Source organism: Rhyacophila brunnea, unplaced genomic scaffold (assembly GCF_057557595.1).
Source record: "Rhyacophila brunnea isolate RB1 unplaced genomic scaffold, BYU_Rbru_1.0 scaffold_4, whole genome shotgun sequence".
In the NCBI taxonomy this organism is placed as follows: Eukaryota; Metazoa; Arthropoda; class Insecta; order Trichoptera; family Rhyacophilidae; genus Rhyacophila; species Rhyacophila brunnea.
This window is the reverse complement of record NW_028233068.1, coordinates 36,258,690-36,402,868: the sequence shown is the minus strand read 5'-3', so window position 1 is coordinate 36,402,868 and position 144,179 is coordinate 36,258,690. Positions and strand designations below refer to the sequence as shown.

The 144,179-nt window shown below is 33.1% G+C and overlaps 1 protein-coding gene across 1 annotated transcript; it reads left to right on the top strand.

The window, feature by feature from the left end:
- Positions 1-42,158: 42,158 nt before the first annotated feature.
- Positions 42,159-136,285, top strand: C15 (homeobox protein C15). The gene is made up of 3 exons (XM_085954768.1): positions 42,159-42,924; positions 90,165-90,393; positions 135,501-136,285. The coding sequence occupies exons 1-3, from the start codon at positions 42,249-42,251 to the stop codon at positions 135,799-135,801; spliced, it is 1,206 nt and encodes a 401-aa protein (XP_085810894.1). The 5' UTR covers positions 42,159-42,248; the 3' UTR covers positions 135,802-136,285.
- The last annotated feature ends 7,894 nt before the right edge of the window (positions 136,286-144,179 follow it).

Here is a 144,179-nt window from a genome sequence, read left to right as displayed (position 1 = left end):
CACGGTGATGGGACGACACGGCCTCGGTGACCCCAACGATAATGGTGAGCGGCTCGTAGAATTCGCCACTCTGAACGAGCTTGCAATCGGAGGCACTGTTTTTCCCCACAAAGACATTCACAAATATACGTGGACATCTCCTGATGGACGCACGAGGACGCAGATTGACCACTTCTTGTACAGCTTGAAGCACCGAAAGGAACTTCTCGACGTGCGCACTTACAGAGGCGCCGATATCCATAGCGATCATGAGTTACTTATTGGAAACATCCGAGTAAAACTCAGTCGCCAGGCGAGGCCTCCAAAGCGCGAACGAATTGACGTTGAGAAGCTCCGACGCCGAAGAATTCGGACCGACTTCGAAACTGCTGTACGAGATAGTGTAGATCGTATCTACGAGCGGCACAAATCTGAATCCGACTTCATTGAGGCGGACTGGAGCCTCATAAAGAGTGCGATTGGGTCGTCGGCTTGTACCGTCCTTGGTACCAGAAGGAGTGAGCAGCCAAAGTGGATGTCTGATGAAACGTGGGTTGAAATTGGTGAACGAGCCAGGCTGAAAGCCCTGAGAGACGAGGAGAGAGACCCCGACCGAACCGAGGACCGCCGGACTGACTACCAGACCCAAGACAGGGTAGTCAAACGATCCGTGCGCTTGGACAAGCGCAATTTTATGAACCGGCAAATTGAAGCGGCAGAGGAGGCAGCAAGCAGAAATGACACCAGGAAACTCTTCCGAATCACCCGTGAAGTCTGCGGCAGGCGACCACCGACTCCCGGAGCCATTCGTGGTCCCAGTGGAGCAATAGAGTCTGACGCAGAATGCGTCAAGAAGATTTGGAAGAATCATTTCTGCGGAGTGCTGAACCGCCCACCCCCTTTGAATCCCTTTGACATATCTGCGGAAGCTTTACTTTTGGACATTCCCCGAGCGACCGACATTTCCGATTGCCCGCCCATGCACACCGAGATAAAATCGGCTGTGAAAAGGCTCAAGAACGGAAAGGCACCGGGGGGAGACGGGATTCATCCTGAATTCCTCAAGTACAGCTTGAGCGCAATCCTGCACCCTATGTTTCATCTGATGACAAAGGTGTGGGAAGAAGAGCGCTGCCCAAGGGACTGGGTGAACGGTGAAATCATCACACTTCTTAAAAAAGGTGACCCTCTAAGCTGCGACAATTACCGAGGCATTACGCTACTCAGTGTTCCGGGAAAGATTTTGGCAAACATCATTTTGATGAGAATAAGGGACCCAATAATGCACGTCCTCAGGAAAAACCAAGCCGGGTTTCTACCTGGTCGAGCGTGTGCAGACCAAATCTACAACCTTCGATGTCTTCTCCAGCAGAGCCATGAGTTGAACAGTCCGATGGCTTGCTGCTTTGTGGATTATGAGAAGGCTTTCGACAGTCCGCACCGCCCCTCCCTCTGGATGATACTGGGAGCATACGGGATCCCTCCCAAGATCATTGCCATAATCAAAAGCCTGCACGAGAATAGCGAATGCTGTGTCAGAATTGGAGACACTGTCACGGAATGGTTCGGGGTCACGACCGGAGTCAGACAGGGTTGTGTCCTTGCACCGTTTCTCTTTATCATTCTCTTTGACTTCATACTACGGAAGTCAATACCATCCGACCGAGGCATACCTGTTACCCCCACGGTGAAGCTATGCGACCTGGAATACGCCGATGATGCTGTCCTATTCGACAACTCAATCAAGGGCATTCAAGAGACAATCGACAGGTTGCATAACAACTCCTCTCGCGTTGGTTTGAAAATCAACGCGAAGAAAACCAACGTCTTGTGCAATAGCACGTCCTGTCCTGATCCAGATTTCCCTCTGATTAGCGATGGACAAAGCATCGAGAGCGTCGACAGCTTCAAGTATCTGGGGGTACACATCACGGGAGATGGCATTTTGCAGAAAGAGCTCGCTATCCGAATGGGAATGGCTGGAGCAACATTCAACTCGATGCTAAATGTCTGGGACTCACGATTGTACTCGGTCAAAACCAAATGCCGCCTATTCGACGCTTGCATTCTGACGGTGCTGCTTTACGGTAGCGAATCATGGCACCTTACGAAGGCTCAGAGCAACCGTATACTGAGCTTCGAAAACAGATGTTTGCGACGAATACTGGGTGTGCGGTGGTATGACTTTAGGAGCAACGAGGAGATAAGAGAACGTACCAAGCAGCCTCTCATCACACTGAAAGTGAAGAGGCGACGTTGGACCTGGCTCGGCCACGTGCTGCGGATGCCAGAAGAGAACTTTAACCTGGCTTGCCTGTTCTTCAAGCCGACCGGATTCCGGCGTCCTGGAAGGCCGCTAAATACAATCTACAGAGTGTATACGGCGGAGCTACGGGATGCTGGTTTGACCTGGAACGAAGCAAGAAGACTGGCGAGCGACAGGGATTCTTGGAGGCGCCGCGTGGTGGCCATATGCTCCAGCTAAGGGGCGGATATGGGCAAAGAAGAAGATAATTATTTTTACATATTTTCACAATACACGGCGGTATATTTGTACAGTTTTTCCTAGTTTTTATTAAAATGGAGGCATAACGGCGGTAACCGTTGAGCGTGTCATCAGCGACTGGCGGATTGGAAGTGACTACTGTACGACAACATTATTTAGGCGAAAACAGGAAGTCGCCCTTGTCGCGAATAGAATATTTCACAGTGTTGTCATTTTTTGAGAAAACATATCCCGCGAAATTAGGTTTTAAGTTTATATCAATTCTATTCTCAGTAAGTTTATAAGTACATTAATTTATAAGCCTAATTATTGTTCAATAAATATCAATAGAATTTTTTTTTCAAATAATTTCACCTCTTAATTATTACTATTATATTAGGTTAATTAATATAGCGTAATTATTGAATTTGGAAGGAAATGTATCATTGAACCCACATTAACTGATAATATTGCTGCAGGTATTTATTAATTAAATAACCAGAACACAAACAGAAATAGACTAAAAAAGTAGAAGTAAAAGATATAACATATTCAATATTATATTGATGACTCAATCACATGTTTTATAATTTACAAATGTCTTTATATCGTATTTTTAGTAAAATTGTTGTAGAAACACATACTGTGAAAATAATTTTCTATAAATTAAATTATATCCACCTTACATAAATTTTAAAACAATATGTACCTACATACTTATCGGTTTAAAAATACAAGGACAATTCATTAACTAACTAATGATCATTTATACTTAATTATTATACGTCTAAAAATATTAATAAAATAGATTACGATACACATAACTTTATAATATACAAACATAATTTCCAGTATTTGGGGAAATATTTCTAGTATTACAACACTGAATTTTGACATACCTGACATGACAGGAACCCGTAAAATGGGCTTGTTGAAAGTATTGTATAGGCTCACCTTTTAAATACGACTCTTTTTCTTCTTCGCAATAAATCAAAAGTTTACTGATAATAATTCGAACATCATTTCGTATTGTGTTAGACATCTTTTGAATATAAAAAGCTTCAAATTACGTAAATTGATAGATGCGTCCAATACGAAGTGTCAAAAATGTAATGAAAAATTTGGGGGCGTTCCTAATTTGAAACCGGAAGTTCGATTAGCTGTACGTAGTTCACAGATTTGCCACGTAGCCAAGATGAAGTTGCCGGACAATAACAGCGACCATGCTGGACATGTGCGCCTAGTATGCTAAAACATTACTCAAATATTATCGGCTGTGCTACCCGCATGGTATAGAGAGCTACAATATTTATGCCGAATTCCACTGAATTGTTGAAATGTTCTTTTGACTTATACTACCACCGACTAGTGGGTGTAGTCGTTCTTTTTGCCGAACGTTTGTCGTCGATTTTTGGTTTTTTAATATTGAGGTTCCAAAATATTAATTGAAAATGGACAAAAAAAGTATTAGTGCATTTAACTTATACACAAACCTACTCAACACAACACAGCCTAATTTCTCGTTTATCGGTCTTTTGTCTATTGCACTCGGTGTACCTACACCATGGCCCCCACATCCTGAAACGGGCCCTCAGGCTAGGATATTTGGCGGGCCTCCTACCTACCGCTAAGATTAAAGGCAGTGTGAAATACTACATTTACGTTTTTCAAATTGTGTTTTAGTTCAAATTAAGGGTTATACAGTGAATTATTGGCGATTTTTAATACATCTACTTTAATAATGGAGCTGTCAAGTATCGACACATAATAATCAGAAAATATATTGCACAATTATATAATCTAAAATGTTCATGGCCATGAAGTATAATAGCACCGCAGGCGACTTTTTTTTTACTATTTAAGCTAATTTATGATGTGTGTTTATCTCACTTATCTGGTCAACCCGATACGCCGAGCCCCCCACAGCCCGGGCCCCCAGGCTAGAGCCATGTCAGCTCTGCCCAGCCATGACCTACACCACTCCGGAATTCGGTTGGACACCGAGATTTTTTTGACAGTTCCATTAAGGATTGGGTTTCTAAAAAAACCCGACATTAGTGTTTCGAAATTTTTATGTTAGAAATTTTTGCCGTGTTTTTATTTGTCTAAGCCCAAGGTAGGTATAGTTTATTGGCTTTCAATTTAAATGTTTAAAATCATTCTGATAATTTTCATGTTTGGGGGGTGCCAGGGCCCCTTGGCTCCCCCCTGGGTGCGCCACTGCTTATAGGTAGCTACTTATAATAATACCATTAGGTATCAGTTTTGAACAACGACATACAGCGAACGTTTTTACTCACCTAGGGGTTATTTGATTCGGTTCGCGGTATGCGTATACATACTAACGCTAATACATTCACATCCTTTGTAGAACGAGATTTGTACCGCGGCGATGGGATGGGACTGAGTGACCCCGGACAGTGAAAAATAGTAATAGCCATAGTTTTCTTAATTTGTACATAGGTGTCACCGTGAAATAGGGCGTAAGTATATCTACTTATAATTAAATTAATTATTTTAACACCGCGTAATCATCATTATGTCATTACATAATTTACAATCATTGCTTTATTTATTTGTTATTAATAAATATCTCTATAAAATTGCGACGGACTTAGATGGATAAAATAAATTAAATAGTTCAATTAATCAATTAATTAGGTAGGTATATTATGACAATAATAAAAATACAGGACTTGTATTTTTGACATGATAACGATGTGGGGATGGTCCCTATGAACCCGTAAGGTAGAGCCCCCCATGTAGATAGGTACGCAATGCAGAGTGGACAGTGATTAGAGTATTATAGCTGATACTTTACCACAAAATTAAAAATATTAAAATATAAAATGTCTTGTCTAATAGGTAGGTAGGTACCTATAATATCTACTAATATACCTACTCACTGCGGCCCGTGAAAAATTAGAAAATTGATAAATTGGCTCTTCTTTAAAATAGGTTGTGCACTACTGCTATATTGGATACCATATTGATAGTTAGTAAAGGCCATAAAACAGTGTAAACGTTGAGAAAACCATTTTTTCATTTGAGTCATCGATAAAAATTCAAATTATACGTATACTTACCTATTTAAATACGTACCTACATGTTAATAATTAATAGGTATAATATTTTATGACAATTCTTGCAATGGGATTCGTCACCCCACATCCTGAATTTGCCGCTAGACCAGGATGTTTGGCGGCCCTCCCTACATGGGGCAGTCTGATGTTCTACACCAGTGTTCTCCAAATGGTAGATACATATTCCTAGATAAAATAAAGGATTTATGTATTCCATGAATTTTTTTAGTGATTTTTTTGTAGATATTTTTAAATAAATAGAGTTGAATTATGAGTTGTCGGTACCTACTCGTCATCGTTATTATGAAGCACTAATCGCGAGCCTCATTTGTGGTAGGTAATATGCGACTCGATAAGATTCGATAGCAATTAATATCTACCTATACGATAAGAGTAGCCAGTGACGTCCCAAGCGAAAATGCCGCCCCTGGGCAGGGCCATTATGCCGCCCCATTTTTTTATACAATATTTTTTATCATCCATGCTCGTGTCATTTTTGGTCACCAAGAACGTCGAAGGGCAACGGAAGTAAACTAGACATCGCGAACCCGACAAAAAATACAGTCATGTTAAACCTTATATGTCAATTAATACGTTTTGTTTCTAACCAGTGAGCTGAATTTTTTAAAGGAAAGATATTTTCATTATTAATTTATTAAGCTATTTCCAGCGCTCGAAATGGACAGGAACGCACCGGAGCGCCGTTGTGGTTCGTGGAATTCCAAAATATACCGTTCCGGCTCGTGGATTCATTTAAAATTGCGTTGCGGTTCGTTAGATTGAGATATTTATGTGTGAATGTATCTTTTAAAGTTTTTCTCAAAATTAAAAATTAACGAAGTTATGTCATGCCGGGCGTGCAAGGGTTAAAAATAAAATTTATGACATCCCTAAATTTCTTTCAATTTTCTTTTTTGTGTCGATACATCCGTGTCTAAATGCATTGTCTAAACACTCCAAATAATTGCATACTTACATAAAAAATAACTACAGCTGCAAGCTACAAAAGAATTGTGCCTTTGCTGACATTGTTTGAAAATCTTTTGTACTTAAATAACTTAAATCCAATAAAAAATAAAGTTGGCACCTACATATTTGTATAATAATTTCTAAAGTATGAAACATCTCAGTACAGTCTCGCTTTTACCTTTGACTGGTATGCATTGCGAATTTACTTACCAACTAATTTATTACTTATATTTTATTGTGAGTGATAAAACTTATTTATTTTCATCGCCATCTAATCGCCGTGTTAATTTTATACCCACGTCTATTTTTGCGGGCAAAATTTTCGGTGGTAAAATTAATATGATAAAGTTTGGTAATTTAAATCCTACAATTCCGCTAAAATCTACTTATTAGTGATAATCGCTTGTTTTTAAAACATTTTGTATTATTTAAATTTGTTCTCTTAAAATTTGGTTAAACATCTCAGCAGGCGATACCTTTCTATATATTACATATAAGTATATTTTTTGTCGTTGGTATCCAAACTGATTTAACATATAATGCTGTTGACCAGTGGCCACAAGCAGAATTTTTTCGTTTTGAAAATGATAAATATGAGTGGATATTTATAAATTTTATGAAGGTTTAATTAAGTAGTAGGTACTTCGTGTAAATCTGCTAAGACATTAAGAATTCACTCCGATAAGCATTTAAGATCGACAATACAGTTGAAACAGGGTTTTCTGATTCAATGTCATTTCGACAATTGACTCGACGTGTTAAAAAATATTTATGACGTGTCGTAAACCCTTATTTTTACAATAAATAATAAATGAATGCACCATTATGCCATTTTCCTACAAAAATGTTTTTGGTATGAAACTATTGAATAGCCTACCGTAATTAGTTTATTTTTAAGGGACGTTTCTATTGTGTTATAATTACATACGTTGTAACTTGCTACTTTAAAAATAATAGAAATAATAGATACCTACTATGTAGATAACTTTTAGTTAATTTTTGTTTGTAAATTTGTTTTAAAAAAAAAGGAATATCCTCCAATGACTATAATGAGACTAGGTAAGGACAAACATCACAAATTGAATCGTTTAGTTTAAAATACACTTACAAATTAGGTAGGTACGTGTTCAGTGCGGACAACAAATAATTTTAGATGGTAGTCATAGATTAAATAAATACGGTGGTAAGTTCTTTAATCTGAGGTGGTAAGTGTACGTATATTACAATAATGGTAACCAAAGCATCATCATTGTAACATATAGGGCATGGTCTCCACAACGAGGGGCTGAGAGGGCTCTAGCCTGGGAGCCCGTGCTCAGGAGGAGCCCGGCGAGGCGAATCGACCAGATAAGTGAGATAAACACACATCACAAATTTGCTTTAATAGTAAAAAAAAAGAATTTTCTTACAATACTATTATTTATAGTTATGTGGTTATACGAAACAATTCTTAATTGTTTATCAATACTCGACATCTCCATAATTCGTATGGATGTTTTAAAATATACAATAAAACACTAAATATACAGATTATTGTTACCCCGTACATACTGCCTTTATTCTTAGCGATAAGAAGGGGGCCCCACCAAAGATCCTAGCCTGGGGGCCAGCTTCACGATGTGGGGCCTATGGTATAGGTATATACATACACTACAATATAAGTCCTTATAATGTTGAATATAGGTAGGTGCCTACTGATTAATGACAATTTTATATTATTCTATAGGAATCGTGTTTAGCAACTCGAGTTGCACCTTCCGTCATGTTTTATCTTATATAATTAATGATACTTCTTTTTCTACCCTGTCATGTCCTAATATTGGGGCATAGGGCAAGCATTGGCGCCACTTCCCTCGGTCCATCGCCATGCGCCTCCCGCCATGTCAGACCTGCAGCAAATAGGTCGCTTTTGTAGCACCGCTGCAGGGTGAGGGAGAGGCGGCCACGGCGATGGAACCCTTGAGGCTGTGCCACAAGGGTACGAAGTGCCGCACTCTTTGGCGGCATCCGGAATACGTGTCCCAGCCACGTAAATCGTCTCTTCGTGATAACTTCAATCACCGAAGGCTGCTGTGCTCACGAACTCGGGTATTTGTAACGTGGTCGTACCAATGTACCCCTAAGATTCGGCGGAGACATCGATTCTCAAAGCTCAAAAGCCGATAATTAATGATACACCATTGGTAATTTAAAATGCTATAATTACGTAGTTTGGTGATGATGGCTTGAAGCTTTTCTTAGAAGTAGGTATGGCCTAATGGCCCTTATGGTGGAGAAGGTTCAAAAGAAATCTTTGAGGATCCTTTGTTTGAAGCTGTGTGGATGCCATCCATGGCTTTATCCGATTGATTTATCTTAAGAACGCTTACACACTGTGTTCAACCAAATCGCTTCGGATATTGGTATATTCCTCCTGCGTGAGAACGAGTTTATGTGAACGATTTATAAATTCTTTGTTTTATAACTTCTTAAATAATTAAATGGCGTAGTTAGCTCTATCGGTGTACAGATATGTACTGTATAAATTTTGTATTTACTCGTCTCTGTATAGGTACTTACTATTTTTTCTAATAGTTGCTGCATCCATTTCTTTATTTTTAAACACTATTTTAATACTATTTCTTTGATTTTTTTAAAAATATTCTGTGCTCGTCTTGAATCTATAATCTGTAAAATTTGTTATATGTAAATTAATTTTTAATTTGAATCTTTATGGTAGGTATGTGGATATGTTGTTTTTTAAGTTTAATTAATTAACAAACTGAACTATCCCAAATGAGACAGTAATATAAGTTATAAGCAGTGACGAGTGGTGGTAGAAGTAACATGCCTGCTGATTATGGGTGGTAGATAAAGTGAGAGTAAAGAATAATACAATTCTTGACGGTATACTTTGTTGAGACGAGGTTCTTTCGCCTGCGGCGCTGACAATCCTTGCCCACTTGCTCAATATACATCCACGTAAGAAGTTCAAAGTTTATTGTTGCATTTATACATCCAACGTACGTACGTATGTAAAGAAAAAAATTAAGCATACCGTTTTTTCGGAAAATTATAGAGCGTTCCTGTTCGTGAAATTTTCCATTTCGAGCACTGGCTATTTCCATATATACCAACTAATTCTCCTCGAATTACCGCCCCCAAGCGACGCTCAATCTGCCTACCCCCACAGGACGTCGCTGAGAGTAGCAATTTTTATTAGCCAGGAAATACTATCAATAAAAATAAAATTCTCCTTAAATAAAATTAGTACCTATCATTTAATTATATCAATCATCATATTACTTACATCAAATTGCATCGCTATAGCCAGATATTTTAAAATGTCAAAATTTGTTAGTAAAATAGCACCGCATGCTACTTTTTTACTGATAGAGCAAATATGTGGCGTATTTATTTCACTTAACTGATCGACCCGCCAGGCCCCCACCCCCCCCCTAAGCCCAGACTCCCAGGCTAGAGCCCTGTTCCGTGTGGGAGCTATGATGGGATTAATAAAAACATGTTTTTTGACTTTTCTGTTGATTTTTTCCCTTACCTACTGGCTTTAAAATTTTTGCAGCCGAGATGACATTTTAATAATAACATATCTACTAATTTTATAAAGAATATAATTATAATCTGCGATGTGAGTTATTGAAAGTAAATTTCCACATGAATGTTGCATTTTTGTGTGATATGTTAAAGTTAAATCAAAGTGACTTGAATATTTCCTTGCAAGGTAAAACTAAGTGTAAGTATATTATTTGATATGTGGAAAAAAATTCAGGCATTTCGTAAAAAGCTATCTTTTTTAAAAACATTTCTTCTTCGAATGTACCTACTTTTCCCCCAGTTGACTATTCGAGTCATTTGAACAATACGCGTCGCAGCTGTTATTGGCGTATTAATAATAAAATTGTAGAATACAATGAAAGGTTTACCGATTTTGAGACTCATGAAATCACACTGAAATTAGCATTTCAGCCTCACCTAGTTGATGTCATCAAGGCACCTAAAGAGCTACAGATGGAATTGACTGAGCTCTCGGTAGATGATAGATAATTATTTGATGCTAAGAAAGATCCAATTGAAATATGGAAAAAACGCCATCGGCAACATACTCGTAAAACGCTTTCCTGGTTTTCAACCACATATTGCTGTGAATCTACATTGTCCTATCTAACCCTTATCAAGACACGATTAAGGTCACAATTGACAGATACCTACCCATTCAGAGGATCAATTATTGAAACTGCGGACCTCTACGCTGCAACCAAATATTCCAATGCTTTCCAAGAAAAAGCAGACACAAGTCATTGAAAGCTTGACATTAAAAGCTGTCAAATTAATAATTAGTTTTCATTACTTTTAAATATTTACTTTACTTATCCGTGTAAATATATGTAGGTACCTATATTATAATGTATGTACCTACACATTTTAAAGGGTAAACCCGTAAATAAATAAATACATTTCATTGTTTTCCTTCATTTTCAAAATCATGTAGGTATCTAGTATCTACACTCATCCCTCGATTTACGTGGTTCACTTTTACGCGGTCGAGAAAAGACAAAAAAACGCATTAAAAAAATCCTTTGGAACTTATCTACCGTGTAAATTGAGAGATGATTGAAGGTACCTACATATATTTTTATGTATGTTTCTTAAATGCGGCCTTATTTGATTTAAGATAAATGAATGCGGCCTTCCGACAGGAAAAGGCTCGTCACCCCTGTACTTAGTACATTTCTTTTTGTTGACTATTTTCATCTAAGTACATACATACTTTCTTTATATACCTATATTAGGTTGTGTACACACATACTAAATGACAACCATGACATCTGATCTTCATTGACACTGCGGATCTTAAGTGGCGGGCTTACGGCCTTGAGGCACTGACTGGTACTGAAGTCCCCCATTTAAAAATATTGGTAAGTTGGTAGGTACTTATATAATAAATTTTAACAATCAACATAACATTAGTAACTAGTAAACTATCGATGTACTTATTTTAAATTGAATTAAAAACATCGATTTCATTAAAATCAAATTAAATAAAACAACTATCCCATCGGACCCCGCATTTGATAGAATCTGTTCTGCATAACATAAGTAGGTACCTACCTATTTTCATAAATAATAAAGTGGGCATTTTCGCCAAAGTTTGAACATGTTTGAAATTTGGGTAATATTATTATTTCACTCAAATTAACCATTTTTATATAGCTAGCAGATTCCTTGTTCTATTGCTGAATTGGTGATAGCAATTTTTCAGCAAAATATTGATTAATACAATATTTATATCATTTTTATTATGACATTGGGCATAATAAGTTTCCGTTCCGTGACTACGAAACTAAGCTTATAAAACATGAATGAGACACTTTTTAACACTTAAAAGAGCTCTATTAGATTAAAAAAACCATACACTTAAAAATAAAAATACAAATAGTCAAAAAATATTATTGAATTTTAATTCTTGGGCACATTTCGTTCCACTCCGTTACCCTATGTCTATAATGGCAGAGCTTTTTTCCTTTAGTATTTGAAAAAACCAATCAATGTTCGTTCTGCTATTTTTTTAAAGACAGTGATCACTTTTACTAAATTTTATTGGAAAAATATATATGTTTCGTTATTTAATAATCAAATGAAAAATAGTTAACGTTCAACTTTTTTGGGGACATTTTCGGAATGGAACGAAATGGTAACGGAATGTAATTTGTAAAGCTAAAGTTACATGTTACCATAAAAACAAATTTTTGTTTTATGAAATTTATTTGAATTTTTTGATAGTCAGATATATATTCAACGTGCGTCACAATAACAAAACAAATCAAACTTAATCACTAAAATAGACATATTTTATAATAAATTTCACAATACTAGTAAAATAAGGTAGGTAATAATTTTGACACACTATACATTACCATAACTTTTATTTGGCATTTATATTATTTGTAACTCAGATCAAAAATATTTTAAAGCAAATTAACAATATATGAAAAAAATGAAATCAGCAAGGGATTCGGACGCAAGTTTCTAGCGCGGCACGGAGTATATCGCACCCCCAGTAAAATACTGTAGTAATCCAGAAAATGGCATTTTGCAGGAGAGCCATTTGAAGTTTCAAATATTCTTTGTAAATACAGGAAAAGTCTGAATGTAAAAATTATTCCTCATTTTTATGGAAAAACATGATCTATTTTCAACTGTATCCATCATTTTTCTCTAAAACATATACAAATAAAGATATTTGAATATTTCTGAGTTACGACAGTATTTTATTAGGATATTTGAAAATTTCATGGTAAAATTTGAATCAACTCAATATTTTCTATGTAAATTTCCCTACCATCACTCTAATAATTTCAACTAATTTGTTGGGCACTGTAAAGGAAGGTTTTCAAAATATTAAGTTATGGTACAATCTTTTTAAAGATTTATTGAAAAAAAACAAGAAAAATACAATTATTAGTTCAAAACAACAAAAAAATACTTAATTATTTTATTTAATGGGCAAATAAAATTTCTAGATACGATTTTTAATTTTTAAACATCACTTGGAAGAGAAGCAACAAAATCATGATAAAATTCACGGTGTTTAGCATTTCAGAGAGAAAGCAAATCCTTCTTTTTAATTGTCGTTATTTTTGGCCGCTCTTGATATGCTTTGGATGAATCGAGACCATCCATCGGTAACGGTTTACCTATTTTCCATTGACGAACATTCAATTTACTACATTCTTCATGATAACTTGTTTTAAAAAAATAATGTATGGATAGTCTCTGTCTACTTTTATAACTTTAATCTTCTGCCACAAAAATTTTTCTCCATTTTCATCCGTGTTGTAATTTTTACCGATTTCATCTGCTAGTTTTTTCTTGTTGTGAAAATTATTTGTTGTCATGGGTTTAACAATGTATGGTTGTCCTGTTTTATAACTTGTTTGTACAATGGTAATCATTTGGCTGGGCACAAATATTGGTCCACTTTTTAGAGCCCTAGTCTTCTGCTGCTCAATTGTAGAATGGACAATATCGCCTTCATTTTGGGTATGCCCGATGACCAAAAACTTATGAGAGATCGTTTTATTTTTTTGTGAATTCCTGATGGCATATAAATACATTGCAGCAATGTATTTATTTTTATTCTACACGGCACAATTGTCTCTGTAAAAAATAAAATGCTCAATGTGATGATATTTTTCACATGCAATGTAATCGAGTACACAGCTACCAATTTCATTGGATGTTCATGCAGCTTGACTCTCATCCCACATGTATCAGTTTGCAAATTTTTCAGTGATATTATAGACTGTAAGATTGTACATTGCCGACTTTCGTTTATAATAGAAAGTTGACACATTTCCGCAAGGAAGCGGTAAAACAGCCTGCAAATCATATACAGCTACATTAATGACGCTGTTTTGGCCATTAGTTCGGGACTCTGCTACGTCTTTGGTCTTTTCATCCCTTGCCTCTTTTTTTCCAGGTTGATGTGTCTCATACTTTTCTTGAAGTTGTTCTTTTTCTTCTGGTGAACAATTATTGTATGGGTCGCATTCAACCCACAAATCTTTTTTAGGCTTAAAGAAGCCAATATTAAATTCGTCATTAAATATGGATGTGTATAATAGTGTTCTTTTCCAAATGGCATATTGCTGTCAGCTTGTTGTTTTTTGTATAACCGATACATTTCAGCAATTGTTAATTTACCATCTAAATACAATCTAGATGTCTGTGCACGCAAATAATGTTACTCGATCACTGGAAAGACTTAATGTGAGTTTTTATATCATTTTTTAAATCATCTTCAATTTTTTTGTGATTGCCATGGTGACCTCTTTGTTCTGGAATTGGCGTTCCGAAAAGAAGATCCCTTGTTTTCCACACAGTGAAGCAGTACCTTTCACTCACCCCAAATGTGTTGATAAAGTATTTTTTGCATACTTCTTGTATTTTACTTCCATTTAATTGAAGTTGATAACAAACATTGTTGCCTCTGCTGCTTCCAGTTTTTTTGTTTGAATACTTTGGAACAATAATATCCATGCAACTAGTGAGAAAATTACGATGTATCTCAAGATCTTACTGTAGTAACAGAGTTACAACAGTATTTTTTTGAAAAATATTGTTTTAGTTTTTTAGAAAGCTTCTTGTAAAATACTGTCGTAACTTAGTTACAACACTATTTTATTATCGATTTAACAGTTTTCGGAAAGTAATGTACTGTATTAAATGCTTTCTCTCTGACAATATTTGAGTTTGAGATATGACAATATTTTATTAAAATAGCAAAAAAAAATACGAATCCAACCACATCCATAACTCGAAAACGCCGATTTCAGACTTACGACAGTATCTTACTGGGGGTGCGATATAACTTTTACGAAAATAATTACAGTCGAACTCGGTTATTACGATCTCGGACATAGCGATATCTCGGATGTAATAAGGAAACATTTGTTGACATTTTGTTTATGATTTTCGCCATACATTTAATTTATTCACTGTTATAACGAGCAACTTATCGGATATACCGAGCTAAAATACTGTTAATGTGTCGATCGTTTTAAAACATTTCGACCCTAAGCAATAAAATCCGATTGGACAGGATGCCGCCGGGGTCGGATTACGTTTATGACACTAGTAAAGTGTCTAAGTACCTACCTTATTGGTGTTTCGCCGACAATAATAAAAAAGTATCCACGCATATGGTTGAAAAATCCAAGGTTTGTGAAGTTCGTAGGTACCTACCAGAGTTCATTACAATAAACAATTTGTTTTGTAGTTTATCAATGCCATGCTCGTTTCAGTGATTTTTACGATGGTTTCCAAATTTTTTATTTTCGACTTTTTGTGTAATGTAACATGCTCATTTAAAAATACCTATTCTCTGATATAACGAGTAACACTTATAACAAGCAAATTCAGTCGGTCCCATCTTCCTCGTAATAACCAAGTTCGACTGTATGTTGTCTTGAAATTTACTTGTATTCATCAACATAAAATGTAGCTATACAGGTTGATTGTAATCAAGACGTACTTTTCTGACATTTCACGAATACCTACAGTTCCAGGTATTAAATCTAATAGGGTACATATTTCTGTTAAACGTGACAAAAAAATAAATTTTCTTACATTTTTATAAATTTCTATGCCTAAAATGTATGGAGAAGTTTTAAAATTTTGGTGGCGTATAACAGAAATAGTATGCCAGAGCGAGTGCCTGTCTCGCAATTATTTCAGTCTGGTGTTTTTTCTTTTCCTTCTGTTGTTTTTGTATCTCTCCATACTTTTATATGCGCTAGTTTTGCGTATTCAGACATATCACATACTTTTTTAATCTTTATTATATAGTCAGGTTATTTTCTATATTTTTTAATGAAAATATTTTTGTTTTTCATACGAACACACAAAATAAAACTTTTTATAATCTATTAAGAACTAAACACACAATGTAAACCCAACTTTATGCATTCCATTTCGTTACTTTTACATTCCACATATACGTTACCACCAATATAGTTTCGGAGTGGAAGTAACGGATTCTGTTTCAGAAGTGGTTGAAGCCAAAATTTAGCTTAGTTTTATTGTTAAACCTGCGATATGTTTTATTATATCTGTAGTATGAAAGATAAGCTCCATATGTATAGTATGTGAAATAGAAATATGTGATGTCTTACCTTACAAATCGTGGTAACAGTAGTGGAACTTGTTAAATGACCAACCCAGAAAGCAACCTGTTCCGATAGCGATACCGACACACACCAACAATTTAAATTGTAAATGGCGAACAGTGTTATACAAAAGTGTTGCTACATTAAAAAAATACATATTTATAGTGGAAATTGTTCGCCTTCATGCTAAAATCATGGTAACGGAATGTGGAATTCCACTTTTTCAAATATCCTGGGATACACTTTAAACGTGATTTTTTTTTCAATATTGATCCAAATTTACGGAAAAACTGTATATTTTCCAAAAATATATAATGTAAGCTGTTGAAGACACTACGAATTTAATTTTACACACTCAAAATTAATGACGAAATCAGACTTTGTTTATTTGAATTTAGGAGTGGGACATGGTAAAAACACACTACCTTTCGATCTAAATAATCAATTAAAAATATATACAGGTCAGACAGTTGTATTTAACTAATCGAATAAAGTAAATTAATAAATTTGCATGTTAAAAATACATAACTTTCCAATATTCTATAATATAATAACTATGAAAAAATCAATCAAAGTCATGGGACATGCCAAAAACGCAATGTACAAACTTTGGCGAAAATGCCCAATGTTCATTTCACACCTGGATTCACCTCTGGCCATAATGGAAACCGCAATCCATTCGATCTTAAATCCTTTTTCCAAAATGGCCACCCGCGCAACTCATTCAACTTCACAAAGGCAGCCATCATTATCCGGGCATCTAATTTAAAACAAATGAGTGGCCGCATTTCAATTGTTTTTGTCCCTCCTGCATTCATTTTGTGTCTGCATTCGGATCATATCATTTTGAATCGTATCGCTGCGCTGGTATTAATATTATTTACCATTGTTATTATGGACAGTGGTGGAGCGTAGGTAGCGTAGTCATGGTGTAAGTAGGAGAAAAACTAGCAAAAGAAGAAGATGGCGAAAAAATGCACACTTGTGCATTATTTAAGTAGCGACGTTATAGGTAAATACTTGGGGGGGAACTAGGAATATTATGTGCTTAGACATATTAATAAAAATGAGGCATTGGATTTAGAATTACTAAAGTCAGTTGAATAATACAACTTTTGATCGTAGTTGCAATGAAGATGCATTTTTGTCGTCAACTGTGCCAACGGATTGTGCATATTTATTTATACACGAGTGCACCTACAGGATTTTTAAAGAATTCATTTACAATTTACATGCTGCCGTTTAAGATAACTGCGCAAAATAATAATTAAAGTATTATGGGTAATGATGTAACATACAATTTGATAATAAAATAGTAAGGGGAGCATTTTAATTCTACATAAAGGCGGGCGGCGGCCCCTTGCCTAGGTATGTTTTTTTTTATATAGGTACTTATATATTTTTAGTACGTAGGTACTTTTTTAGATGGAAAAAAAATAAATACCTACCTAGAGTCCGTATTCTTTAAGCTGGCGTTCACGTCACGCCGCTCGCGGACGGAAGGCATTGTGTCATCGCGTTCGACTTTTGCAAGTTTTCAATGGGAAGACACGAGAGGGAATGCAGTGTTAAGATGCTGAAGCGGGGGGAAAACCGCACGCCAGCATAAAGAATACGGACTCTAAGTAGGTATTTCGACTTTTTTCTGACTTCTTTTATATTGCCTTCAAAAATATTTTTACGAGATTGTGCAGACATTAGGTACCTACTTATGGGTACTTTTAAAAAAATATTTAATATTATTATTTATATTTAAATTATTATATTATGATTTTAATAGTTAGTGAAAATTTAAATATGCACACGTAAATAATGAATGATTTAGTCGTGCCTATGTTTAAGTTCCAACGAAAAAAGAGTTTTTTTAATTTTATATAAAGCCTTAGGCATGGTAATTCTCAATCCGCAATAATAAAAAAACATTATGTTGAGAGTAAAATGAATTAAAACTACTAAGTAGTAGATAGAAACTGATTAAAATTCCTCGTCTACGTTCTGTATACGTGTCTACAACAGGCGGCGTCCAATTGTCCTGGCTCCAGTTGTCCCATTCCCGAATCTTCACAGTGATTGAGTGGAACTGTTTTTTCTTGTGCCTCTTTTAAATTAAGTTGCTCCAAAATTTATCATTGTAACTGTGCGACTGCTTTTTTGATTGTTCAGTATTTAAAAAAAAATAGTTCTCTCAAGATTACTAATAATATTAATAGTAGGTACCTAATCCTGATCATAGTAGGTATTACTAATTTGATCTATTTCCAATAAGTAGGTATACCTATTCTTTACAATTTATTTAGGAATATTTAATTTGATTTTATTACGCTTTTTGTGTCCGCCTGTTATTGAGACCATCATATAGGTACCTACCGAATACCAATTCTTTTATTTTATATATTTTTTGTAATTATTTTTCTGTGATTGGTTCTGTTAGTTGTCATAAATAAATTTAAAAAAAAAAACACTTTGTTATTATTGTAACCCTTTTTTAATATTTTCAAAAGTTGAAAAAAGTGCTCCTATTTATTTACGGGTCTAGGACGATTTGGCACCGGACAACTGGACGCCACGGAATTCGAAAATAAATAGACGTTAGGTACTTTAAAAAAATATATTCGATATTATTATTTATATTTCAATGATTATATTATGATTTAATAGTTAATAATAAATATGCAGAAGTAAACAACGATTTAATCGTGCATATGTTTAAGTTCCAACGAAAAAAGAGTTTTTTATTTTATATAAAGCCTTAGTCATGGTAATTCTCAATCCGCGATAAAGAATACATTATGTTAAGAGTAAAATGAATTAAAACTACTAAGTAGTAGATAGAAACTGATTAAAATACCTCGTCTACAGCTGGTGTCTACGATAGTGCGGCGTCCAATTGTCCGAAGGCCAGTCGTCCCATTCCCTTATTTACTAATAGCCTTCTGAAAACCTTTTCATTGACAAGCGATTCCGGATTTGTATAAAATTATCACTAGTCCTCAACATTTTGCTGCGCCCCTGCCAAGGTAGGTAAAGTGTAGATATGTGGGTAGATTTATCTAGTCGACATTCTAAATTCTACATTATAACCTTATAGTCCCTGTCTAAATAATACGTATGATATCTACTCGTGGGTACCTACCAATAAATTACATTTCCTATATTAAGTATATTATTTATTCCTTGACTCTTTACCTACATTTAACCCGAATTAAGTTCAGTGTTATTGTGCGTTTATCTAACCCCAACAATTGTCATATTTGAAGGGTTTGTGGCTTAGGTACCTAGGTAGTACCTACCTACCTATTTTTATACCTATTATCTATTATTCTCACTCTTTGTCTGCTCTCCAACACATCCACCTTATTGCCACCACTTTGTGGCGCAGAGCGTGAGATACGCTTTCTCAGGGGGTGGCTCCGGGCTCTGTCCAAAGCAGTGAAATCTATGCTAGGAATTAGTTACCATTGCGTGGATTCCCAGACTCTAAAAGAGTCTGGAATGAGTGTTGCATGCTTTATTGACCCTCGAGGCGATCTCCATCCTTCCTGATGAGCGCCAGCTAGTTTTTCTCTGACGTGGAAACAACTGCAAAAGACCGTCTCAAATGACTTGGGAGAATTGAAGGTAAGAAATAATAAGATTTGTTAAGGGATTGAGTCGCTATATTGAACAAAGTTATCATTTAGATACAGCGACATATTAAATTGTTAGAAAACAGTGTATAAATATCAGCAATATTATTGGGCAGTTCGATGGAAGCGAAACATTTATGTTCGAGTCTCACTTGATTAACATAAAAAAACACTATGATTTTTCGAGTGGGCATTTTTATAGTTATGTTAGGTTTTCACTGTTGTTAAATTTACTTATGTACCTACGTATGTATTTAAAAAATGTTACATTAGTAAATCTTGTGTATTTGAGATTTTAATACTTTTCAGCAAAGCGACGCCTCATCTGCCACTTTTAATAAAGGGTATGTAGGTACCTACTATTAGGTACCTAAGTATATTTTTGATCAATCAATATTTTGTATGGATTTTAAAAAAGAAAAGGATTTAATGTTAAGTGGTTTAGCAAGGCGGTTGCCCAGTGCTCGAAATGGAAAATTTCACGAACAGGAACGCTCGACAATTTTCCAAAAATGTGTGATATTAGATATAATAATATCTGTAACATAAAAATAACTTTTAGTTTTACATGATGTACTTTTTTCATCATCATCTTCGCCCAATACGCTATCGGCTATAACAATTAGTGGTAACACACAAATATAGAGTCATTTTAGTTTACGAAATCGTTTTCTTAAAAATACTTTAATAATTATACAAATATAAATAACTAAACGTATATGAATCTAATTGGAGTGGGAAACATTATTAAAATACATGAAATAATAGACAAACTAATCACAATTTCCCATTGGTTTCGTTAGCAGTTTGAATAAAAATATGCAACTAAGAATGGATAGATATATGAGTGAAGATACTTCGGCTTAAACAAAATACATGCGGCTTTTTTCAAAGCTCTGATTTTTCGTAAATTCGAAATATTTTGATTAAGGTAAACTATTTTTTAATCAAATTAAAATCCATCGTATACGAAAAAGCAAGGGCATGGTTTTTAATAAATTAATTTAAAAAATATGTAATATGCAAGATTTACAAATGTAGCATTCTTTATTAAATATGAATCATTTTAAACAACCTCAGAAGTGCAGGTACATATTATTAGAAAAAAAATATTTACATCATGTGGACATGTAGGATAATTTATTCTAATAGGTTTCCAATGTTATAGAAATTGTTATATACAGGGAAATTTTTCATATATTTATCCCATTGGAATCTGATTGATTTATTTAAATATTTAACCATCAAAGACACAGTTCATTCAACCCGAAAAATATCCATATAAAATTAAAACAATAAAAATATATGAGGTAATGATTTTTTTTTTGTCACTCATTGTAAAATATTATAATAGATTACGGTAAATAATTATTATCTGGCGATTCCGTAACGTTGAGTAGGTAGGTAAAACAGCGAATACGTAGATTCTGGTCACAGGGAAAAGCATAACTGTATTTACTATTTAATATGAAATATTTTACCCCTTAAGAAATTATTAAACAACAATTTAAGCTATTAAGTACCTACAAAGAGTTTTTAAACGATGTCAGAGCACAAGTTTTTCGGAAATTTAAAAATTTAGCAAAGCAGCTGCAATAGTTAGGTTTTTTCATGTATGCAATAATAATTATTTAGAACCCAACCCATCAACCTTGGTCGATCTAGTGCTGGATGAAGGCCTCCTTTATTTTATTCCATCTCTCTCGGTACCTACTTAGTTTTTCACTGCAAAGTATTTCCGCTGAACTTTATCAATTGATCAATAATGTAAGAAATATAAAAAATAAATTAGTGTAGAGCAGCAAAGCATGGGGGTTACCGGTTAGGTAATGGGAAACCAAAAAAACACAACTTAAAATGATTAAATTTGGAAAAATAAGGAGTCTAATTTTGTCGCTTCCTCTGATGAAAACGCTTATCATTGGCTGCATACAACTTAATATTGATAAACGACCAATGAACGACCCCGATTGCATTATGAAATACAAAAACTATGAACGCGTCAAACCCATGTAAATTTCGTTAACATAATAATATGATAAATGGACAATTCGGTCAATTATGGTTGCCTCGATACAAAATTTAAAGTTTTATTACAAAAAACAATTGCCTACTACTGCCGTATTGATCATAAACGTGCTCAAGAATTTCAACCCTCGGTAGGACAGATATAGTATACCTATCTCGGTAGATACTTAGGTAGGGCAAGTAGTTTTATTCACACTATTTTTACTATGTTCTTTTTGTGCAATATTTAACAAATTAATTATGTCATTTATACAGTAAAGATAATATATGTATTTAATGTGTTTCATTTAAAAATTTAAAAGTTCCAGTGTGCATTATAACTATTACGTTATTAACTCACTATATTTAGGCATGTACCTTAACCTTAACTGTATTAAAATAATATGTATGAAATTGAAAAAAAATAGTTTCTCGTTTTATAAATTAATACTACAGTAAATCTACATTCCAATGTAAAATAGCTTCCACCTTTCCTTAGAATCATAAAAACCTTTTTTTTTCAAAATAATTATTGTCCCATTTACGTGCGTGCGACAATGCAATAAATCTTACCCAGTGCATTTCTTTGTATACAATTTTATTGTTTTATCACCATTGACGCAAAAGGGTCTGTCTATTAGTGCATTCAATGCCAAATTCGTTGAAAACAGTATTGTCTTGAAAAGGGTCAGTTCTCAAATACGTTGTCTTACATTTACTCTATCACTATTTCAAAAAAACTTAAGTACATTATGTACGGGTCATAGAAAATTCAGTGGTTCTAAACCGGTAAAATTATTTTTTAATAAAAAAAAATATTTATGTTTTTGTACCTATGTACCTATCAATTCATTTTCGTAAATTTTAAATCTAACCTGGAACGTAATATTAAGTATGACGCTTGAGGATTTTACTAGACGACTCGCTGTCCGTCGGATATTTTACGAACCGGTACGCCATTTTCGAGGTTTTAACGAACAGGAACGCCATCCTTGGAAATCCCACGAACAGGAACGGCGCTCCGGGGCGTTCCGCTCCATTCCGAGCGCTGCGGTTGCCCCGGGCGCATCTCGGGTTGGGGGGACATGCTCGTCGAAGGTCAAAATTGAGTTTTTATTGTATTTTCAAACCATGATCCTGGACACTCCTTAAACGTTGTAGATAATCTATTTATATAATTTTGAAGCCTTATTATCTTTTATAGTTATTTTAAACATTTCATGACTGCATAAAGTATTTTTGTTACATAAAATAGTATTCTTTTAAACCTCTCGCTCTAATGTTTTAGAATATAGTCATATTTCGGTACATAACTGTGCAGTGGTGTTAAGATTTTTTACGTTTATTAATTTTTAAACGCATTTATGAAACCATTAGTATAATTTATTACGAGATAATTTTTGTAAAATATTCACGATAAAAATTATATTGATAATCTCTGTGATCCCAAATTTGACAAGAATTAGGCATTTTATTATTCAAAAAATCGGCAAGATTAACACATTTGAAGATGATTCTAAAGATACTTATTATAAGCCATGTCTTTGACCATTCAAGTGTGAAAAACATCTTATGAATAATGATTGCTTTATAGTAATTATTGACCTAAGAATAAGGTAGTGTTTTTTTGAAATACGCCATTTCTTTTGTCATTCCCTAGTGGTTAAGCTACAACATACGGCCATAGCCATAAATTGACAAACTATAATTAAAGTAGGGAGTAAAATTATGTTAACGCGCGTGTTTGAACATGTACCTAACCGAATTTTTTTTTATTTTTTTTAAACGGTACATGTTCAAACACACGCGTCAATATAATTTTACTCTTTACTTCAATTATAGTTTGTCAATTTACGGCTACGGCCGTATGTTGTAGCTTAACCACTAGGGAATGACAAAAGAAATGGCGTATTTCAAAAAAACACTACCTTATTCTTAGGTCAATAATTGAGCCGTTGCCCGGAATAACGTTGTATCCAACAATATTCTTGTTTTGAGAAAAATGGAAAAAACTAAATCAGTTATGTTTTTTTACATTTTATATTTGAAATACAATAAACAAACAATTATTAAGAGTTTTAAAATATAAAGTGTGAAGAAAGACAATTAAATTTGAATTTATTACAAAAAAATATAGTGAATTAATGGAATAATGTTGTATATGAAAATTTCACATACAACATTATTCCACAAAATGCTTTTTATTTATTCTACTTCACTCAATAGTGCCTTATAGAAAGCAGCGTGCTCATCTAGCATGAATTCACACATATCATTGAGGTCTTTGAGCTTAGCAGCCTTGATTGGCAGCGGATTTGAGTACATTGGAGTGAGTTCCAAGCTCCCTAACTGCATGAAATTTCTCCGTACGTTAGCCAATCTTCCCCGTCCTCCACGAAGAGGTGGTAGAAGACTGTATGATGTCCATGATTCCAGTTCATTGTGGGAGGTTCGAGCTCTGATTGTCGTGGGATCATCAGCAGAGAGCTGAAGCCAAATGGCACCAGTGATCTTCATTTTTGTTGGTCTCTGCATTGCATTTTCAACATCTGTGAAATTTTTAAAGTCAATGCGATCCATATTCTGTATATGAAATGGGTTGTTTGGACGGCTTTCTTTAATAACCTGATTCCACTGATCCGGCACCATTACCTTCGAAACCCGTTTCCTTTGCTCTATTAAAGCAAATTCACGGTCACAAGGCATAAAGCTGTGTCCCGTTGTTAAGAACTTTTGTTCAATAACGGTAAAAAACTTATTTTGAATTAGGTATAACCAAAAGCACACCAGAGTCCAGTTATTGTTCTGGCCAATACATCTGTCTGACCATAAAATCAGTTTTCTTTCTTGATTGATTTCAAGTCGTGAAAATTTGCCTTAGATGTATTTGAGCAGACATGAGGCAATTTCCAGCGCTTGCGATTGACTCATTCCACAGACACATCGTTCCATCTCCTGTAGACATTTCATGTATACCGTAGTTGTAACAAGAGAATTGACGCTGATAAAAAATATTTCCATGAGTCAATTGAGGCGTAAACAATACTTGCTGTAAATCACCACATATGACATGCAAATTTGGATTGTTTCTGGCCGCTTCTCCGTCATTCTTTAAAACCACATAGCCTTTTTCGGCTTTACGATGATGAAGTTCACTTTTATTCATTATGGTTTGCTTTAATGCTTCAGTTTGTGCATTTTGCAATTGCATCTGAAATTGGTCACAAGTGCGACACGTATCTGAACGTGGTTGACCAAAACGCAGCTTGAATTTAGTATTAAATATATCTCTGTAAAACCAATACTTTACATTACTAGTCGGATGCGTTTCTATGAACAAGCGGTGCATTATTCTGATATTAATATCTGGATTTAAATACTCCCTGAGCGGATCACCGCGGTCTCGCGAATAGTGGTTTTCATATTTTGGGAAGCTGTTAATATGATTGCATACTAATACACTTAAATCAGGTTTATTAGCATGCGGTCTGTTCATATGTTGACCTCGTCCATCATCAACTCCTGATCCTGACTTAAGTTTAATTTGTATCACCTGGATACGTCTAGGCGTTACTCCAAGAATGTCACATAATGTACGTTGGCACACTGGATATACCTCACCGTTCACTTTTACTGTATATTTAAAAGTACAAATTTTACGGAAAGATAAGTCAATCGGTGAGTGATTATCATAATTAGCACTATCTTCGTCTGCTCTCTGAATACGGCGTCCGACATTCAATTTCTCGATACATGAGACGAGATAATGACTCTGTCCATTATGTCCGCAAGAAGAGGCTCGCTGGAAATTGCCTCATGTCTGCTCAAATACATCTAAGGCAAATTTTCACGACTTGAAATCAATCAAGAAAGAAAACTGATTTTATGGTCAGACAGATGTATTGGCCAGAACAATAACTGGACTCTGGTGTGCTTTTGGTTATACCTAATTCAAAATAAGTTTTTTACCGTTATTGAACAAAAGTTCTTAACAACGGGACACAGCTTTATGCCTTGTGACCGTGAATTTGCTTTAATAGAGCAAAGGAAACGGGTTTCGAAGGTAATGGTGCCGGATCAGTGGAATCAGGTTATTAAAGAAAGCCGTCCAAACAACCCATTTCATATACAGAATATGGATCGCATTGACTTTAAAAATTTCACAGATGTTGAAAATGCAATGCAGAGACCAACAAAAATGAAGATCACTGGTGCCATTTGGCTTCAGCTCTCTGCTGATGATCCCACGACAATCAGAGCTCGAACCTCCCACAATGAACTGGAATCATGGACATCATACAGTCTTCTACCACCTCTTCGTGGAGGACGGGGAAGATTGGCTAACGTACGGAGAAATTTCATGCAGTTAGGGAGCTTGGAACTCACTCCAATGTACTCAAATCCGCTGCCAATCAAGGCTGCTAAGCTCAAAGACCTCAATGATATGTGTGAATTCATGCTAGATGAGCACGCTGCTTTCTATAAGGCACTATTGAGTGAAGTAGAATAAATAAAAAGCATTTTGTGGAATAATGTTGTATGTGAAATTTTCATATACAACATTATTCCATTAATTCACTATATTTTTTTGTAATAAATTCAAATTTAATTGTCTTTCTTCACACTTTATATTTTAAAACTCTTAATAATTGTTTGTTTATTGTATTTCAAATATAAAATGTAAAAAAACATAACTGATTTAGTTTTTTCCATTTTTCTCAAAACAAGAATATTGTTGGATACAACGTTATTCCGGGCAACGGCTCAATTATTGACCTAAGAATAAGGTAGTGTTTTTTTGAAATACGCCATTTCTTTTGTCATTCCCTAGTGGTTAAGCTACAACATACGGCCGTAGCCGTAAATTGACAAACTATAATTGAAGTAAAGAGTAAAATTATATTGACGCGTGTGTTTGAACATGTACCGTTTAAAAAAAATAAAAAAAATTCGGTTAGGTACATGTTCAAACACGCGCGTTAACATAATTTTACTCCCTACTTTAATTATAGTTTGTCAATTTATGGCTATGGCCGTATGTTGTAGCTTAACCACTAGGGAATGACAAAAGAAATGGCGTATTTCAAAAAAACACTACCTTATTCTTAGGTCAATAATTACTATAAAGCAATCATTATTCATAAGATGTTTTTCACACTTGAATGGTCAAAGACATGGCTTATAATAAGTATCTTTAGAATCATCTTCAAATGTGTTAATCTTGCCGATTTTTTGAATAATAAAATGCCTAATTCTTGTCAAATTTGGGATCACAGAGATTATCAATATAATTTTTATCGTGAATATTTTACAAAAATTATCTCGTAATAAATTATACTAATGGTTTCATAAATGCGTTTAAAAATTAATAAACGTAAAAAATCTTAACACCACTGCACAGTTATGTACCGAAATATGACTATATTCTAAAACATTAGAGCGAGAGGTTTAAAAGAATACTATTTTATGTAACAAAAATACTTTATGCAGTCATGAAATGTTTAAAATAACTATAAAAGATAATAAGGCTTCAAAATTATATAAATAGATTATCTACAACGTTTAAGGAGTGTCCAGGATCATGGTTTGAAAATACAATAAAAACTCAATTTTGACCTACGACGAGCACGTGGGCCGTTAAATGTGCAAAAATAACAATGTCAATTTTGATACGTCGAGAACTAGTTAAATTTGGATACGTATTAGAATTTGAGTAATTAGACCAACATGTCTATGCGGCGGAAAACTACAGGATACAAACCACTTCCTCTGGGAATGTCCGAAAATGTGCCCCGAAAGGGAAGAGATGATGAAGTCGGTCAAACTAGCTGTTGAGCCCATCGGGTCATCCGACTTGGTGGTCACAATGGCCAATTTTATTGCACGGATGTGAAGATCCCTTGACATAGTTTTATATGTCTGTAGGTATAGTTTCAGCTTTGTTTTGTAGCTCTATATATACATACCTATATTTTTATTAATTAGAATCAGTTATTTTTGTAAGCTCACCGTGCGCTTCTCTCCTATGGGAATTAGAAGTCTTTGTAAACTCTGTCAAAGCACACTTGAGTGTATCTATGTAGGTATACCTACCCATGGCCCCCACATGCTGAAACGGGCCCCTAGGCCAGGATCTTTGGCGGGCCCCCCTACATATCACTAGGGTTAAAGGTAGTGTGACGCTCTACATAAGCGTTTTCCAAATGGTTTTCCAGGTAAAATTAAAGGTATTCTGTGTATTTCAATCGATTTTTTGTATTCTTGAATAAACCCATTTGAATTATGGAGTTTTAGAATATCGACACACAATATACAAAATTTGCACCACACATCCAAATATTTTAAAATGTTAATATACCTACCTACTTAAAGTAAAATAGCGTGCTGCAGACGATTTTTTTTAACCATTGGAGCAAATGTGTGTTTATCTCATTACTTATCAGGTCGACACGCCACACCGGGCCCTCACAGACCCAGGAACCCCACGCTTGAGCCCTGTTAGCCCCCCCTTGTAGGGGCCATGTACCTACCCCTCGGGGCGGCCCTACAAAGGTACCCGTGCCTTTGGCCTATCTATCTAAAATGGTTATTAATAGTTACTGTTATAATAATACGAACAAAAAGACTTAATTATACGTACCTAAGTATCTGTCCTACAAAAGTATTGTTTTAAGTTTTAATGTAATAATACCTAATTGAAATTGTAGCAAGGAAACGAATCGGACTATGCATTCATCGCTGGTTAGTTGCTAAAGTATTATTTCACAAAATTATATTAGGAACTTCGGTTTGAGAGCATAGTTTCTGACCATCCATAGATTCCATACCAAGCGACTATTTCTTGAAATTATATTGCTTTGGTATTAAAACTCAAGTACGAAAATCTACTTAAGATAATATCAGTGGCGTGTGTTGAATTTCATTGCAGAAAATTTAAACCATCAATAAAAAATTAAATATTTATACCTATATCTACTTAGGTATAGATAGTGATATAGGCATGACCCTCACAAGGGGGGGCTGACAAGGCTCTAGCCTGGGAGACCGGGCTCAGGAGGGGCCCGGCAAGGCGAGTCGACCAGATAAGTGAGATAAACACATATCACAAATTTGATTTAATAGTAAAAAGTCGCCTGCGGCGCTATTTGCCTTCCAATAATATTATTAGATATTTACAATTATGTGGTTGTGATACAATTTTTAATTGTACCTATATCAATACGCGACAACTCCATAATTCAAATGGATGTGTACCTATATACAAAAAAACACTAAATATACACATTAATTTTACCGCGTACACCATTTGGATAACGCTACTGTAGAGCATCACAATGCCTTTATCCTTAGCGATAGGTAGGGGGGGGCGTCAGAGATCGTAGCTTGGGGGCCCGCTGCAGGATGTGGAGGCTATGGGTAGGTACGACGACTCCAGGAGCTCCAGAATGCAGTGGTCCATAACTTATGGCACGTGAAAGGTTTTTTGGTGGCACTGCCTGGACTTTAGAGCTTAGATTCGAGGGGGATGTCAGGTTATTTTTAGACGGTCGCCAACTACTCTTAAATTGTGATGAAAAGTAACATTTTCATATGCTTTTATGCATAAGTAGGAATTTGTTCCATAAATACTAAAAAGTCGCATGCGACTCTATTTTGTTTTGCGTTAAGATTTCGGTAAAAATATATGTAAGTACTTGCGATAGGTTCTGCGTAGGTATTTTTACCTAGGTATTTTTAATTTTTGATTATTTATTAATTGTGTGTTGATGGTTAACCACTTTTAATCAGGTTAATCTTATCTTATACAGAAAATATATGCTAATTCTGAACTACCTTTTTTATATAGGTACTTAGGTAGGTACCCAAATGGGAAATTTTAGATCTTTGTGTGGGAATTTTTATAAATGTTAACTGATAAAACTGGTTTAACGAAAATTAGGTACCTAATACCGCGAATCATTCTTTTGCCTATGCTTCCTTGTTCATTGTTTTTTAAGGTCTTTCCAATTTATATTTTCCACCAAACCCACCATATTATCAAACTGATAATGCTCACAGAAAATGCTGGACATTAAGGACTAGAAGGGATGATAAGAGGAACTATTTACTTAAGCAGTGGATGTATGTAGGTACCTAACCTATGAATATTTTACCATTGACGAATATTTTTACCGTTAATAGATAATTTTAAAACTTACGAGTAGGTACTTACAACTTCGTATCGTATTTCTTATATCTTCTTGTGTTTTGACGATGGGCTCATATGCCCGAAACAATTATTGTCAATATTTAATATGTAGCTCAATAATATAGGTAGGTAGGTACCTATCTCTAATTCTAATTCTAAGTAGGTAACATGCAAATTGAGAGAAAATGTATGATGATCGATACATGATACTTAATCCACGTGGGGTAGAACGCGGAGTGTATTACAATACTTAATTATTAAATACCTTATAAATAGTATTATTATCTATTTATGTGGCACATCAGTGTATGGCTGTATGTAGGTTGCTAACAAAAACGTTAACCTACTAATGCTTTGCTGTATCGATATACCTACGTACCTATCTACTTAGATAGGTATACCTAAGTAGACATCTACCCTGTAGTAAGTAGATATTTAACTATTGATCTACTTTCCTAATAAATTGTAGATAGGTACTATTTGTTGGGGAGGTAGGTATTTTGTGCAAAATAAATGAAAATCATTTCATGTTTATAAGGCAAAGGCACCGCACTGTTATTTTTTACCAATCGTGCCTAGTTAGTTGTTATCTGAATACTTTTGTTACATTTATTTTAAGTTATTTGAAATAATGTAAAACAAAAGAAGCGGTCTGGCAAAATAAAACTACGGCGCCGATACATTTTTTATTATTATTTATTGCCATCAAAATGGTTTACGTGACGTTAACATTTGCGCAAATGGCCAATTACGTTATATCGTTCGCTGAAATGGTTCTCAAACATATTCATATTCTCCCACTTCGACTTCTCACCTCAGACATAATATAGGTACCTACCTACCTACTTAGTAAAGTATTACTTAGGTACCTACCTAATTTTTCATCTCACCAGGGAGCGACTCATCCACGTGCGTAGGGTTTTTTTTATTTCACTATCGAGTGACGCTACTGTGCATTATGCCTATCATACTTTCATAAAATAAAAAAAATATATATAACATAGGAATGACAGTATGAAAAGCAAATCTACATTATTTGACGAATGTATTTTAGGTTCTGAAGGACCGAATGGGCCCTATGGAAATCTGGAGGGGGTGGGGCTCGCCTTAGTGACTTTCGTAAACATAATCAAATAATAGTACATAATACTTGGAATATTAGGTACATTCTTAAATCTTGTGAATTATTCGATAAATTAAAAAAATAATTAATTAAAAATAATCCAAGCATTATATCTTGGCTACGGACGTCATAAAAGTGATCTGGAGAACTACAGATCCCTCCGCACTTATTAATAGTACGCCCCCGACCCCCGCTATAGTCCATAACGACCATAACCATGGCCCCCACAAAAGGGAGCTGACAGGGATCTAGCCTGGGGGGGCGGGCTCAGGAAGGGCCCGGCGTGGCGAATCGACCGGATAAGTGCGGTATTTTTCTTCAATAATATTATTATTTATAATTATGTGGCTATACGATACAATTTTTAATTGTATATGGATACTCGACAACTCCGTAATTCAAATAGATGTATTAAAATATACAAAAAAATCATTAAATATATCTACACATTAATTTTACGGCATAAACCATTTGGAAAACGCTACTTTATCTTTAGCGATAGGAAGGGGGCCCGCTTCAGGATGTGGGGGCCATGACCATAACACTGCAATCCTATAGCGCTATGAAATCGCAGCCAAGTTATGATGGTTCTAGTAGGTATACTTAATTGTAAAGTCTGTTTTCATTTTCAATCAAATTTAATATTTGACTAGTACCTACCTAAGTATAAAAACTTTAATTAAAACGTGGGACCTTTGTGCGATAAAATCATAAAACTGTTAAACTCAAAAACTAAAAATCATAAACTGGAAAACTCAAGAATGATGTAGGTATTTCAAATACCTAATGCTATTCAGGGGGTCTATTCTATACAAAAGGCACCTATCGACGGTTAAAGTGATAAATATTATAACTTTATTATATTTATGTAAGTAGGTAGGTACCGATTGAGTTTGGCATTTAAAGTGCGGCCACACCGGCAACAAGTCGCGCGACAACTCGTTAAATTTTACGATAATTATCATAATTGCTTAAGAAATTTTACGATAATTATCATGCTTATCGTAAAATTTAACGAGTTGTCGCGCGACTTGTTTTCGGTGTGGACCCGGCATTAGACGGTTAACTTATCGTAACAATTAACCGCCTCAATACATACCTATAGGTAGGTATATGATAAACTACCATCAACAGTCGTCTTGTGTTTAAAATAGCTTCGCAGGACCAGTAACCTATTTAAAATTAGCTCATTGGTACCATAGGTAATGCAATACAAAACAATTTTTTTTTTTATTATTGTTCCATGTCCGATCCTAATAGGATCATATGGGCCTCCACAGAGTGGTGGTTTGTATTAACAGATTTTATTTTTACGAAAAATGGATGTCAGCCACTTGCTCAACCTATTAGGTCCATACCCTGACTCATACACAAATTGAAAAACAATATGTGTACTTGCCAGACCCAGGATTCGAACCTGGGACCTTCGACACCACATACCGGCGCTTAAGCCACGCGGCCATCGTATACAAATTAAACAAAACAATATTATCACACAAATAAAAGTGGCCGTTATTTTGCTCTCTTGCATTTTTACACGCTAATTAAATACCTATCACAAAAAAATTAGGAGTCGGACATAATTATTATTTAATAATTAAGTATAAATATTTTTTTGATACTTAGGTATGCAACAAAAATGTCAAATTGATTAGGCATGTATTCGGCAATCTTCAATAGATACACAATAGTTTTTTTTTCAAGTAAACACTAACAAGTATAGGTACCTGCCTCATTCACTACACACTTTGAGAAACCTTGTTTTATTCGATTCAAAGCCGTCATAAAATACCGGATATTGCAAATCAATATCTGGGAGATGTATAATTTAAAATATCAAATTCTAAGTAGGTAGGTGCCTGAACAGAACGGGATCGTAATAAGCATTAAAGTTTTTAGAAAAATAATAGATTAGGATGATTAGTAGGTATATGCAACCAGATTACCTAGTAGGTACCTACCTATCGAACTATCATTTAGATAGGTAGGTAGGTAGGTACCTACATACGAAGAATAAGTTGCAGTCATTAATAGGAAATATAATTATTACAAAGATGTGACAGTGGCGTAGATAGGGTACCTACGTAAGGACCTACAGAAACGCGTCCCCAAAACAGTTTTTCTTTTAAATTTAGAATTTAGAGTAGGTATTTAGACTAACAAAATGAAAACAGCTTTTAACATAAGTATCTTGTCCAAATATTTTTGACCAGAAACTAAAATGTAGACAGAAGTAATGGAAAGTACCCTACCTTCTGAGTGTGGTAGAAATAAGGTTTAATTCTCGAGTGAGGAGAAATACCTACCTAACTATGGGATAAACTTAAACACGTATTAAAAATGTGTTTTTTAAGATATGTCACAGTGAAGGTAGGCTGTGGAGATCCAATAAAAATAGTGGGCACTAAAATTTATTAGTCATAATTTTGGTAATAATAATTATTGTTATCTTTGAACTAAGAATACAAATTGCAGATGATCCCCCTTGTATCTATAAAATATCTAAAAGTATCCATGTACTGTACGAAAACATCTTCTTGGCTACGTTTCCAGGCGCTGTTGTTTACTAAATTGAAGGAGCTTATAATGGAATTGCGATGGGCGGAGCATGTTAGTTCACAGTTTTAACACGTAGCCAAGAAAATGTTTTCGTACAATACCTAAGTATGATTGAATTGCATAATTTTAGATAAGTAGGTATCTTTAAGTAGATAGGTATTACAGATAGAAGAATATTTTTTGAAATCTAATTAGGTAATATACCTACCTAAGTACCTACCTACTTACCTATATTTTGGTTGGTTTTTAGCAGGGTTTAATTGAACATTTGCAAATTCCACAAAGTTTAGTGGGCACATTGCAGCTGACGTTTTTGCAGCAATATTTGGAGCTCTCTCCCGACTCTCTTTAGAGTCGTTACCACAGCATACAGAGCTATAAAATCGCACCCAAAATAATAATGATAGTCGTCAACCTATTTATGAGACAAGGCCCACTATAGTCAGGCCGTGACACAAAACCGTTGGTATGAATGGTAATTATTTGAACGAAATGTGTAATCGAAAAAATTCATTTAAGTATTGTGAACATGTCATCGGATTCCATTCGAAAATAATCACTAGCTTGCACTACAATCATAACTTGCAATTCAGTGGCATGGTCTGAATATAGTTGGCCTTGTTATGAGAGTAACGTGAATCCACAATAGGTTCCAATCTAATTAGTCGTCGTAGTCTACCTAATTATATTCAAGCCCATATAAAATATATTATGCACGCCACTGGTTGAAATTAATATCCAAAATTAAAATAAGCAAATTAATAAATGTACCAACCCGTCCACGACGTGTTAATAGCTACGCCGCGTAGACCCATCTCAGGCTCTTTTATAATAATAGCCACTCTCTTCATCCAATTCCGTTTAATAATCCAATCTGACCCTGTCAGCCAATCACTGCTAACTGTGGGAGTGACTTTAATAGGCGGAGCCTATCCCTGATTGGCCGAATCCGTTTCCATGGCGACAATGTTTTCTGACGCGGAGGGGGTGATACGCTACGGAAGGCTTGAGAATGAAGCATGATTTTCTTTTGTTGCCGATTGTAATAATATTTCATATTCTTTCATATTTACAAAAAACTATTTTATTCGTTATATAAATCTATATCCAAAGTGGTGAGGATGTGGATTCTTTCTTTTCCATAGCTATCATGCATGAGCAAGGAATTTAAGCCAGTGCAATGATTTGATATGTCTATCGATATGGCAACTGGGACAAGATTGTATAATTTAATTCTGGGTAGGTACTTACCTATAGCCAGTGGCGCTACCGCAGTCCGCGATCAGTGGGTCTATTCTATACTTATCGACCGCTAAAGTGATACATATTATCAAACTTGTGGTAGGTTTGTATCAAAGTATTAGCACTTATTGTAACAATTACAATTATATGTTTGTAATTGTTGCAATAAATGCTATATTTTAACAGCACCTCTCTTGCTGCTGTTAAAATTTAGCACTTATTGCAACAATTACATCCAACTTATTGTAATTGTTACAATACGTGCTAATACTTTGATATAAACCTACCCTAAGTTTGATAATATTTATTACTTTATCACTTTAGCCGTCGATAAGTATAGAATAGACCCACAGGTGGAGGAGGGTTGTATTTTCTACAATTGTCAACAAAACTGAGCCCTATACCTATTATAAAAGTAGGTAGGTACTTTTATCCTTGTTTTATTACTGTGTACCTATCTAATTGGCGAGGTTTTTAGATACGCGACTGAGAAGCCACGTGATAAGCTAGATATAGATAGGTAGATATAAATTAGAAACGCGCCGAAGCACCGGGGCGGCAGGATTCCAGGGGCAGCAAAAAGTCAGAGTCACTACTTTACCTAATGAAACCTATATTTACGGTGCCCTCCAAAAATTCGTTAAACTTAGCATTGAACGGTCTTAATACCTACCTTGGTACTTTAAATAGGTAAGTATACGGAGTTGGTCGAAAAATCTACGCGTCCCGTAGATGCCTATTAGAAATATGTAGGAAATAGGTAGGTAGGTATATTTAAAAGTTCACTGGCAATATAAACTTGTACGTATATGTCGGCGGTGGCGAACCTACGGCGTGCGCGCCAGACGTGAGGTAATTTTGAATGAATTATTGAACCTTGTAAAACCTCAACCATTAGCACGCAGCACGTCCTGGTTGACGTAGGAGCGTTGCAAACTTGGCTTTTTTTAGATATAGGTACCTATTGTACGACAACATCTTCTTGGCTACACTTCTAGGCGCTGCTGTCTACTTAATGGGAGGAGCTTGTTAATTTATAATGGAATTCCGTTAGCGTGAAGCATGTTAGTTCACAGTATTAACACGTAGCCAAAAAGATGTTGTCGTACAATAGTGTTTTAGTGTACCTAAACATCTAGATTGTTAGAAATGCATAATAGATAATGCTGTAAAATCTAACAAGTTTCGAGATCGAGTTCAACAAAATCAAAAAAATGTAAGATATGTATTTGGCAGGAGATTTAAAAAACGCGTATACTGATTGGGAATGGAATAGTCTATTCAAATTGTAAGCTAGAAATATTTGACGAGAAGCAAAGAAGAGGTTAAGTGAAGAAGACTATTCAGAATTTTGTTAAAAAAAATAGGCCGGAAGAGGAAGAACAAAAGCTCTCCGTCTGGTCTAAAAGTTATTTTCAAACTTTATTTTTTTTGGTAGATACCTAATTAAATACATAGGTAAGCATAAAAATGTTAACTAACCCTGGTATAGGTATCCTATGTCAGTTGCTCACACAGAAGAATACAATTGTTAGAAGGCTCCGTTTCCAAGGAATGTCCGTAATATGAAACTTTATTATTGATTTTTGTCCGGGCTGAAGGGGGCTATCCAAAACCAGCCGGTGCTACTGATGTTCGGTCTCATCCTGCTTACTAAATAATATAGATACATTCCGAATACCTAGATAATCTCATTATATTATTTAGAGAATATACGTGGGAATGAAGGCGGATGATGAGAATCTCCCGAGTGACCATCAAATTCGAAACAGACTCTTCTCGGTTTTTACCCAATGAAGAAAAGTAGGTAGGTAGGTACCTAATACATATTTCATTCACCGAAATAAATGTGATTATTTTTTCTTCTGGTGAGGGGGGGGGGGGTCTGAATCCAAGGACCACAATCCCCTTAGGTATGTAAGCTCCTTGGTAAGTACCTTGCTTTAATCATTTAATTAAATTAATACCTATGAAAATTCAAAATAAATAGCCATCTGAGGTTTGAAAAAAGTGAGTAGGTAGGTACCGACCTATCTAGGTATATATCTACCTATGCCCAATTACTATTGCTTGGGTGTATGACGCTCTCTCGCATTACAAATTAGAGAATGAATTGTGGATAATTTCAGAAGGTAGGTACTAGCGGTCGTTGGAGCTTTTCATATATTTTAAAATGAATTTTGAAGATTAGGCACCTATCGAAATATCCACAATCACATGAATCGAATAATCCTAATGAAATACTTTTCATATCTAAATGTGCCTAGTTTCCTCATGCTATGCCTTATTTAAATACAGACACATTACGTAGGTACCTACTCACTTATATAAATTTTCATTAGGTAAATATTTGTGTGAATAATTATTGCAAATATTCGTAATAGATTATTTTCTTTATACCTAAGTCAAGGTAAACGTATATGTAGTAAATATAATATATACCTACCTACATACAGAGCAGAGAGGCAATTTGTTGACAAAAACATGCCAATGCAATATTTCTTTTAACCTTGAATTCGGATAGGTACCTACCTAACAAATATTTTTTCCTTATAAATTTGTCTCGTGAACTGTAAAAAGGTATCTTACGTAGGACGCAATATTGATTAGTAGCAAATTATGCTTGTGAGCTATATACTAAAAGTATAAGTATATCTACCTATATATAGGTATTTGTAAGTTATTAAGTCTTTAATCGGACAAACTATATCTACCTACCCACCCATGGCGATTTAAATAAAATTGTATTGCGCCCTCCGCGGGATAAATGTTGCGAACATCTGGTATAGAGTCTTTGCTAATACTAGGAACTTAGGTAGGTACCTCCTTACGCCTCAAGTTATAGTTGCCGGTCTTTAAACTACGTACTGTATATTATAGTAGGTGCCTACATTCTTATTGGGTTCGGTTCTTCAGTGAGTAGGTAGGTAAGACGTAAGCTTTATATATGTTTTGTATATTTTATAGGTAGGTACCCACCTATATAAACTCAGTGATATTTAACAAATACGTAGTGAGTATCTAGTTATTTTACGTAATGCAGTAAACAATAATCTCATTAATTCAAATATACGACTACACGGTATGGATTGTTTTAAAATAAGAAATGTAAATCCTGACTTAAAAGCTTGCCATAATATTCAAAGGGGGGAAGACCTCAAAAACGGTCAAATATCTACATCTACAACCTCAATTGGCGACAGGGCCTTAAAACTGCTTGAATCTATCATTGAAAGGTACCTACCTAATAATTGACATTCAGTCTTATTAGAAAAAAAAACACACACACACATAAACATGGTATCTATGTTTTGCAGGTTACTTAAACAGAAAGTTTATACAGATTAATGTCATTAAATAAGTGAAATAATGACGTAGCTTTAGATAAAAAAAACTACCATTCCCAACGTTATCTCAATTTCAAAATGAGAATAACATGACGCAATTTAGTAATTCTCATTGTTTCGTTCAATTCACAATCAGCTTAACTGATTTAATTTCATGCTTACGTGATTACATTTACAGAAATCCTTGCGTACAACACTTAACTAAAATACATTGCTTTTTTAAACATAAATAATACATCAATCACACCAAATACATCCACCCCCTAATTAAAATGTACAATTCCACAGAGGAAAACGACGCGTGGTTTGTGTGGACTCTTCTAACGCGCGTGGGGTGCGGCGTTTTCAATCGGGTTTCTCTCTCTCGGAGGCTTCGTTCTTTTTAAAAGTGACTCACGCTGTTCGGGTATGGGAATCGCTAACAATCCAGTTAAGTTCTAGTTGGCTGCGAAGTTAGTCGATGAACGCAAGCGGAACGGAGTTTGACAGATGTTCGAATCTGATGTAATCAAAAATAAATAAATAAAAGAACGCTGAGTCGTGAAATATTTCGTTTTACAGTTTATTATTCAGTGATTATTTTTGTTTACACAATAAACATTTCAGTGAACAGTTTATATTGAGATGACACGTTAAAAGAACTATTTTAAAACAAATTGAATTTTTTCAAAAACAATAGTGAGGTGCTACGCTTTCATGGATTTAATATTATATTAATGGATTTTTTAAAACACTAATAAGAATTTAAGGTACCTACCTAATTCATTGCCAAAACAAAACTTATTAAAAAAATAAGCAACTTAATTTATTAAATAGAGTTTCTTGTGAGTACCTACCTACCTATCTACTTGGTTATTTTTAAATTAATATTTAATCTGAAAGGAAGCTTATGGGTATGGAAAGCCATGCGTCTGCTTGTGTAGGTAGGTACTTATAAATATAACACAGTTACTTACCTACTTATTATTTTCTATCTATACCTAGTGACTCAACCAATTAAATACCTGAGTATCAGTGGCGAAGGGTGGAGGTGGGCTGTTAAGATCCGCCATAAATGGTGCACACTGAACTTTGTCAGTCATACGTAGGTATTTATTTTCATTGAAATAAGACTACAATAATTAAGAGATGGTGTTGGTTAGTTTTTTAAATAACTACAATTAAACCATACCATACATAGATACTTAATAATCACAAAATACTCGTCTATCTATAAAATATCTAAAATTATGCAATTAAATCATACATAACCTTGAATATTTTATAGATAGAATAATATTTTTTATCTAGTATAGTTTGGTTAGGCAGGGCTTAATGAATTTAAAAAATGAACCAACAATATAGTATGTAGATATAAATACTTATTCTTAATTCAACGAAAACAAAATAAATATGAATAAAAAAGTGTGCACAATTTTGTCGTATTGCCCAAAATATGCAACGACTATTATGGTTTGATTTAGGCAGGGTTTAATTGATTTTAAAAAACTAACCAATACCATCTGTACCTACATTGTAGGTAGTTAATAAAAACAAATACATATGACAAACAAAGTGTAATGTGCACTATTTATGGCGGATCTTAAAAGCCTACCTCCACCCTTCGCTACTGCTAAGTACAGATATATACATACTTATTATATTTTGGTAGGTATCTACATATCCAGCTATATATTTATTTTGGTACATAGGTAGGTACCTAAATACTTACCTACCAACTTGGGTGTAAATTGTCGCAAATATAGGAATATAGGTTTACAAAAAATGTAGATACGTATTAGATAAGTAGGTACTTAATAGATTTATAAAAGTTAAAACATGTACATTTTTACTAAATTTGAAATGTGGAATGGAGGTAAATAGTAAGTAGGTACTCGTACCTAGATCGAAACTTAGATAACTTTATAAAAAAGATGTGGGAGATACCTATAAGATAGAAAACATGAAGCATGATAAAAATAATGGGTAGGTACCTATCTATTAAGTTGGGGTAGGTAGGTGTATGTAGGTACCTATATTTATACCTATTAAAAGCCAAAAAACTGTTTTTACAGACACCTACTACACAATATAAACAATTATTACAAAATTTATTCAGAAGGTATCTACCTACATAGGTACCTACCTACCTATCTTAATTAACTTAATGGTCCAGTATTGCCCGAAGACGACTATATTCAAGTCGTGGCACTGAATTATGAATGACGATCGTAGTGCTAGTTATTGATTGCGGTAAATAAATGAAAAATTTTGATTGCATATTTCAATCAAATTATTAGAAAAGATTATTATTAAATATTTGATTATCATTGATTTCAATATGCACCAATCATCATTTTTCACAAACAGTTTTACAATATTGTACCTATTCGATGTACGAGCAATAACAAACATTACATACCATTGAAGTTTAAAGTTTTGTGTCACGGCCTGACTATAGTGGGCCTTGAGTAATTAATGCCAAAGTAACAGAAAGTAAAACTCTTGAAAAACGACCCACGATATATTGTTGACAAGTTTTCTCTACTGGCTTCTGTCACCAGCCACTCATCTCCAGATTCCAGGCCTTTCCATCCTAGTCCAGTTCTCAGTCGAACAAAAAATTTTTTTTCGAATATTAATAGAAATTGTACTTAAATGTAAGTGTATAAGTGCGGTCAGTAAATATAGATAGGCTACCGATAAATAGATATGGTATTTATGTACCTACCTATCTATATTATAATATCTATGTATCTATTAATCATAGAAAATAGTTTTCTTATTATACCTATACTTACAAACTATAGTTTGGTACCTACTTACTCCTACTTACTGAATGGTATATTATAGGCCCCTACATATTTATAGATACCCATTACTTATAAATATTAAAAAGTATCTACATAACTATTATAATTAAGACGCTACCCATCACAAAATACAGAATGAGGCAGGTATGAACCTAAATATTTGATAAAATCAATAATGATTTAAAGAATTAGTTGGTACCTAACTACTTGTTGTATTTTTTAATTGTGTTCATCTGCGTGAAAAAAATAAAATTGATTTTGAATTTAATGAGCCAAACGGACATTCTCTTTCTTTTTAATATAAAATACAAAAAAGAGAATAAAATCATAATTTTAGGCAAAATTATCTTTTAGAAGGTAAGTAGGTACCTACCTACATAAATATAATTCGACTATTTTCTTTTTATTGACATTTAGCAATATAGTTCTATTTATCCATCACATAGAATATAGATAATATTATATTCCTAATTAAAATCGAATTCCAATAATCTCACAAAGATTTCGTGATTGGCAGAAATTTTATATTTCAGAAGAAAATGTCTACCTAATAGTAGGTAGGTAGGTATAATAGGTACCATGACCCCCACAAGGGGGGGCTCTAGCCTGGGGGCCCGGCGCGGTGAGTCGACCAGATAAGTGAGATAAACACACATCACAAATTTGCTATAATAGCAAAAAAGTCGCCTGCGGAGCTATTTTCCTTCCATAATGTTATTATTTTAAATTATGTAGTTGCACGATATAATTTTTAATTGTGTATCGATACTCGACAACTCCATAATTAAAATGGATGTAGGTATTGAAATATACACAAAACACTAAATATACACATTAATTTTATCGCGTACCTACACCATTTGAAAAACACTACTGTAGAGCGTCATATTGCCATTATCCTTAGCGATAGGTTAGGGGGGGCGCCAAAGATCCTAGCCTGGGGGCCCGCTTCAGGATGTGGGGCCCATGATAGGTATATTTTACATTTCTGTATTATCTTTGAGAGAATAAAGGTACCTATTATAAACGATATTAGGTCCATATACCTAGAATATGGAATAATTATGTTATTACGTATCTAATCAAATAGGTACTAGCTATGGATGGGGGCGATGAAAAATACTAAATAAAAATAATACACGGACCAAATTAAATTAAGTGAAATACACAGTGTGTGAAAATGTCGTCAATTCATTCAGAAGATGAACAAGAGGAGATCAACGTGGACACCGATAGTAGGTTATCTGCCAATGGCGATCTGTCCGACAGAGAGTCGGATAGAACTGAACCATACAGCCCTAATAATCGGCATGACATCCACTCGACATCACCTGAGATTCACAGAAATCATCTAACGAATCCTCAAACACACCCCGCGCAGATATCCTTACCTTTCAGTATATCAAGATTACTAGGGAAATCATTCGATGACGAGAAAAGTATTGTCAACGCAGCTAGAAGAGGTGTCGATGATTTAATGGACAGAATACATAGAAGAGACTCAAATGAAGATACAACTGATGAAGAAGGAAGATTAAGAAGTGATAATGATAATGACAATGACTCGGAAACGGGTAGAGAAGAATTTAGAAGACTGAGAGAGCCTGAAAATGGTGTGGAAAATAGTGAAATGGACAATGCTAGGGAAGAATATAGGAGATTGCGGGAGGGTGGCATACCGAACTGTTTTATGGGACCTATGGGGGTTGGTTACGGACTTTATGGTGGCGGAGGAGGCGTTTTGAGGGTGCCGGCGCAGAGGGCGATGGGGGGTCTTCCTTGGGGCCTTTCGTTAGACCCACGACAGGCGGCGGCTGCGGCTTTCGCGCACCAGGTCGTCAAAGATAGACTTAATGGTAAGTGATATTTTTGTATTTGTTTTCTTAAACCTATTATGACAATTAATATTATAATAAGCATACGAATTAACTAGCCATAGAAATCTAACATATTAAATAATATCTATTATAGCATGGTTAAAAATAAAATATGATTCAATTACCTACTAGGAGGTCGGTAACCGACATTCTTAATCGGTAAATATAAGTACAATGATGTCGCGAGGAAGAAAAAAGCACATAATAAAATGTTCATAATTTGAAAGTGAAAAATCAACGAGGTAAGTATCTACTTAAGTAGGTAATGGTATATAGGTTGGATACCTATCTATACTTATATTATAATTATATTATGCACTATAAATTAAATATAAAAGCTACCTATATGTACATAGGTAAGTACCTACTATAATTAAAAACGCTGCTTTTTTACGCGATATCAAAATGATCGGCAATTTAATTGTTTCTCAAAATAAGTAGGTAGGTATATTTCGGAATGATAGCCTTATGTAATTTCATTTAAAAATTTTGGTGCTATTCAATCTTAATCGAATATAAGGGTGGCAATTGACTCTGCCTAAGGGATGTAGTTTAACCTGAGACTTCAATGAGTAGGATACTAGATAGGTACCTACCTATTTATGGGTATATTTAATATTTAAACAAATTAAGTCAACAAAAATACTGAAAAAGACCTAAGTTATATTATCTAGATATATACTTACGTACTTTTTTGGAATTGCAGTAGGTACCTACTGGAAATTTTTTGAAAATTTGGGATTAGGTACGGTAGGTATTAGTATTTTTAAATCCTGGAATCCTGGGCCTATCAAAATTACATAATAAATTTTCGTATAGTTTAAAATTTGTTTTACTATCTAACTCTAACTGATTGGTTGGTAGGTAGGTACCTTCCGGCATGATATTATGAATTAATTATAAACACCAACAAAAAAAAAACCCATTCAACAACTTATGTAGCACAATATTGATTGATTTTGTTGAAAATTAGAAAATTATACTACTTCTAATATCTTTATATTTTTTTTATTTAGAAACTAAGCACGTTTTTTATTGTAGGTACTTGACGAAAAATGCCTTTTTAACAAAAATCATATTAAACTATGTGCGATTTCGAGCTTAAATATCGAGCAGTATGTAGTTAGGTACCTACGTATTCCAGAATTAGAAAACCTAGTGAGTAGATACACTAACTACTGAGTATATATAATTCTTTACCTACCTATGTGCTGAATTAATATAATACCTACACACGTATTTTATTCTTAAATAAAAACATTGATTAGTTAATAAGATATTATTATGACTTTTGACCCGTTGCGTCGTCTAATGATTTACGGTTTATCTATCCCAGGCCTTTGAGTACTGATCTGGACCGGATTTACACTGGGCTAATACATATTCGAGACTCACAAAAGCAACATATTAAAACAGGATCTAATTAATGTAGATGTCAACCTATTTATTAACCCTCTATAAAAACTATTTTAATAATTATTGAAGATGTTAAGTCAATAGAAATAAAACTTTTCCGTACCCCAATTTTAAATTCTAATACATATTATTAAACCTGAAACCCGGAAACCTCACCGGGCAACTGCCGTTGCAACCATTGTAAGTAAGGTAAAGCAGATATGTTTCAGAGAACACATCCTCTTCTTTTGACATGATATTCAGATGACGACTCAGCGTTTGCCATTTGGGTTTTTAGTTTTAGTTATAGTTGAATCGTTTTGACCACAAAACAGATTAATAAATACAATTCCGATAGGCTATACCTGCCCCAATACACTACATTTTGATGCAGGGTTTTGAATGCGTGAGTGTCCTATGAAAGTGAACCAAACATTATATACGTGCAATAGTGTGTGTTGCAACCTTAAAATACACCAATATTAAATAAGCGTCAGTGCATAAACTGTAAGCCGTTGTCAGAACGAAGGACAAGCGTATTCTTGATACGCGTAAAAGTTTATCCCATATTCTTCCACACTCGAGATCGGTTGCCTGTTACTCCACACCCGTTTGGTATTTCAGTTCCCATTAATTCTGTGTTCCCCGGTTTTGGCTATGGGATTATAGTCAATAGTTGGTAACAGCTGTCGACGTCAATAACTCAATAACATTTTGAGATTTAACTAAACATCTTTCCATGGGTAGGTCTCATTAAAATAGACTTCTACCACGTGAACGCCGGTTGAATTGATAATATTATAAGAATACTTTGCTTATTATTTTTTTCAAATAATTACATGTATGTATTAAGTTGGTATAGGTACTTACTTATACCTAATCGAAATTTAAATGGGTTAATACAGTGTAACGTGTAATTAATTGATGCTGTCCAATGGTGTTTCGTTACCTAATGACTTTTAATTCGTGACAATTTGAAAAGAGACTCTTCCACTCGTCTATTAATTTATTTTTCAGACCTTGCGACCCTTGCCGGTTGGGCAGCCATTGGCCCCTTTTGCTCTATAGTAAATACGGGTCTGTGATGCTTCCGAATGAAATTTAAAAAGATCTCTTCTGACAATAATTGGCGGCTACCGGACGTCACTATTCACGAAGGATGACTTCTCGCCGTAGGCCACAAGATTTTTTTTCAAACATTTGTGCAGCATCTTGAAGATATTTGAACAAAAAAAAAATCGGTTCGCTGGTGCCCCGATTTACAAAAAATCTGTAAAAGTAGGTACATTTAGATAACTTTATAATATATCTAATATAGGATTCGCCGTCGGCACTTATCAAATATCTATTATCCAGGAAATAAAATTGTTAATTATTACACTAGGCACTGAAGCTGTTTGATTGCATATTATTTATTAATACCGAGGTATAGGTAAATCAGTATACAGTGGCACCATGGACACGGTAAAAGCACTATGCAGTTGTAGTGGTTTGCCAGCATAGAAACAAGCATTGCAGAAAACAATTTTAATACGCCTATGGTGCCTCTTTAGAATGATTTACCTATATCTATGTTCGTAATAGAGAAATTTCTAAGAAAAAAATCAGTAACTACTACCTACACCTACAGTACTAGTACAGTAAGTACCTACATAAATAGAAACAAACATTATCACAACATAACTAAGGTACCTACAATCAGGAAAAAACTCATGGTATTTGATCAGTTCGGAGATGACGAAGAAGAGCTCCTTCAAGATTGATGGAAAAAATCAAAAATAGCACGGGGTTTTCACTGACACAAGCCCCGCGTGGCGCTGAGTGTCGACAAGGGTGGAGCCAAGCCGTTTCGAAAGCTGCCAGAGTGAAAAATCATCCGGGTCACGATACTCAGTCATGAGGTCTCGACGAAGAAGAAGATGTATAATCATTGGTGGGGCAAAAGTGTCGTCTTGAAACTTTGTTGAAGATGAAACGTACTCCAGAACTTTTTCTAACACTATACAATATCACTTGTTGAATATCGTGAATATTTATAAACTAATCTAAGTAGGTAACTACGTATTGAATTGACTTATACATGACACACTCTCAAATAAGAAAGTCTTAATATCAAATTCGAAATGTTAACTTAATAGTTCAAAGGCACGAATGACTACCCTTAAGTGATGAAAAGTAGGGCAAATTATTTTTTCAATCACGTATGTAGGTACAATATAAATTTGTATGTGGAATTTTAAAACATATAAAATGCTGTAAAAATACTACCTAATGGAGGTGATCTAAAAAATTGACAGGTTATTCCTGTACCTATATTATAAGAGTTTAGTAGCAGTAAGCACCTACCTTGATAATTTTATTATCAACAGACAAGAAAGATGGCCCTTTACATTTTTATACCCGTAATTATTCAATTAAGTGATGACTGAACTCGAACAGGGATCAAAAAATATTCCTCGAAACGTTTTATATATACTTACTACATCACTTAGGACACTTATGTAGATAGGTATCTGGATGTTTTTTTAAATGCTCTCGGATCATTATTACGGTAGCAGATTCTTTTATAGTGATACAATTATCGTTAACAATCAAACTATCTGGATACACATTTTCTAAATCGGTTTATTGACTAAGATTCCCCATTAGATAATATTAGAGAAAAGTGTGATTTTTTGAGATCGCATTTGCCTGAATGCTGTTTGGTCCACAATCCCATAGAAATATATCATTTATTATACATGGTTAATTAATTGTTTAATTTATCTAACTATCTTTTATAAAAAGCCAAAAAATTATAGGTACCGAGTGGAATTGGAGTTGGTACACATTTTTCGTTTATCGTTTCAATTAAAAATAGGTATATAGGTAGCAACCAATGTAGCAACGTTCCCTCTATTTTTTCTATTGTGTGTGCGGATCATCAATGCATCTGTGCAGGGTTGGTGTCATCCGGTGCGGTAAATTAACACCCCCCCCACAAATACATTATTTTTTTAATGACTAAGTCAAAAAATTCTTTTTTAATGACTTTTTAATGAGTAATGGTTTCGTGCATTCGAGCAAAACTATAATTTGGCAAAGGAAACTTTCTTTCACAATATTTTTGTATGAGGACTGTGCGCGGATGAAAACGTGTGTGCGGACATATTTTGGTAGGTGTGCGCGCGGACACGCGCACACCTTAGAGGGAACATTAATAGGTAGGTACCTAAATTATAATACAATCATCTCTAAAACGATGGGGAACCTAAAAACAGTAAATATAATATTGAGTATGTAGGTACCTAGGTACTACCTAGTGGAAAGACAACCATAATGAAAATAATTAATCTAGGTGTACCTATGTAACGGTTTGGTAAATTTGACTTACTTATAGGTAGGTACATACCAGAAAACTTAATCGATATCAAGATTAAATGAGGAGCTAAATAGGTCCAAAATACGAACACAAATTTGTATCTAATAATCACCCTTACCTACTGCAATGTAGGTAGTAGGTATTCATTTTTCAATTCACACAATATGCGGAGACGTTATCTCGAATCGGGAAGCGCATATAGGTACCTACATGAAAACGGACTTGTAATAATCACCGTTAATCAGTGGCAGATTTAGGTAGGTAGGTCTCTGGAGGGCTTAGGTTCTGACTGGTTTAGTACCATGATATTTTATGATTTGATTGTATTTTTACACTTAGATTGTGAAAAAAAGCTTCATTTTAATATATCGGTATGTCCTACTTCAAATAAAACTGCTACTGCTCTAATTGCAATTTTTCGTCCACATTTACCTGAAATAATCAATAAAATGAATGTAATTTTAATGGTGAATGATTCAGTTATCTGTGAGCAATAGGTTATTATTCGAAGATTTTAGAAGCTGGGTCCATTAGTAGATACCCATAACTTTTTTCGAAATCAAGCGTAGAAGGTGGCTTGACCCTTTTACATGTTAAGTTGTAAACCATTCGCTTGCGTAATTTTTATAATGTAGTCATACCTAAGTCAATATTTCTCTGTACCTACTACAATAGCCGGCAAAAAACTGTATTTACCAAAAGCGTTGAAGAAAGCCTTCTCTAGCCTAGATAGACGAAGTCGAAATATCTGTTCTTATGAAAGCAGTCATCTGGAACTAATGATTAAATTATCTGCAAATGCAGATAATTTAACTTGAACTAAAGAATGTTGTTTATTAAATTACCGTGAGCATTTCAATATAATTTTAGAGCTAATCAAACAGTCAAATCTATGAATTATTAAATGCGAAACTTAAATTTATTATGGATGGATCAATGGTATTGGTCGACATAATGAAAATGTATCTAGGGTACAAGCAGCGCTTGAAATGGAAAATTTTACGAACCGGAGCGCTTGATAATTTTACGAAAATAATAACACTGTTACTTATCTAATTCTATACATATATGTATTTAAAAAAACGATTGTGATAGATTTTTTTTATTATATGACATCTCGCTCAGACGGTCTAATTAATATTTACACGAGACGGAGCGATAATTTTGGGGATTGTGTGAACCGGAACTGCGCTCCGGTGCATTCCGGTCCATTTCGAGCCCTTGGTACAAGTATGTTTTCTCATTACTGGAAGCCAGGCGGGAACAGCGGATTTCGGAAAAATTCATGAATAATTCAAGAATGATTCCACTGATTACTGTCCGACAAGAAAATCTAGGCAATAACCGGAAGTCGCTGGTGCGGTTAAAAGTAGGAGGAGCTTGTTAGTTCACGGTTTTAACACGTGGACGACTCGTCGCTAACCGGAAGGCGCTATAATCGAAGTGCGGTTAAAATGGGAGGAGCTTGTTAGTTCACAGTTTTAACACGTAGCCAAGAAGATCTTGCTGGACAGTACACAAGAACCATACCTATCTAGCTATAACTAATAAGATAGATGCGAAAGAACAAAAAGCATACATTTATTATTATACTTACGTGTAGGAATAGGTTTCCAAATAGACCGAATCAATAAATTATTGAATGGGATACTTATCATTTAGTGTTCACCATATAGGTACCTACATGTACATAAAGATATTATTTCTATGACACATGTTTCGTATGTACTTAGTTGAAAGGTCATCAATTGAGCGAAACACGTGTACGTAGTAGAAACAATATCCAAATGTATGTAGTGTATACTAGAGGTGAGTTGGAAATACTGTCACCAGTTCGTGTACTCAAATTTCGGATGAAACTACCCATAGGCACTCAGTATGTGTGGCCCAATAAACTTATTTCAAAAAACCTGTGATGATATCATCGCGAGTCGCTGTTCTGTGCACTCGCCAATTGGTAGTCTTTCAACACTATTGACATTAAATGCGCGCGAACAAGATAGCATTTGAATATATATCGAATTATGAATGTATGAATAATAGGTCATACATTTTGTGTCGCAGCACAGTGGTGAGATGACGCACAAGCTTAGCCTTGTTAGATGACCGCTCAAAACATGTTTATTTTTTTTAAAATCACTGTTATTCATTTTGTTAACAAGAATATTGTAACCTAATAGAAAAACAACTCATAAATTTAAAATTTTATAATAAATGGGACTTTTCGAAAAGCGGAGCTCAGCGTATTTTTAGCGATTCTATTGAAGCCGATACACAGTCTGAGTTCCCTGATCCGATACGTATTTCAAATACTAATATGGAGTTGGTTTTAGTTCCATTTGAGTATGAAACTTTGGTCGCATACGCACGCCAAACGCTCTATATAGTATTCCAAATACTTGTAAGTTCTATACTAAGTACCAATTTTTTTATACTGGTAGTAAGTATACTTAGTCTTCAAAATCGACCAGTTTCACCAAAATCACCTCTAGTGTATACCAAGTGACAGTGGCAGCTGCTGTAACACCATACAAGTGCATAGCGTTCCTTATATTATAAAATAAATAAAATTTCGCTTAACGCATGACATGGGAACATGGAAATTTCAAATGGATTCTTCCTTTAAATGCGTCACGGGTATTAATTGTACCTCCGATGTTAATAATATTGGAAATCATTGGCCGCCATTACCAAGTGGTAACTGAATTTATAAATTATCATGAATTACCACCAAGTAAGTAAACGCTGAATCTCTCAAAACTAACGAATAATCATTAAATATAATGTTAGATGGACAACAAAAAATCGCTTAGGTAGGTACGTATGTGATACATACCAACACTGAAGCAATACTGAATTGTAGTTCAACAATAGTTGAATACAACAACAACAATACTGAAGTACCTATCAGTTACAGAATTCGTATTAATTTTTCTGTGGCTACGAATTCGACCACTTTGAAAACGTTGCAGAAATGTCAATACAAAAGACTTATAGCCTAAATAATATTATTACGAGATCCCTAGCATTGGGGACGCATGTGGCGGAAGATATTTTTTATGCGACGGGTAACTGTGAAAGGGTGTTAACGCGATGAGAAGGAAACACGCCACCGGTAGACGGATGGGTAGACGAAACGATATAGGTAGGTATAATAGTATATAATAATAATGACAATAGGTGCCATATGATAATATGTGGGCGAATAACCTAGGTGCTAACTTATCTTGAGGCCCCTCTAGAAAAAAGTCAATCAACCTTTATTATCAAATATCTAAAGGTAAATTTTGACTTAGTTATTTTGTAGGTATAAAATATACAAAGTTTGTTTTAGTTTCGTCTAATTTACATGTAGTTTTCACATTAAACACAACCAACTAATTAACCATATCTACCTACCTATTAATCTGACGAATAAATACCCTATGTTTGAAGATATTTTACGTTAACACATTAAAAATAAATGTCATACTTATCAAATAGTGTTTATTATTTCTTTCAATAAGAAAAAAACTCATAGGTAATACGGAACTGCAGAATGATAACTTAAGCTTTTATATAATATTTGTCTAGGGGATTTAGGAGTGTACTTGACTATTCTGGGACTCTAATCGCAACCCCAATTAGGGTTCCTCATATACATAAAACAGAACGCAAAAATCTGCATTTCATAATTATTCCTTTTTTTTAATTATACATTTTTTAAAACGACATAATCAATACCCCATGAGTAAGTCATTAATTTTCATCGCTCTCGTTTTTCCTTGTGAGTCGAGTCATCAATATTGCAGGTAAAATATAAAATACTTGATTACTTTTTCGCGCCGATTTTCTTTGACGCAGATGACGCAATGGATTCGTCAGAAGATTTAAAAGGGGGTCTTAAAATACTTCTAATCGGTCAAACAATTAATTAATTATAGGTAGGACCAGAATATTAAAACTATGTGTATTTTTATAAATTGAGTATTTAAATTTTAAACGATATTTAATATCACCCAATTCATAATAAGTCCCTGCAAATAATATAGTACCTACCTACCTACTTTTACACAAAAAGAACACTATGTGTCAGCAGTCATCACTGTTATCCTTAATTATGGTTATTTTTCACGAAGAGATATTATTTATGTTTTTTTTTTTAATTTATTTTTAACGTGGAGTAGGGTGCTCGATATCAGACTATGACAATATATTTTTATTTCCCCTCCAAAAAGAAAAATCAGAACGTCCAACCTATCTGTTTATTGAATTTATTTTTATGTTTTGTTGCACTTTGTCTTTTAAATAAATAGTATTTGACAATAATCATAAACAGTAAACTCCGTTAAAGACGTGCATCTTTCTCATTGATTTTTTTTTGACAATACATGTTTTGAGAGACAATACTACTTACTTTTACAGCCAATACATGTCATTATTTTTATTGTAACTGTTTTCTTACTGCACCCATTTTAAAATGATGTATAGTTTAATGGTATAATTTTATATCTTTTATAGATAAACGAATATTTTTTTACTATTACATACTATGCCTTTGACTGGGCAGGGTTTAATTGAATTTTAAAAACAAACAAACAAACGTCAGTTATCTCGCTCAATGAAAACAAATACGTTTGACTGATAAAGTATAGTGTGCACTATTTGGGTATGTCGGATCTTAACAGCATACCCTCCACTCTTCCCCACTGATATAATATATATTTGGGGGGGGGGGGATACTTTCGTGAACGCAGTGTATACCTACCAGTGAATTCTCGAGACCCAGAAATTTTAAGATTCTCATTTCTAGACTTTTGTTCGAAGAGCTATCGATTTTGATTCAGGTTGAAAGGTTTGAAATAATTATAGGATTGATTTTTCCCCGAAGACTTAAAAAGCTCCAGACATTATTTTTGAAAGGAATTGTTTGGTTGTTCGGAAAAAAATGGTTGTGTAATATTTAAAAATTCTTGAGATCTCGGAAAATCAATAAACCAACTTCGAATTCTCGAGAATAAAATATTCTTGAATTCGAGAATTCTCTAGAATTAAAAAAAAATCGAGAACGAGACTCAACATATTTTCAGTTAAGTATCTAAGTACCTACCTGCCCTATACCATTAAATGCATACTTAGCTAAATCGTTATGGCAGTGACTGTCGAAACTGAATAGATATTTATTTTATATCTACATAAGTATGCAGTAACAAGACCATAATGTTACAAACTTCTCGGCTTTGCTATCAAGACAAACTTCGGGTCGATGCTAAAGTAATTCGCAAATATTCTACCTAAACATCCGTAGCACGCAACTGTAGATATTATGTACTTACCTATGTAGGTATTTGTGTTTTTTCCCCTCCACACATCTCATATCTCGTTGGTATGAAAAGCTTTAGCTAGCAGGCTTTTATTTCTCGGGAAATTCCCGCGAGAGCATTGCAGGTTTTTCTTCTGCGCTCAATGTAGACCGCGGAAACATATCTGGATACATTTGAATTCCGAGAAGCTAAACATGTGACAGGTCCGAATTAAGAAACAGATACTCGGTAGCATATCAAATAATATTAAATACAGGTATGGTATAGGTATTAAATGATATTAAAGGTAGACAGACGTGCTAGGCCGAGGAAACATGAGTCCAAAGTAAACAAAATCTAATTATGAGTAAGTTCTAGTGAATCACAAAAATTCTTAGCGATTTGACATTTATTTTTATGAATAGCAAACATTGAATAATTAACAATAATAATCTTCTTATTATAATTATTATAAAATGATCTCGCACATAGAAGCCATTAATTCCATAAAGACACAACATAATATGTCTCATCGTTGAATTAAACTTTAAAGTAAAGATAAGTTCTGGATACATTAGTCAATATTTAGAGATAATCATACAAATGCACACAGGATATTGGTAAGCCCACCTTCTTGGAGAAAAATTGTTAATTGTGTAGTTTGCCGTTCTCCTGTCGTGATTTTGAAAGATAGTCTGCATTATTATAGACATAGTGGTCACTTCATCCGAAAGCGACAAGCATGCTGCTTCGCCATACATTTACGTTCAGACTATTTTTTGTGTGCCTCAAGCATGGCCCCCACAAAGGGGGGCTGACAGGGCTCTAGCCTGGGGGCCCGGGCTGGGAAAGCGCCTGACGTCGCGAATCGACTGGATAAGTGATTTAAACACACATCACAAACTCTTGCGAATAGTAAAAAAAAGTCGCTATTTATCTTCAATATTATTATTATTTAAATGATACTCGACAACTCCATAATTCAAATAGATGAATTATTCAAATATACAAAAAACACTAAATATAGGTACACATTAATTTTACTGCGTACACGATTTGGAAAACGTTACTGTAGAGCGTCACACCGCCTTTATCTTTAGCGATGGGTAGGGGGCCCGTCAAATATCCTAGCTTGGGGGCCTGCTTCAGGATGTGGGGGCCGTGCTCAAGTCACATATTGTGTACACATTATGAATTTGAATTAAATTAGATACCTATATAAAGTTGATGAGTTGCGGTTACGTCGAGTTTGTAAGTGCGAGTCCGCTGATATAATATACATAATTTCCAATATATTATTGAACAGCAAATCCGGGTAGCTTTTAAATTATTGGTTATATAATAGGTAGATAAAAACTTAATAAGCATCCATTGTTTAATTCAAAGGAATTGAAAAAAAAGGTTTGAGATACATTTACATGACTCACTTTATATTAAATTAATTTTAGCACCGTCGATTATTATTGTGTAGGTACCTCGTATGTATTATTATTTACTTACACTGTAATATTATCATTGTTAAATAATTAATAATTTTAAAATGAAATTATTGAAAAGTATTTATACCTCTCGATCATAACTGTCATACGATAAAAGGTATTGGCAGGTGAGATGCAATGCCTGTCATTGTCAGATTAGCCATTTAAAAAGAAATGTATCGGAACAAGTGTATCATAATAGTTGTCTATAGCGATGACAAAACAGTATTTAGTTTTTTACCTGCTCTAAAATAAATATGTCGTGGCTGGGGAAATCGATAAATGTAGGTACCTACGTAAAAGAGTGGGGAAATCGTAGTTCTGTAGATCGTCGAGAAGCAATTATATAATAAGTATAAGTATATTAGGTATACGAGGACAGATACTAAGTCTTATCTTGTATAATATGAAACGCAAATGACAACTTTACTGTTCCGTACGTGTAGTGAACTTGTGAGAGTTTATTGTTATATTACTTGGTTGAACTTTGTATGCAATGTGCTTATGCATATTGAATCTGTTAATTGGTGCCACCATATTATAAGTTAGGTAAAATTAATGGCGAAATCTTTTAATCTAACTGGCCCTAGTCTATACCACATTATAAGGAGAAATAAAACTGTTGAATTATCCAAACATTCAATGACATTAACTATTATAACATAATAATTAATAATTATGCTAATTCGCCTCTGAAACCACAAATATCTTGTATGTAGACACACAAAATAAGAGCGGTTTTATTTGCAAAGTAAGAAAAAACAAGGAATATACACTCACATGTAAAAGCTGGCCACCTGGGACCAGCTCGCATGAAAAGGTGGCCCAGTTAAAGAAATCGGGTTTTATCTTTCACTTTCCACCAAAGACCGAAGAAAAAAACCCTTTCGCATTTGGAACATAACATGAAAAATTTAACTGATGTTTCGTATTTTTGTAAACATTTCTGCATTTACTGATGCATTGTGAAGTAATCGTAATATATGTGTACATTGAAACTAATTTAGAGCAAGTAAGACGTAAGTAGTTACCTGTACATAGGTATATACATAACTGGATATTCGATAAATGAAATAGGTTTTCGAGAATCACATTTTGAAAAAAAATCAGTCTTGCCTTAGGTAAGTTACATGTTTTCTGTGGACTGATCTCGAGGTCGCATACGATATAAATTGTTATTAGGAGGTTTTTTTTATCGTAAGCAGAAATTAGGCAGGATTGATGTGATTATTGTTACGGCTGCTATTCTCCACTGTAGATACTTACATAAGGTCAACGTTTTGTCCGACTCGGCGCCTTTCCTAGTATGTACCTATGTTGTAGTGCAAAAACTATCGAAACTCACGGTAATATGGTATGTTTATACCTATATGGTTTTTATTTCATATACAATGTACCTACCTACACGATTGATACTTTCTTTTTCTTTTCTTTCGACCATGTCCGATTCTAATAGGATCATATGGGCCTCCACAGAGTAGATGTTTGTATTAACAGATTTTTTTGTTTTTTACGAGAAATGGATGTCAGCCACTTGCTCAACCTATTAGGTCCATATTCTGACTCATACTCAAATTGAAAAATAATTTGTGTACTTGCCAGACCCAGGATTCTAACCTGGGACCCACGGCTTTATAGTCCAACCCTCAAGCCGCGCGGCCACCGTGGGTGTCGAATTGATACTAATGCATTTAATTAAATTTCCATCGATTGACGTACGTACCTACATATAAGTTACTCGTGGTTTATAGGTTCGTCTTAGATTATAGACAAATTCGTATTTTATTCGTTCAGGTTTAGAGTTGAAGGACCCCATACCGTGTTCTTGCGAAACTAACCTCACCACCACTGGAATGCATTAATAAAGTCGTGTTGCAATGATTTTGTACACTTAACCTCAAATCTGAATCCTCCTGAAAAAGCGAACGCTTCCTAGATACGTATCGTAGTAAAATATTTTTTTATCGAATATTTTAGTAACTTTTTATGTTTAACTTCAATTTTCTAGGTAAAGGTAAAGTAAAGGTTTTCTAGGTAAATTTATCTTGCTTATTTCGTATCAGATATGTTTAAATTATCAATATAGATATAGATTATGTTAAACTATTTGTATTGGATTAATTAAATGCGGGTATCTATATGTATACCTATACCTACCGAATAACAGAATATTTCAAAGCTACTACTATGTAATGGAAAGCTTTGATATTATTTTTTTAATAACATGTAACATGGTAGATAATATTATATAGGCCAGAGTTTTCCAAGCAGTGCACCGCAGGATATTGTTTTATACATTACAATTCTAAGTAGAAAAGCTAGTAATTTCTCGACTTTTTTCATTTATCGATTATCGAGAATTATCGAAATAGAGTAAGTAGCAGTGGCGAAGGGTGACTTTTGGAAAGAGGTAGGCTGTGGAGATATGATAAAAAGAACACACTTGTCAGGTATACTTACGAGAATAGTACGATATTTACTACTAATGAATAGGCACACACTAATAAATGATAACGACACACCAATTCAATGAAACTTCAAAAACTCATTGACGACATAAAAATGAGCGATGTGTTTAAATTAAGTATTTTTCAAAACATGTATACCCATCAAAAATCATTAGATAAAATTTATTTTTATTTTTAAAAACAATCTATACTTACTTATTTATTAATATTCGATTAAACGCCGTTGAAATTATTTTTTTAATTATCTAATTATTAATGATTTTGGACAAAGTGCGCAGTCGTGACAACAATATTATGCGCGAATGTTTTAGGCTCTGCGAAAGGAGCTTGCCTCATTTCGTACAAATCAGCAGACTTGCTGAGGTTACGAGACGTAAAGTCCATACAAAAAAAATCAGAATTATTCCAAACATAATCGGAAATTTATTTACGTCGAGAAGTCGCGGCATTTATTATTTAATTTACGGCGCGGCGCGCTGTGTTTTTTTAATACCTTTGCAGTTGTTTTGTAAACTGTGTAATACTGTAATACATTCCTACATATGCGATCTCGTTGGCAAAATAAATTATTTTTATATAACATAAAATAATGAAGTGATTAAGTATATAAATATGTCAATATGCAATTAAAAAATATTTTTCTTAAGAAGGTAGGCTTTAAATAATCGCCTAGTATGGAGTCTTCGCCACTGGTAAGTAGGTGTATTATTTTCTGGAGAATTCGAGATTCTGGAGAAATTAAGCAATTACCGTTCATAGACCTTTTTAACCTAGGAATTTGAAAAAAATCATCCAGAATCAAAGTCGGTAAGCCTTTTTTAAGTTCTTTCGGTCAATATAAGCGATATATAAAATTTTATTGGGTAGCTTAGCGTAGTGAAAATTTATCGATTTCTGGAGAATCTCATTGATGATTTCTCGAGAAATGGGAGATCTCGAAATCATTGAATGAAGATTATTTTTCGAGAATTTTCGAGACGTGTTTTCTATCACAACATCTACTCAGTACTACTCAGTAGGTCTTGACATTCTTCTGAACGATATTCTTCAGTGTGCTGTGAAGCAAAAAAGGTTAGGAAGTAGTGATTTGGTTAGGTCCCTTTATGTTTAATCTAATAGCTGTAGGGTTGCCACCTACTTATTGAACTTATAATGTAAGTATATAGGTATATTAAGTTATTCCTCTTCGATAAGAAATCATAAACAACTCTTAAAATGTACTATATTTCACAATGACATTTGGTTTAGTATATTTTTTAACGTGTTGTTGTAGGTACCTACATAACGTAAGAATTATTAGATATTTTTTGTAATTTAGATGATATACATTATATAATATGTCTATGTAACGTGTCGCATCCACTTGCAACGTATAAAAAATCCGGATATAAAAACGATCAAGTGTCAATAAAAACAACCTCCCAGTTAAACTCGCGAACGCTTAGCAATATCGTAAAACAAATCCGACCACCTTATAAGTTACGAGTATAAGAGTCTCGATGCTTGATAGGCTCCCCATATTCCGCAAGCGCTCTCAGAATGGGTACATTCGTGCATATATTATTCAACGGCCGACAAGACAAAGAAGTGAGGGGAGGGTGTGGGAGATTGCTACAATTTTATGGTAATCTATAAAGGTGTACCGGAATGTTCGCTGCCTCTCGAATGGGGATAAGAATTAAATAAGAGGCTGTGTTTTGAAGTGTGTATCGATCGTGGCGGCAAAGATGAAATCTGCTGTCGAATTAAATACATATTATACTTACTATGTACGTACAATAAACAGTTTTTATGTAATATATATAATAGGTATAAACCTATTATATAAAAATTGTTCGTATAAAGAGATAAGAAAGGTTTATTCATTTATCAAGGGTTTCTCCATTATATTCGTTTGAAAATTAAATATGTTAGTAGGTAGGTAACTACCACAGAACAGAGGAATACAATGTGAAAGCCAGTCGCCATGGACCAAGGTTTTGAAGTCGGGCCCGCTTTATGATGGCCAGGCCATAAAACGCATAGGTATCATATTGTAATATAGTCGTAATTAAAATAACATTCTTTAACATGTGTGTTTAGGAGTTTATCCAGGGAATCCAGAAATAATGGGAACTGAAATACCTAACGGCTGTGGAGAAACAGGTAAGTAACCGATCTCGAGTGTGGAAGACTATAGGATAAATTTAAACACGTGTTAATAATACGCTTGTATTTTGTTCTGACAACTTTACTGCTCTCGTTTTATGCAATGACGCTAATTTAATATTGGTGTATTTGAAGGTTGCAACACACACTATTGCACGTCTATAATGTGTGGTTCATTTTCGTAGGACACTCACACATTCAAAAACCTGCGTCAAAATGTAGTGTATTGAGATATAGCCTATCGGAATTCTATTTATTAATCTGTTCTGTGGGTCTATCCCATATTTATCCACACTTGAGATCCGAACCCTTTTATATCACACCCGGCAGGTAACCCAGTTACTATTAATTTATTGTGTGTTACCTGATTAGTACCTACCAACTATATCTTATATACCTAATAAATAAACCTACATTCACTGTGGATATGTAAGAATATAAGTCAATGACAAAGACTCGGTACTAAATGTGTGCTTAGCGTTCGTTACCTAGTTAAAAATAATTTAATCACGAGGATTTATTTAATATAAAAATAGCAACAAATAGGTATAATTAAAATAGATTTAAAGATATACATATTAATTAATACGGAGATAAGACAAACACAAACATAAGATTCAAAAATAAAAACAGCGTTTTTATACAATTTCTTATTCATATAATAAAATCATTAGTTAGTTTATATATAGAACAGTTTTTTTATCAAGCCGGTTTCTTTGTCGTGTCATTTTTTCAATGAAAAAAGTAGATAGTGGATGTTTTTACAACATATCTAATTAATTAGTAATTATGTGAAAAATATTCAAAGGTAGGTTCACAATATGAGAGAGTCATTATTTCAATCTGTGGTTTCATTGGTTGCGCCTGTTTCTGTCGATATTTCTATGTTTTTATTTACACCCTACCACCACATTATGACAGAATGAATAAATTCTACTTGCGTAATTCACCAACGTTATTCATCACAGTGCAAAGATTTGACAAGTGTCTACGATTCTAAGAAGTAGGTATATCAAAATATTCTTACGGTTCAAGGGTAGGTATACGTACATCTCAATATTACAATTTAGCTAAATAACTTCGATTTTGACATTCTTAGTAAATTGAATCGGAATAAATAAAAACTTAGGTACCTACGTACTTATTTTAACTGCCACTTCGATGTGGTAATATTCATTTAAGTGCCCTATGTGTTGCCTAGTCCTAGTAAGCAACAACCAGATACCTAGGTATGTACCTACATAGGTATCTCAAAGTAAAAGTGTCCTTGTAAGTAGCTGACAGCTTTAGATACCTAATTGTAGAAAAGAAGAACGAACTAGAAGTGATTAAAAAGACATTATTACCTAAGTACATTTTTTTCATAACCGTATAATATTTATGGACTCTTTTCATTGAGGAGGAAATTAGTTAGGTACATACCCTCTTATCTACTTATCAGATCCATGTTAAAATAACACAATATATGGTAGGTACCTACTTCAAATTGTGTTTTATTTTAATTAATACGATGTATTTTCACCAAGAAATGACAGTTAATAATAATATATAAGTATTCAGGGAATTCAGAATCAATGAGAACTGAAATACCTAATGGGTGTGGAGTAACCTGTAACAGTCAACCGATCTTGAGTGTGAAAGAATATGGGATAAACTTACACACGTGTCCTTCGTTCTGACAACTGCCATCAGTTTATTTACTGACGCTCATTCAATTTTGGAATATTTGAAAGTTGCAACACACGTCTATACTCTGTCGTTCATTTTTATAGAACACTCACACATTCAAAACCCTGCGTCAAAATATAGTAGGAGGTAGGTATAGCCTATCGGAATTCTATTTATTAATCTGTTCTGTGCTAGGTACATACAATAAAAGAAATCAGATGAATATTTTAAAAGCAGCCTAAATCAAATTAAATACTTAGATGAAGGTACCTACTATTGAGGTGATGATATTGTTGCGGAAGAAGGTATTGGTTTTTCCCATTTTAAAATATCAACCCACCATGTAAGCTTAGTACCTACTTTCGTAACTATTATTATCGTATTTACGATCATGTGGATGCATAATCGCGCAGGATGGAGCGATCAAAAACTTCTTCAGTATAAACCGTTCCTCATAAAAGTTTATAAATCGCCCTGTCATATCGTATTAAATATATCGAAAAATATGTTCCGGCTGCGAGAAAAGTTGGTCGGAATCACTTACCGATATTTTAGATGGGCTCCCTATCGCGGAACGGATATTTTAGCTACCAGTGGCGTTACGAAGATAAGCAATTTTATTAATAGGTATGAACTTTTATAATAATTCATTGATCATTCTCGCTCAGATCAGACTCAATTTCCTATGAGACGATCTACTATATTAAACATATAAAACGAATTATAATGTGCTATATAATTTCTGCGAATTTATAAGCTATGGTTACGTACATACTTCTATAAATTATTGATTTTTTAAACTAATAAATAAGACAAGAAAATATTAGAGATTACGTGATTAACTTAGAATACTCAGATACTAGGAATATAATACATATAAATAACAAGTTGTACACAGGGCCGAATTTTGTCTTAAAGGTACTCAGGGCTAATTTCACATTAGGGTCGAAAGAAGTAACACACTATTTAATTTTGTTTTTTGATTTTGATTTTCGATAACTTTTCCACTTTTTATATTATACCTAATTCCATGACTCGTTTCGTCTTACGACATTAACACATTGGTGATAAAAAGTTTAACAACATTGTTTATTCAATTCATTAGCCACTTACCTAGATATCATATTGTTTACAAGCTCCAGAATTCTTAATAAAAAAATACAATCACACGTCAGAAACCAGATTAAACAAACCATGTGAATAATTGTTTAGTATTTACAATAAATATGGTTAATTCAGAGTTATTCATATATAAATTGAAAACACCCCAGAAGGTAGGTACCTACCTATTAGAAAATTATGTAGGTATGATCAATAAAGATTGCAGGAAAACGTTTTTGTTAACTATTATGACTTGCAATCAAGAAATAATAGTAAATAAAATCATTAATAAATATAGGGACAAAAAAGTTTTGGTTGAAACATTTCTTCGGTTAGTTAAAAAAATGTTCATATAATTTTTTTTGATCTCAAAAAAAAACGAGTTAACATTTTGTTCTCTTTGTGATGCTGTCTATATTTTATACAACCTTCTGCATCACAAAAATTATGATATCAGATACCCTTCTCCTTAGGGCGCGACGTCATATATGGACGACAACTATGTGTGTTTTAGATATTTACCTACTCATTATTTTGCCATCACGTGGAAGAGAACAAATAATCTTGATGAATGAATATCAATTGATAGTACCTAGGTATAATTTTTAGAAGTATCTAAATAAATAAAATCTACACTTATGACAGACCGCAGGCCTAATTTATCTGTTGCAGTTATCAAAATGAGCAAGTGTTTGATCTTTTTAAACTTAACAGCATTTTTAGTTGTCAGATTTACTGATTTGATTAATAGAAAAGGTGATGCCGGTACCTACCTACATTTTTTTTCGGAACGCTACTGACTTAATACGTACGTTCATATAGCTTGCGCGCATCTCATTCCTAAAAACAGTTATCGTAAGTCAAAACTGCGGCACAAGTTATCGGAGATTCTCCAAACTCTAACAAACTCTATAAACATCGACATAGTATTAAATCGAAAAATATAACAATTATTCTCAAAAAATCAATAATAATTTACGTAGATCAAGGACCCACTAGTTTTCCTCCAAGAAGAAGTACTTGTAAGCATAAGCTCGCAAAATATGGGGACATAGTCCAGTGCGTCAGGCGTCGATCTTTCATCCGGGGTCCCCGAGTTCGATACTCGGTGAGGTCACAATATGTGATTATCTCAAAGTTTGGGTATGTGTTTGTGATATTACTAAATAAACTACTGTCATTGGGTCTCATGGCCTGTTGTAGTATTAAAAAGAAATACATAGTGGGAAGTGTGTTACCTTCTAGTGTGATTGTAAGAAGGTACAATTGTCGAGTTAGGAGAAATATGGAACAGACTTAAACACATAGGTATTAAAGAATATGTTAATTTCAATATTGGCGTTGTTAATGTACATTGAAATTTGTCACGTAAACGCAACGCGTATTCAGTATTGGTAATATTTGTGGACTCACCTTTTGGGGGTGCTCTATTTTTTGCGTTTAATGGCTTGCCTCTGAAGTCATTAACCAAAACTGCCATCAAAGTCTCGGTTAATGGCGACTGGTTTTTGTATTTCTATCTTATTAATCTGTGCTATAGGGTATATCAACATTTTTTTGGAGATTGATTGTCAACGTCATGTTAACAGCCAGTGGAGCTCGAATTTGTGATCAAAAGCATCGCTCTTACATCTGCTATACGATAGGCTCTGTCATAATAAGTTATAATATATGTAGGTACTTATCTATGTTAGTAAGTACGTACGCAATAAGTGATTGTAGTGTGTTTTCTTTTATATAGTAGGTGCTAAGTACATATTACTGCGTTTCTAAATTATTTTTAATGGCGGAACCCATTTATAAGTTAAAAAACGTGGCAGAAATATTTAAATATTTAGCACAGCACAAAAAAAAAATGCTACACAAGAGACATCTTTTTTCAACTTCAACTTCTAATTTTTCAAGAAAATTAAAGTGTTGGACGAGTCTCATTTTCTCCACAGATAAGATCCAAAGTGATGCTAAATATTAAATAGGTATAGGTACTTTAATTTTGTGAATATGTCGGCAAATTATGCAATTTTAAATAACCACTAATGAATGTTCTTTATTCGAAATCTATAAAATACGCCAACTGAAACTATGCCGTAGTAAAAAATATTCTAACGAGGATTTTATTTGTATCGTGAAACCAGTATACAACACGGCCGAGTGTCGCCACTATTATTAGTTATTAACTATTATTATCGCAACTGTATCATTATCATCATCGTTCATAATATTTTGTAGCGCAACAGCCCGGGATGGACCCTGGCCTCTTCAAGTCGTTTTCTCCAGTTCGGTATATCCTCCGCAATCCTTCTCCAATCCAGGATTCCAACCGCTAAATTCGCGACTGTAATTTATGAATATTAATAAAAGTAATAATCTGTTGACAAAAGCGTTATCTATGACGAACACCAGAAATACTGTGTATCAATTTTCTATGTAAACACATAACGGGGTTTGAAAGAAAATGTTTCTAGAAATACTTACTTACTTACCATGAAGTTCTTAATATACCAAATATCTATCTATATGTATATTGAGATCTCCAGAGCACGGTATATTATTTTATGAAATAGCTTATGCGAGTTTTCTTACTACACTGCACTTTCGACTTTAGTAGTTTCTGGGAATCTTTTTCTCTTGCAATTTGCATGCAGCACCTTTCCGCAAACGATATGATGAAAGCATTGCACTTTACAATATACAACAATGAAAGCTCGAGAATTTTCATAGAGAAAGCTTTTATTATAGGTTATATTCTAATCTCACACTTTGTTACTGAAGTTTTTCTGGATCTCTGTAATGTAATTTACCTTCTTAGCGAATAGGTAGAGCAGTACATGCAATAGCGGCCCCAGGCGCAAAAGGTTGGCTTTTATTGTATTTATGAGTAGGTATATGCACGTTTTTTCATTTATTCTTCTTGTTTTGGTGCCAATTCAATAGAAATTTAATGTTTTCACTTTTCAGCCTACTGACCCTATCCTGGGACAGTCGTATTAGATCCCAACCTCTTGGACTTATGGAGGTTGCATAGTAAAGAAAACCTCCTTTTACACACGCTTCAGATGCCCTCTACCTTCCTCTGAATTAATATGAGTGTGAGTAAAATATACTTCTCACTGCGTACAATATTGCCGAAGTATGCAGGTTTCTTGCGGTTGATAATCACTATAAGTTAAATCGTTTTATTGGCTCGTTCTACTCATTGGAAATGTGATCAGCCTAGAATATCTTCATCGTACCTACGCCGATACAGTCACCTCTCAAACCTATCATCTGATTACCCTTCATCTAAAGTGTCCAGAGATCGATGTAGGTAGACTTGTCTTCATGTAGACGGCAACTGAGATATTTTATATTATGAATAAGTGCAAGAAAAAAACTATTGGTAAGATTAGGGTACCTATTTGTCAGTAAACGGAATACATATGTACCTACCAGTGGCGAGGAGTGGTGGTGGGCTGTTAAGATTCGACAACAAGATTGCTCACTAAACTTTGTCAGTCATGCTTAGTTGTATTCATTGAACTAAGACTACAATTAATTTACAGATGGTGCTGGTTAGTCTCAAAATTTCATTTAAACTCTGCCTAAACCAAACTATAATAGTTTAGGCGAGGCGATCCATTAAAAATAGTGCACACTTTTTCAGTCATACTTATTTATGTTCGTTGAATTAAGAATAGATACATATTACAGATTGTGTTGGATAGTTTTTTTTTTAATTCATTAAGCCCTGCTTAAACCAAAACATAATCGATAAATATTAAAATTATGTACGGCTTTATAATTTTAAATATTTTATGGTTAAACGAATATTTTTGACTAGTAGGTACCTATCTATTATGGCTTAGATTAGTCAGGGTTTAATTACATTTTAGAAACTATCAAACACTATATACAGTCTACACATTGCTTAGTTCAATAAAAACAAAATATACGTTTGACTGACAAATTTTAGTGTGCACTATTTATGTCGAATCTTAGCAGCCTGCCTCCACCCTTCGCCACTGGTACCCACAAACCAGTTAGGTCAGTCAGAAAGAACTCACTACCTATCGATTGGTAGCTTGATTTAAAATGATTGTATAAAAAGTGAACGGAGTTTTCCAATAGCGTGAAATCTTTCATCAGAATTACGCATGCTTTCTTTCTCTCACTTGGCATGTTTCCACATCGATTTAGGCGTAGGTAAACGTAGCGTGATGAACCATTGTTATGAATGGCACCTAGTAGAAAAATTAGGGTTCCTACTTTGACTTATGATAGGTATTACCTACGTTACCTACGTAGAATACCTTCTACTTCAGTAAACGCTAGATGAAAAGCGACATTTCCTCTCGACGTACGATTCGTTTTGGTATTTTGGTTAATAAGTTTGTTTATTTTCTTTTATGGTATTTAACTGTAAATTTTTGGTGGAAATGCACAATATTAGTTAAAATAAAACACAATAGGTATGTAGTACTAGATCTACTTATTTAAATATCAATCAGAACCGATTTCATCTATTTGAAGTTGATAAGTAAGTACCTACTATATTTTAATTAGGTACTATGTACGAGTAACGAGTATGTATACCTACATCAACGCTCAGTGACGTCCCTAGACAAAATGCCGCCCCATTTTTTTATACACTATTTTTTATCATCCATGCACGTATAATTTCTGGTCACCAAGGATGTCGAAGGGCAACGGAAGTAAACTAGACATCGCGAACCCGACGAAAAATTTCAGTCCTGTTAAACGTTTTATGTTAATTAATACATTTTGTTTTCAACTGCCTATATTTTTTCCAACTTACTTTTCTAAAAATATAAAAGTTTGTATAAATAAGCCATAGTTAAGTGTGCCTATGTGTATTATGTATTTAATAATAATTAACGCATACATTGTTGAATATGATTAGCTACTGCTATAGTTTTCGAGAGAATTACAAGTTCATACTTAATCAAATCAAAATGCTTTTTTGTGTACCATAACAATCTGCCCCAGTCTCCCCATGGTTCTCAATATAAATAATTCTCAATGCGGGTGATCGCTGGGGGTGGGAAAAGGTGGTTGGGGAAAGTTGCAGCCAACACCGGGACGGGGAAGCACTTGTTTATGAGAGCACACTTACCTCGCACTCTGGAAAATCCTGTACGGGTGTTTCCACATTTTCTATACGTGGATACAAATTATTTAAAAAATCGTTCATAATAGTTTACATCTCTTTGAATGCCACATATGTAGTTTTATATACCTACGTATTGATTAAAGATGACATAACAATGGATATTTGTGAAAGGAAGATATTGAGCTTTGGAGTCGTGTAGGAAGATACAGCCACAATTATACACGTTGTACAGTCATCCGTCTGACAAGAACATGGGGCGGTCCTGTTTGGCAGGCCATGTCTCAAAGATGAAAGATACTCAACCACCCAAGAAGTTTGTCTTTATTATATAATAAGAGTAACGGAGGCTAGCGGAAGTATTTGGACTATGTAGAAGAGACATACCCTTCCAGAGGCTAAGATAGGTGGAGAAAAGTACGTTTCCGGTGATCAAGATTGCATTAGGGCGTAGTTCCGATGGTGATAAAGATTGCATTAGGGCGTAGTTCCGATGGTGATAATATCAAGACACATTATTATGTGGTGACTAATTTAAAAAAACATTACTTTTGATAGTTCAAACGGATAAAAATCATCATTATCATCCGAGGTCAATCTGCTGTTGAATGAAGGTAACCCCTTGCTCCTCCCACTCCGTCTCTAGCTCTTATCCCTGTCATCTAACCATTGGGTACCGCCAAGGCCTGAACAAAAACGATGCGTGAGTGCGAGTGAGAAAGTATTCGGCACCCTTACAATCTCTGCGACACGCGCTAGAGTAAGATAAAAGGTCTACATATTATGTGTGAGTTAGTTTCCAAAAGTATCGCCATCAAATCGGGGCGAAACGCTTCACATAGCGTCGATAACTTGCGAGCTCGTGTTGCTAAAATTGATATTTTTTGTGTTAAACATAAAGTCACTGGTAAATATTTTTGGTTAATTAAGTAGAAAAGATGGTTCTGTGTGTTGTATTAAAATGTGGTAGCCGTACTGATAAGCAAGAAGATGGTATTACATTTCATAGGTAAGTTGATACATGTTCCTGATAATTTATTTGTATTTTATTATATATATTAATATCAGTGGCCTAGTGTTTCTTTAAAATAACTTAAATTATGGATATCTTTATCTAATGGTTGCATTTTAACCGCTTAAAAATACTATATAACGTTAAAAAAATAGAAAATTATATTTTAATTCTGAGCGTCTAGTGCGAGCACTTTGGGCGAGCACTAGTGAAATGGTCTATGGTCTCGAACATTTGTAGACGAATGCGCTCGCTCGGCCACAAACCAAACGCAAGGCACGCGGCTTCATTTAGCAATGCAACGGGTGGCGTCTAGATGTATCTATAGTCTAAGGGTACCGCTGTATTTTTTCAGCTGTTAGGTAGTCTATTAGGTACCATTTAAACAGCTCGTGTAACCTCTGTCACATCGGGCACTGTCATGGCCCCCACATCTTGAAGCGGGCCCCCAGGCTAGAACCTTTGGTGGCCCCCCCTACCTATCGCTAAGGTTATAGCGATTTTTTGTATTTTTAATACACCCACTTGAATTGTGGATTTGTCGAATATTGAAACAAAACAATAATCGGAAATTGCATCGCACAAGTACATATTTTGAAATGTCAGTATGCTTGAAGTGAAATAGCGTCGCAGTCGACATATTTTATTATTAGTGCAATTTTGAAGTGTGTTTATCTCACTTGGTTGGTCTATCCGCTTTAACAGCACTTATAACTATAAGCATTTATAATAGCAACCTCCATGCCACGGTGCGCTATTCGTAGTTTTTGGATGTCCCTTATAATATCTAAGTGTCTAGATATGTCTCAAATACATACGTGGGCACTGGCAACACATATTGATTAAAAAAATACGCTTTAGACGCAATTATTGGAGATGATTTTTGAAGATACTATTCAAGCACAGAAGCAATCAAACTCATCGTAAACTGGCTATGTATCATAAGTAGGTACCTACGACCAGTGGCGGCCGGTGGTCTTCAAAATAGCATTTTCTGGTAGTGCGCAATGGTTTACCTTCTATAAAGAGAAGATCTTCTTCTTTCACCCTGTCACGACCCAGCATTGGAGCATAGGACAAACACAAATTCGCGCCACTTCCCTCGGTCCATCGCCAACTCTTGCGCCTCCCGCCATGTCAGACCTGCAGCACGTAGGTCGTTTTAGTGGCACCGCTGCAGGGTGAGGGAGGGCCGGCCATGGCAACGGAACCCTTGAGGCTGTGCCATAAGGGTACGAAGTGTCACACTCTTTGGCGGCATCAGGAACACGTGTCCTAGCCACGTAGAGGTCGTAAAGCGTCTCTTCATGATTACCTTAATCATCGAAGGCCATAAGCTAAGATAATATCTTAGTGTAAAATGACTGAACGTCGAACTTCTCAGAAGGTAAATTAAATATGTCTTTGTTTATTTATTCTATTTCTTAAAAAAGTTGTTGAATACGTAGAATAATTTAAGATAAATAAAGAAATATAAATGTCACTGTTTATGGCTTTACGCTCGGAACAATGCGTCAGCCAAACGTCTGGGTAATTCACTTTGTTAAAAGTGTAAAGCAGCATGTTTATTTTTTAAATCTCACATTATTATTAATTTATGTAAAATTATAAAATGAACTAACATTACGCGGGTAATATTTATATTGTAAATCAACGTTCATTCGAACTCAGTTTTATTTCTGATGTATTTATATGGCATTAAAAGTATGTTTCTCTTATATTATCGTTCTTATTTTATATTCAGCTACGACCTACTACTCATGTAGTGGCTGTTGTGTTTTTTTTTTATTATATTGAATGTATTTGAGTGGTTTAGAAATAAATGCGGCGGTTCGCAGTTTCGTAAAAGGTTGGCGATTCATTAAATCTTAAATGTAAAAATGTTAAAAATGAACTCGTCAACATTGTTATAAAACAGAAACTTGCGAGTCCTAATTTCGTGCGCCGATCATAAAGTGTGTTAAAAATTCTACACAAAACGCTACCACAGGAACATTGGGCCACGGTTTAAGAAGTATATAATGACCTCATTGTAATCCTGTGCAAACTGAAAATCTATTTGGATCGCAATCGCTTTGCGCCCACGAACGGAGTATTGTTCATAATACTGCTACATGTTCTACTTTGCGAAGTGAGTGATACACATATGAATAACAATGAAAAGTTGAGCGATGTCTTCAAAAATGCAGGCGGTGCGTAGCACTTGCATGGTATTAGAGGAGCTGCCGCTGCCTACGACCTACATATTATGATATTTTAAGAATTCTATATCTCTATAGAGCTGCCCTATAATATAGGTATTACTTATATCATCTACCTAAGTTAAATGGGAAAATTATAAAAAATCTGTAAACGTCTTATATTCATATTATCTACTGACATACAGAACAGACACACTACATATATGTCAGCACCGCGGGCGAAACTATCTCCTTTTCAACGAAATCTACTTTCAATAATAATTTTATTATTCTTTTCCCTTCCTTTATACTTTTATAGAGTGAACTTTAGAATATGCCATCTCTAAGCATTGCATGACCACTGTATTTATCATCACTCAGTACATTCGATTATAATAAGTATTATAAACTAATTTTCCAGAGGAATACAATACATAATTGGTTAAAATATATTACCTATATTAGCTATATTATATTATAATATTTCATATATGAAAAGCGGATATTTTTAGGTATACCAGCGTATATTAGGTATATGAAAATATATTATAACTATGCGTGAAGCTAAAAGACGTGGTTAACGTTAGTTCTCTGCGTGGCGGTAAGTGCGGAGCATGAATCATTTTGAAGTTAATCTTATTAGTAGAGAGTATGAACGTCACTGGTGCGATATATTTTCATCTCCCTCTTACTTTATGTGACCAATGATTTTTTCTCAAAATCAAAAATGGCTGGGTCAGCTGGGTAGGTAGTATTTTATACAAGAACTCAAAATAAATTGTAAATAATATAGACGGATTTAATTTAATAGCTTACGACGTTACTTCAGTGAAACGGCAAATAATTTTCAACTATAGGTGCGACGAAATTTTGGACTCGCTGGCAATCGGAGAGGGAACATCGAGCTGTGAACACGTCAATTTGTTTCGTGATGGCGACGGAGGTATTAATTCTTAAATCGTGTAAAGATGACTAAAAAACGTTACCCATTTATTTGAAAAAGAAAACATGTCAATGAATATATCATTATTGTTACTAATAGAACAATAAACAGATCATTAAATTGACGCATGTTGGATTTATATGACAAATTATATTTCGTTCGGCAAGCGTCATTTGCACAATCCGCGCATCGCCTAGCCACGATCTTTTTAGACCATTCCTCAACTGAGGTACCTATAGCCTAGGGCGTGGTTATGTTTTTAGAATTATTGATTTATTCTTCACATCAAAAATCATTTCGAGGTTACGATTAGGTATCTACGAGTGGCACTAACATGTCAAAATGTAAACATACCTACTGATACGCCACGATGTTAATCACATATTTTTTTCACAACTGTAAATTATCACTTAGGACTTTCTTCTACTTACCTTCTTAATTATTAACTTAAGTTATATGTACATATTATATAACTATGTACCCACTGAAAGTGATATTAATTTTAGGTATAGGTACACAGCTGCTTAGAAAAAGTCATGGAAACAATAAATTTCTACTGCACATTCCGATCCGTTTAAAAAAGGAAGAAGATTGAATAATTGTTAGCTTTCCCGGCGGCCGCGTGTGATTGGTGGCTTCCCAGGGGCGCGCGGAGTGCGAAAGAGGCCTGCGAATGAAATCTGGGAGTGGGAGGGAGGAAAAATTGTGCTGTCTGTCCAGGGGCGCGGAGCAGCGGGAGGGTGCCGGTAAATTGAAACAGTGTTAAATTACTTCTACTTACACACCTCTGGCTCCGCTGTGATTGTCAAAATTTTGAACTTTTACACATGAAAATGGAGACAACAAATAATCATGATAATACAATGGACAGGTTTGATGAACGGAATCTGGAACCGCAAGAAAAATATAATTATTTCGCTGACACGCAGAGATTGTGTTTTTCAAGAATATTCTCGAGTTTTTTTGAAGGTCTTCAGGGTAAACCAAAAGTGTAAACATTTCACGAATTGAAATGAGAATTCCTAAATTTATAAATATGTTAGCATAAGCCATATTAATTTTTTATTGCTATACCTACATACTTAGGAACTGATCGATGTGTTGTAATATAGGTAGGCAGGATACTCACAGAAGAGTGACGCCAAATAGACTTGCCACTTCATAAATTTGCACTCCGGCTCTAGAATGAAAATGATGTAATATATTCAAAAATATTTTTTTTACATAAGTACAATATATATTTATTTTCTTATTACTACATAATATATTAATACAAGTTAATATAAGTTAATATCATTTGATCTAATATTATTTGAGGTAATCAAGCAAAGAGGCGTAACAGTGTAGTAAAAAATGCATATAAAGCGTTTACTCTAACATCCGTAAATTTGTTTGGTCATATTCGGCTGCAACAGTTTATTTTAAATATTATTTAATTTAAATATGAATATTTGGAATATTTTCATTTTTGTTCTCCATAGTGCAACGCTATTTATTTTCATACAAATATTAGTTACGATAACAAGCCCATAATTTCGTACCGTTTAAAAATGACGATAGTTTCTCACGCTGCAATTCTATCATTTTATATTTATATTATAATATATAGTATTTCCAAGCCCTTGCTTTTTCGTACAAGGTGGTACTTGTACGAAAAAGCAAGGGGATGGTTATTTACTGATTGCATAAGTAATACACACGGTTTTTTTGACATTTATTATTATAAGTATAAGTTTAATTGAGCCAACCGAAGAACCGAAATATTTACAAATATAAGATATTTCGAAAATCTCAGTAGGTACTTAAATGAAGAACCTAATCGATCGATGAACACATAATAATATTATATTGGGCAATATATATCTATTAAACTTATATAAAGATAGATATCATTAAGGTTTTTAATAATTGACAGAAGTAATATTAGGTAATATATGTATACTTACACGTATGTAATAATACCTAGGATAAAATGCGTATTGTGCCTTCGATAGTTCCACATTCACCGACCTCTGTACAGTAGCCAGCGAATATTATTTTCAGGTCGGTGGTTAGGCAATACGAGTAAATTAAAAAGGGGTGCTGTTTGGTAAAACATTGTGGATTCAGCGAATAGGGCGAGTCACAGCAGTAATTCAAGAAGACAGGACGAGTTGGTATCATTGAAGATTCATCCCTCTGTCGGAGAACAAACGCGCAAATACCTAATGAAATAAACTCAACTTTACGGGAGAACAAGGAAATCTTTTCCTTACAGGTAGATGGTTGCTCACTAACGCGAAAGGTGAGCTATGTATCCTCACATAATATACTTTTTTTATATTCCGTAGTAGAGAATCAATTGGGTTGATGATGTTTGAGGAGAAATTATGAAATCATATAAAATTGTAGGTGTAAGATTTTATGACGTGGGAAAAATGGTTTGTAATCTGAAAAAGTCAGCTAAATAGTATGCTTTATAATTCATGTCTTGCAAATTAAGGTTTTCTCCTAGGTTTCTGAATTAATTTTTACGACGTGAGTATGCAAAAGGTGCAAATTGAAAAGAGCGCGAAAGAAAAAGGAACGAAGCTTTTCTATTTTTAAAATTTTATAAGCTCCCTTGGCGCAATGTTTTAACGTCTTAAAAGAAACGAAATAGCTACTAAGTTAATAAAAATTCTTTCTTAAATCTATTTTATAAGAAGATTTCATCTTTTTTTGTAAGAAATTTAAACAATTTAAAAGCATTTAAATAAATTTAAAATAACATATAGGTAGCTATTATTAAGCATAGGTGTAATATGTAGATAAGCAGAAAAAATACCCAAGAAGGGTTCAATATAGGTATCATAATCTAAATTAGATAACTTTAATCATATTGTTCAAAACTAGTATAAGGCTTTTTTGATCAATTAACTCGTTAAATATCTGAACACAATCAAGGTTATGCGTAGAGATTTTTACTACTGTCGTAGACCTATCGTAGCAGCATTACTCTCTTATTAATTCAACATTCTGAAAAAACAATTAAAAAAAAAATACGTATAAAACGATGTAGACATTTTACAAGAAATTTAATATTGGATAAATAATTAGCCAACATTTTTACAACACATAAGTTCGTGACTTATCTGTTCATTGGGTTGATATACCTAAGTTGGTATCAAAGCAAATAATACTTAATACTTATATATTATTAGTTATTACACATATGATGTAGGTATATAACCCTAGGTATTATATTAATTACTTTTTTTTGTACGGGACTGTCGTGATTACATTGTAAGGTTGTAGAATATAATTTGTTTTTCTTTTAAATAAACCGAAATATAAAATTGCTTATCCACATTTATGGTTATGATTCGTCAGATAGTGAAAGAGTAATAATTTCTCCCCTAAAGCAGGCCTGTGTAGAGCCCAGTAGAATCGATTAGCGCAATTGTAACCCCTTTTAATAGCCTAAAAGAGAGGGTTGAAACTCAAACGCTTTCCACCTGTAAAACTAATAGGAAAACCCGTTATTCATAATCCGGGGGTAATTTTTAATCAACGATTATCATTTATTACGTAGGAAGGTAGAGGAAGGGTAGGTAAGTGGAAACGCTATTGCATTTAGATGTGAAGTTAGCATGTTTTTACATTTTTTACCTGTTAAAATATTTGAAATTAATATGCATTTCTATTTGTATAGATTTTCACTCAATCTACAATGACTGAATTTTGGATTTGACCATTCGTGTCATTTTCGGTAGATACGAGTATTTCTTACGAGAAAATGGTCAATAACCAGTCGCTAAAACTTCAGTTCCATGCGCTGGAATCGAATACTTTTAATTGTCCGGAAACCAAATGCCACTGTGGTGGAGACACTCGCCGCATCTCACCTGAATTAATCAATTCAATCTTCAGGTTCAGTAGCTCTTTTGTCTAATTTTAAAAAGATTCAAAAAATACAACTGTCTGTTACTTGGGCTTGGGGACATTTGGACCCTGGGAACCGTCTGCTTTGAATTTGGCTGAGATCGGTCAACTGAGTACCTGATATAGCGAATAAGCATATGAATCCAACGAGGTAATGCAGTTGCTGTTTTGGGTACCTGCCTATATTGTATAGGTATATATAGTAGTATATTGTAAAATAACAATTCATATTATGTATCATTATTTTTTTCCAAGGGGTGGGAATAGTTGTGTAGGGTGGTTTGGATTTACCTATATTGACTAATTGGTTCAATCGAGTGAATCTAAAATTGTGTTGAAATACTTGCGGCTTTTGATAGATACCTAGATGCGGGCGATACCAAAATGAGTTTGCTACAAATGAATCTGCAATGTGAACTGAATTTAGATTAATTCAATCATTCATTTTAGTAATCTTTTAAGTTCTGTCTGTATATTATAAAGATAATTTTTTCTTCAGCGGACTATATTTTTGATTTTACTGTTCCTAGTTAAGTGCATATTGTTATAATATTTTTATAATATCGCCTGATTCGGAGCTGGTAGGATGTTTCGCATCACAGCCTTCGAAGTTAAAACCGCCTCAAATGCAAGAGTATCGTAACATCATACCTATGTAATTACGCCTGGTCGGCCGGTCACGTGATGCGGTCGTTAAGACCGATCCAGCCAATCCCGGGCCTGGATTTAATTCGTTTTGCGTTTCGGCCGACCGTCGTTAGTCCACCACTCGCATTAAATCGAAAACTATTATATAATAATATTATAGGAAGGTACTTACGTTTACATTGTTCTACTGATGATCTTTTATATTGTGTTTATGTAGGCAGCTATATACATCAAAGTAGTGTTGCCATTAAACTTTTCTAACAACCGGTTCGTAGTTGAATAATAGAACTCAATTATTAGTAAACTTCCACCATCGTCAGCTTAGATTTTTCCACTTTTATCGATTCGTATCCCTTGGGTACCACCGAATGACTGTTTTTGTCCAGTAGTTATCTATTTAACCGTTTCGGCCCATTATAATTTTATCAGCTTGGCGACCTATATCGCATCACATACTCTTGTATGACTTGTAATCCATTGGAAGGGGTGGGCATCTTAACCAAGAAATAGATGTTAATCACCCATATCAGGGGTTTTGGACCAAGAACATGGATCTGTACGTACATCTTTATGCCCCCCGTTCACACTTGGTACACAAGTACTGACAGTTATGTTGTCACAGCGGATTTAGAGACTTGGAAACTCGAGGCACCGATTGAATTTAAGACGATAAAAAAATAAAATAAAAACCATAAGTTCCCCATACCAATATACCCAGTAGATAACAATATCAATGTGCCTCTTTCCTAAAATCACATTCTGTAACTAAACATAATTATTATTGAAGATAGCAATGATCATACATACCTACCTACTTAATAATATTAGTGGTTTATTTTTTGTGCAGAGGTAGGTACCAAGGTACCTATGTATTTGTTTAGGTTTAGAGACTGGTTATGTTATAGGCATCTTTTATATTGGTTGCAGAGTGTTATGTGCTTTGAGTAATATTTTATGTTCAATACTTTTCAACAATAAAATTGTAAAAATACGCATACCTACTAGAGAAACTAGAGTATGTGCTTCATAACTTTGTACTCCGGCTGTAGGATGAAAATGACTTTTTTACATATTTATATCTATTTATTTATTTATTACTACATCCTATTGTGAATATCATATTTTGATCTAATTTTATGCGAGGTAGTCAGGCAAAGAGGCGTATCAGTGTAGTAAAAAGTACAAAAAGAGTGCAAAGTTACCTGTATTTAAAATTATGGTATTATTGAATATACGCATAGTTTGAACTGTTTCGAGGACTCTTTATATATCATTTGGCGAATAGATTACGTCACATGCGTTAAAGAAAATCGTCGTTGATTTCACGCGTTACCCACAATATAGAAGTCGTACTGTACTAGCTCAAATCTTAATCCTAACAACCAGTTCGCCAACTGCGACATATCGTGCGAGAACCGGTGAGTGTTGTCTGAATGACACAGCCGTATGAAATCACCTATATCAAAATGCTCAAGTTGGAAATACGAGACTAGGTAATGGTCGTTGATAAAAACAATGCCCATAATACTTACAATAAAAAATGGAATTTATTTGTACACAAATGATACAACAATATACATAGGTACCTAATCGTATCTAGTTGTTATTAAAAAGGTAGCGGAGAAGAACAGTGTTCAAGAAAAGGCATACCTTTGTACCTACCTAATAAAAAACTGTATTGTAAGATATATTTGCCTTTCTCAAAAAAAGACGCCGTCTTAGCAATCGAAACCTTAACCTAGGTCTGAGACTGCGTATGATACGTTGTTATGCTCTATCAATTCTTTTCTATGGCATGGAGGTATCGACGCTAAACAAAGAGATGACATGGAGAGTTGAAGCTTTAGAGATGATGCTGTATAGACGCATCCTCAAAATTCCTTGGACTGACCGAGTGACAAATGTTGAAGTTTTCTATCGAATGGAAAAGATCTGAGAAGTTCTGCGGAGTATCAAAACTGTAAAACTACAGTACCTCGGTTACATTATGAGAGGACAAAAGTACAGCATTTCTTACAACTTGTCAAGGAAAGATGAACGCTAAGCGTAACAGAGGACGACGTCGCATTTCGTGGCTTAAGATTAAGAACCTCCGTGATTGATCCGAGTGCAGCTCTACTGAACTGTTCCGGGTAGCAAATGACAAAGCTAAGGTCGCCCTGATGGTGGCTGACCTCCGCTAGGAGATGGTACAATAAGAAGAAATCATTCTATGGTGGCACCATGTGTACCGCAAAAGCAATTTGCAGTTGTAGTGGTATTGCTTACTGGCATTGAAACTGGTATTGTAGCAACTAATATGTACCAATGCACTTACGAATTGCCTATGGTGCCACTGTATAATTATTTACCTATACTAAAATATGTAAATAATTTTGTTTTATTGTTGGATGTAGTAAAAGTTCACCAGGGCTTTTCATCATACCTATAATTTATGACAAACTATATTAATTACACCCACGGTGGCTGCGTGGCTTAAGCGTTAGACTATCACGCCGTGGGTCTCAGGTTCGAATCCTGGGTCTGGCAAGTACACATATTGTTTTTCAATTTGTGTGTGTGTCAGGGTATGGACCTAATAGGTTGAGCAAGTGGCTGACATCCATTTCTCGTAAAAACAAAATCTGTTAATACAAACCTCTACTCTGTGGAGGCCCATATGATCCTATTAGGATCGGACATGGTCGGAAAAAAAATATTAATTATTTTTTGAATATAATATAACATGGCTAATTGGTTATCGATATATTATATTCAGTAGGTATTTCCTATTATGCCATGTTTTAATTAGAGTTTTTATCTTATTTGGAGTTTTACATAAATTCATCAATCAAATGATTAAAAAATAAATGAAAAAAAGGATTTTAAATTTTTAATCTTTTTGAAACGTAGGCATGTGCCGATTGTTTTAATCGATAAAGTGTATTAAATTGTTGTTTTAAATTTGCTTGCGGAGGCATTATGGTCACCCTTAAAGCAAAGGTTGAAAATTCCAACATAAATAACAATAACAAATATAAGTATTTAGGTATAATGTAGGTATCTAGTGGGTATCTTAAACCGAAATGGTCACATAACTATACAAAAATGTTATATTATTTATGTATCTTATTCTAATAAGCAAACTTAATAGATACCTATATGCCAATATGCCTTTATAATAATTCGTAGAATACCTATCTACATATATAGTATTTATGTAAATGTTTATATGGAAATTGTGGTGTTATTTTGAAATTTTATCCCTGAAAAGTAAATATACCTATATTAAAAGCGTTTTTATGTCCATAGACAAAATATAATATGTGGATAAATACGGTGAGTTTTCTTTATTTTACAATAAATTAGTAGGTAGTTATTAATGTATGACGTTGCATTTACAAAAAAGAATTCGGATAGTTTGTTAAATTATCCAGCACTTTGGCCAAACTAATCCAAAAATAAAATTCCGTAGGTAGAATAAAATTGGTACGCTTGCCGATTAATAAGTTAGACATATTCATGGGATCAAAACACATTTAAACAAAATGCCACCAACAAATCAGTCATAAAGTAATAAAATATAAAGTATAGGTAATAAAAACAGTTTCATAAATATAAAGTGTTGCCATAATGTTTTGGGAGCCGTTCGTAATATTATTATAGATTTCGTGCTTCTAATAAATAAATGAACACAGCAATTTAAATAATAGCTCCGAAGCATTTAAGTATAATATCACGGTCCAAGGACATTTTGAGGAAATTAAATTTCGGCAAAAACAGAGTTTAATATAATTGTGATTTTAATGCAGCAGAACTACTGTTAAATATTGCCGACAGATTTAGACAGGTGAACGCTGAACTAGTCCACGAAACTTGATATAGTAAATTTTAAATTCACATATTATTATCTCAGTGATGTTTGTTGGTAAATTTGAATTTTATTTAAATAATTATTTTTATGCGAAATGATTACAAACATGTAATGGAATATTTAAAACTGCCTAAACAAACAGGTGGCTATTATTTCTCACACACTTTAATCGTGTCAAATTAGAGTTTTACTTAACTATCCCACATTTTGTAAATAATTAATTATATATGATGAAGCTACAAAAAATATTTAAAGTCAACAACTTCTCATTTAATATAAATTGTAAAATAACGGTTTTATATGGAAACAATATTGATTTCATGATATTTGTTTTTACTAACATCACGTGCAGAATTTACTTAGGTAGGTACTTTAACTTCAAATTAATTTCACAAAACTGAGGAAAGAATTTTTACAAAAATTGTTTTTAACATGAAAACATCAATAATTGAATAATCATACTGAATTAGATTCTATGAATTTGTTTTTTTAGTTAAAAGGTATATTAGATTATACCTACCTAGTACCTGTACTATCATTAGGCACAATATAATAAATTATTGATTCTTTGATATGATAGTTATATCTATCTGTTGGGTGGATTATAATCGAATCATTAGATTGTGAAAACAAATATCTTTTTTGTTATGATGCTTTGTGCTTTGCGTTACGTTCATCTCCTGTAAAGTAAGCGGCCATGTCGATCTACCTACAAAATAAATCACAGTATTAGGCGGCTTAATAATACCTACGCGGTCATATTACATTTTTAATGGTTTCCGTCTAGTAATGAATAAGTAACTTAACTCAAAATCGTTATTATAAACGTGTAGTTATGGTTTATCACTGAGCCGGATCGCGATTTGCAATGGCTGCCTCAGATGTTTAAAACAAATGTCCAACGAAGAAGAGGTGTATCCAGTGTTATTTTATAAAGTGAATTTTACACAGTTTACAAAACTTTATGGCGTAGAAATATTTTAATCCACGTAGCAAGTTTTAAAAAACCCAGGGCTCGAAATGAACCAGAGCGCACCGGAGCGCCGTTCCGGTTCGTGAAATCGGTAAAGTTATCGTTCCATCTCGTGGAAAAAATAATTTGACCGTCTGATCTAGATATACCATATAACAAAAAATCTAACACACTTATTTTTATTAAACACACATAAAATTTGATAACAATGTTAATATCTTCAGACAATTGTCGAGCGCTCCGGTTCGTAAACTTTTCCATTTCGAGCGCTGAAAAACCTGTCTACATTAAATGTAAACTATATTTCTAAAATTTACTAAAAGATTTTATCCATGATAGTGAATAGTGAAAAAATAGAATTGATGATCCTAATTATTGATCCTAGATGATAGTATTTTTTTTTGGACAAAAAAAATACACGTAATATGTATAGATATGCTATTATTGTATGATGAATGGAATGTGGAAAAGTTTGTTTACACTTTACTGCACTTTTACAGTTTACACATATGTACATGTTGTGTGCTGCATAGCTGGTTTTTATTGAATTTCCACAATTAAGTAAAACTAAATGAAACCTTTTAATAAGTCGTGATTCATGTGGTGTTTACATTCAGTAAGTAAGTATCTACATTAATTACGATATAATATTTAAACAATAATAGGTACTTGAGAAGTTGTTGTTTAATTATTCAGAATTTTAATGTTTGATATACATAACGACATTTCTTTAGAAAAATGTTGCTAACCTCTGGCTACACTGCCGCAATGAAAATTGTATTAAATGATAAGCTAAAATGGCGCCCAAATTACAACAAAATGGCCGATCGTGTCGGATACGATCAGCGATTGAAACACATGTATATTATTTTCATATACCTACCTATACGTAAGTTCGTTCAAATCAAAAGTAATTGTATTAAAATGTTTTGCGTGGGTATTTTTATGCGTGTTCATTTACATTTTAATCAAAGAAACTGTTTGATTACATGACTGAAACAAAAAGATAATAACTCCAGATAGTGTAAAAGGTGTAGGTATAATTCGATATAAGATGCATTTCAGATTGAGAAAGATTACATACTATTATTGTGTTATGTTATTAGGTAATTATTTTATATTTTTTATTATGCTACTAGTAAATAAATGAGGAAAACAATTGGAAACAAAAAACGTTGATTATAGGTAGATACCTAGTACGAGTATAAACATGGCTAAATTAACTAGGTACTAGGTTAGCAAGTTACTGGGAGAGGTAATAATTATATAAATTGTCCTTACAAATTAAGATTAGAAAGCTTTTAAATATGTAATTAAGTAAACATGTGCCTACCTCCATAGTGCTAAGCAGATAATAAAGGTAAATTACCATAATCGCTCGCAAGTGGAGCTTATAGGCACCCACAAAATAAAAGTTATATTAATATAACTTTTAAGAGGAATGTTCGTTAGTCATTCACCCAACCCATCGTTTCCCAGGCACCGGGTACAGATAATAAATAGAATACCGATAGGCTATATTCAACACGCCGCATCTTGATGCAGGGTTTTGAATGTGTGAGTGTCCTACAAAAATGAAGCACGCATTATGCACGTGCAAGTGTGTAATACACGAACATTAAATGAGCGTAAATGCATAAACCGAGAGCAGTTTGCAGTATTCGACGTAAAACGTATTCTTGACACATGTGTAAGCTTAACCCGGATTCTTCCTTACTCGAGTCGGTTAACTGCTATCGCCTTACTCGCTATGTATTTCAGTTTCCATTATTTCTGAGTTCCCTGGGTTTCACGTAAGCACAACAGGTAAGACTGATTGTGATATATAATAAGATTAAATAAATTTAACGTAAGTAGGTGAGTATTTTTAGCATTTGAAAATCAAAATTTTCCATTGGAATGGGAAAAGACAGTGTGTACGTAAAATATTATGTTGGTACGGTGGAAGGAACAGCATTAAATCAGAGTTAAATACCCAAATATAATAGCTAGTACGTCACTGATGTCAGTTAAAGTCACTGTGACCATATTTTCTTGTAAAATATAAAGGGAAAATCTGCAAAAAAGTTCATTAATCAGTTTGATTATTTTATTATTAAGGACACAAGGAAATAAAACAAACTGTGTGACCAAACCGAAATTAGATTCAATATAAATAAAAATAATTTTAAGTTATGTACCTACTTTTATATACTTACTTATTCATTTTTATTTTTTGAAAAAAATTAAGATTTTTCGAATACTTAAATATAAAATTATAAATTATAAAAAAAAATGCTATACTTACCTAGTCATATAAGAGAAAACTGGATAAACTAAATTTTAATGATAAACATATTATACATATAATAATACGTAATAATCAAATAAGATCCTTTAACGAATTCATATTTAAAAAAAATATAAGTTTATCTTATCTGACTTATCAATGTGTACCTAAATTGCCTCAAATTTCAAGCTTCTTATTTATTCACTAGGTTACGCTGGTAGGGTAAGTATTTACCTTATTTATATACATCACTAGTTGCAATATTCAGGAATGAATAAAGAGAAAAATCCATTGGTGTAGCCCAGTAGCGCACCCAGGGGGGGGGGGGCAGGGTGCCTTGGCCCCCCCAAAATTTGCAAATCATCAGAATGATTTTACACATTGAAATCGAAAGTCAATAAACTATACCTTGGGCTTAGACAAACAACACGGCAAAAAATAATTTGTAATTCTCCAGCACCCTTTTTAGTAAAATTTCTTAGATTTTAATATCTAACACAAAAATTTCGAAACACTGATGTCAGGTTTTTTTAGAAACCCGTTCCCTAATGAAATTCTCGGTGTCCACCCGAATTCTGGAGAAGTATAGGTGATTGTTTGGGAGGGTTGACAGGGCTCTAGCCTGGGGGCCCGGGCTGTGGGGGGCCGGCGTGTCGGGTTGACCAGATAAGTGAGATAAACACACACCATAAATTATCTTTAATAGTAAAAAAAGTCGCCTGCGGCGCTATTACACTTCATGACTATGAACATTTTAAATTATATAATTGTCCAATATATTTTCAGATTATTATGTGTCGATACTCGACAGCTCCATTATTAAAGTAGATGTAATGAAAATCGCCAATAATTCACTGTATAAGTACCCTCAATTTGAACTAAAACACAATTTGAAAAACGTTAATGTAGTGTTTCACACTGTCTTTAATCTAAGCGGTGGATAGGGGGCCCGTAAAATACCCTAGCCCAGTGGTCGGCAAACTCATTAGTCAATAGAGCCAAATATCAACAGTACAACGATTGAGATTTCTTTTGAGAGCCAAATTTCTTAAACTGAAATTATATGCGTAGATAGTAAGTAGGTACACTGCTAATTTACTTAATGAACTTTAGTTAAAGTTTTAAGTCCTAATTAAATTATAGGTAGGTACACCGAATAAAACTGAATAACATACGTAATAATGATCTTATTTATTAATAAAAATTAAATTGTAAGTCAGGTATCCATAAAATTGAACCATGACAATGACTGACAAACTCAATGTGAATAATGGCCTTGCATCTCCTTGTAAAGTTTGGGTAAGTCAGGTTCGTATGTTGTTGATTTAATTTTAAGCACGATTCCAGGTTCTCATCAGTAAATCGATTACTCAATTTACTCTTGATTTCCTCTCTTTACTAACCACAAAACTTGCAATATTAACATTGTTGAAAGATTTTATTCAGTACCTAATTAAATTCAGAACTTTATTTTTCTTGACTCTTCTTCTCAGCTGCTTTCTTCCTTGCATCATCGACAGAATATTTAGCGCAAAATTACGAGTTTTTAGTTGTAGTATCTCTCTAAATTTGAATGCGCTAATTTTTCCCGACACATAAATAAAGGTCGGTAAGCCATTTAAGTTTTGAATAAACGCGAAGTCTCGGTCTATTCAACATTACATTTACGGTTATCCTCTTCCATTTTCTTTGCTTCTTCTTTTTAGCCATGTCAAATATGGCAGAGAGCATCTGTGGCAGAGCCGCACTCAAGGGACCAAAGAGCCGCAGTTTGCTGACCATTGCCCTAGCCTGAGGGCCCGTTTCAGGATGTGGGGGCCATGGTGTAGGTACACCGAGTGCAATAGACAAAAGACAGATAAACGAGATATTAGGCTGTGTTGTATTGAGTAGGTTGTGTATAATTTAAAAGCAATAATACCTTTTTTGTCCATTTTCAATTAATATTTTGAAACCTCAATATTAAAAAACCAAAAATCTGCGATAAACATTCGGCGAAAAGAACGACTACACCCACTACGGTGGTGATGTAAATAAAAAGAACATTTTTTTCGGTGGAATTCGGCATAAATATTGTAGCTCTCTAGACCAGTGTTCCCCAAACTTTCGACATCTGTGTACCCCTTCTATAATTTTCGTAACACTGAGTACTCCTCATCAAAGAAAAATGCATATAAGTACTTTAATAACAATCAAAATATATTCCTTTTGTAGTACATCAACAAAATAATAATAAACGAAAAATAAAATTCATTCATAATAAAATCTGTACCTTAGAGGCAGACGGATGCAACTCCGTTTTTGGGGAAAATGAGTTTTTTTAAGAATCGTCAGCATAAAGGCTTTATTTATTAGAGGCAGAGAGATGAAAGTCCTAGTTGCTATAATAAAAAAAGATATAAAGAATAGCATAAAGATGCAAATGCCATACCTACCTTAGAAGCAGAAAAATGCAAATCCAATAATCTGCAATATGTACTAAACGAGAACCAGCCGGGAGAAGAAGCCGGCTTTAGAAGACGACACAGAACTATGGACCATATCCAAGTCATCAGAGAAATCAGAGCGGTAACAGGAATACAAGCTGCGCTATCCATGGGTTTTATAGACTATGAGAAAGTGTTCGATTCTATAAAGAAATTTTCAATACTCGATGCACTCATAAATCAAAGAGTCCCCGGGTGATAAATAAATATTTTCTCCATAAACCATCAGCAAAGGAGTCCGACAAGGTGATACGATCTCACCTAAACTATTTACAGCTACCCTTGAAGACTTTTAAGGCAACTTGACTGGAATGGCAAGGGTCCCCATAAATGGAGAATACGTGAGTCATCTGCGCTTTGCCGATGACAATACATAGTAGTTTGCAAGACTCAGAAAACCTCCAAAGCAGAATGCAGGAACTCGCTGAAGTAAGCAACAAAGTAGGCTTGAAAATAAATGTATCAAAGAAGAAAGTCATGTTCAACTGCTTTGCGGGCCAAAAAGAGATCCTCATCAATGCCATTCAGCTCTAACAGGTGAAAAACTACATCAATCTGGGACAAGTGTCTATAGATGGATGTATATTTTATGAAATTGTTCGCAGAGTAAAGCTAGGCTGGAGTGTTTTTGGGCGCCTGAATAATGTCTTCAAAAGTGACCTTCCACTGTGCCTAAAGCGCAAAGTTTTCAACCAGTGTGTGCTTCCCGTGATCACAGAAAACGAGATCAAAGAGAGATCCAAAAACATACGAGTAGCACAACGTGGTATGGAGAGGTGCATCCTGGGCATAACGCAAACGGACAAAAAGAAGAATGAGTGGATAAGGGAACAGACAAGGATTAATGATGTGATAGAGTTTATTAAAAGCTTTAAATGGAGATGGGCTAGACACATAACTCGAAGAAGAGACAATCGTTGGACAAATCTAGTCATCCAGTGGTATTCAAGAAGTACAAAACGTCCGCAAGGTAGACCCAGAGGCCGCTGGATTGATGAAATGATAAAGTTCTGCGGAAGTACATGGCAACGCAATGCACACGACCGAGAGAAGTAGAATCAGCTTGGAGAGTAGCGAGGCCTTCATCCAGCAGTGAATAGATTCAGGCTGATGATGATGACATAATAAAATTTAAAAAAAAATGTGTTTTGCTTTGTTATATTTATACCTATAAGTTTTTCTAACTTACAAATTGTTTTATTTTGGCTAGATAAATAAGACACAAGTCCACATTAACAAAATATCTTTAGAGGCAGAAGGATGCAAATCCATACTACGTTTTTTATTTTATTTTTTAGATATAAAATTGTATTATATTTCTTCTTTTCTTACATATTCCAGAAGTACTTTAATTGAATTAGAATTCAAAAAATAATGATCAATCTATATTTTCTTGGGAGTTATGAGTATTCGTTTAAAATAAAATTGTTTTTGTTTGTTTTCTGGCTTTCCTGAACAATTGGGTATTTGGCACTTGCATCCGTCTGCCTCTGAGGTACAGAAATATAAATAAAAGTTATATTATAAAAAATAACATTCATTATAAACCATGAGAAGGATGAAATTATTTTTGTTGAAATGACAGATCATCATCATTTGGTTCCCTGGTTATTAATTTTAATCTGAGATGCGGTTCCACACCCAAAGGCTGTTCCTTTTTTTGACTTAATGTCTACAAATGCTGAAAAAGCAACTTCACATAGATATGAAGTTGAAAAATGCAATGTATTTCAGGAATTTCTCTGTTAAAACTGGATACACATGTTGCATTTGCAACCTTAATGATGTTTAAGTACACTCCTTATATTTATTTTGCAAGAATCCGTCTGAAGCTAATAATTCCAACAATTGCTCTTCTTCCGCATGCGATAAACCTTCTAGCAACATCCATGTATTAATGCTTGTTGCACCAGGCGTAGCCATAACCCGGTGCAGCGCGTACCTCCACCAAACTCTTCCCGTACCCCAGGGGGTATGCGTACCACAGTTTGGGAAACACTGCTCTAGACCAAGCGGGTAGCACAGCCGATATTATTTAAGTAATGTTTAAGCATACTAGGTACACATGTCCAGCATGGTCGCTGTTCACTTCCAATCCGCCAGTCGCTGATGACACGCTCAACGGTTACCGCCACTATGCCTCCAATTTAATAAAAACTAGGAGAAACTGTACAAATATATCGCCGTGTATTGTGAAATTATGTAAAAATATTTATATGAAGAAGAAAAAGAGCCTATGGGACTAACGTCCATTCTCCTCCTTCGCCCCCCCCCAATAATAAATCCTGGGTGCGCCACTGGTGTAGCCAGAGAAAAGAAATAGTGAGAACTGAAAAACCTACGGGTGTGGAGTAACATGCAACCGGTCTAGAGTGTGGAAGAATGTGCGATAAACTTAAACACGTATCAAGAATACGTCATCATAGCTTGTCCATGTCTAATGTTGTAGCACACACAATTGCACGTCTATAATGTGTCGTTCATTTTCGTAGGGCACTCACACATTCAAAACCCGGCGTCAAAATGTAGTGTATTGGGGATAGCCTATCGGAATTTTATTTATTAATCTGTTCTGTGGGTGTAGCTCATTCACACCCAATTTGAAATCAGTATTGTTAAATATTTTTTATTTTTAGTTTTATGATTAAGTTTGTGAATTTTTTCACACATACAATTTTCCGGAAGTCCTCGAGTCACAAAACCCGCTCTGGCGGTCATAACATCACTCCACACAACGTAAATATGTATGATTTTATAATCTTATTATATTTACCGACGTAAAATTGTAATTACAAATACCCCAGAAATATCATGTAATTTATTGAAAGGGGTTTTAAAAATGTCCAGAGCTGATTTTGCGACTATGGCGTATGGTCACCGTAGTGATAGTTGAAGATCGGTTAACCGCAATGGAAGCGTTCCACTTAGCGAGTAGGATAACTCGTCTCACGAAATGACTTGCGCAATCTTATGCCATATTATTATAATATAATACCCGACTAAGTACTTATAGTGTTTATTAGACGTAACATCAACTTTTTATGAAGTTTAATGTCTATTGAGGAGATAGGTGATAAATCCATAAAACGGCAGTTAATAATATCTAGTTTTATTCCATGTTTATCGCTATGGGTATTGTAAGTACACTGGGAGAATGTAATCATGCTGCAAAAGATGATTAAAATTCTCAAATTACAGTGTATCAACAAAGTGGCATTTTTTACTTGGAAGACCTGGGCGTTGACTGATTTTTTTTTTTTTTGTAAAAAAAATATTTTGTTTAGGTATATTTTTTATTTTTTTTGACAGATTAAGATTTTTTTTGCGAAACATTAAGTGACAAAATACTATAGGTACTTATTATACCTAATATAGTTTTATATTTTTATATTTCTATTTAAAAAACTTAAATTTTTAAAAATATAGTTCTATTTAAGGTTTAACAACTTTTTGAATAAATTGTGCAACCAATAGTCTATGTGGTTTCGATTGTGAATGCAGATTATGTATCCATTTATGATGATGGTATCCTGTGGTTTTTTACTCAGAAAGAAAATTTAAAACGGTTTGATAAAAGCTTAGGCATCCAATAGTAAAGCTTAATTTGAGCAAAAATGGTAGATTATTAATTGAATTGGCGATTACGTGATACAATGTGTATGTAATAGTATCTATATATTATATAGGCTAATATTCTATTACATACTCTGGTGGTTGGTTGTCTGGCTGTTAAGATCCACTATAAATAGTACATACCTACTAAACTTTGTCATCCATCCGGCATACATATTTGTTTTCATTGAAATAAGACTACAATTTACAGATGGTGATGGTTAGTTTTTAAAATTAAATTATTAAACCCTGCGAAACCAAAGCATAATAATATCGTCGCCCCAAAAGCAAAAGGGCACTTGTGCATAAATTGAGTTTTGAGAAAAACGCATTTTAAGTGTTTTTGGAGTGGAAAAAAATCGTGGAGAGGTTATTACTTAATATTTTGAAATAAAATTTGGAACACATGTGACCTAATTACTCAAGATTGAAATTCATTTTTTTTTTTAATATAATTTTTTCAATTTTTGATTTTTAAGAGGTTTTAAGCCACATGTTATCTTTTTCCTATATGCATTTATGAAAAGCTTTATCTTCATCTTTTGATTTGCGAGCGTCCACTTTACGCTTATTGTGATCTTCCAAAATATTTATTTGGGCCTCTTTGTCCGCTGCCAACATGTTTTTAAATATTTCACAAATTTCATAAGTGCCTTTTTCCTGCATTATATTTATTATATTATATTTCCTATATTATTTTTGTAAACATTGCACTTAGTTCTTAAAATCGTGTACATATAACCTTTTTCCTACACATTAAATGAAGACCTTTATTTTCTTTGCTCAATTGTGAATTCATGAGTTTTGCTTCACGAATGCCGTTTTGCCCATAATGTAGAGAAAAACATTACGAAGAAAACTGCATTCATAACTCAAAACCGTCAAAATTGCACATGTGCCCTTTTGCTTTTGGGGCGACGATATAATAATAGTAAAAAAAGACTCGTCTATCCATAAAATATCTAAAATTATACAATTATATCATACATAACTTTGAATATTTTTTTAGATACTCGTAGTATAATATTTTTTATCTATTATAGTTTGATTTAGGCAGGGCTAATGAATGAAAAAAATGAACCAACAATATGTGTAATATGTATTCTTAATCCAACGAAAACAAATAAGTATGAATGAAAAAATGTGCACAATTTTGTCGTGTCGTCCAAAATATACCAAAACTATTATGGTTTGATTTAGGCAGGGTATAATTGATTTTTAAAATCTAATAAATAGCCTACCTCCACCCTTCGCTACTGAGGTATACATACATACTCTGGTTGTATACATACATATTTAGCAAGGTTGAATAATGTATTATTTTTATTGCAGCGAGTTTTCCTATGACACGGCGAATCGGTCACCCCTACCAGAACCGAACCCCGCCGAAACGTAAGAAGCCGCGCACCTCCTTCACTAGGCTACAGATTGCAGAATTGGAGAAGAGGTTTCACAAGCAGAAGTATCTGGCGTCAGCGGAAAGGGCCGCTCTTGCCAAGGCCCTCAAGATGACTGATGCCCAAGTGAAGACATGGTTCCAGAACAGACGGACGAAATGGAGGTTAGTTTCAATCATAATTATGTACCTATTCGAATACGCCAAATGGCTAAATCATTTAATAATGCAAATGTTTTTCCCACAATCTGTATTTTTTTGTATTCGGCAGTCAGTCGGTATGTACACTTCAATTTATGGGAATTAATTATTTCTTACCTCGTTTGATATGTGTACCTACTAAATTTCTTTAAGGGATGCATTTGTTAAACTTTTCGAAAATATAAACTGACTTAAAATAGAGTAAACGTTTTATAACTTTGCACCTTTCACTACTACACTGATACGCCTCTTTCCCTGATTACCTCGCATAAAATTAGGTCAAATGATATATGTAGTAATACATAAATACTTAAATAGATAATATTATATGTAAAAAAATATTTTTAGAATATACCTACTACATCATTTTCATCCTAGGGCCAGAGTGCAAAGTTATGAAGCGTATACTCTACCTATAGGTATATATATGTTACGCCGAATGTGCGAAATTGACTATTACATGAAATGGGCTAAATTTTGGCTAATTCATGTAATAGTCAAGCCTGTTGCCTTATTCATGAATTAGGTAAATTTTCTGCTGAGTACATGAATTCGCCAGGGTATGGAATTCTTGAACTGTCAACATGACAGAAGAAAAAGTAAAATTAATACGGATGGTTTTATTAGTTATAATTGGACATAATATAATATTATTATTATTAGGTTAGGTTAGGTTTTGTAATTCTGAATTAAATTATTCAACTGAATGTCCATTTTGAGGTTAGCTAACAAGTGTCAACAAAGTATCACAAACATACAATCGACCATTGCACGATTGATACCCAAGCAAGAATCAAATCGCGAAAATATCTTTCAATACAATTCTTCCGTTATCATATTATAGTTCTAGATTTTTTTTTGCGCGTAGTAAATGGATATGAACGTCATTGTAGTTATTGATTGGTATATTTTTATATTATAATCAATGACATTTGACACATTTGGTTAGTTTGATTAGTTGCAAAAAACACCACCGGAGCGCGATCATCTATTTTGACCATAGATAATATATGTACATTTTGACCAATGCGTGCGCATTTGACACATTTAGTTTAGTTGCAAAAAATACCACCGTATCGCTACTATCTAATTTGTCCAATGCCAAGGATTTACGCACTCGCCAGATATTTTGTCTAATTCATGAATAAGGCAACGGGCTTGCATTTTTCATGATTTAGGCAAAATTTTGCCCATTTCAGGTAATACTCAATTTCGCACATTCGGCGTAACATATATCCAAAATATCTTTTATTTTACATATACCTACCTACCAATAGGTAGATTACCTTTTCAAAAAGCTCTAACAATTTGATAACCAAGTCGAAATTGGTATTTATGCAGTTGGCCGAATCATAGTTCATCGTAAGATGTTGTATTAGAAACAGACGACCGTATATCATTGAGATCAAATTCATATCTAAATAAAACATTTAAAAAATATGTAATTAAAACCACCGGAATATAAGGAAAAGACAGACAGATTATTTATAAGAAATCTGGTAAGTGCTTGTAAGTATCAAGTCATAATGATCGTGATAATAATGTCAATCAATATAAAATTAATATTTTCATTGAATCTAATAAAATTGAAACACTAGTGTTTGTAATGCTCAATAATATCTAGTTCTCATGTATACAAATTTTTAAATAAATTAAAATGATTATAATATTTTTAATCAATACCTACATCTGACTAGCTCACTATCATTACTTATCGTAGTAAAATGTGGATTAATAATATGATGAGACATGCAGGTTATACAAAATTGTACAGAGTGGTTACACAGCCATACATTGAACGTGAGTTTCTGACCAACGAGCTAATAATATGGAAAACTTGTAGTGAGCTTTGAGCTTTTATTAAACATTATCATATTAGTCGAATCAAATTAGACTTTGTCCGTCCATATTGTGCGTGATTGGTAGATACAACCTCAGACTCGGCTTTTCCATATATACGTAGGCACTATATATTTATTATATACTTGTCAGGCAAGAATGTCATGATTTCAAGTGAATTTATGACACGTTTTGATACTTTACGTGTGGAATTAATTTAAAATTATTAATGTTGACTACTGTAGTAAATGGTATACTTACGTTAAAATATATACACACGGTTTGGTACTGATATGAATTTCAGTAATTATAAGTAGGCATTTACTACTAGGTATGTACCTATAATTAAAATAAAATCATACTGTTAAGTACAGTTATTATGGCATCACGAAAAGTATTAGATAGAGTACCTACTGCATCGTTCAATCATCATTATGGAAAATGTAGAGACAAAACATGTTATTGTTGTCGCATATTTTTTCTTAATATGAACACTGAAGCGAATTTGACCAAATAAATCATTTGGTAGTAAAAAAATCTTCAGATGATGTACCTAGTTATATTTTTTTGATTCCAAAAATATCATTCAACATTAAAATTAATTACTTCTGGACATTTAATACATGACACTTAGATTTATTTGAAATAACATAATATAGACATTGCTTTGCGGGCCAAAAAGAGATCCTCATCAATGGCACTCAGCTCGAACAGGTGAAAAACTACATCTATCTGGGACAACAAGACGTGTCTATAGATGGATGTATATTTGATGAAATTGTTCGCCCAGTAAAGCTAGGCTGGAGTGCTTTTTGCCGCTTGAATAATGTCTTCAGAAGTGACCTTCTACTGTGCCTAAAGCGCAACGTGTTCAACCAGTGTGTGCTTTCCGTAATCACATATGCGTGTGAAACATGGACCCCAAGTAAAAGAGAGATCCAGAAACTTAGAGTAGCACAACGCGGTATGGAGAGGTGCATGTTGGGCATAACGCGAAAGGACAAAAAGAGGAATGAGTGGATAAGGAAGCAGACAAGGGTTTGCGATGTGATAGAGTTCATTAAAAGCCTCAAATGGAGATGGGCTGGACACATTGCTAGAAGAAGATACAATTGTTGGACGAATTCATCCAGTGGTATCCAAGAGGTACAAAACTTCCGCAAGGTAGACCTAGAGACCGCTGGATCGATGAAATGATAAAGTTCTTCGGAAGTACGTGGAAACGCAATGCACAGGTCCGATAGAAGCGGAAGCAGCTTGAAGAGGCCTTCATCCAGCAGTGGATAGACTCAGGCTGATGATGATGATGATGATGAAAATAGACATGTTCTTTAAGAATTTTTTTGTTGAAGATTTCGTAGTAGTATTGTACTATATTGTTAATATTTTTTCTCCCTCTTTCTATATCTCTGAATATATGCATCTTAGATGTTAGTTCTAGCTAGAAACACGTGATACCTATACTATTATGAGTTGGTCTTTGCATTTTTATTAATATTATATACTTACCCTTAAAAAAACAAATTACCTATTACTATCGGAACACGATTGCATAATTTATTTTTATATTGCCAGTCAATGAATGCTAGCCAATGAATGCTTGCCATTTGAAATTATTAATAACAATGCTAACGATCCAACGTCTTTTGTAGGTATTGGCATTCAAATAAAAAAGGCTCGAAAACAATAAGAGCCGTCGAAGCGTAGAGAGATAAAACTTCGATTAGCGCTATTCTGGTTAGTGTTGTGACAATGTATTTAGCCGGTCGATAAATCAATACTCGAATTCTTTCCGAATGAATCGAAAGACCGTCTGCGCAACCTTTTTAACGTGACGTGTTAATCTGTTCGAATTAAGACCCGTCCAAGCTCACCATCAATTGTTTATTGTGCGTGTACAGAAAATACTAATTCAGAATTCAGACAGAGAAAGCTGTTGAGAGATCCGTTTATTGTGTTGCCGACCTCACATATTCGAATTCGACGCAACGATAACGCATTAATTTTACTCATGTAATTTTAGTTGATATTAAAAATCACGTGAATTATTGATTTTTATGTTTATTTGTGGATGAGCACAACATACACATAAACAAAAGAATACCTATATACCCGTACAATATCTCTTATTGCGTTTGTTATTATTATCACTGTCAATAATTTTAATTGTATTGCAATATTACTTGAAACAATCCTGCAGAGTTCATGAGCCTTGAGTATCTTCAGTTCAATCATTGGTAAGGTTGTTTTTATAACAATATAATTGAATAAATATGGTTGAATATTAATTTAAAAACTGTTCTTCAGATCCTTTCGACACACCGTAGTATTGGTGTGCCAATCTGTTTTCTCATTTAAAACTCATTGGACGCGGACAACACGGCTGCCGTGTCCCCGTTAAATGGCCATTAGATGCAAGTAGCATGTTATTTAAATGTGGTAATTAAAAATTAATTAAATGGCACGCAGCGATTGTGTTAATTGTAACATTCTGTAACAAGAATTACAGAATTACGCCTGACTCCCCCGTAGTGAGACATTTACCACAAGCGTTGAAGATTAGATACGTATTGATCCATATTATGCATTGATACATATAAAATACATGAAATTTGCACCGATATACATATTTTTAATTGATATAATATGTAGGCAATATGTTCTCTCATCTTTTAGATAGCAAGCTACACATGATTACTGAGAATAGTTTTTAATTCCATCAACGGATGGTTACTGTCTTTAAATTGATCGTGATTCAGTTGCTTATTCTGAGAAACTGCGAATTTTGACTTGGATAGGTACGTAGTTTAATGAGAAGTCCACAATTTATGTTGCGTGGAAAATAAGGTTTGATTTCGGTGAATTATAGAGACGCCGCACTATTAAATTTTGCAGAATAATCAAAGTAGGAAACCGCTTACCTACTTGATTTGAACTGCGTAAACGGAATTGTAGTGATATGTCATTGTTAAAAGAGGATATATATTTTTGGTATTTTAATGAATGAAATTACCTGTGGGGAGTGTGAACTGCGCAGGCGCATTCGCTAAAGAGCCACTCCGTTATCTCGCGTTGTTGGGACAGCGCTTTTAATGGACAATCTGTGTTTTGCGCCCGCCTAAGATTGCGCCCGCCGGCGACACAAAAAAAACACACGACAAAAGACGATATTGCTTATAACGCGATGAAAAAAACTAGCCACTTGGTGCGGCAGTCTCCCGGCCAATAACCGTGATTTTTTTTTTTTAAATAGTTCTTGTTGTCAATAAAATTCCGAATGAAGGGTTTGTAAGTAGGTACATATTCTTCAATTTTAATCCACTCGTGCACATGTAATTTTATGTCAATATTGAAATCCGTAGGTACCTACGTACTTATGGAGTAGGAATGTTTTAAATTAATCTATATGTGTGTTTATAGAATCGTTTCCCCAATTTTCCTTTAGACTTTAGAGACAGGTAATTTAAGAGCGTAGGTAGTGCACTTTTGACAACATATTTTATTTTGGGTCCTTTAAATTGCGGATCGAAAATTATCTTTTTTGAATCAGATTTGAGAGCTTTATTTTTAACCTATTAATCAAAAATTATCAACTTTAGTTAGATTCAGACGTAAGGGATTTTTTATGTTACGATGATTTCAAAAAAATGCATCTACAATGACATGTGACTTCAAATCTCTCATTGTACCTACCACTGTGGTTACGTGTAGGTAGGTACCTACTACAGTTTGGGGAAAATTGATCTATTAAATGTAAAATTAGAGGTTTTTCATTTTCAATTTACTAATACTACATAAAGAATCGGCATTTTCTTTCCTATTCCGAGTATACTTACTGTCATAAAATTGATAATCTCGGGTTCTAATTGGTGGCTTGTGAGTTCAAATCTTAGGGATGGGTCAAATTATTATAATTATAACTGAATGGGGTGAGTGTTTAGCTAACAACCAATCCCCATATATTTTATCAGGTTTAAAACAATAATATAATATCATGAATAACCGATATAAAACGGACGTTGCCACTACCAACGCTGGCTAGTGTCATCTTGAGGCGCAATCCGCAACCTTTTAAATTCTTTAATTGATAGTGTGTGGGCTTGTATTTTTTTATAATGTTTATTTAGGTAGGCACATTGTTTCATGTTTATGATTAGTTAAACTTATAGTTATGTTGTAGGTATGTCGTGTGTGTGATTTTATGTAAAGGCATTATGTAAACAATATGAATATACATTGTAATAAAATAACCACCATTCATTGTGAATAGCGATTTTTAATGTAAGTAAGATGGGCGTAAGTAGACATTTAACATTTAGATAAACCACGTAGTACATTTAAACACGTGAATGTTTTATGTATTCATATTGAAATGAGCGTTGCAATTATATTTGATTGTATCACGTTTTCTTTTTAAAGTTTTACAACGTAATTGACGTAAATTACCGTAAATCATCGCGACTACGTAAACTTTTCCACGGTATTCAATTGCAATGAGACAGTTACCGCTCTTCATAATACAGGGTTACTTCAAACGATTTCAATTTTAATTATTTGTGGTATTTGGGTTGTCACCGTTATCCAGGGCACACTTTTACGTGGCAAATCTAAGATCTAATATTATAGCCGTGTTGCCAGTTTGAGAATTTTCTCGCTTAAAGCATTTTTTTAATAAGCATTTAGCTTGCAAACATCGCATCTGGCAAATGTAGGTAAAACTGGCGTTTTTGATACCATCTTAATATTTCCCATAAAAACGTTAAAATATTTACCAAATTTTATTGAAAATTAACACATTGACCGTTTTCTGTGGTAAGTAAGTACTTTATGTTAACAATAAAATAATTTGACCATATTTACAATATTTAATTAAGAGTTTAAATTATTTTTTAATAATTGTTTGACTTATTTTTTGTTATAAAAACAACATTTCTTCTTTAATCTTTGTTCTCGTTTATTAAAATGACAGTTTATAAAGATTTTTGTAAATATTACAAAAATATGGCATGATTTGTTACCAAATATGTTATTTTCCCATTTTGTCATATTTGTAGTTGTTTATTCATTTAAGTGGTTACCATTTGTAGTTGTTCAACTATTAAGTTAAAGATTTTAATATGTGGGTACATAATTGATTGATAGACAGAACAGTTTATATAGGTTATTTTTTATTGTATGTACTTGTAGGTACACTGTATTACATTTTGGGGGTGAATATAGTATATATTTAATAGTTTTATGTCCCCCGTCACCATCACAAAACAAATTGAAGTGTTCACAGCTCGACTTTCGCTCTCCGATTGACACTCAGTCCGAAATTTCGTCGCACCTATAGTTGAAAATTATTTGCCGTTTCACTGAAGTACCGTCTTAATATGATATTCGAGTGACGCGTACTTAATTATCGTCCAAGCTAATTAGTTATACTTAATGTTGATAGATATATTATATTTAATCATTTTTGGGATTACAAATTATTTTTTCTCGCTACGTTTGTAAAATGCATCAAACTACTCATCAGCAACATCTTCTTGGGTACGTGTTAAAACTGTGAACTAACATGCTCCTCCCATTTTTCCATTATAAACTAACAAGCTCCTCCCATTTAGTCGACAACAGCGCCTAGAAGCGTAGCCAAGAAGATGTTGCAGAAGAGTAATGCAAACACAACCTATTTTATACAGTAAGTACCTACGTAAAAATTCTGAATAAATGTGCAAAAAAATCGAAAAAATAGTTTCATATAGAAATAACTATTACATCCAATTGAAAAACATGCACATTGCTATTATATACATTAAAAATAATACACTAGAAATGGCTTTATGAAAAATATACATCATATTATTATGTTGTCTCACATGATACGTAGAGTTTATTGATTTTGAATCAATTTAAATTTGAATCCAAATATATGGGATAATTTTTTATACCACACATATTATATAATACTAAAGCCGATGGAATATAATATCTAAATAGCATCTGACGAAGCTAGAAAAATCTATATGATATATTATTACTTGTGATTTTCCAATTATCTTTACAATAAAACGGAAATGGGGTAACGGCCTGGGCTTTTGTGAACTTAATGAAATGGCGTTATGTAGGTACCAATTTTTCACTCAAATTTCAAGAATTTTCTAATAAATATTTATATACTTAATATAATATATATTTCTGTTATATCAGTATTAATTGTAATCAATGTTAATTAATATGATTGCGTGTTCATAACAGCTCGATTCACTGCTGTGCCCTGTAGATTGAAAATTGTATAAAACAATGTAATAGCCTGCACTATTTATAGGTAAGAATTGAAACGGATTATCGAGATAAAGTTAAATTTGTTTGTATTAATCCTATAGAAACCGTAAAAGTAATTACGTATTATTCGAGAGTCGAGGAAACAGCCATTACGTGAACAATCCGCGTTCCACTTTACGATTATATTTCATTTATGGAAAAAGTGTTGTTTTAAACAAGCCTAAAAATAATGACTTTGTCGTCGAATAATAATAGACACAAAAACTGTGCAATAATTATTGTTTTATACGTTTAATGTTTACTGCTTTACGTAAATGGTTAAGATAAGAAATAATCCGCTCGGCATTTTATTACAGACGCTGCGAACATTTAAATATATATTAAATTACTGGCATGACTGCAATGAATGTGAAATATTGGAAACAGTTAAATTAAAATCAAGAATCGAGATTTCATTCGATTAGAATGAATAACTACTTTATCGACCGCCACTCTGGCGATGATATATTTTAATTATATCAGGGAATTAATCTAAGACCCTTATTATTTTATCAACAATATGATGTTATTATTCAGTAAAACAATCGATATTTTTTAGCTACAATATTTATGACTTGATTAATTGAATACTTACATGATCAGCATATGCACTTAGTTATTAATTTCGAAATGAAAGAAAATATTTTTTTAGGTAAACGAAGACAACGAATTCTACGAGGGTGGGTCAATAATTCCTTAGAAAAAAGCATTAAAACAGTTTTTATTTTTGTATTTTTTTTTATTTCTCAACATAATCTCCTTGGAGCTCAATAAACTTGGTTAGACGTTTCTCAATTTTTTTTAAACCGTCAGAAAAATAAGTTTTCGGAAGGTCCTCAAAATAAGCATTTGTCCGATCGATGACTTCTTCATTTGAAAAAAAACGTTGTCCACTTAGCCATTTTTTTAAGTTTGGGAAAAGGAAAAAGTCACTGGGGGGGGCTAAATCTGGCGAATACGGTGGGTGGTCGACCAATTCGAACTTCAATTCTTAAATTTTAGCCATTGATCGTAAACATGTGTGAACACGGGCATTGTCCTGATGAAAGAGGTTTTTTTTCCTGTTTAAATGAGGCCGTTTTTCTTCAATTTTGTTTTTTAGCTGGTCCAATAAAGATGCATAATAATCCCCTGTTATTGTTTTTCCTTTTTCCAAATAGTCAACGAAAATAATTCCACGTGCATCCCAAAATACAGTAGCCATAACCTTACCAGCTGATTTTACGGTTTTCGCCTTCTTTGGACATGGTTCGCCTTTCGCAATTCACTGCTTTGACTGTTCTTTCGTCTCGGGAGTATAGTGGTGTATCCATGTTTCATCTACAGTCACAAAGCGACGAAAAAATTCATCCCGATTGCGTTGTATGAGCGACAACAGGGCTTTAGAGGCCACCACCCTATTGCGTTTATTGTCGACTGTGAGCAAACGCGGCACCCATCTTGCAGAAATTTTTTTCATGCCCAATTTGTCATGTAAAATAGAAATGACGCTACCTTTTGAGATCCCTGTAACCTCAATTATCTCACTCAACTTTAATCTTCGGTCACTTAACACCATATCGTGGATTTTATTGATCATTTCTGGTGTAGTCACCTCTACAGGACGTCCTGAGCGTGGTTCATCCTTTGTTGATGTACGACCACGTTTAAATTCATTTAACCAGTTATAAATAGTTGCAAGTGAAGGAGCAGATATGCCGTGAACTAAATCCAACTCATTTTTTATTTCCTTTGCTGTTAACCCTTTTATATTAAGATGTTTAATAACAGCTCTAAACTCAATTTTCTCCATTTTTTGTAAACAAGCAAATTTTTTTTTAAAATGTACGAGAAACACACAACAACCCGACCAATCTGATTGAAACTTCGCAGCATACTGAATCGGTAGTGCCGCTGCATGAAAACAAACCGCTTACAGTACTAGTCGCGCCACCTGTTGGCTTTTCTAAGGACTTATTGACCCACCCTCGTATTATGAAAAATCAATTACTATTGGCCTTATCAATGATTAGATACATCACTGACCTGTGTGTAATATATTTCTATAAATCTAACACCTACATAATAATATAACTAGGTGGATGTTGAAACTTAAGTGAAATATGAAGTATCTTGCATTAACTAACAAGTAAATTTCGAGATACAAAAGTAACATCGTATTACCAAGTCTATTAATAACCGCCCAACTCAATTTTAACATCAATTTATAAAAAAAGTGTGACTTGCCTCCTTTTAGACCATTAATATTATGAGATTTAATGGTATGCTACAGGCTTTATTCTCTACTACTTCTTAATGCCAACTGGTTATAGATAGATAGATGCCTTGCCTTGTATGAAGACGTAATATTAATATTATATTTGAATATGAAATAGTACCTACTGTGAAATCGTTTATCAGCAGTAATCACGCAAACTGTGGAATAATAAAAGAGTTTGGATTATAACTAGAGGGGGTTTTATAAATTTTGTAATATTAAGTATAAAATTTAATGGCGATCGTCAACATTTTTGTGTTGTTGATTTGGTACATCCGTAATATCGATTATAAATTTTCGTGTATCTCTGCTATGTTCTGCGGTCTTTTGATATTACACCACGTCGATATAAGTACATTAATTTTTGTGTTTATTCATTAAAATGTTCAAAACAATGATGGTTCAGTGTGTTTAGATGCCGATCTTTGTACATTTTCACATGCAGTAGCTAGGTACCCAGGTACATTACGTTAGAATTGTAATGTTAATGCTATACCTAGTTCAAAGTCGAATATGTTTGGCATTTGAAGTGGTCAATGTATGCGAATTATGCGATAATCAATAAACAACATCCATTTGTAACTAATGCAAGGTTCATAGTTTATCACGTCAATATCAGCTATCCGTAAGTAAATTTAATATGAAATTTACTGTTTGAGCGAATTTAAACGTAATCTAGGATTTTAATACGGTTGTACGGTTTTTTCACAGATGCAGACGATAATAGTCTGAAGTTTGCTGAATATGCAATACGCGTGTGCTGAATTTAGTCATAAGTTTTAGTTCTTTTTCGACGTATTTGGAATTAATTATTCTACTGAATATTCTGATGGTACCCTATATAATATAGTAAGTAAGACTCAAGAAGAATGAATTTTAATGTTTAAATGCAGATTTTTTACATTTTGACATTCAAATTTATTCTTATTTAGATTATTTAGGTATACTAAAGGACTTTATGGGTTAGTATAGAATATAGACAATACACTTATGACGTGTATGTTTTTATGTGAGACATCGAATCGGTATTGAAATTTCCGTATTTAGAAAGGGACGCCATATTAAATTCTCGACTGCTCATATCTATTTACAGGAAATTACAGAAAAAAACGGTAATTATAATCAAATGTTTTGTAACCATATTATGTTTGTTTCAGGCGGAGCACATGTATTTCACAGTACGAAATAAACATGATTCCTTATAAAGATAATATGGATAATTATTTATATTTATATAACTTGTAGAGATATTATTAAATTCATTGTTGAATACCGTTTGATAATTCCATCTTTGATTAAAATATATAATATATGTTCAAATAACATGGTTTTAAAAATCGTATATTAGTTTATGACACAAGATTTCAGTAAATTAGTAACACCAAAAAAATGAAATTATAAGATTAACACTGTCTTTCAAATGGAAATTTATTCAGTACCTAAGTGCAACTCAATTACCAAACGAAATTATTCAAAAGTCACAAGTATTGTATAATATTGATATTTCTGACATTAATATTCATTACTGTCACCATTAGTAGATTATTATTCTTCATGAATATTTGACAGTTATATTCGTAAAAGGTTATCGTTAAGTGTCACTTAACGACTTTTACACATACATCAAGATGGCTGCGTTACCTGGGAAACGTTTTTAAAGAAGCTGTAATCTTTCAATATTCGAAGATTTATGAGATATTTTTAGTTATAAATGAAGAGAATAATTTAATATTATTAGACAGATGGCTCATACAACGGAAGCAAACGATGTCACACTTATTCAAAAAAAAAATCTTATTAATTTATTGTTAAGATAAACCAAACAAGAAGTAACATTGTGTATATTATTATTATTAGTTATAGCATTATGGAGAGATCGAGAGATGAGAAAGATAACAAATATATTTAATGTACACCTCAGTGGCGAAGGGTGAAGGTAGGCTGTTAAGATTTGATGTAAATAGTGCTCACTAAACTTTGTCAGTCATACTTATTTGTTTTCCTTCAACTGAGCATATAATTTGCAGAGGTGCTGGTTAGTTTTTAAAATGTAATTAAACCCTGCCTAAACCAAATCATAATGGGCGATCCGACAAAAAAAGTGCACACTTTTTAAATCATACTTATTTGTACATATTATTACAGATGGTGCTGGTTAGTTTTTTTTTTAAATGCATTAAGCTCTGCCTAAGCAAACCAAAAAAAAAAATATATTATTCTGACTATAAAATATCTAAAATTATGTCTGGTTTAAAGGCATGATATTTTATAGATAAATGAATATTTGTTGACTGTTATCTACTATGGCTTGGATTAGGCAGGGTTTAATTGAATTTTGAAAACTAACAAACACTATCTATATATTGTAGCATTAGTGCAATGAAAATAAATTCGTTTGACTGACAAAGTTTAGTGTGCACTATTTATGTCGGATTTTAATAATCTACCTCCACTCTTCGCCACTGGATACCTACTTATAAGTTTACAAAAAATAGAAACTTTTCGTTTAACGGAGAATAGGTACAATTTTTAAAATTGTAAATTATTTGTTTATTTTAAATTTGTTTCAATGCGGTTTGGTTTAAAGGTGACTGAAACGTACAAATAGCTTGTGTTTCAAATGGGAATACAATAGCGACAATGCTTTCAAGATAAAGCAAACACTGACATTGTGTATTCCAGATATCTTCATTGCTATGGCTGGGTTTCGGTTGACATCAACATCACTGAAAGCTACCATTAATGCATGAACCCGTTCATTCACAAATACTTTATTGAAAGTATCCTTAAAATAATTACAAGATAAAAAGAACTTTTTATATAGTACCACGTTTTTAAATTTTCTGTTGAATCATATAAACTTGGCAACTCTATGTATTAATAAAAACTTTTTATTGTACTTGATAGAAATACTGAATAAAAATATAGAATACAGAAAGTCATTTTGACATTTCATATTGATTTCCATAGTAACGCACGTATATGTTAATAATTTAGTTGCTAGGACCCACTTAGCAACCAACTTTCCATACAAAATAGAATTAACTGAAAATGAATTCAATTCTGCTTCAAAATGGCTAAAAGTATTAAAAGAATGCACTGTCGTCGTGTTCTGATATATTATAAAAGTTTTAAATATCTAGCTACTCGGGAAGTTAGTTAAAAATCTTCAATCATCCAATACAAATCTTGGACAAACAAGAAAAAATATGTACTGGACACACAAGAAAAAATTAGTTCTGGAAAAACAAGAATACGAGCTAATAAAAACGTGGTAATAAAATATCAAGCAACACGTGACGAGATTGCAGTCAATTCATATTATTTTATGAAAAGTCATTACAAGGTGAAACTCTACCACTCTGGTCGATTCTCTGCATTCCTTTGTCAATCGTTAACCCTTTGCACGAGGCACGCACAAAAAAATGTTATGGTGGAGGAGATTTACAGAATCTAGCAGGTGCCGCTGACTTCCGCATTTACCCTACCTACTACTTATATTCGTCATTTCAACCTTAGATCCTGTAGTTTTTCAAGTAAATTCCCAATACTCAGACACTCGCACTTTGTGTATATAGTGATGAAGACCTGGTCTGTATAATTATATGCTTTGTGTATCGTAGAGTCGTAAGAAAAAAGGGGACAGGCCGTTGAGAATGTTAATTGCCAATCGATAGCCTAATCATCTGGATCACGATCTTCAGTGATGAGGTCCTGATATTTCATTTACCTGAAGTAAAAGAGGTTATAAATTCGTGCTGAAACCGTCAGATATTATTATCCTTGCAGATTGGGTGGACGAATGCATGGTCCCCACAAGGAGGGGGGCTGACAGGGCTCTAGCCTAGGGGCCCACGGGCGTGACGGGTCGACCAGATAAATGAGATAAATACACATCTTTAATTTGCTCTAATAGCAAAAAAAGGCGCTATTTTACTTCAGAGTTATTACCATTTTAAAATATATGATTGTTGTGACGTGTTGAGTGATATCTACTCGACATCTCCATAATTCGATGTGTTAAAAAAATCGCTAAATTACACTGAATTTTATTTGACCTCGAACACCATTTGAAAAACAACACTGGAGACCGTCAGACTGCCTTTAACCATAGCGATAGGTAGGGGGGCCCGCTTCAAGATGTAGGGGCCATGGACGTATGTATAAAATCATTTGAAAATTTTAATGCTCAAACCAATGATGCTCACACAGAGCTTTACCGTCCAAGCTTTTGACGTAGGTATATGACACAGGTGGTATTATGATGGTTTTGTAAAGACGGACTATCGATTATCGTTAATTGCCACAGTTATAATAGCTATTTAATGAGTAAAATCATTATAAAAAGGAAATTTTTTTTTTTATTGGAATTTAAAAATCGAACTTAACTAAAATTAAATGAGAAGTAAAGTTAATAATATGATGTGTTTAGGAATAATTTGAATTTAAAGCTGTAACAACAAACTCAATGTTAGAAAATATACATAATATTACATGTCGACTTACTGTGTCTATATATTATAACAACATTATAATAAGCGACCGAAAGTCAAAGTTTATAAATTTATAGAAACCATTTGACAGCATTAAGTAGAGCTAGGTATAAATTCATGTAGTAACGCAAGCCATGTCTCTACTTAGTAGCATTGAAAGTGTGAAAACTTTTGAGGGGAAGTCGGCGAATTCGAGCAGAGGGGGAGGGTAAACGTCGCTGAAAACTTTTACATAATTAATCACTTTCCAACAGCGCGCGGCCATTCTATTCAAAAACATCAATCACCTGTTATATATTTATACTGACACCGTGTTTGAAAATTAGGTACTCCTTTATTGCACTATATCATTATAGTGCAGATTCTTATAAAACTATTTTTATGCGGATTAGCTTGATTTATTTTTGCAATGGTATAATATTAAAAAAACCCTGGTGTTAAAGTATGGAAATATGTAAAAAAAATCAGTATAAGTATGATAAATAATACATAATAACCTGTTTTGTAATACCAGGGTTTCCGACGATGACTTCAGACGATGTGTTTATGCACGAATATCCGGTCAAAGTATTCTGACAAAATAAATCGTATTGGTTATCTTTTTGCCGTGTAATGATTATTACATTGTATAAACACCGAGAAAATAGTAATAATTATCATAAAATATTTTTACGATATGTGTTATAAAGTTAGTTTTAAAGGCATTTCAATAATCATAATGAATTAATTTTTTAAATCTCAAAACTAACTGAAAAGTCAAAAAGTCTACTGCGTTTTGGGCCATTCCATAAGTGAGCTTAAAATGTACTTAATAGAAAAGTAAAGTTTCCCACCTCGTAAAAACGACCAAGTTGCCTGTTTTATTTTCTCTTCTACCCTCAAATTATAAGGGTTCTTTCTCATTATCTACCAAAGCGGAAGTTAAAAAAAAAAGATTTTTTGTTTTTAAAACATGCGTCGACTGGCGATGGATGTAAGACAATATGATCATTTTTGGATCTGTACGCAGCGGGTCTAATCCTGTGTCTTGTAAATTATAGTTTTTTTTTTTATAAATAATGATTTTTGGTACTGTTCGGTTATCAGGAATACAGCGGAAAACACATTTTGAAAATACCCGATATACTGGATTATTTGTTAGTTTGGGTTAGTTTAGGTTGGGTTAGGTTAGGTTAGGTTAGGTTTGGTTAGGTTAACCTAACAAATAATCCAGTTTATACAATTAAAATATTTGTCAAAATATGGATTGATATACTGTCAAATAATAGTTATTTTACTAACTTGACTAAATATGACACAAAGTTGTGACATTGTTGAATTATAATAATACTATGACGATGAAACAATGATTTTTTTAATATTATTTCATATTTTATTATTATTTAAATGTATCTTAATCTGGATTTGACCTGCGCATTACAGTCAATGAACAAAGATATATCTTAGCTTAGATTCTAGAGGTTTTAAAACATTTTTCATGACCCGCACCCTTATTGTATATTTTTTTCACAACGATTTAAACTAAAACAATAGGTACTAATTAGTGACATGAGTAAACGTCCAGTTTTTCAAATCTTGTATTCAAACTATATACAGCTTCCCAGTGAAGTGACAATTCTGAAAATGTTACTATTTTTAGTTTCAATTTTAATATATATTTCAAGAAAACTTCATCATTTTGCTATCTTAAATATGCAATAAAAAAACTGATAAATATTTTTTAAGACTCCATGGAATCTACTACTGAAAGGTTGTAGGTATATATAATTAAAATTTCTGCCCCTTTAGAATGTGCCGCCTCCAACCAACGTACTTATGACTTACTTACTCACACATCAATATGTTAAATCTATTTGAACTTTTTCACTTTGAAGCTAGTTACTAATCTGAGATATATAGGTGGCATTAATTACAATCATCAACTAACTAATATCGTGGTAGATAAAAGTAGCATTAGAGGTCATCAACTGGTGAAAAATATATATCATTGCAATCGTGCATCAGTGCAATGAATTCAAATTTTCTGATTATTTGGGAATGGGACGACTGGCCTCCGGATAATTGGACGCCGCACTGTCGTAGACACGTGTAGACGAGGTATTTTCATCAGTTTATATCTACTACTTAGTAGTTTGAATTCATTTTACTCTTAACATAATGTATTCTTTATCGCGGATTGAGAATTACCATGCCTAAAGCTTTATATAAAATAAAAAACTCTTTTTTCGTTGGAACTTACACATAATATATGCACGATTAAATCATTGTTTACGTCTGCATATTTACATTCTCACCAACTATTAAATCATAATATAATCATTGAAATATAAATTATAATATTGAATATAAGTACCTAACGTCTATTTATTTTCGAATTCCGTGGCGTCCAGTTGTCCGGTGCCAAATCGTCCTAGACCCGATTATTTGTACCTTTTTAGTAAGATTCATTTTGAAAACTTTTTTAGTCTTATAGTGGAGAAATTGTAATGCATATTTAAAAAAAAATCTAGTGAGCAACAGCCTTCTACGCCGACCACTGTGTGTTTTTACTGCCGTGGCAGTCGTAGTCAGGCCTCTACGCTTCTCTGCCCCTCCCTCACCCTCCACGCGATAGTCCGATGCTATTCGACAGTACCTACTTGCCGCTGCCTTCCCCTGTCCGCATATTGGATACGTATTAATATTTCAGGCTGCCAAACTGGCTAGTGGTGTACCTTATTCAAAATGAATCAGGGCCGATTGACGCAGTGAAACATAGTGATTCTCAATTAAATTGACAGTAATAAAATTATACTGGGTTATTTTAAAATGTGTATAAATAGTTGGTTTCTGTTTTCCTAAAAATATACAGAAACGGCGCAATTGTAGTTTTTTAAAAGTCGGTAGGTATAGTAAGTTTATCTTTTAAATAAAAAAATATAAATACTTTTCTTATTGTGAGTTATTCTGTCACTATCTCTTACTAGTAAGTAGCTGTACCTACAATAGAACTTAATGTTACCTTAATTGAAAGCTCTTTCAAAGAATAATGCATGCATCGTTTTGTCTATTTCAATTTTTCTTATATAACTTGAAAATTTTACAGCACAGTGATTTATTATAGGTACATGTCACTTGGAATTAAATTCAATTCAATTTAAAATACATATCTAAGTAAATCTGGTATGTTCATTCCTAGACAGGAAAGAATCCTTTACGAGGAATTGTTGTCAGCAATTTTCTTAACATTGGTTACATTGAAACAACATTATTTTTTTCACTAGCCGCGTGCTTGAACCCACAATGTACGGCTTTGTATGTATACAAAGACGGTTGCTCTACCAACTAGGCCAACATGGGTGCGATAAAATGCGGTATAATAAATAGGCTAATATATTAGGTACACTTCTATTATGAAAATTGTAATTTTTATCACGTTATTTAACATGGAAGATGTAGAATAATTATTTTGGTCATGGTAAGTGATTTAGTAGTTGCGACTACTTAACATCCGGCATAGTCGAGTAGTATAATGCCCTGCTTTTTAAGCTATGGGTTTCGGGTTCGAAGACCATGTCTAGAAAATTCACATATTGTTTTCTGAAAGAGTGTTTGAAGCTAGTAGAGCGTAGACTTAATTATATTGAGAAAATAACTAAGAAATATTTCTTGTAAAGGATGTGTACTTACTATTATTATCTATATTAGAAGTAAACAGAACGATGAAATAGACTTATCGGACTTGATTTTTTTTAAATCAATGAAATATACAATGGTTGGATTTAGGCACGCGCCTCTCTACATGGACATCAACTCACCGCTCTCATGATACTATCTTATAACTTTATAATATACTAATGATGCTAATGCATTGCTGGAATGTTATCTATCTATATATCTCTATCTTCTTGGATCTATCTATAAGCTGTGCCATCAATATTGGTTCAGTAATTTTTGAATTACAACGAAACGAGACAAAAAAAAACTATTGTACAAAGGTATCATGGACATGGCGAAACGTTGATCTCAAGGAACATATTTTAAAGTCATAGACGAACAGTTTAATTTTATTAAAGGTACTTATATATTTATGAACGATCTTCTATTATATTTATATATAAATTTGAATATATATTTAACAAATTATATATAATGTGTTAACGTTTTAGAAGCACTCTGCGTTACCAAAACAGAGAGAGCGTGCAGTTTGATGCATTCGTGTTATCCGTGATTTAGTTCTGTTTTACGACTGTTTTGGTTTTTCATCACTTACGCAGCACCTATTTTTGGGCCTATTAGGCACTTAGGGGTTAAACTAAAGGTACAATCGATTCAATTTACTTATTCCGTTATAGAATTGAGTTAATCACCAACATGAGCTACAGTTTTCATTGACATTGTAAATAGCAGTTACATACTTAATATAAACTGTAGGTAGGTACCTAAATACAATATTGATATTAATAATTATGTATTATGTACATCATTACTCACGTTCTAAAGCTATCGTGTATCGTAAAGCGTATTTGTACCTACAACCATATTTACGGGACTTGAAATTAGATTTTGTTTAATATTCAGTATTTTACCAATACAATTAATTGAACAGAAAATATTATATTTAACTTTCTTCTAAAAGTAATTTCACTAAAAATATACAACATGCATTAAAATAGATACCTATTTTACAAAAATAACATAGCCATTACACAATATGCGGAAAAGTAGAAGTATTTGTCATTTCATAAATGAAAGTAGACAGTTCTAAGATCTCAAGGACAAACACCATCGAGCGTCATAAAAAAGCTATTTGCATGTATTAGTAGAAAATTCGATAGACTTGGATACAGTTTATCTATATGTACCTAAATAAATCCCAAATTTAATTAAATTTTTAGAGACAGATGGTTTTTATCTTTGAAATAATGTCTTTAAGTTATTCATATTTATATTTTGAAGAAGGTAGGCTTTTAAGTTTAAGTAATCGCCTAGTATAAAATGTTTAACATTAACCTATATAATGAAAGATATGTATTTCAATAGATTAAAAAAAATGACGACATTTTCCGAGGTGTGAGGTTCTCTTCAAATAAACACACGATGCGAAGTTACTTGTAGCCTACTTAATCAGACCTGAGGCCATTTTGTACTTAAATTTAAAAATTCCATCTATAAAAAAGGTTATATTGAATTTCTATCTACCCAATATATTCTTTAATATACGGTAATCTCATACAGTTCGAGAATTAGAATACCTCTTTGGATACATAATATCTACCAAAAAGATTTTTTTGATATTAAAACTATCGCATTATGTTATTATCATATAAATATATAAATATTTTTTTTAGCTTGCTCCGATGGTTTCATTTTATATCCGTACCTAATATACAAATCATGGTCGTGGAATGCGGGTGGGTCTGATTCTGCGCCTGCAAGAATGTATGTTTTCCAATATATTATGTTTGCTCCAGTGTAATTAATCGAATGAGTTGGGCGAATGGTTAATGACTATTTTCTTGTGAGAAGCAAGCACATAGGTATATTTGACATAGGTATAACTTCTATGTCAACATGCTTAGATTAGGAACGAAACTTATAATATAAAAAAATCCTACTATTCGGTCTTTATTGAAAATGCATAATAATATGTAAATGATTTAATATAATGACCATATGATATAATATAAATAAAAGCAACGTAGTTAAGAAGTGTAAGTTGGTACAGTTTTACAGGATATCAATCCACTCACAGTGCGGCGCTATGAATAACTTATGAATTTCACTCCCTGTTGGAAAATCTTGGGGCGCGACTGCACTATACCTAAGTGTTTATTTTATAAAATAACTAAAATATGAAATAATTAGTTAGTTCGGGTAACCTTAACCCACAAGTTTAACTTTGATCTACGTTGTTTGTCTTCTATTTATACTTATAGTAATTAATTGTAATATTTATTATATTATTAAAGTCAATGTTAGACTAATGTGTCAAAGTTATAATGATATTAATACTGTACTAAATAAGTGAATTAAACTACAATAAATAGTTTTCAAGTTTTACGTATACTTATATGTTGGTTTAAAATAATAATTCGTTGAAAGTATTTTGTGTTTAAAAAAGTAATCTAGTACAAACCAAAGAAGTCCTGGATAACAACTTAGCGCATCTATTCTATACACAAGGCTGCGATCGGCGGTTATCTAGGGTAGTTTATCATATTTATGTATTGAGGTAGTATAATTGTTACAATAAAATAGCAGTCTAAACTGTATACTATGTGTAAGTCTGTAATATATTCAATAATACTGATTATGGGTACTTTTTAAATGTAGGATAAATGCATATTAGGTAGATGCCCGAAGCATATCAAAATCCTAAAAACTAATATCAGTGGGGGTCAATATCGGTCAGTACGTTGGGCTTCCCTAAACCTTTCACTAAGTAATTGCTTATAAAAATGTAAAATATCGACAGAATTAGGTAAAATTACAAAGTAATGTGGCTAGTTAACGTGATGGTTGAATTTATATAATACTATGAAAACGGAGAGTTAAATATTCTCCCCAAAGCGCGTTTGAGGCCCAGTGGATGTCCCTTCACGTATCTATATCACGTGACATGACGTGACGAAGGCAGCCTCTGGCGGGATCTAGTGCCGACAATCGGAACCAATCCACAAGACAGACGGCGCGAAGAGTGGTACGTCAATCGTTACGTTCGCACTCTATCTACGTTTCACGTTGCTAAGTCTGCCTAGATACAATTTTGAAAAGAGAATGCGTGAAGAATTCGTTAGAATTACTTTGAAAAAATATGATATTAAGAATTATGTTGTCTCATTATGGAAAAGAGGACAAGATTATTAAAAAAATATATTTTTTAGCTAAAAAAAAATGTTAGGTAATACCATACGGAGTGATTAAAATTATAAAACTAAGAAATCTAAATTATGATAAATTATCCTTCCTGCTGTCTCAGTGTCGACTAATCAAATAAACAAAATTGTGGAAGGACGAACCGAAAGCTGCAATAAAATAATATAATAGACTTATACTTACGTTACCTAATACAATATGTTTACGTAAAATTACTAATATACTAAATATTATAGTAAAATTAATGTCATCATCATTATCATCACTAGAGGTTTCCAAATTATGTATAGACAACTATAACGTTGATAATCGTGTGGGGAACCTAAAAAAGTTTGAGAAACTATGCTCTAAGACTTGAGAAAAAAAAACGATCCTGATGGATATTAAATTACGTGGGTTAAAGAACTTACTAAATTTACATTTGACAGGAAATCAATGTTGCTGATCAATTACCTATATAAAAAAGACCTTTACAAGCCTACGGTATTTTTTTTATTAAATAATTAATTTACTGTGTTTTCTCCAAAAAGACATTTACGTTTCATGATTATAAAAATATAAAAACTACACTTGCAAACGTCTGAATATATGATATTATAAATTACCAGTAACTTGTTATTTTCCTTATTTTGATAGCCTCATAATATGATAAGAAATTCAATATGTTTGTAGGTACCTAACTGGAAAAGACCAGACGTTCTATATTGAAATAAATTAGTGATTCAAAATTTGTGTATATATTAATACGTGATGTATATGTAATGTCACATTAACCGTTTCTTACTACAAGTGAATAAGTTATTGATAAATAAAAGTAGAAAGTAGACAAATAAAAGGTAGGTACATATATACTATATATACTTATATATCTATGTAAAGACAATAAATGTGGCATTCGTGCTATTCTGTTGAAGCGTGCTCATAATATGGTATACCTACAGACGTTTATTTTGATACGCACACAGAACCTTTAGCAGGTAGGTAGTACACGGAAAAAAACACCATGTTGTTAGATTTTATTCGATTAGACAACAGGTTCTCAAAAATTCTCTGTATGATAAATTTGATTTATTTACGAGCAATAATTATTCATGGTGTTGACGTAAATTTCTTGGAATAATGCATATAACGCCTCTGTACTCAATTATTGGCGCCGGCGGCGTCAAGATTATCATACGTTAATTTTTCTGGTTCATGGATAATTGACCGATGTTTTTTTAAATTTCAAATTTTTTTTACGATTTATTAATTTTATTTTGCTTTATTTAAGAACGGATAAAATTAAATTTCACCAGTGTAACTAATTTAATTGACGCGATAATTGAGATGGCCGCGCGGCTTAAGCATCGGCCTATAATGTCGTGGGTCCCAGGTTCGAATCCTGGGTCTGGCAAGTACATATATTGTTTTTTTTTCAATTTGTGTATGAGTCAGAGTATGGAAATAATAGGTTGAGCAAGTGGCTAACATCCATTTCTCGTAAAAACAGAATCTGTTAATACAAAACCTCCACTCTATGGAGGCCAATAATATGTTCTTATTAGGATCGGCAAGGTAAATAAAAAAATACTTAGTATATAAAATCTAGAAACATACAAAAGTATTAGGAAGATACTTCAAACCGTTTAATACAGACTTATTATTTTATAATGACAATTTGATATTAATATTCTTCAATATCGCATAGTGTAGATAATAGTTTTTTAGAATATGTTCGCGAATCTATTATCACATGATATTGTCCACGTTATCAATAATAATTATCCGGATAAAGATTTTTCTATGTGGATAACATGAATCGTCGTTTAACATGAAGACATATTGATTTTTTTTAAATTAGTATAGGCACTTACCAATTATTATCAGGTAGGTACCCAATGTTATAATAATATTTGTCAAAATTTAGATTCGATATAATATCATATGTATCGCTACGCTAACATCCCCATAATAATATCATAATAATATGAATTTTTGTAACGGTGGGGAATTGACCTGAGAAAATTTCTGTGAACCAGCTCTACGAAGATGTTATTAACTCACGGCTCAATGTTAATGTAATAATTGTTAATATTCACCGCTCAGTATTACCTATAATCGATTGGAATACTCGGAGAACTATTTTTCAGCCATTGAATAGTATTGAAAGGTATACAATGAAATAAGATTTCCAAAATCATTTTGATTGAGAGTTCTTGGTTTAGATTAGCAACCCTCCTATTGTGTGAACCCGCGCAGGGGCGGCGCGTCTGCCGAACACCCTCTCTCCCCCTTACGACCCTCCCGCACAAGTGTAAGTGAGGGAAGCCATTTTTGCCACAACGGGCGGATCTATAAAAATATAAAAAGAGGGCGAGGGAAAATGCAGGGGGTAGAAAATCCGACATCTTCTTCGACGCTTACAACGTTATTTACAGCACTTCTCTACCCAAACAAACAACTCTATCTTTACTACTATAATAATTGTTACTTGTTTTGTGTGTATATTTAATTCTAAAGTCCAAGATTGAACTCAGATATATATAGTAGAATACTTCTAGTATACATTGATATATCATCTAAGTATGCAACCAGGGAACTCAGACATAATGGGAACTGAAATACATAACGGGTAAGGCGAAGCAGGTAACCGACTCGAGTAAGGAAGAATCCGGGTTAAACTTACACACGTGTTAAGAATACGTTTTACGTCGAATACTAAAAACTGCTCTCGGTTTATGCATTTACGCTCATTTAATGTTGGTGTATTACACACACTATTGCACGTGCATAATGCGTGCTTCATTTTCGTAGGACACTCACACATTCAAAACCCTGCATCAAGATGCGGCGTATTGAATATAGCTTATCGGTATTCTATTTATTATCTGTTCTGTGTATGCAACATTAGGGTATGCCTGTTATAACACCTCTATGGCCCGTTTCAGACGGGACACCGGTGTCGCGCTCGATATAATATAGAAGGCCTTTGTATTCGAATAAAGGGGCCTTTGTATTATGTTTATGAACGCCCCAGAGCTAATGAGTCAACGCGTGCCCACATGCTACATTCTCAAGCCGCCGATACACTTGTTTTTATTACCGCAGCCAGTTTTATGTTTTAATTTATAACGCAAAATTATGCGTTGACTCATTATCTCTGGGGCCTTCATAAACATAGTACAAAGGCCCCTTTATTCGAATAAAAAGGCCTCCTATATTATATCGAGCGCGACACCGGTGTCCCGTCTGAAACGGGCCTATCACGTCACACTAACGTAATAAATTCATAAAGCTTTACCATATGTAAGAAGCAATTATGTATGACATTCGACAACAAATCACAGTTGTAGACTAAAATGCGCACGGGTAGGTATTATGCACATTTCCAATATATATATAAAAATATTATTTTGAAGACAGGTGATGTCATTATAGATCAACAAAATAAAAGCTATATGATATGTATTACACGCTAAAAATAGATGTTTATTAAATTTAACGTGATTATTATATACTGTGGTGATCCTTAACATAATGAGGAATATTTTGCAAAGTATGAAAAATTTTTTTTCGAACGTATGAAAGGACTTTATTAATTATAAATTGTGGAAATAACAATTTTATATTGCAAGACATTTTCTTTCGGAGTTTCAAAGAAAATTATGGGATTAGAAAATAAAATATAGGGATATTATAGGTAATCTTTTTCTGTTATTTTCCATGAGGCATTTTTCTAAATTATATGTGCCAGTCTAAAGTTCCTAACACTTAACAAACATTCAGATATTATATTGTATATTCTAGGATGGGGTTTCCACTTAGTATTATAAATAAGGTTGGCGGTGCCTTCTAGAAAGGGATAAGATACGATGTTACACCAAGTCATGTATTATGTATATATCAGAAGAGTCTTAATTACACTTATAATTGGGCTTATTCGAATTTCTGTAGAGAAGAATGAATCCATGAGAGAGGAGAGAAATAAATATATTATAGGTAAGTACGTGATATATTCGGCAGATCTAGGGCATATTGGCTTAACCTGGGAAGTAGGGATAAGATTAGCAAATTACAAGAATTCTTAGAAGTGTTAAATACGTCACATAGTCATGAAATATGGAAAAGGAAGTATTTAATAATAACAGCTATACATATTGGTATTAAGGCCAGGTTAGGTAAGGTGACTCGATAATGCATTTTTTTAGCTGAGGAAAAGCCAAATTATGGTATCGTTATCGTTTATCATTTTTTTTATTTGTGCGATGAATATTTCCATTTTTAGTCATTCGTAAATAAACATATAATTATTAAATTCGTCTATTAAGACTCGCTATAGGTACTCGTAAATTGTTTGTCCACGGTGGCATAGCTGAGACCGCCCTCCGCAATACCCGTGGGCGCGGGTTCGATCCGGCGACATGCAAAAACTACATGGTATTTTCACAGTTGAATGAATGGTTACCAACAATCATTGAACAAAAATCGTAAAACAGAGTCTATTATTATAACCTCCACATAGCTGAGGCTCATGTGCTCCGCTAATGAGGAAGAATGACAATTGACTTGTATACCTATTAATTTATTGACACATATATATTTGAAGATACTATCAGCAAACCACTTTGATATACCTCTATTACCCCTCTAAGAAAGAAGAAAGATTGAGCATAGGCGTGCGTGATGGGGTGTGGGGGGGGGGGGGTGAGCAGGAGTGGTCGCGTGAGTGTGACTCAAGTCACGAATAAGCTCCTGCAAATTGTGTTAACATGGTGTTTTACGCACTTTCTTAGTTTCTCAAACGTTAGTAATATTATATTATAATTTAATTATGTAGTATATTATACTACATAATTAAATTGTACAAATAGCTACTAACAACATCTTCTACATTTAGCCTTAACATATAAAGTTACGTCAATTTATTTAATTCTTTAGTTTTTATCATACCTATGTTCATGGCCCCCACATCCTAAAACGGCCCCCCCGGCCAGGATCTTTGGCGGGCCCCCCCACCTATCGCTAAGTTTAATATGTGACGCGTAACAAAAGCGTTTTAAAAATTGTGTTAGAGGTAAAAGTAAGGGCCTGCGGTTTATTTTTAGGGATTTTTGTAGTTTTAATCTACTTGAATTATGTAGTTGTCAAGTATAAACACAAAACAATTAAAATACATCTAACGACCTCATTTTTTAAATGTAAACTTTTCTCTCGTGAATTAGCGCCGCAGGCGACTTTTTAACCTACTATTGGAGCAAATTTGTGATGTGTGTTTATCTTAAATATGTGATTGACTCGCCACGCCGGGCCCCTCGCCTAAGCCCGGGCCCCTAGGCTAGAGCCCTGTCAGCCCACCCATTGTGGGGGCCATGCTATGATAATGATATTGTTGAGTTAGGTAACTATGTATCTAAAACATTGGGAGCAATCGTTATTTCTTCTACCATTATGCATAACTAACCTACCATTTGTGATGCCAATTGGAAGGGTAATAACACTGTATTACACCTGCATGGTAGATAGTTTAAATGAGCATTGTTATATACATTATGAAGGGTTTATTAATTACCCCAATCGGTATACTTGTACTTAGGTAGATAAGTGCTATCTATTTACGCATACAGTTTTTTTTTTTTTTTTTTAATGTTATTAAGTATTGTTCACGTCATATTATGAGAGTGTAGAACTGTAGAACTTGGACCTAATTTGTAATATTTACCGATGTAAATAAATAATTTGAATGATAAGGATATAAATCGATAAGGATTCGAAAGGATCAAAAAAACATCTGGTTCATAATTTTATTTAAAACAAATAATCATTCATAATCCGTTTATAGCTTTAAGCTTTAAGTGTTAGTTTTTATCATCCATCCCACATATTATTTACATGCATTTTTTTCTAAATATACAATATACCAAAATAGTAGTTGAAATGTATGAATAAATGTTTATAGAAAATACAATTTCAATGATACTAATTGGGATATAATTATCTAATTAGGTATTCTATTTTTGTAATGGCCATACTAAGGTAAAAGCCAATGGAAAATCTGTTCATGATGTGCGGTGGCTTTTTCTTGTAGTAATGGCGGTGAAAAAAAAACAAATATCTACTTAAGGTTTTGTAAATAAAATAATCTTGATGGGGGGGGGGGGTCAATGAAGTTGTATTATTAAGTGAGGTGTGTGGTATTGCGGGGTGGTCATATATTGATATGATATATACTATTGTACAGTGTTATTACAATATACTTTATCAATTATTATTTATGGGGATGATCTTCATCTATAGAACGGAAACCACTGTTGGCAACCCATTACCATCTAAAGTAGAAGATAGAAAGCAGCTCCAGCTAAAGTACTGTCTCAAAATCTGGTGAATTGATAAAGTGTGTATAGTAGCAATGAGGAACTGAATAATGACAATGGAAGGAGATGGTGTTTTTTTTAATACAATACAGGTGTTTAGTTACAATAATGATTTGTGGAAAATATTATTAAAACTATTAACACGTTTAAATTCAATAGATTTATATCATTTATGTGGCAACAGCATGTGTATTTAATTTTTGAACAGTTCGACAATCGTAACGTCTACGCTTCTACGTCGTTAAGTGAACTTAGACGTCTCTACACCAATAAGATTAGTCCTCGTTGCCGGAATTGCTACGACCGTCGTAGACACAAACGAAACCACATAAGACGTAGGCTTTATTCGTAGAGCCATTACGTAATTCGTCATTCGATTATGGTTAGACAACCTCGTTGTTGGGCAGACAATAAAATGGTTCGAGACATTGTACCGTAACAGGATATTTTGAAATAACTTTTAGGTAACTGTATTAAGTATTAATCATAATATAATCTAATAACTTTTAGATAGATTGGAGATTGAAATAGGTTTTTTGAATTGCGTTACCAAAAAATGATAAGTAGTTTCCATTAGAATTGAAATCCCGGCATTAATTTTATTTGTCAATGGGTTTTTGTAAAACTATCGTATTTTTGTTAATTAAATAAAGTTTTCAAATAAAAAATAAACAATATATTGCAATTTTGATACAAATGGTCGCTGATCTGTGGAAAAATAATATTTTGTATTCTAATTAATATTGCCTTTTCTCTTTCTGTAAAGTTTTGTTGAAATTGTATTATACTTAATAATATGTCATCATAATAATAGAGATTACTTTAAGATTTTCAGAAAAGTTTAAATTTTATAGTTACCCTCGTATTTATTTTCCCGTGACTATAGGATGGTAAATTATTTTATAAGTGTGTGCGTATAAAATAACATAATAATAATATTTCTAATGTAACGGAAAAAATACACGGTTTGTTTTACCTACCTACTCCGTTACAAATAGGTATAAAACTACTGAAAAAATCTAACAATATTATGTACACCTACTCACTAATTCTGAGATCCGGATCAGTATCGAGAAATCCCGAAATTATCACATGTCGTAACCCCCGAGAAACTTATATAATAACCGAGGAGGTAGGTACCTCACAGGAAGGTGTGGATGATAGATCATAATATTTATAATGTGTATATTAGAATAAGTGACTACATATAACGGTATGAAGAGGCTTGGAAATTGAATGAGATTGGTGAGGGGTAGTCAGTAGGAAGATAACGTGGAGAATATGAAAACAATACTAGTTGTGTGATATAGAGGCCAACAAGTCCATAACTATGTTGATGCAGTGACTTCCAGTGGAGGTAGGCAGGTCATGCGTTGCATCTGGGTGGCACACAATGAAGGGCGGCGAATGAACGAACGAATACAAATATTACAACTATTGACAGGGGTTTCGGTTTTCCATAAAGCAGATGATGCGCTCCCTTCATTAGAAGGTATCGACATCTTAGTTTAAAAAACATAAAAAATCTTGACAACATAACTATTGTAAGGCACAGGTAAATTTTTCCCAAGGGTACCACCGAACCTCAAATTCAGCGTCACAGACCTCTATGTACCTTAAACCACTACTGTTTGTGGGTTGGTGTTGTATAAATGCTCTGACTTTCATTATACCGTGTATGTCAAGGGAACAAACATTAATCTGTTCTGTGGTGTCAATTTAAAATTTCTGGTGTACTTACCTATTTTTGTATGTTTAAGTCAGCTGAAAATAAATAATAAAATTGTTAAGTAGGTACCTAACAAATTTGCAGAAATTTGAAACTAAGAATAAAATGAGGACCGCATTCTAAGTGCTTAAGGTAGGCAATTTGCCTAGGGATATCACTGTATTGATTTATTTAAGGTGAGAAAAAATGCATCATATTTAAAAAGATAAAACTTAAACAATAAAGGGAGTAATGCATTTTTTTTTCATTTCTACAAAGTGATATCAATTCAAGAAAGTTTTTAATATGATTGAATTGGTAAATAAAATATAAAATAATGATATTCCCTGCGTTAGAAGCATTGAATGCACTACTATTGACGTCTATGTTTGGTTATATACGTACCTAGAGATGTAGCTAATGATAATTCATTTTCTTTTTTTGTTAAAGCTTGTAACATTGATGCAAGGTCGTATCCAAAAAATTTCAGAAGCCAACAATAAAGCTTGTAGTTAATTTGATCACAAGCTTTACTACCGAACCCCCTTTCAGATTCCTTTTTTATTTCTACTTTAGCTATGTCCGCCCTTTAGGTGGAGCATATGGATACCACATTAAGCCTCCAAAAACCCATGTCGCTCACAAGTCTTGCGTTATTCCAAGTTATACTAGCATCCATAGCTTCGCTGTACACACACTATATAATATTATAATATTTAGTGGTATTTTAGGACGCCGGAATCCAGTTAGCTTGTAGAAGAGGCAAGCTAGGTCCAACGTCTCCTTTTCAGTATCAGCGTGATGAGAGTCTGCTTGGTTTGTTCTCTAATCTCCTCATTACTCCTAAAGTCATACCACCGCATACCCAGTAGCCGTCGCAAGTATCTCTTCTCAAAATTTAGTATACGGTTGCTCTGAGGCTTCGTAAGTTGCCATAAAGAAGCACCGTCAGAATACAAGCGCCGACTATATTTTATGCAGAGTGCCGGGATGCCGATTAAAACCAAATGTCATTTAGTTCATTCGACGTTTTTAAGTTAAGTTATGTAAGTACATAAAAGCTACATGCACACATAAAATATCTTTTCTTATACGAGTACTTACATTTTTAATCATATTAAAGACTATTTAAAAAAATATTGTAGATATTAATAACTAGTAACTACACATTATTAACAATTCAGTAGGTAATAATAACAAATGAATACATAGATTAAACATTTTATGACCATGGTTGTATTTACAATTATTATTATTCAACAGTCTTCATAATATATATTTATATACTTAATGGCTACTGTAATATATTTTATGATTCGTTGTTTGATTGAAGTACTAGCGCGCCACTGATGCAAAAAATAAGTTTATCTTGAAGGTAAAGCCAGCACACTCAATAAATTGAATTACAAGTTTAATTGCCGCCGACGTCCAACTTGCTCTACAAGTAATGAATCCCGCAAGTTAATTTACAATACACACATACACACGTACACAGGGCGGTACGTAAAAAAGGACTGCTTTAACCCTTTTAGACCGTTAGCTATGAACGGTCGAATTAGCTTCATTTTAACCATTATCTATATAGTTATAACTTCTCGCGTACGTTTTAACGGTCTTAAATGCGTGGATTAATTGGCAGGTACGTTATTGAAAAAGAGCTATCATTCAACTTTTGTAAAGTTCGACATACGCATTCATCGAGTGGCAGAATATAAGCTGCTGAAGCCCTTTTCGTTTAGAATTAATGTACATAATTATATAATGGGTATTTGGATTCAAACTATTCAAAGCATATACCTACTTAATAAACTATTATTTTTATTAAACGAATAATTTACAAAATTTGAGAATAAAACACTTCAGAAACATCAATTTGAAAAATATCTTTAAAAAATGTGCCAGGTAGGCTTGGACCCGAATCCATCGTAGGGAATCATAGGAAATTTTGTCGAAATAAGTTAGGGTGCAGGTGGCTGAATAAGTAAAGGACATTGGCCGAAATACGATGGATGCGGGTTCAAGTCCCGCCCGGCACTATATTTTTTCTAATATGTATGTATATAATAGGAAATATATTTGATTTCAATTTTGAGAATAACTGTATATTACTCCTATATGGTGTACCGCTTCTTTTCTTGATCATCATGTCTCAGGATTTCGACCAGTATGATATTTTTGTCGGTTAGCTGCCTCTATAACTTGACATTAAATAAACACGGCGTTTGCTGTACCATGCCAAATGACAAAAAATACTCGTTAGTTGGTCTATTTCCTCAAACCTGTAACCTTACTGAATATTACGAGATTTTTCCAATCTTTCCTTTATGAGGTTGAAAAGGCAAACAAATGAACTGTCCGGAAATAACCCTGCCATGAAGTCGGTCTGGAAGGTCTGTCATGTCTGTCATTGATTTTAAGCTCAGTGACACATGTATTTGCAAAGCCGTCCAAGGTATACTCTTGGCAATCGCCTCAAATAATAGATATACATACTTATACATATTTTTGGTATTGTCAGTATTTTTATGATATATTATTCTGGATCAATCCACTGCAGGATGAATTTCTCTCCAAGTTTACTCCATTATTTTTGGTACCTACCTATTACGAAGCAAAAGGCATCTCTACATTTTTGAAATGCGCAACAGTGACTCCTTCAAGTATTAAAACTAGACGAAATAACTTGATTTTTAAAAATTTAAACAGTGGTCAAAGTATCTCCGTATTGTTCTATTAATATAATTTAATAAAATTTATAATGTGCCTTAAAACCCCTAAAACTGTGTGATTATTTTTATGCATGTATCTCAATGTGTAAGTGGTAGAGAGTAGCTTCTTTTGCTTTTGACCTACCTACTCAATTATGTTGCCATCTACTACCGCACCCCATTTAATTACCTGTTTCAGAAAATTATTTTGTTTTTGTTTGTAGAAATATACAAGTATTTCATTATTTGTATCCATACACGTCGTGCATAGTATACATCAATCCAGACCACATTGTCCTACTCTATATTTCTAGACCTTTTTTTTACTGAGGGTCCACGATTTGTATGTATATAATATTATATGATTGCGGAAGGTAGGTACACAATGAGAGGTCATTTTTAGAGGCCTTAACAGTGACCTCTCATGTGGTTTTAATGTTGTATAATTTATTAAAAGCATACTAGCATGCTAAATTTAAATCGAATTAGATGAATTAAATGTATTATTAATATATTCTACAAAATATTGATTATAGTATCTTTTTTGGTACTGGGATATGTATCTAAAAAGAGACAAGAAATATATAGCCATTTATAAACTCTGTCTCAAAATAGCAATGCAGAATTTATCAGCCAAACGAGGAATTTTATTAATTAAGTTTCGATGGAGTTTAAAACTTTGCGTTTATTTTATAAGCATATTACAATACCTACACTTTCCTAAATGCTTAGGGCCACTGGATGGTAAGCACCTCATAAAATATTCACGCCTTAAAAGGGTTAAAACGCGTTCCGAATAATGAAAATTGCCAAGGATTTTGCTTCAACGTTTTAGCTGTGAAAACAAATTAATGAGTTTTTAAAACTGGGGATACTTTTGACGGTAATTATTCACGCGCTTTTGCATGGCGGGAACAATTCTCGAACAAAAATGATTATGAAGCAAAATAAATAATAACAAATACATTGACAACCAAAAGTAAATACCTACTTATATAACGTTTTATCAATTTTTATTAGTTGCATTTCTGTTTACTATTTTTTGAAAATTTGACAATCAAAAATAATTTAAACATTAGGTAATAATTGATTATAGCACAAATTGTCAACGAAGTATTATTTACAATAATATTATTATATCTATGAATCATATGACCCAAACTTTATATATATGTATTTATGGGGTGGAATTAAAAATACTTGGCTATCAGCGATTATTTAGTGTTTACTTAACTAACAATATTATGTATGGTAGAAACAAGAAGATGGAAAAAATCATATAATAAATAATATATCTATATCCGAGATATATGTACACTTAAATAATAATATGAATTATATATTATTACTTACTTACGAGTACAATATATAAAATGATCGTTTTCACAGTAGTAATTATATAATATACTAATGGAATATATTATTCTCAGAAAAATCTCCTTCTCCCTCTTGGGCGTGACGTCGTATATAGACGACCCCTAAGTAAAAGTAAACATTAATTTGAGAAAGGAGTACGATTTTAAATATCTAATAAGTATAAGAGAATGTATTTTGCGCGCTAATCCATGGTGTGTGTTGGTAACAGCTGCTGATAATATTTGCGCGAAATAACGCGTTATAATTTTGGCCGTAACCACCCTGTTCTACCCTTAAAACCCTGTTAATTTATAACGGAATTTAAATTGATCATAATCCAATTAGGTTGCCGCTTTCTCTTTAACTGGCAACGTCATTAATTTTCCCGCTCAAATTAATGTTTGCCGAATTTCTCGAGTGATAAATTATTAACGGAGGAGCTTTGTGTGGTCTACGGTCGACGCTGCTATGCCAGACTCCATGGATCTCAATTAACTGCTAATTAAAAACGATTCTTGATCTTAGACATGTAAAGAAAAGACATTTTATCTATAATGTGTTATAAAGTCAACATTTATTGCACAATAGTATCATGGGTTGCTGCCAAAAGTTGATAAGTCGATAATTTAGGTGTTTATAGTTGTATGTATGTATACTAGAAAATTAATTAGGGCCATCCGATAAGAACATGTATATTACTTGAGGTTGTATGGATACTATCCGTGGCTTTATACTGGCTTCCTCTTAGGTATGCTTACATACTGTGGCACACTAGACGATATTTATATTTGGCCACGTATTTTTTTCCGACTTATACGCGGTGAAAATGAGAACTCAGCTATTCTTGGTAGTATTGACATGTGTATCCCTGATAACTATCTTAGGAATCGGGAACATCAGTGTTGTTTGTTCTCTCAAAGTGCAGAACTAACCTGCCATTGGTAATACCAATTGGGAGGGCAATAACTCTGTTCAGCCAAATCACTTCGGATATTGACATATTCCACCTGCGTGAGGATAAGTATAGGTGGGAATTGTTTTATAAATTCTTAAAATAGGGTCTGCTTCGCTCATTCGGTGTAGTTCCTTGTATCAAATTTATATATATTTTTTTGTATTTACACTTCTCTATATAACTTTTATATACTTAATACTGTTTTAATAATATTTCTTTATTTCTAAATGTCACGTTGTGAACGTCTTAAATTGATAATTTATAATGTTCACTAAATATACATATTTTTTTATTTGAATTTGAAAATATGAAGCACAAAGAAATTAGCATTGCACCTGATTTTAGAGGGCATTTCAAACTTCAAATTGCAATTAATTACTTCATGACACGATTTCAAGACTTACCTACTTTTGGTATTAACCACACGGATATTAGCTATGCATTTATATAGCTAAGAATTTAAAAAGATAAATCACATATGACATAAATTGAAAAATAAGAATGCATTTTTCATAATGTGTGTGACGGTGAGCATATAACACAAGCGTAATGTTTGGAACATGGTGTAATTTTGTTGGCACGTGAAAGAATAATAATTGTAAAACCACGTAAATATTGTAAAACATCAATTTTACGTAAAATGTCCCGATCGACGTAGCACCTGGTAAAAGTAGCAAATTTGATAGATATAGTATAGAACAGCGAAAAAAAAAGCTTTCGATTTGGATTTTGAACGAAATTTTAATTTTTGGCAGACAAGACGATATTATGATTGTAAGAATTAGCTAAAAAAAGCTCTCGATATGGTTTCTGAACGGATTTTTTTATCTAGTATCAAACGGTCAGTCCAAGTCTAAAATGATGCCCATGGTTTTAAGAAATTCCTTGGCATGCCACCCGTTATATTTTTTTAAAACTTTTTTAACACCTGAGCATGTAAAGGTTTGCCATCCTGGACTAGTTTAATGATTTGTATTTTTCCTTATTACTAATCGGTTTCTTTAAATCACACATTTTATTAATTTGACAAAAACTTCTTATTTAAACAAGTTATACAAAATCTAGTCCCGAAATAATAGGATTCCAATATTATCAATCCCGGGATTGGAAGTAAGTAGATTTTTTTACTTATACATAGTTATTACGGAAACAAATTATCGTTTATTACTGGTATTTTACGAAGTTAATCGAAATAAAGCAACTGCAGAAACATTTTATCTTAATGAGAGCAATTTCCTGTAAGCGAAGTTTGAAAATTACTTAATACATTCTAGCTACATAGATATGATATTAACTTGCTGCAATGTTGTAATGATTAGTATGAGCTACAAAGAAACTGTGAGGAGCCATCGTTGCAGTGACCAGATCTCAAATGATAAATAATTATTTACCTAGTTATTCTTTTTTACATTTGGATCCGCTATGAATACGATGATCAATTATTATTTTATAAAATAAGACACAACCATATTATTAATATACATATTATATTTGGTAGGAATAAATTAATGGAATGCGACTTTTCTTTGACGCTTATGATGCAACCGATTAGTCAAACATAAAATAAAAAGGGGGCTCGAAACAGTTAAAACCAGTCAGATTCTTCATTATCACTATTATATTTATTAATAGATGTTCTAGTTACGTCTCTTCAGCAATTTTTGCATCCTGAAATCCACGATGCTAAAGGTATTGATCAATAGGTCAGTAGCGCCTTTCACTTATTAGAGCCTTCATGTAGCCATGAACCACCTCCTTTTTCCGTGTGCTTCCTGTGACGATAAGCCTTTCAAAATATCTTGAGATAGTGAGATGAATATATATTTTATTTATAATTATCTACTTAAATCATTTTATAAATAACTAGTTATCCACAAAACTGCTTTCCAAAAAATCAAAATAGCTATCACATGAATTCCACATATATGTTAGCCTCCACCCAGATATGTGTTAATTTCAAAATCAAATTTAATATTGAAAAAATATTTTCTCAATGTTTTAGAAGGTTTTAGCTATATTTTCATAAACATTTTTTATTATAATAATTCTGTCAAGTCAATCTATCGATGAAATTAGTGTGAGCAATTTGATTTTGGTTGGTAAATAATTATATATAATATTTTGAATATTATCAAAATTCAAGTCGGCTAAGATCAAAACCGTTGAAAACCTCCTTCAATAGAGATAATTTTATGAAATTGAAGCAAATAAAAGGACCACTGGTCTACATAATATTAAATCAGCTACAAGTAACTTTGCATTGTAGGTTCATTTGCAGTGAACTTCACACTAATGCTATGACATTAATTTGCGAATTTGTAGGGCATATATAAAGACGATCCGTCACGTGGATAAGTAGATAAGCAGCCGATAATACTACACTACGGGATTATTATTTAGTTGATAAATTATGCATCATTTGCGAAAAATAGTTTATAAAAGCATCCGAGTAAGTACCTAATAACAATTAACATAAAAAATGGCCACCGTTGCGTATGTAAGAAAATCGGAATGGTAACTGAGCGAACTGACCAATGTAACAATACTGCACTTGCAAAATAATTTTAAATGTAACAAAAATAACGTATGAAACTCCTTCTATTTATAGTTCAAATTCTTTGGACAAGCTAATTTATTAAAAAGTCTGACTTACAATTTTGAATAAAATACGTGTAATGATTTTATTATAAATTGTTAGAAATTAAAAAGAAAAGTCTGGTTACAGGACTTTAATGTAAATAGCCATCAAGCCAACATTATGTGAAAGGGTGTGCTAACTAATTTTGCGGTAAGGAGCTGAGCAATTAATATTTTGGGGTAAGGACATTGCTTAGCTAAAACGCTCTGAACCAGAGGTGGTTGAGTGCGATAGCTGTATCAAGAATGGGTCCCATTTATATTTTAACATATTATATAAATTGTAAGAACATTTTGTATACCGTTGGAATACTATTAGAACAATATCATATTAGTCATATAAGTGTATACACCCACGGTAGCCGCGTGGCTTGAGCGTTGGACTATCACGCCGTGGGTCTCAGGTTCGAATCGTTCGAATTATTTTATGATTCTAATATTATTAGTTAGTATTGGATATTTAATACCCTCCTTAACCAATATTAAATCTAGTTTGTTTTTATTTTCGAAATTATTAATTTATATATATAGGTAGGTAGATATAATTCACACCCTCGCAACTAAATTGCCACAATCCAAAAAACGTCAAACAGAGAAAATCGGCTTTGAAGTTTTTACCTTTCGCATTTTTGTACTGTGTTTTTGAATTATGTTTAGATATTGAATGAAGTTTTGACTTGAATTTGATGACTTAGAGATATGAAATTTTCGATACATATACTATAAACGATAGACAATGAAACGTGGTAATTAACTCAAAACACGTAAATTTGGACTTGTGGCGGTTTAGTTGCGAGGGTGCGAATACGTAAGAATTATAAATATGTATTTATGAAGTATGTTAGGGAAATAACGAGGCAGAATATAATTCTTTGAATACCCACTTTGTTATAAGTTAAATTTAAATAATGTTTATTCTAGTATTTATTATTAATAAAACTCATGTCTGGGAAAAATATTCACATATCTAATTGCCATGTGAAGGTACCTATAGAAATTCATATTCACAATGTTATTAAAATTTCCACACATGTTTCATCACACCAATCGACGCCGCTGTTCTGAGAGCGTTTAGCGCTAATTGAAATATTAATTTCATATGCATAGTGTATGAGAAGGTTTATCACAACCCCTCCCCCCTTAAGCCCCGCTACTGCATCTTGCGGTGATTAAGCAAGCCTTTCTCTTGCATTAAGTGCTGCTTTAATAATTTACTAGATCAGTAGCGTCAAGGATTAATATAAGAGTCGATACTAATGTGACAAAATTAAATTAAGATACAAACTTATTTTTTAATACTAAGTAATTTCCATTACCTAAACTTAAAGTAGTTAGTTAGTAAGGCAATTAGTTGGTAACTAGGTTAGTACTCATAGTACCTAGTTAACATTCACATAACTAGTTATTGATTCCTATACGTTGACACCACGTAACTGCATTTTTAATTTAAGATTCATGACAAGTATAGTAAATAATCATTGTTACCATTGTGAGTAAGTAATACATACGAGGTACCTATACTAGATTTGTAGGAATTCACAACATAGTAGTTTAAAATAATATAATAATCGCTAATTGGTTGTATTATGTTTTTTTTTTTAATTAAACATAAATCTCATATATTTGTAGTACAACAGTAGCATTCAGGTATGTACTTTATACCAAGTTTTAACGAAATACTATACATAGGCGTAGGTGATGTAGTTGTATATCAATTAAATTGTGTACTTCGTTTAGGTTGAAATAATTTCCTTACTAGAAGACAAGTAGAATATCTTTATGACGTATGGTAACGTAGTGAGCTGTTGTCAATCACAAATGTCCACACTAATATATAAACTTCAGCGGATGCGCTCCCTGTCTTGGCTGGGGTCCTCCCTCTCGATCTTGGCGAATGGAGATCACCACTTTCACTCCAGATCATTACATCAATTATTGGCTGGACATGGTGGCTTCGCTGGCATGCTCTATTACTTGGTCTTATGCCTCTTCGTGGTCTTCTCTCCCATGGGTATTCTTAACTTAAAGTCATGTAAATTCAGTAAAGAAAATTTAAATGGTTGGGGACCTTAGTCTTGGGTAACTGCTTCTGAGACATTCTCAGTCATAAACAAATATGCTCCATATCTACACGTAACGTCTCGTGATACGCCCGATTAGGGCCGGATGTGATGCAGGGCGTTTTGATTTGGTGGGGAAATTAACTTAATAATATTATGACGTTATGGATTTTACTATATTATAAGTACATACAATTATTAGGATCAGGTTAGTTTCATTTATAGAACAGTTAAGTTCAATTATGAGGATCAGGTTCTTTCATTTATAGAACAGTTCTATAGACTTGTTTTTCTTTTAAAAAAACTTCAATTATTGTCCTCTATTTTGAAATACATTAGTAGGTACTATTATAGTGTCATTCAATTCTTGATAAATGAAAGAGGAGTAAAACAATTATTGACACAGGCAACCATAATATTACGGACACTGCACTATCGCAACGTCAGTACAAAAAGCAAAAAAATTGAAGATTTCGGGAAAATGTTCAAATGGTTGTTTATCTATAAGTCATAAGCAAAGAAATTTTCAAATCTCATTCTGAAAGGATAATGAATGAATATACGATAATAAAATGATCTTTCGGCTCACATGAAAAAAAAGTAATAATGCACACTAAGAAAAAATGGTCACCGTATAAGAAGTAAAAAATATATAATATTTTAACGAAAGCAAATTTAAATAAAAAATAATTTAATTGCTTTTCAAAAATATTCACACAATTTTATCGAATATGTTAATTTTTTATGGACATTACAACTTACGAACTTATAATACAAAGCGAATTACCAATAAATAATGTATCGATTTACTGCTGTCATGAACAGAAATAAAATATTATTTTATTAATTTAATTGGTGATATAAAAATATATTATGATATGACTCAAATCGAAAAGATCAATCAAAATTAGCGGCCTTCGTAAATGGTCATAAATAATATTTTTTTGTTGTCATTTTGCGGACCATTAGGGAGAGAGAAAACGAGGAAATCGTTAAAATGATATTAAAATAATTTTATTTATTGCCTTAATATTGTCGCAACAATGCGCTAATGTGTTTGTCATGCCTGTGGACCTTGCGCCGGACCACAAACGGTTTTAGTGATTTTGGTAATATTTATAAATTTTATTGTATAATAATATAAAATGTTGCCTTATAACAAAAAAATGTTGTGAAGTTTTTTGGAGGTGTGAAAAATATCACAATATTACTATAGTACCTATGTTCAAATTTAAAATATGAAGAAAAATGGTTTTACTTTAAAATGTAATTTATCTCATCTGTATAAATATAAATGTCTAGCAGTCACACGTTTACTGACTGATTTTGAGGTCCATTCGATAAAAAATAAACAATTAAATTGCAATTTTCGAAATAATTTCATTTATTGAAACAATTATTTCATTTTAATTAAATTATATAAAAAAATGGTTTAATTGTGTTAAATTAAATTTATTCGCGTAAACAGACTCGCTTTTTTACTAATTATAATACAATACTATTTGGCTTAATAGATTTATAAAAATTCATGTCCACGAAATCTACCGTGAAATATGTATATCATGTTTGCCTTAATTTTCTATCTCTAAGCAACGCATGGCCAGCCTAGTCTTACGGGAAGAGCACCGTTGAATGATAGTTGGGTTTCTGATCTGGGAAATATAAATCGATATGATTAAAACAAAACAACAACGTGTGAGAAATATGCATCTGTTGAAAACGCAAGCAAATCAAAACGATTTTGGATCCACGTAAACAGTTAATTCTTTATTCAATTATTGTTATTATGCCCAATAAGTACATGGTGTTTCTGAATTCACGTAGTCTTAATTTTAAATGGTATATTATGCTAATACGCTGTGATATAAAGTATAATTGCGATGCAGACTATCCAGAAATGTTTGGGTACGAGAAGAGATCAAACCGCTTCTCATTATTGGATTGAATTGTAATTATTCACGTATAAGACAGGTTCACGGATTCGGGAGAACATTTGTGTAGACTGTGGATATTGCCATGATATTTATATGGAAAATCACACCTATTATGACAAATGCGTGTGCCATTCGTATCAAAAGTCAAAACAAATTAGACAGCTATAAATAAACCGCCACGTTTTAATTTAGATCCGTCAACACAAAATATTAATTTTACTCTGGCTACTAAATCAAAACCACTTTTAATAACGTTCTAGAAATTCAACCAAGCCTTGAAAAAGTTTGATACTCTGTTGGTTATTAAATCGCGCAGAGATTATACACACATCAGAGTCATAAAAAACAACATTACTTCACAATAAATAATAAAACATCTCCATCGAATTTTACTAACGGATAAGTGTTAATAAAAATACACTTAAAACAAATATGTAAGTATTAAAAATCCCAACCGAATCGCACGATATAAAGTAATATATATATTTTAATCGGACTAATATCAATTATTGCAGCTCAGCCTTGATCGGTCGTAAATCGTATTTTTAATGATTGAAGATATATAATATATTTTTAATATTATTAAATATATAAATTTTGTTGAAAGTGATGCGTTAACAGGCCCATAAAGTGTGTCGGACAAATTTAATTGCCCGCTTTTTACGATTATTGAGACATTAGAGTTAGCTTTGAATGGGAAAACTGTAGAGAGCAATTAGATTTGTCGTAGATAAATTTCAGGTCGTAAAATTTGAAGTAGAATATATATATATATCTTTTTTAATACGTTGGTATCTATGAAGATTTTTGAAATTAACATAAAATGTTAGATCTACATAATAAAAAAAGCTCTGTCTTTTAATGCAAAGCTTTCTATTGTTATACTGTATTAACATACAGTGACGTCCCTAAGTAAAGTCCCGTAGGTAGGTACTAGTTTTAGTTCAAACTTTTATGCAGGTAATTCATTAAATACCTACCTACTTGACTTCATACCAAGGTATCTTAAACGTATGATATTTTTTAAATTGTGTTTTAAGTAGGTGTATATTTTATTTATTTATAAAACAGTAGTATGAAATTACAGTAATTAGCTAATGCACCACAATATATTATAGTAAAACAATGGTCATAAACAATATACTGTACGAAAACATCTTCTTGACTACGTGTTAAAACTGTGAACTAACATGCTCCCCCCATTTTTAATCGCACTTCTCTTATAAATTAACAAGCTCCTCCCATTTAGTAAACAACAGCGCCTGGAAGTGTAGCCAAGAAGATGTTTTCGTACTATAGAAGCGGACATGAAATGAAAAAGAAATACACGAGCTTAAGACGCCTTCGATTGTAATATGTACCCTTATTTTTGAATACCTATTATAAAATTAAAATAAATCATCAGAAAATGATAAAACTTTATTACAAATATTAAACTCATGCAATGAAAATAAAAAGCAGTGTTTTGCATACTATGTACGTTCGGCTGTACAGAGTCTGAAACTTGTCCAGATTCACTTTATGAATAATAAAATAATATTATGTTGTTTATCTGACCATAAAGACACCAATATTGAAAAAAAAACATGCGTATTATAATCGTTGCAATACGGTAATAAAAACAGGATTACCTGATATTCCTTACAATACATGACGTTGTTAATAAGAGTCTTCAAAGAATTCAACAATTAGTTTTCGAATATATTACATAACTCGAAAAATCCTCAGAAAACCCCACCAAAAAAAAATTATTTTTGAAAAAAATACGATGCTCGACGGTTTTTCAAATATGATTTTTTCTAGTGGGTATATTGAGGTGTTTTCAAGTTATTTCAATATATGGAATGTTACATTCTTAAAATCTTGAGAATTATTCGTTGAATAAAAGAGATGGTTTATTAAAGTTTTCGATTTTCAATTATTTTGGGGATTTTTTTTTAATTTCGTATATTTAGTTTTGCACAGTATACGTTAAGTTTACTTTGTATTAAAACTAGAAAATACAGTACCTCTGTACCTCGGCCACATTATAAGAGGAAAAAAATTACAGTTTTCCCCAGGTTCATTATTCTATTAAGAAACGTACGTGGCGGTGGAAGTCACCGTAGTTGATGGGTTAAGAATTTCCATGACGCAGCTCCATCGAACTATTCCGGGTAACAGACAAAAAGTGAAGAACGTTCTCATGTTTACTGAATAGAGAATGACGAAAAATGAAGAAGTGGTTCTGTATTTACGTTACGTTGCATTAGTGTATGGAAGGGCGCGTCGGGTGTGGTTAACCTTCTTATCCATTATTCTGAATTGAGTCTCGGTCTCTTCTCCTATGTTGTTCGGGTGTGTAGATCCATCCGTTGTCGTCAGCGCCTGTATATGAATATCTAGTTTATTACGTATTATAGTTTGCCGTTTGGTATAGGCAATTTTTAATTGAATTTTAAAAACTAACCAACACCATCAGCAATTATTTGTGTTCTTAGTTCAATGAAAACAAATAAGCATATTATCTGACCAAGTTTAGTGTGCACTATTTGTTTAGAAGTTGTATGCGTGTTTGCTGTACAATCACAATTGTTATGTCGATCAATCGATGGCCAATTTCCGCCACCGTCCACAAAACAGAGGATTCTCAAGGTCTTGAAACCCTAAAGACGTCTTAGGTTTTTTTCGTTGGTTATAAAGTTACATTAAATCTTTATTTAAAAAATAATAGCCTAATTTATAATTATAATTTGTATTTGAATGTAGACAAGTATAGCAAACATTATTTACAATGCGATTTGTTCACCATTAATTGAAAAGCTATCAGTAATAAAGTCGATACCTACCCAGTGTCAATTTCAAGCAATATTCAGCCAATTGAGGTAAATAAAAGCCAATTGTTAACATGTGAAAGCGATTGAACTCTTTGGACATGCTCTATTGGAGTTAATTAATAATGCTGCATGCGATCTGAATAGCGGCAATTGAGTTAAAATGACCAAATCGCTAACAAATGACATGCTTTTGTACTTCTATAAATTCACGAAAGTTATAAATTTTCGATGTACCTATAGAGTATAGACACAGAGAGCTATAGCTTTTATACCTTTTTATTATGAGGTATCTATATTATATATAATATAGTTACAATATTTGTAAAGAAATGATAGTTCATAATATGCAAGGAGAAATAATATTACATTTAGGGCGAAAATATATTGGAATCGAAGTTTAGTTTTTCCCATGAATTTTATAATTTGATAATGTCGCATAATAATCCTACAAAAACAGGAAATTTTCATTGGTTCTAAAACAATAAAAAGTCTGAAACAAATTACCTAAGCCGACTTACTCCAATTAAGAATTTTGTACTTCGACACCTATTTAGTTATTATCGAAATATGTCAAAACATAAATTTTCTTTCGATTTTGAATGGATTTCTTAAAGATTTATTTCATTTTTATTCGTTTGTTTATATTTCGCAGCTACTACGTAGAAACCTTTGTAGGGAATCACTGCCATATATAGTGCTATGACCGGTCTGGAGTCACATTTGTCATGCCATTGTGTAACCAGGGTCCTCATTAAACATGTTGTTAATTGTGTGTTTTTCTTCTTTCGTTGCAGACGTCAAACAGCCGAAGAACGTGAGGCGGAGAGGCAAGCGGCGAGCCGTTTGATGTTATCCCTTCAGGCAGAAGCCCTTTCGAAAGGATACCAGCAGCACGCGCATGCGCAGCAACAGCACGCCCAGCACGTGCAGCACGTTCAACACGCACAGCATGTCGGTGGACCTGGCAGCCACTCGCAGTCAGCACCATCATTGGCAGCTCTTCAAGGATTGCAGCCTTGGGCTGGTGGACCCCCTCCTCAACCGCCCCCGGCCTATTTGCCCCAGCCTCCTCCGGTAGCAGAACCTATGTGCTAGAAACAAAACGAGTTTTAAGTACCCACTGTAATTTAAATAAAATTGATAAAAATTAATCAACTTTATTCTGCATTTACCTCCTTGATGAGACAAAATGCATTACTGACAAGCACCAAGTAAGTCGAGATGGTAACAGATTTATTAGCCTCAATAAAGTCTTGGATATAGTGACAAAAATACAAACATTTTCTGTTAATCCTATTCCGGAATGAAAAGTGTCAAAAAAGTAGGTATTCACTTGCCTTGTTACATTGTCATAAACCTACAAGATATTGGACGAAAGATCTTGTGACTAAAATGAGCCTGATAATATGGTTTAATCTGAATATAATAAAGAAATTAAAACAATAGTATAGTTTAGGTACATACATAGTTGTTTTGTTGCAGTCTTTTCGATTACCTCTCCTTATTCTATCTCTTGAATTCATAAATTTAAATTTAACTATTGTATTTGCAAAGAAATATTTTTTTTCACGATTAATACAAAAATAAACCAATATATAAATTACCACAAACCATCTTGGTGATGTCGTGAATGAGCACTTTGGAAATATTGTGTAAATAAACATTATATGTATCGTTTAAAAATAATGATAGGTACATCACTTTTTTAAATGAGTGAATTTAAATACAAAATATGTTAATCTCAGCTAATTACATGTAAAATAATATTATTCTACTTAATATGTAATATTATTGAGGTTTGGAAGTGTATTTAAATCCACATTATGCAAATTTTAGTTACTATGTTCCCAGTGAAGAAATACTACCTAATTACAGAATAATTATTGCAATGTTGATTGTATAAAAGAACATTTTTATTAAATATTTACTGTAAGTGTTGGTAGATTAGTGCCGTAGGACGTAAAAGTAAATAGACGCACTAGAAAATTTGATATTATTTAAATGCAAATATATACTTAGTGTCAATTGTTTTTAGTAGATACCGAACTATTATCGATTAAAAGTCAGAAATTTCATCATAATATAAAGAATTGAAAATACGGCTGGATCGATAGGTACATAAAGGTACGGATACACTACTTGATGGATATCGGTAAGCGATGTTTCAGTTAATACCTACATATTTTACGCGGCGAACGTTTTATAGGCTGTCTGCATCTTGCAAAATTATAAAATCAAAAAATAACACAATGTATTCATTAAATCGAATACGGATGTTAAACGTACCTATATATTATTATGTATGAATTTGCAGTCACACATACCTACTTAGCATCCAGTGGTGTGCGGTGACGTTTGCTAGTGAGCATTCATTCTGTTAAAATACAAATTTACTTACAAACTACATTATTATTTAGTGTTTACTAAGTATTTGGTTAAATGTTAAAACCACCCGATTGTACTAAAATATATCATACCTATTGTCAATATTACATAATATTCTATCGAAGTATTTTAGAGGATACTCCGTATTCACAGCATTGTGCACTGCACGCCACTGCTACCATCGATAATTTTAATACGCTAACGTTCAGTAATTAATTATGCATCCGATCATTGTTTACATTACAAAAATATGATATATTCAACATTATGGCGTTACAGTAAGAACTCAAGAATTATAAAGACCATAATATTGTTACCACAAATTACGATATAGATATAATACAGTTTGGAGTGTTTTATTTAGAAATACGAGTGATTTGAGCTTACAGTCGATAGAATGGTTTCGTTTATTTCGATTAAAGAAAGCAAAAATGATAAAAATAATCTGGCATTAAAATGTAATATTATAACATAAATCAGTGGACCAACGTCCGTGGCAGTTTGAGCTGTATTCATAAGTAAGTATCTATAATGATTTGTAGTTTAATTGGTTTTTATTGAAACAAATGAATTTATTTATAATTGGTTACTGAAATGGTCTCCTATAAAATCAAATGAAGCATACTTAAATAGTTTTGTGATAATTTTGCAATATGATGATCTGTATATACTTATAATAATATTTTAACTTTAATTACTAAAGATTAATATTTAATTTAAAACAAGTATTTTATGATAACATCTAGGTACTGTTTTTAGTATTGTGATTTAAGTTTTTTTTAATTATAAAAATACATACATACCCACTGTTGTAAATATTAAATTTATTTGTTTTAATTTCAAAATAGTAAGTTTAACTGTAATTGTATTTAAAATATTAATAAGAACTATTGTAAAATATCTAAAGTAAAATTGCACAACGTAAATTATTACTGATAAAGCGAAAAACCTACTTGTAATTTTATGGTACATATTGTATACCTACCAATGAATGGTAGTTTTCTTTTTATAAACATCAGTATTAACTATTTAAAATACTGTATTTATTTATGTAGAAATATGTTTTGAAATGATAATGTAAATAACACTTTGTTGAAGTAAATCAATAAGTATAAACATAGAGAAAAGTTTCAGTGGCTCTCTAGCTAAGTGAGTTGGAGAGTTTATGGACGTAGAACCACGTTTGCCAGCAAAGGCGGTTCTGGATTAAATTTTATTAGGGAAGATATGTTTTTTGTTTTTGTTGTTTATTAAATGAAAAAAATGGTTTACAAACTACATTTGAAATATTTATCGTCAATTAGTGACTATTTTGACTACACAATGGTGTAATTTTTTATTTCGCTATGTTTATTTCTTCAAATGTTATAAGCGATATCGATACCGACAAGACGGTGACCTACCTACTATAAAAAACAGTAATATTGTTTTGTAGCATTCAACTATTTTTTCAATAGCATTGAGGTATTTTTGTGGATATATTTAAAAAAATATGAATATTTATATTATTGATAATAATTGTGATAATTTTACTCGAATAATTAACTCTTTTGTAGCGTCAATTTAATTTTCATTTTTTAATAAATGTTATGCAATTAATTTAAAAATACAAATGATAACAAAAATGAATAATATCTATTTAAATTACACATAATGTAGGTACTGAAAAAAACTTTAACTTTATTATTTTAAATCATTCATAGCATCCACGTCACCATAAAAATCATTGTAATGTACTTAAATTACCATAATGGCCGTCAATATTATCATCCAGCTAGAATAAATGTAACCATGGTCGATAGGAATGTCGTTAATTAGTGAAAAATGTTAAAAATTTAGCACATCTTATAAAAATATTGGCTTTTCTTGTACTGAGAACGCCTGTTATGAACGAAAACTTTTATTGTAAGTGAGTATGAGTGAGATAATGGATGTATTTTGTATGAGAAAATGTAAACCTGATATAATTAGAGATGCAATGATAAAATAAAAATGTAATTAAGTGTAATTGGATTGTGTTTTATTTTCCTTCTATTCACGCCAAGCCTACTTCATACTAAATATATTTTGATGTTTGTCTCACAATTAATTATAATATACACATAACTTTACTGCGTACATACGTGTGGAAAAAAAACTATTAGCTTGCTAATAGATGGCTACTTTTATTCCTAATGATGTGAATTTTCTTTGTGTACAATATAACAACAGTTGGAAATCACATTAATGTTGTAGGTATACTGAGATTCGTTAAATTAATGTAAGTAAAATGTCACCATAATTTATTACTCAATTATACCGTGGTTCACGGAATATTTCTACACAAAAAACGAATTGAATGAAAAATAGTGAGAGGTATGATGTGTTCCTTGAATTTGACAAAAGGTAAAAATCATTAATAATCTTAGGAACAAATATTAATTCGGAAGCTCCTTTGAAACAGATCAATTAGAAAAACAGTTGGAGAAAATTTACAAAAAATGTTACATTTGTTGAATATAAAAAATAGTTACGCAATCATTTAGAATATTATATTATGATATTATAGTGTGTTGTCTAATTAGTGAAAATTGACACATTTTCCTATGCACACTAGATTGACTCAGTAATGGAAATTTGAAAACTGCCTCCAATGATATGATATGATAACAATTTAAGGGTCGCGCAGACTTGTATGTCTATCAGCTGACAAGAACAGAATTATTAGCCAAGCAAAAAAGACAAAATCGTGAACATTAAAATAAAAAAAAAAGCAAAAATCTTCGTACACATATGATTTTTGATGTGTTAATTTTGATTTCTGGCATAAGGGACTCTTGATAGGTAGGTATGAATATCAATATTGATACTAATAGGTATTTAAAAAAAAAATCTAAAATATATATAAACTTTCATGATAGTGTATATTGTACAGAAATAAAATAATAATACGGTTAATGTAGAAAGTTTCCCCTTACAAAGAAAATAGTTTTTTTTACATACATCACAATGTATTAAAAAATAATCATAGAAAACAATATTTTTTCATCGCCCCTATTAAAGTTTGTTTACATCTGATAAAAACATAAAGTTTTTCGGAATGAGCCAGTAGCGTGCCACCAAACTAGAAGGAAGGGAGTAAAGGTGAGATCGACAGTGAATTATTATTAAAATGTCATTAAATTTACTTTGGTAAACTTAGTATACACTTTTTTATCATTGACACAGTTTATCTTGAAATATTTTTTATTTTAAAATATACTTACGTATTTTTAAACAACTGTAGTTCATTAAATATAAAAAAAGGTACCTAGCTTAAACGTTAATTACGTTTAAATATAAAAAAATACATTTGGTGATATGGATGTACAAATTAAGTATAATGGATTGTCTCGGCACTTGAGTGGGATATATATTATAGTTAAAATAAGAATTTAGTTACATACCTAGGCGTAAGGCAATCAAAACAATAACTATTAAAAAGGTATATTTTTACAATGTTGATGCTTTTACTTATGCAAAAAAATAGTGCCTCTGTCGGGTACCTAGTTAATTTTTTATTGAACAAAAAATAATGAAAAAGTAGAATCCATGACATATGAATCGCTTTCAAATTAATATCCTAATTAGTTAAAATAATTATTGTTTAGTATGTGTAATTTCTTTCTATACATTTTTTACACAATCGAATTACTACTTAGTAAGCTCTTTGTTCACCTCAGTGATATTCATTAAACGTTTATTATATTTTCTCACCAAATGGTACTGAGGTAAGCATTTTTCCATCGTGACAGGTTCAACAAAAGGCTGTCGGCAGGAAATAAGTCAGTCTCTCCGTAATATTTACTTGATAAACTTTTATCTTGCTAGAGAACTTAGAGCCTCGGAAAATAACACCTACCTCTGTTATATTGTACCGATTGCACCCTTTACTTTACTTGTACTTTATGTAACCATAAATAAACTCTCGCTTCTCCATCATCACGAATAACTACGATCGTCTTTCATCTACCACACTATTGACATAAGAAGACTTTCAAACATTAGCGAAATGAAAAAGTTCACTAAACTCTATATCCATAATATAAATAATTACAAGATAAAAAGAACTTTTTATATAAAACGTTTTTAAATTTTCTGTTGAATCATATAAATTTGACTTGACTAACTTAAACGATCAAAAAATTTGTATTTGATAGAAACAATACTGAAATGTCATATTGATTTCCATAGTAACGCACGTGTATATTCATATTAATAATTTAGTTGCTAGGACCCACTTAGCAACCAATAATAGTTTTACTTTTTACGGATTTCTTCCGAAATAACTTTTCATACAAAACAGAATTAACTGAAAATGAAATCAATTCTACTTAAAGATGGCTAAAAGTATTAAAAATGCATTGGCATCGTGTTCTGATATATTCTAAAAGTTTCAAATGTCTAGCTAGTCGGGAAGTTAGTTAAACATCGATTGCAAGATTTATGCCGGACAAACAACCACCGGACAAATAAGAATACGAGATAAGAAAAACGTTGTAATAATAATAATAAAATTATCAATTTTGAATCTTAAGATTACTAAATACTATAGAATTTTACTTGAAAAAAATAATAAAATATCCGGCTGTAAATGTGGTTTTATTATTTTGAAAAACATTACTTTTTTATTTGTTGATAGTAAGAAAGCTCTATTAAGTAATACATTTTCAATATGACACAAGTAAGTTGGTAGGTACATTGTATCCACACATTATAACATAGTTCACGTTTTGAATTGAAATACAATTTTAACTCTAATAGTTTAATAATACCCACATAAAATGCTTTTTTTTGTACGAATTCCCTTGATATTGATATGACAATAATATTTATTGTGAACGTCAATGACTAGAGCAGTGGCAGCTCGTGGAAAAAAAACGTTCGTAGGTAATTACAATCGCTTAGGTTTGTATCCGGACAAATGTCGTGTAGACTCTACATGGCGTTTTGATTTCTAATTGGAAGTCTCAGGAATGACACGCGATACATTTTAGGAAACGATGAGAATAAAAGATAGATATACACAACATTTAATTGAGTCGAAGAAAAATGCTTTTAAACTTTCTTTAGAACGCTAATTTCATAAACGATTTTTTACAGGTAATGCAATTGTTTTGAAGAAAAAAAAAACAAATTGAAACAAATTGGTCAAAATAAAGGAAATAAGCACTGTGACTTACGTTTTATTTTACGACAAGTCTGGTCTTTCGCCATTTTCATTGATATGAAACTAAAAACCAGAAAAAAAACAGGTTTTATACCGTTATTACCATACATTTGAACATATTTTTCGTATATAATATGGGAATAATTTTAATTTGACTGATTCCAAACTACCTATTTACAAAATAATTACAATATAAAAAGAACTTTTTAAATACAACGTTTTTAAATTTTCTGTTGAATCATATAAACTTGACTTGACCAGCTTAAACGATCATAGAATACTGAAATGTCATATTGACATTTCATTTTGATTACCATAGTAACGCACATTAATAATTTAGTTGCTAGGACAATCCGCTTAGAAACCAATAATGCTGTCGAAATAACTTTTCATACAAAACAGAATTAACTGCAAGAAACAAACAAATATAGAATACTGAAATGTCATTTTGATTTCAATAATAACGCACGTATATATTATTAATTTAGTTGCTATGACCACCACCTTAGCAACCAATAATAGTGAATTGGATTACGGATTTATTCCGAAATAACTTTTCATACAAAACAGAATTAACTGAAAATGAAATCAATTCTACTTAAAGATGGCTAAAAGTATTAAAAGAATGCATTGGCATCGTGTTCTGATATTATATTCTAAAAGTTTCAAATATCTAGCTAGTCGGGAAGTTAGTTAAAAATCGATTGCAAGATTTGTACCGGACAAAGAACCACCGAACAAATAAGAATACGAGCTAAGAAAAACGTTGTGAAAATGGCTTGATTGTTTTTTTAATTTATTTTATATTCTTAATCAATCCATTGATAACATTTTCGTATATCGATCAACATTTCATGCCTTATTTGTTCGTATTTTATGCAAGATTTGGAGACCCTCGTTTGTAATTTATTTAACTTGCCACTGAGTGTTAAAAATCCTGATGTTTTATATTCGAAAACCCCATATCGTGAAAACGATTGATGAAGCGACCGCCTTCAGTACTTCATAGAAAACCCCCACTTTAATTTTCCACAATATGTGAGACTGCAACAAAGAAGACCGAGATTTTTTTCATATTTTGAATATTATTTAAAGTTAATAATTGACTTTGGCAAAAACTTTTAAAATAAGAATGATGATAATATTAAATAATGTACTAAACATATTTCTGCAAATATTAAATTATAATTACAAGAAAATATCTAGTACCTATACTTTTTCATACACTTGATTTATATTAATGTGGAATTCAGTTTAGTTATCTATTTTACTTTTGATCTGAGCAAATTTTTTTCTATAATTTTGTAGAATGTAATATAATATATTAATAGTGTAATACTCAATCTACTTCGGTGTTTTCCAAAGTTGAAATAATATGAGGTTTTAGGAAACGTTGCTTTATGTTGAGATTTACAAATAATTAATACCATAATATACATTTTCATAGCGCATATAATATTTGGTAAGGTTTTTAAAAAGTTTCAACCACATATATCTTGATTTTTCGCGTACGCAAGAAACACTGATTTATTCAGATATATAAAACTCAAATTATAAAACACGAAATCTAAATAAAATCAAATTTAGTTATGACACTATGACTATGATTTTATTTGGTTATAATAATTAAGGGACATGTAATTTGACGTGTACCTGAGTATTTACTTTAATATGGTAATAATAAATGTACAAATATCATAATAATACGAAGTGTCTAGGTACTGTTTTTGTACAAACGATATAGAAAATTGTTAAAATACACTATCTAATTTGTAGTAAAACATTGTATAAAGACAAAATTAATTTTCAACCGGTTTTCGAGTTGGTAAAGTAGCTATAATCAAATCATAAAACCGATTATTTTCATAAAAGCCAACATCAAAATATACTTTAACAAAAT

Excerpts from the sequence above, each read along its gene's own strand:
- C15 (XM_085954768.1), top strand. The coding sequence starts at position 42,249 with ATGTCGTCAATTCATTCAGAAGATGAACAAGAGGAGATCAACGTGGAC. Across the intron at positions 42,925-90,164 it reads CGTCAAAGATAGACTTAATG|CGAGTTTTCCTATGACACGG; the intron begins GTAAGTGATATT and ends TTTTTATTGCAG. Across the intron at positions 90,394-135,500 it reads AACAGACGGACGAAATGGAG|ACGTCAAACAGCCGAAGAAC; the intron begins GTTAGTTTCAAT and ends CTTTCGTTGCAG.